This window comes from Spea bombifrons, chromosome 11 (assembly GCF_027358695.1).
Source record: "Spea bombifrons isolate aSpeBom1 chromosome 11, aSpeBom1.2.pri, whole genome shotgun sequence".
NCBI classification, from domain to species: Eukaryota; Metazoa; Chordata; class Amphibia; order Anura; family Pelobatidae; genus Spea; species Spea bombifrons.
The window spans coordinates 21,999,745-22,114,710 of record NC_071097.1 but is presented as its reverse complement, the minus strand read 5'-3'; the positions used below and the strand labels follow the sequence as shown (position 1 = coordinate 22,114,710).

The 114,966-nt window shown below is 38.8% G+C and overlaps 2 protein-coding genes across 3 annotated transcripts; one reads left to right on the top strand and one right to left on the bottom strand.

The window, feature by feature from the left end:
• The first annotated feature begins 1,953 nt into the window (after positions 1–1,953).
• Positions 1,954–9,339, top strand: CDK1 (cyclin dependent kinase 1). The gene is made up of 8 exons (XM_053450123.1): positions 1,954–2,052; positions 3,748–3,808; positions 4,050–4,206; positions 6,312–6,435; positions 6,528–6,698; positions 6,962–7,125; positions 7,401–7,542; positions 8,962–9,339. Exons 2-8 carry the CDS (start codon positions 3,772–3,774, stop codon positions 9,073–9,075), a joined length of 909 nt encoding a protein of 302 aa, XP_053306098.1. The 5' UTR covers positions 1,954–2,052; positions 3,748–3,771; the 3' UTR covers positions 9,076–9,339.
• A 19,453-nt stretch (positions 9,340–28,792) lies between these two features.
• RHOBTB1 (Rho related BTB domain containing 1) lies at positions 28,793–62,000 on the bottom strand. Of its 2 annotated transcripts, XM_053450143.1 has the most exons (11): positions 61,941–62,000; positions 53,438–53,525; positions 42,112–42,313; positions 41,104–41,207; positions 38,013–38,198; positions 36,671–37,632; positions 35,186–35,304; positions 34,321–34,471; positions 33,518–33,606; positions 32,215–32,320; positions 28,793–31,635 (listed from the first exon to the last, which is right to left on the bottom strand). In XM_053450143.1, the coding sequence occupies exons 3-11, from the start codon at positions 42,301–42,303 to the stop codon at positions 31,463–31,465; spliced, it is 2,082 nt and encodes a 693-aa protein (XP_053306118.1). In that variant the 5' UTR covers positions 42,304–42,313; positions 53,438–53,525; positions 61,941–62,000; the 3' UTR covers positions 28,793–31,462. The 2 variants fall into 2 exon arrangements, with proteins under 2 accessions (XP_053306118.1, XP_053306119.1); XM_053450144.1 differs by lacking the exons at positions 53,438–53,525; positions 61,941–62,000 and adding an exon at positions 47,132–47,652 and having other exon boundaries at positions 42,112–42,314.
• Positions 62,001–114,966: the final 52,966 nt, after the last annotated feature.

The following is a 114,966-nucleotide window of genomic DNA, read 5'->3' as shown; positions in this document are numbered from 1 at the left end:
GAGGGCTCAGCAAGAAGCAGAGATGTACAACATACAAGAGGGAAGGAGCCAGGACACAAACCATCATCTCCTGGTACTCGAACACGTCCCTGGAGCTTTCCCACCTCTACACAGAAAGGTAGCCCACCTGACAAATGCTCGCCCCACCTGAAGAGTCCTCAGAAGCCTCCAGGGGAGCCCAAAAAGACTTCTAAGGTACACTTCTGATTTCAAAGTTAAAGGTAGCAAACCAATAATCAAGATAACTCTTCGTGCATAAACAGGGCCATCTTTCAAGTTAAAGGGACCCAGGCCAAGTGCCTGCCTGCTTGTGGAGCCACATTTAGTCCCCAATAACTCTTAACCAACCATAACCATCTTAATATCCCTCCAATGCAGCTTGCTTTTTCATTTTGGTCCCTGCAACTTCATGCCTACTACAATATCCATACTATTCAATGACAAGGTCTATGGAATGCTTGGGCTCTGTCATAATTTTGCAGGGAATACCTAATCAACACAAAAGCAGGCACAGGTTGTTGCTATAAAAAATTATGTAGTAATTTTATGTGATTAAACCATCAGAGGAATGAATATAATAACAGATAAGGTTTATGGCCTTAACATGGTAGAGATTACAGTTCTTGTTTTCTCTAAGTGGGACATCACCTTTGGGAAGCACCTTTTTTATCATGTAGCGGCCCTTCTCCTCCTCAACAGTGGGCTGTAATTTTGTAATATGTCAGCTTGATAGATGAAGGGAGGAGGGAAGAATCACCATGGGTGGTGGGTTGCTTGCAGTAGGTAAGAGTGGGCTCTGGGTGGGCAACTGGAGGCTTGCTTACAGCCCCATTGTAATTAATGACAGCCCTGCCATTTAGCAACATAAATAATAGTGACGACTCTAGTTGCTTTCCTTAACCTCTTTGGAGGAGATCGTTTGACCTCACACATCCATTACTTTGCTTTATTAAGCATGGTGAACGTTGCCTTGGACAGGTTGTGTAGTCACACAGGGTGCTGTGACTCCAGAGTTATCTGTCATAGGGCTTACATAGATTAACCAGGAGTCATTTAGTTTCTCTTGTCATGGAGATACAACGCACACCCAATTATCTGTCTTTGGGTTTTTGCTTTGCTGCTCTCGGCTAGTTGCCCTTATCCACTCGATTGCATGTTATATCGGGGGAGATTTTTATTATGGTGCCATAAGGTTTGTGTCTTTTGGTCGGCTCCAATAAAAATGCATATGGAATAAATATTCTGCAGGGGTGCATTAAAATCCTTGATGCCATTGATGCTCATCTGGTATGTGCATTGGATTCCCCCGAGCTCAGAACTCTCCAGGTCTGATCCGGAGTCTCCTGGTGAAGTGCTGCTTTGCTGGTCTCCAGGGCAGTTCAGCGACATTTAGCCACACCCACTCACCTCCCAATACAATTTAATACTATTGCATGGCTAACCACACCCCTCACAAGGCTAGCCACAGCCTCACTTAAAACAGCATCTATCTCTCTGGTCCAGTCATTTATCAGTATTATTTGTTGCTTTATATAGCACCATCATATTCTGCAGCGCTGTACAATGGCTAAACAGGAAATACCAAGTAGGGCATAACATAACAATTTGACTTAGACAAAGAGAAAGTAAGGAGTGTCCCTTTATGCAAGAATATACGAACAGGGGCAGGAATAATTGCCCTATAAACTTTGTTACAGAAATATATTTAGCTATATTTGCACCTTCATAAATCATCCTTTACATTTACGAAGTTATTGTTTATTTTTGTTATATTTTGTTTTTGCAAAGTTCCCGACCATACGTGATTAAGATCGTGTCCATAACCCATAGATCAACCCAACATCCCATTTTCTGTAGGCGGCCGCCCGTAGTCTTTTCCTCCCACCGCCCTTTCCTGATTGTTTCGCGCCGTCATCACTGCTCGCCGCTCATTGGCCCCTTTGAAAGTCTACGTCGGCTTTGATTGGGCGGTAGCTGCCAGCTTTGCGCGGCTGGTTTGAAATCGCATCATTCGGAACTGCTATCCCAGCAGAAGGAGTCCATTCTCCGGGGTAATGTCACTTTGCTGAGATTCTAAATGTGTTGAGCTGTATTTTGTGTTCTCAAGAGGTGTGGATGTTGTGTTAGTTTATGCAGCGCGTATCTCACATGGTTTATGTGCGGTTTTTTTGTAATTAATTGCGTTGTATTGTGTGTAGGCTGCACATGGCCCGTTGGGTGCTTGTGCATCGTAGAAGCCTGGATCTCGTATACTTGGCAATTTATTGAAAATCCAGCCTTTTATTCCAGGTCGTAAAGTGTATTGTGTATCAGTTAAAACTCGATCTATAACCTTTAATATTTCTAAATGCCTACAGACGTCACAGGGCAAATTCCAGGCCTCAGGTAGCCTATGGTTCCTATAATGTTCTGGTTCTTTGTTATGTTAATACCACCCCCCCCTTCCTTAATATTATATGTGGCTGTTGTGTTCTATAGGCTAGAGTATCCCACCTCTGTCATCAGAAGCTGTTCTCAGTAGGGATGTGGCTATGGCTGTCCGGCTGTTAAAGACCCTACTTACTGTAGCTGGCTATGGTGTAATAGGGTAGGGAATGGGGATCAGTATATATATATTCTGCCAGGTTCTTTGAAAATCACGAAAGTCGATGGCATCCTGAAACCAAAAGACTTCCTTGCTAGCTTTTGGCAGCCATCCATGTAGATGAATCACTAGTTTGCTTGAAAGATCAGCGGTCGTGTCCGTATTGAAGGATTTCTTTAAGTAAAGAAGTCTGCACATGGTTACCGTGTTGCGACCTACTGCAGGTGCCCAGTGTCCTACCCCATATGCCCCCTGATCTACCCAGAAGGCTAGTGGCACCACTGGATTCATCTCTGGATCCATTGGGAAAGGGGAAGTGCTTTAGGTGAACATGAAAGTATGTGCTGCTTGATGACAGGTGTCAGAATGAGCCACATTATAGAGAATGATACTAGACTTCATTAAAATATATTAGATTATCTAAAATACACAATTTGCCCTATTTAAATATTTAAAGATCATTTATGAAAACTACTTATGTCCAGGCTTTTATTTTTTTTACCGCCGCACCCCATGCTCTGGATAATCTACTTAATTGTGCAGGTTATATTTTTTACTTGGATGTCCAAGCAAAAAGGGAACCCTTGTAGAATTAATCCCCATCTATTTAATATGCATGCCGTTTTTAACTTGCTTACATGGTTAAGCTAAAACTACGTAATTCCTTCCCTAGCTGGCGACCTAGTCTGTCTGCAACGGGTATGGTTACTGACTCTCCTGGTTACAACGGAATAACAAGCCACTTAATTTCGTATACCGGTGATCGGGGAGATTTGGAGCTCCTTACTTTATGGTCCAAAGGTTGTTAGACTGGGTTCTTAGTGAATCAATATGTTCACTTATCATTGGAACCTGCTAGGAAATTACATGTCGGTATAAAACTCAGAGGCAGTCAGAGGCAGTTAAGGTTACGCTCAGACATTAGGGCAGGAGTATACATTCCGCATAAGGCCCCCCGTTAACTTGATGTAATGAGACCCCACACGCGTTTGCACCAGATATTTCTGTGCGTAACAGGAAGAGCCTCGCAGATTTCAATAGAAGTCTTTGTTTGGTTCAAGTAGACTGTCGCACCTGGAATACTTGTTTCAGTCTTTTTTTTTATTGTGTTAATTTTTCTGCTACTTTAAGTGTACACATTTTTAACCCTTTTTTCACTCTAGGTACGTACCAAAGTATCCACAATCATGGATGAGTATGCTAAAATAGAAAAAATTGGAGAAGGTAAGCATGTGTCTGTGGCTTGAGTGGTATCTTATTTCGACTGTACTATGAAGAAAATATTAATGCATGGTATATATTGAGAGAGAAACTAATGCACTGTTTGCCTATTATGTGCTGTGAGAGAACTCTAAGCTCAGTGTCCCCCCCCATTTGAAAAAGTTGATTCTGACAAACATTACTTGTTACTGCCATCTTTCAGGCTTTGATTTGGCTGTATTCTAAATTCTCGTTTTGTTTTCAGGCACCTATGGTGTAGTGTATAAAGGTCGGCATAAAGCTACAGGTCAGGTTGTTGCCATGAAGAAAATCCGACTGGAAAATGAAGAGGAAGGAGTGCCAAGTACAGCAATCAGAGAAATTTCCCTTCTAAAAGAGCTTCAACACCCAAATATAGTGTGGTATGTATAGGCTGCAGACTTTTTGTCCCCCCCCCCCTTTAGCAGTCGTACCTTTTCTGAGTGTCCGTCTGTGTCCTTGCTGCCTTTTATGCAAGGTGACTGCTGATGCACAACTGTATGGCCATTTTGGTTGAGGATTGCATCTTTTGTCTCATTCCTAGTATTCGTTCATATGTAGTATAAACAACCTGCCACAATTACCGTATTGGCTCAATTATAAGCTGCACACTTAAAGTTTGGTGCTGTTTTAAAGAAAAAAAAATACACAGTTGAATGGTAAAACAGTATTTTACCTAATTCACAGGAATCTGTGTATTAACGTTTTTTGGTATCTATTATGCAGTTAGTCGGCATCGGTTATATAGAAACAGAAATTTGGAAAGCCAATAGCAATGTTAAGGTCCCCCTTGATTCATAATGCACCACACTTATGGATATTCCCCTCTGCCCCCATCCACGGCTGGCAGAGAGGAGGATCCAGGTCCCCTGCAGCGCTGCAGGGATCTGGATGCTTACATGCAGCAGGGCTAAATGAAACAAGAAAAAACCTGCCCGTAACTGCATGTCCTGGGTGTCGGGCGATACGAATTGTGCATCCCTGCGCTAAACCCAGATTATAGGCCACACCCTCACTTTAAAGACTTAGTGTGTGTGTGGGGGTGTGTGGCCTATATTCGGGCAAATACGGTAATTGCCTTACTCTTTAGAAAAGTTAAAATATTCTAGTGATGATTTTTATACCATCTAACTGGATTGAAAATTAATGTGAGGCCACCAAACCCAGGTACAACTACAATTTATAACAGGAACTCTCCCGGCTTATGAAACACTGCTGAGTCTAGATTTGGTGGTTTCTTACAGCTCCAACAATGAATCATGCATATTTTCATACATATAAAATCTTAAAATGACAGTCTGGTGTTGCGTCATACTACCCTCTCTGTCAGTTTGCTCCCGTCCAGCAGTAGTTAGTATACAGACCATGTGCACCGGTAAGCAGGCTTGAATCTGTATCTGGATTATTTTACCTTGAAGGGGCATTAAATCCCTTTTTTACACAAGAAAATTATGCTGAAGGTATTCTGTGCGATTAAGATCTTTAAGGTAGCTGCCGATTGGTCTTCGCTGTTTTCTGATAGTACAGGAGCTGGCGATTATTACTGTATTTATCGGCGTATAACACGCACCCCCATTTTAACAAGGAAATTTGAGTAAGAAAAAATAATTTTAACTTGGAAGCTATGAACTTAATGTTGGAATAATATTTATTACATTATAACATTTATTATAACATTTATACCACTTATAAGGCAAATATGAAAGAAAAAGCACCTCTTTGAACAAAAAAAACTTCATCAGAATCACTGCTATCTGGGAAACCACACACACTCACACTCGGAGACACACACACTCGGAGACACACACACTCGGAGACACACTCAGACACACACACTCAGACACACACTCCCTAACCCCCTTCTCAGGATCTCCTCTCTCATTCCCTAACCCCCCTTCTCAGGATCTCCCCTCTCCCTCCCTAACCCCCCTTCTCAGGATTCCCCCCCCCCCCCCCCGGTCACTTACCTTCAACTCCTGTGTTGGAAGCGTGAGGCGTTTGTCTCGGGTGCCGGCGCTTCACTGCTGAGCGCCGGCGTCTGACGTCATATGCCGGCGCCCAGCGTGAAGCGCCGGCACCCGAGACAAACGCCTCACGCTTCCAACACAGGAGTTGAAGCGCTGAGGCATGCGGCGGCCAGCAGAGGAGTCCTGGATTTCTGTCAGTCGGGGGGCACGAGAGTTGCCAAGCGGTCGTCTTCAGCAACCGCTCGGCACCCCTTGGGGCCCCCCTGACTGGCAGAACTCCAGGGCCCGGTCGCAGTTGCGACCCCGGTAGTTCCGCCACTGGCTCTAGGATTTATCGACGTATAACACGCAGGTAGGTTTTCAGCTTCATATTTTAGTTAAAAAAAAAGTGCGTGTTATACGCCGATAAATGCGGTATCTTTTATTTATATAGCGCCAACAATTTACGCAGGCTATGTCAAAATAAAAACACGGCTCCTTATGTAAACAATCTCTTTATTTTCATTTATTCCCCTTTGCAGCCTGCTAGATGTCTTAATGCAAGATTCCAGACTGTACCTCATTTTTGAGTTTCTTTCCATGGATCTTAAGAAGTATTTGGATTCAATCCCCAGTGGGCAGTATCTTGATGCTATGCTTGTTAAGGTAAGGATGGTCATTAGAAAGGATAACTTCAGTCCTGTGAGAGTTGTACAGCAACCATACAACTTTCACCTTTATCTTTTTTTTTCCTGCAGAGTTACTTGTACCAGATCTTACAAGGAATTGTATTTTGCCACGCAAGAAGAGTTTTACACAGAGATCTGAAGCCCCAAAATTTGTTAATAGACAGTAAAGGGGTAATCAAACTGGCAGATTTTGGCCTGGCTCGAGCCTTCGGGATCCCTGTCCGCGTCTACACACATGAGGTAAACATGGTGGTTTGCATTTGAGCTGACCTGTAATGACAAAAACATCTCATTATGAAAAAAAACCCTTGTTGAAATGTATGGCTTTGTGCTCTAGGATGCAAGAAGTGACGAATCTTATACAACTTATTTTAGTAATGTTTTGTTAATATGGTTGAAAAGAACTGTGTGCACCTACCATTCTTATTCACAGCTAAACCAGTTAGCAAAAATGTTTGTTTTTTTTTCTCCCATGTTATATTTAATAAATATTATTGCTGTAGGTTGTGACACTATGGTACAGGGCACCAGAAGTGCTCCTGGGATCCGTGCGATATTCCACTCCCGTCGACGTGTGGAGCATAGGCACTATATTTGCAGAGATTGCCACGAAGAAGCCACTCTTTCACGGAGACTCTGAAATCGACCAGCTCTTCAGAATATTCAGGTTTGCATGTTGGGATGTAACTGGGTGCCAAGTTCTGGAACCTGATCTTCGTTTTCTAGCCGATGTACCAGCAACTAACTTCGTGAACAGTTCCTTCATGTGCACTCACACTCTATGTATATACTGCTTTAAATAATTTAACTGTTAATAGAACCAAAAGCAAATGTCTGTATGTATATATGCGTGTATATATATTTCAGTTTTACTTTAGTAGTTTTTTATTTTATAGTTTTAAGGAATCTTTTTAATTTTGTCTTTATCTGTACATATTTTAGAGCCCTCGGGACACCCAATAATGAAGTTTGGCCAGAGGTTGAATCTTTGCAAGACTACAAGAATACATTTCCAAAATGGAAAGGAGGAAACTTGGCATCTAGTGTGAAAAACATCGATAAAGACGGACTTGACTTGCTATCTGTGAGTAGAGGCAGACTCTCTGATATCTAGAGCATGTTTATTTAGACCTGTCCAATATCTACTTCAGTTTTAGCTTTGTTCCTGATGGCAAAATGATCGCCATGTGGTGCGCTTCAAGTTTTTCTGTTGAACCCAACCAATTCCAATTACCGTATTTGCTAGATTATAAGACGACCCCCCAAAATCAAAATATTAATTTAGGAAAAAACAAAGCCTGAATCTAAGACTACCCTATAGGAAAAGTTTTACTAGTAAATATTAATTCATGTAAACTAATTTTCATATTTAATAAAAGCTATGATTGAGAAAAATATATTTATTTGCCAACCTGCCCCCCCTAGTTATGCACATCTGCCCCCAGGCTTGCCACTCTGCCCTGAGAAATGCCTTATACCCCCCTATTTGCCACTCTGCCCCATGATGTGCCTTTTAATCCCCTATATGCCCATCTGCCCCATGATATGCCTTTTACCCATATATGCCACTCTGGCATATAGGGGGTTAAAAGGTATATCATGGGTCAGAGGGGCACATAGGGGGTTAAAAGGCATATCAGAAATGTTTTATACCCTCCTATATGCCACTGTGCCCCATGATATGCCTTATACCCCTATATGCCACTGGCATATAGGGGGTTAAAAGGCATATCATGGGGCTGAGTGGCATATAGGGGGTTAAAATGCATTTCTGGAGAATATTTTTTTTGCTCTGGAAAAAACCTCGTCTTATCGAGCAAATACGATAGTCAACGAAGGAAAGCATGGTCTAAAGAATCCAGATTTACGAAAACTGCCACGGTTTATTCTTAGATTGGCTGTTTTCTATTTTTCCACTAGTCTCTAGCTACCCCATTAATATTCTCAGCCGCATGTACAGTGGGCAAGTGCTTGTGTTCTTGTGAAAGAAATATGGATATCTCATGACATTAGTATTAAAGTATATTACGCTGCAACTAAAAGGCTAATGGGAATTTGTAGTTGAGTGTGCTTTCCACAGATAAGTTTGAATAGGACGTGTACAATATGGGTAGCCTTTGCTCTGCCATGTATATAATATCTCATACAGTTACGTAGCTTTGGTGTATCCATGCAAGTCTAAACCCCCACCTCTGCCGATGGGTTTGGGTTCAGTACTGAGTGCGTTTGCGAGAGGAGATATATTTCTGCATTACTCTAACAGTGTTAGTCCAGATGCTAATCTATAACCTGCCTGTTGTAGTAAATTAAGCCATAACACAATGTGATAAGTAGCCTTGCAGCATTTCACATAGAAACAGATTGAAACACCCCCAGTACCAATATTGTAAATCTCTGCACCAACGAATACATGGTTTTTGGGGTTTTTTTTGTAATGACTGATAAGGCACTCTTGAAAATATTGTAGCTTTAATCATAATGATATTTGCATTTTGATTGACAGAAAATGCTCATATACGATCCGGCAAAGAGGATTTCTGCCAGGAAAGCATTGCTACATCCGTACTTTGAGGACTTGGACAAATCTAGCCTTCCAGCCAATCAAATTAAGAACTAACTCGTACCCTCCAATCAGGGCTCACGCCGGACAATGCAGACTTACTGATGTGATTCACCTTTTGTTTTTTTCCTTCCTTTTTTTTTTTGTATGTTTGTCAATTTTGTCTGTTTTTTTTCTTGTGCTGGAAACATTTCAGCATTGTAAGAGTACTTAAATGTATGCACAATATCTGTAAATATTTACTCATTGGGGCTGTGTAAAATACATTTGAAACTCACTGAAGAGACATTTCATTTTCATTAAATAAAGCTTTAAATACAATGCTTTCCTTTGGGACCCCCTGACTCGGTCTATGGAGAAAGCGGCTCAGCGTTGCCGTAAAGAATCCCCTCGGTGTTTGTGTTTCAGCAGGGAAAATCACCCAAACGTTACATGACAGCCTCTGGATCTTTAGATGAAAGGAAGTTTATGGAACAAAAACATATTCAAAGCTAAATGACTTTACTGCACACCATATTATGTTGAAATAGTTTTATATGCCTTACTCTAAATGTGAAATCTCTAAGAGTTTCTCTTGGCTCAGGTGCGTTAATGGCAACTACCGTTTCTAGTTTTAATCCATACCGTGAGAAGTTAGAGGGGCCAAGTTCTGGAACAGGCATGTCAAATTCAATTGGGTGGAGGGTTGGTCTGAATCTACAGCCTCCTATAGAGGGGCTTGATCAGCTATAAGAAAACCTCATTTCACAACTGTTTGAGGTTTGCATATACCGTATATCCCAATAAATACATTTAAAAAAAAAACCCAAATACCTGCTGTGTTTACGGCACAAGTGACAGCTGATGGGCACAGGGACACAACTCACATCTCTCTCAAAAAGGACACATGACCACAACTCACAGCACTGAGAATCACCCAAGCCCCATTTCCCATCGTCCATGCTTCATTACCTTATCCAGCTCATGGCTCTCCCTATTCTCAGTTTTCATGTGGTTATCATTTCTAACAAAATCTCCAAAACTATGACCGTGGCAAAGAGGGGGGAAAAAAAAGATTGGTAGTTTTAATCAATGATTTTGCTTATGCAAAAAGCTGTGATTGCGACTCCTTTAAAACTCTTATCTGGTACTACTTATGGTCCTATGTACATTCCCCCAAATACACTGCCTATAAAGACTAATAGGATACAGAAAGGATCAAGTCATGGTATAAACCTGCATACACAAATAGAGTAGCTCAGTTGAGAATACGCAGGGCTTGAATAGTCTACCTGACCACCTACTACCTGATTGTGAGAATGACAAATGATTGTGATTAATGATTATGCCATTACTGGGGGGAAAAATCACCAGTTTACCAGACTAGTCCCGCCAACATGGGCAGACTAGAATCTAAATGGGGGCAAATTAACTTCATATGAGAAAACCAACAACCCCAGACGCACGTTTCAGCCTCTGCTGGGCTTTGTTGGTGAAGTTTGTATTCCTAGGCAAAAGTGAGCGAGGATGTCTGGGCTGGGCTTGCCTGGGCAAAAAGTTTTTCTCAAGTGTACCATTAACCATTTTTTAAACACAAATGTAATCCATTGTTGGCTGTGGTTGGGCATGAAAATGGCCTATTTGCCCAAAAATGTCATTGTACGCTAAGGAAAAAAATAAGCAGCATTATTCCCTTTCTTATTGAGACAAAATTGAAAATGCTTAACTGTCTGACAATAGAGGTCTCTCTTTCCCTGGATGATGTATACAGACTGTAATTGTAGAACTAATCAAAATTCAAGTAAAAAAAAACCCCATTTTATGATAATGTGTTCCGTTGTTTGTATAAATTATTTAAATGCGTTAACTGCCTGCGCAGTCAATGAAAAGTCTATAAAACACGAGTAATTTAAAATAATATGTTGTAGCATACTGCTTTCAGGTAGATAATTACACCCCTAGCAGCCCTCCTCCTTCCTTACATTTGTGTTTAAAAAACAGCTTCATAATCAAGGTTTTTAACTGTTGCCATAGAAACTGACTTTTCCTGCTGCATCTGTACACCATAGGACTTAAACTGCATTTGTGTCCCAGGACGGCACAGACTCCAACTTTACATCGGACCCGGGATAAATGAAATATTATGGATTCCTAATATGCTGACAATGTTGGAAATTTGGCTTGACCCAGCGGAGCATGTCCAAAAACGGCAGACTTGTCATTAAAAGCAACGCATTGTTCCGTCATCACGGAGCCTATAAAAAGTGCTGCTTTAGGGACCAAGATTCTAGCCTTACGAATAAATGAACGTTTTGTATTGATGACTTTTCAGGTTAATGGGACAGCCTAGTGTCTCATACAGCCCCACTAATCATAAATGTACGGTATATTCCTCCCCATTACGTTATCCCTTCACTGTTGTTAAGCTGCTGATTGTTGTTGATTGGATGATTTTTAAGATATCATCCAGTCAAAAAACTTAATTGGAGTTAGTCACATATTTCCAACTTATTTTCCAGTCGGTGAAAAAAACCCTTGTTCCATCTATTATATAAAGGCGAAAGCTAAAAGCATTAACGTGTATACCAGCGTTCCGAGCCTCCAGATAAAGCATTATGTCAGTGAAATCACCTTCAAATCAAGGTCACCGAGCAATTTCGAATGATGGATATTTATTATTCAGAGGACATTGAACTGTGAATCAGGGTTATATACAAAGTACATATAAATCAAAGAGTATTTTTAGATCCAGTCATTAATAGTAATATTATATCTGAATAATCCATCTGTCTAATGCAGTCCTAATCCAATACTAAATATCTTTGTTCAGGTGCCATTTAGTTTCGGGGCGAAAACAGTATGATAGCAGCCTTATTGTAAAAAACACAATGCTACCTGACATCATTCTGCATAACACAGACGTTCCATGACTCGAACAAGAGTGCTTATGTCACAGCGCAGCGTTTCATGTTTCATTTCCCATTCATATTAAAATGAATTTTTGCTAAAGTGACTCTGTACTTTTTAATGCTCAATAATCCTTTTGAGTGATGATCTTTATGATACGTCTTTGCAACTGATTTACTATATGCAAGAAAACGCCCGGTCATTTCATTTGCGTTCCTAGTACTGTAGTAACATGTCAGGATTGATTCATTTCTTGTGTATTGTTCTGCCAACTAAACCATATTCCATTATTCATTAAGCTATCATGATTTATCTCAACCTCAATGCCCTGTGTAGTTCAGGAAACCCTAAACAGGCCCAGACTAGCCACCTGGCAGGTGCCCGATGGAACGCCAGCTGTCGGGGCTCCATACCCACCTTATCTGCTGCTCCAGGGACAGATCAGGTGCTGCGGTGTGCTTGGACTATGGTATCCAGCCATCTACTGCCACCCTTTATAGTACCAAGGCGGCCATGTCATCCCCAGTCTGGTCCGCCCTAAAATATACACTTTATGATACTTTTATCTTATTGTGGATGAAATGTGCTGATTATGGTGATCCTAATTTGGAATTTTAAGTTTCCCTTTGGTACTATTTTGATGTAATGATAGTAGGCTAAACTTGGATGGCTTACTGTATTCTTTATGTAGGCCACCTCTGTGAGGTGGATGTTCAGTGTCACATCATCACGTGATCCTGCATAGAAACATAGAACCTGATGGCCCGTCTAGTCTGCCCATTTTTCCTGACGTAGAGACTCAGCCCTTAATAAGCTCTTGGTCTTGTCTTACTTAGTTGTGTGCAGGGCCGGCCTTAGGGATGTGCGACCTGTGCGGCCGCACAGGGCGCCATGGCAACAGGGGCGCCTGCCTGGGACTTAAATTAAAACATTGTTTTTTTTTTAACTTTATTTAACATCCTCCATGTTAAATAAAGGTTTTTTAACTCTATTTAACATGGAGGATGTTAAATTAAGTAAAAACAAACAAAAAAAACCCCTGATTGAATTTAAGTGAAGTTTTCAGCAACCGCTCGGCGCCCCTCACTCTCCGTGACTGCGTCGCGGTGCTGGCGTTTCACGCTCAGCTGTGAAGCGCGCACCGCGGCAGAACGGGAAGACGGACGCCTCCGGCTCCCACCGCAGGACTCAACAAGGTAAGTAAGGATAATGAGAAGGGGCAGAGGGGGCAAGGCAGTGAGAAGGGGCAGAGGGGGGAAGGCAGTGAGAAGGGGCAGAGGGGGAGGAAGGCAGTGAGAAGGGGCAGAGGGGGAGGAAGGCAGTGAGAAGCAGCAGAGGTGGTAGATAGTGAGAAGGGGCAGAGGGGGGAAGGCAGTGAGAAGGGGCAGAGGTGGTAGATAGTGAGTAGGGGCAGAGGGGAAGGCAGTGAGAAGGGGCAGAGGTAGTAAATAGTGATAAAGGGGGAGAGGGGATAGATAGTGACAAGATTTTTTTCCTTTCTTTTTTTGGGATGGGGGGGCGCCAGAGGAGTAGTCCGCACAGGGCGCCAGAACACCTAAGGCCGGCTCTGGTTGTATGCCTGTCCCATCTCTGTTTAAGTTCCTTCAGTGTATTAGTCTATACCATTTCTGATGAGATGTTATTCAGTTTATCTACTACCCTATTAATAAAGTGAAACCTCCATACATTACATCTGACTCTCAAGTTTTATACTATGGCCCCTTGTTCTGAGATGTCTGAAATAAACTCCCCTCTATCATTTCTTTACTCCAAGATATCCATATTAAGATCCCTTAGACTTCCCTGATTTCTCTCCTCTGAACTCTCTCCAATATGTCAATGTCCTCCCGGAGACAGCCTCTCCAGAACTGTACACCATACCCGCGGTACAGCGGCTCACATCATGTGCAAAAGGAGAGTGGAGCCAGGCCTCTGACATATATGCTTCTTTTATGCGCATGCATCTTTCTGGTAGTTCACTTTATGGCATTGTTCCTTGTGAGCCACAAGCACACATCTTTTTTAACCCCTTAAGGACAATGAAAACAATGCATTTTGAGCCTGTACATGTACGGGCTTTGTCATTAAGGGGTTAAGTAAAGAACCTTTTGTGAATTGAGAAGAATAACAACAATAAAGATGGCACAGACAGGATGTTTGGGGCAAAGATGGCGCAGGCAGGCTGTTTAGTGCAAAGATGGCAGAGGCAGGCTGTTTGAGCAAAGATAGCACAGGCAGGCTGGCTATTAAATGCTTGCCCAGGGTCCAATTAATGGTTCTTAGTGGTTCATACCATTATCAAGTATGTTTGGAGAAACCACTCCTGCTGTAGCATAAATAAACCACTTGGTTGCACAGACCAAAGGTGCCGGCCCTTACCTATTTGTAAAATGCCTTGCAGATCTTGGTACATGGCAGTACAGTTACATTCCATCTAAAATGTGAGGCTACACAGCAATGTATCCTGGCCTAGGGTGACCAACCCCCCCAATGTCCCGCTGCTCATTGTGCCGGTTACTGGGAAGATCTTTCATCTCCCAAACCTGCCTATTTACTCTACAGAGACTTCGCTGACTCAGCACAGTCTCCGCAGACTGCATTAGAAGTCTATGGAGTCTATCGAAGACACAGCATGCCGGGCAAATCTTTTAACAAAAGTAAGACGCCTACTGCGAATGGGGCAGCTAGGGGCTAAATACATTGTGGAGACTACATGTTACCAAAAACCTGTTTTTGGGGGGTTGGATGAAATGAAGTCTTTGTGTATATTTCCAATTGTTGCCACAAGATGTCAGTATAGTGTATGGGAAAACTAGCCAGTCCACTAAACTGATCACTTACCAGATAAGAAGTAAGACTTCCTTATCTTATTAGGTCCTTAATACATTTATAATAAATATAATTATTGCACAATACATTTTCTGGAACACTAAAGTGTTATTTCACTGAAAAATACCAAATAATATCTTGAATCACCGGAATGTTTCATGAAATAATGGTTGGTAAATATAGGCCACGTGGAGGTCAAACAGATAAGGAACGAAGTAGATAAGTGACCAAATCTAGAAAATATTAAGTAAAAAGCATGGTTGCAGGAGAGTTGGGTGTTCAAGCTCCCTGATATCCACATTAACATACCATCTAACATTTCAGGAGGACAAACCAAGGCGCTAGTTGAAAATGTTCAACTGTGGAGTATTTTAAGAATAAACTGGATTGTTGCTTAGTACGCATCATAACTTCCAAGTTGTTGATCCAGGGATTAATCTGATTTATCATGAAGTCGTTGTTTTTCTTGTTCAAATTCACATCTCTGTAAAAGAGTATTTTACCTCCAAGGCATATGTTGGATAGGCTGAACTTGATAAACTTGATTTATTCTACCTTTTTATGTAAATATATGCGATTAGGCTGCAAATTCACATTTCTGTCTCTATATTGGGAGGATAGAATTATAAACATGAAAATATACCTAGCTAGATTAGCTTTTGGTTTGTGTAATGTGCAGATCGGACCTGCTTGCTTTAATGATAAAGTCCTCGTGTATATGTAATAAACTTGAAAGATCTTTTGTTACCCTCGCTGGCTCTCTTATTGCCCGAAGGCAGGGTTCTGGTGCCAAGTCTGACAGCAGCTTTGGATAATTTGTTTAAGATCACACCAGTGGAGACCGCAGAGGTTAGCCCACTCCACGGACATCTCCAAAAAGGAAACGGAAAGACACAGCGCCTCATTTTGTCTGAAGGACCTGCAATTTTTAGTTACCGACTAGCTGCAATGTATGAATAAAATCAGCAAAATAAAGTTGCTGAGAGCAGCTAGCCTTTTTCCTCCAAGAGTTCATCTCAGGCACTCTGAATGCTATTATGAGAAGCGGCACACAGTAAAGATTAACTGGGTTATTTGTGATGTGTTGTGAAAATAATTGCATTCTCATTGGGTTTTAGAGTACCGCAGAGTTGCTGTAGAAATGCAGATCTCTGTTTGCATGAGATGCACTAGCCTCTGCTTTGCTCAGGTTGATAGGAGTTGCTCTTTGATCACAAAATGTATTTTTGAAGGTAACTAAAACTCTCTTTTTTTAAGAGAAAACCATTCAAGTTAAACGTATCTGGGTGCAGTAGTAACCAATGGGTCACTCTTTAGTTGCTACTGATCTACAATTCCTATTATGTTTTCTCCTTTAAGTGGACACTCCAGTTATCATATGATATCTAAGAAGTCCCATTAAATTTACAACCCACCTTGCAGATGCAGAATCCCCCATACTAGAGGTTCGGACAAAATTCACAGGTCTCCCTCTATGTCTCGATTTGTAATGGCACTAAAGCTGCCAAACACATGGATAACAAATACAAAGTTAAATATGGATAATGTTAGAACTTTAAGAATTGTCGCTTTGACGTCTTTATAATTCTTAACGTTGAATTCTGTCCTATTATAGTTGCTACAAATCAGTGAATGGCATAAGACTGGTACACTTATATATATATACATTATATATATATATATTGGGCTAGATTTTCATACAACTCAACTCATAGATGTATCTTAAACTTAATCTAGTTTTTGTTTTGTTGTTTTATTTTTTAATCAGGAAACTCCAAAACTTCCGAGAATATGTAATTATAACGATGTGTAATCAAATTTCTAAATTTGTATCTAAAAAAAGTCTTGTGCAATATGGGAATATTAATTATTGTAATATTAGGTTAGATTAAAGTGTGATTCACTATGTGACTACACATTAACAAGTGATCTTCTGCAAGCGGGGAAAGATATATATATAGCTAAATCTGTGAGAGTCCCTGATTATTAATGTTTGTTTTCCCTTATTAAAATAGTAACAATGATGAAATAAAAATGTTTTTAATAGCAAAAACACAGCACAAGCACAAAGGAACAAGCTCTTAGTACTTTGAATTTGGTTAAAAGCTAAACTCAACAGTGACAATATCAAGATGCATGCAGTAGGTGACCCACAAGTGTTTTCATATGAAGGAAAAAATTAAATACAAAGATAGATATTTTGTAATTTAACTAAGAAATCATGCAAAAAATGAATACATTGTAATGGTTCCACAGTAGATTTATTTATTGATGAACCAGAGTGGGTTTATATATGTTCCCCATTAGATCTCCTTAGAACTTTGATGTTTTGTGATCACAGACAGGAGCATGTGTATATTTTTGGCCTAGGCTGGCTAAGCTTAGGCCAGTACATGGATTCTTCATAGATGTTACAAAAATTAACATGTAACTGTATCCAATGGACCACCGTCAATGGGTTGCCTCCACAAGATAAATACAAAGGGCCTATAGTTTGACTCTGAGGGGTAAGGGTGCATTCCTGGTCCAAACCTAGGACAGCACATCTCATAAATACATCAGAGGCCCACAGGTTAGGGTCGTACTACTAAGCACTGGAATCTGTATGCATCAGTCATACCGTGCTGCCATCTGCACACTCAACCATTGCTCCATCTCGACTGAAACATACATCACAATAGAAAGATGCACAGGCGCACGGGTGGTCTTGTGAAATAATCACAGCTCTATTCACATAAAGAGCGAACCTCAACACAAACGATTTGAGGTGTTCACCATCAATGTGTAAATGCTCCCAATCCACTAGACAACACACAGACTTAAGTGCACCCAACATTTACATTTCTAATACATAATTCCACTCCAGTCCTTGACATCACCAGGGACTGATATGAAATGTTATACCAATTAAAAACAAAGTTCCAAATTTGGTATCTCAATCACTGTGGCCTGCCTCCCTTAAATGCCTGGACAAAGAAGTATCTGATCTGGGATTTCTAATTGAAGTTTAATGTTGAGACACTCTATCCTTAAATGGTTGTATAGTTTTCCCCACATGGCCCAAATCAATCAATTATGGCAAGTGGTCAAGGTCCAGAATCAGAAAAGCAGCCCCAGACCATCACACTACCACCACTGTGTATGACTGTTACTATAATGCTCTTGTTGTGGAATGTTCTACTTTTACGCCAGATGTAACATGATCCATGTCTTTCAAAAAGGTCCACTTTTGAAAGACATGGATCTTGGTGGATATCAGTCCACCAAATATTTTCCCAAATCTCTTGAGGTCATCAAGATGTTTTTGGGCAAATGTGGGACCAGCCTTTGTGTTCTTTCTGGTCAGCAGATGTTTTTCACCTTGTAACTCTCCTATGGATGCCATTTCACAGTCTCTTTCTTACTATTATTGTGGACATTGACCTGAACTGAGGCTAGTGGGACGTGCAGTTCTTTACATGTTAGTCTGGGTTTTTATGTCACCTCCTGGATGAGTCGTCGTTCCACTCTTGTAAACCGGACGCTCCTGAGAAGGTTCACCACCGTTCTACATTTTCTCCATTTGTAAGTAATGGCTCTCACTTTGGTTAAATGGAGTCCCAGAGACTTAGAAATGGCTTTGTGATCCTTTCCAGGCTGATAGATGTCAATTACTTTGTTTGCTATCTGTTTTTTAATTTATTTAGATCACAATATCATGTTTTATTTGAGATCTGTTAGCCTAGTTCACTTTGCAAGACATTCTTTTGATGCTCAGATGGTGTTGGATAACTCTATACATGACATCATCATTTAAAACTGCACTTTGTTATGTTTGTCTAATATTAAATTAGGATGATGGTCTGAAACTTTTGGTAGCCCATTATCCCATCTAAAATACTTAGTTCATGGGTAAGAACAAAGCATAACAATTAACTATATTCGCAGAAATATTTTTTATTTAATGTAACCATTTATGGGTCTTTTTAAATGCCATAATGACATAATTGAAACACTTAATTTAAAATTATAAACAAATATATATTTACTGTATATATATATACGTTAGATATGATAGATATGTTATTAGACTTTTAACTGTCATTTAACTTTGTTTTATATGCCTGAGCATGAATTAATTTTGATCACTTAATTGGCCTAGTTTTCTTAAAAATATAAAAATGGATTGTGTAAATCAGTAAGAGAGCCATAACTATTTTAGATAATTGAAAATATTTGGCCTTGCATACTGAAGCTGTTGGTATGTGAAAAATCTCCAAAGAATTACATCTATGAAAATGAATATTTATATAGAAGAAGAACGATTTTTTTAATGAAATCATGTCCCTAGATATTGCTGTAGGGTTAGTCTAAAGCACTGAAAATCACTCGAAAATGAGATACAAAATTCTCTGTTGAATAGAGTTGCTAAGACATCATTCTTTTTATAGAAACATGTAATTCTATTAGTCAATTTTCCCCAGTTCTTCTAAACATAAAAAACAATAATTAAAGTAAATAATTATTTGATTGCTCCAGTTCATTCTGTTTATTTCACACATATATAAATAGTTTATTTTTTAACATTAACGCTGACTGAAAGTCAGTCGATTAACAATAATTAACAACAATAAAATATACACATAATGACAATACTAGTTTTATTGCAAACCCCCCCCCCACACACACACACAAGATTCTGGGCAAATTATGAATTACTGAAATTCTACGTGGTAAGTATATGGTATCAAGTAGACGTTTGCCTTGTTCCAAATAATGAGTGTTTGAAAAGTAAATTTATTTACTGACCTCTTTTCGGTTTGTGTGATTGCGAAAAGAAAGATTAATAAAACAAGGAAGTCTAATCTTTAATCGGAATTTGACTCACCTGTGAAAAGTACTTTATTACCGAAAGGCTTTATTATTTTGAGGCTATAGTAGCTCTTGAAATACAAGAGGGTAACCATATTGCCTTCAGGGCTTGACTCCATCAGGTTTGAGGGCCCACAAGCGCCCAATGTATCAATTGTGTGTGTACAAGCATGGATGTGTAATTGTGTGTGAGCATGGATGTGTAACTCTCTGTGTGTGAGCATGGATGTGTAATTGTGTGTGTGACAATGGATGTGTAATTGTGCTTGTATGTGAGCATGGATGTGTAATTGTGTGCATGAATATGTAATTCCGTGTGTGTGTGAGCATGAATGTGTCATTATGTGTGTGTGAGCATGGATGTGTAATTGTCTGTGTGTGAGCATGGATGTATACGTGGGGTGAGATGGAGTGTGTGTTAGAATGAATGTGTACATGTATGTGTTAGTGAGTATGAGTAGGTATGTGTAATTTGTGTAAGTGTGTTTATAAATGTGTGCCAGAGTGTTTGTTTGAAGGGGCAAAGAAGGCACAGACAAGTTGTTTGGGGTCAACTATGGCACAGACCAGCTGTTGAAGTTGGGGGGCCCCAGAGCAATTTTCTCACCAGGGCCTTGTGGTTTCTATTTATGCCCCTGGGTTAGCCTCACATAGTCATAAGCAGATAGGGAGTGGGCAGGGCGTGGGCATGTCTGAACACAACTGCCTACTCGGACAAAGAGGAAAGTGACTCAGAGACCCCGGGTAACAGTGCTTCACCTGGATTCACCTAAAGAGTTCTCATATATGATATAAATCTGTAGTGAAGTGAAAGCTGTAGTTTAGCCCTTGAGCTGACTGGCAGCCACCTTCCCTTTTGTGGAGCTTTTTATCCAGCCCAAGCGATGTAGACAATAATTACAGGCCAATAGCGTGGCCTCTGAGGAAGACAGCACGGTCCAGACATTGGCAATGTGCTCTTGGTATGTTTATTTGTACTGTTATTTGGATTGTTTTGAGTCATTTTCTACCAGATGCACCTTAGCATTTACTTTTATGTGGTCGCATTTTTTGCTGACATAGACTCGATTAAAATGCTTTAAGTGCCTGGTTATGATGTAATATCCAACCGCTTGGCATTGATGACTCAAGAGGGGCAGCAGAGGCCACTGACCTGGGTCAGGCCCGGGGTAATACCCAAGGTAAATATGCCTCTAGGTACATTAGAGCACTGGAGGCACTAAACAAGGTATTATGTGATAGCGCCACCCTTTGTGCCACATTAATACCCTCTGAAATGCTATATTGAATACTCAATATTTCTACTAAGCAAACAAAATTGCTCAATAAGCCTTCTAAATATATTACTAGGAAACGGAAAAGTGGAACACTTGAATGTCTGAATGCTCATTACAATCCAGTTGTCTGTATTATCTATTTTCATAAAGCTTTTTCTTTTTGCATTTTCTCTCTACAGCTTAAAGCTTTCAGTTTAATGAGGTCAGTGAATAATGAAATAGTGCTGCTCGGGTAATTACTTGTCATTTTGTTTAGGATGCACCGACTATGTATAAACATTCATTTTAATAAAAAATCTAACATTTTCAACTCCATTCTACTGAATGATCTCCACTGACGTTATATATATAAATGCATCTATAATAATATTGGAAACTGTATATCTAGGAAGATGGTGTATGCATTAAAAATTGTCTAAGCTCTCTGATATTGTAGCATCTTACTGAATTCACTATATATATCACAAAAATAATTTCCAGTGTACTTTACTGTCATCTGAACTCAGTAGTTCCAAAAAAAGCGTACTCATATTGATTCATTTTTAGTTTTACCCGTGGAATAAATATGTACAAATTGGGAAGCGTTTGTTGATAAGGATAGATGAAATTGGGAAAATCAGAAAGCATTTAGTAGTAGAGTTAATGTGAAAATCACATTGGCTTCCTAGGCCAGAATTCTCTTTGGTACCCTCATATTTTTCCCATTGAATATATCATTATGCTTTCACATTATAGTGTATCTACACAATATGATTTAACATAATGTTTATTGAACAAATATTAAAAAAATAATTAGTTTATACTACAGTTTTAACACAGATCCTACACCATACACTGACACACACATGCTAACAATTTGCACTCTCTGACAACATATGCTCACACGTGTCATACACATGTACATACACAACACACTCACCCTAAAATTTTATTTTAAGTGCATGTGGGAATTTTCTTGATTGAATGAACTTATTCAAACTCCTTTTTGTTTTGTTTTTTAGTTATTTTGTATTTTTATGGTGTGTTTGTGTGTGTGCGTGGGGGGGGGGTAGATAGCCCTTTTGGGCTCCAGCCTTCGCTTGAAGACTTCAGCGATTCCTTACATCATGTCCCTGTGTTGGTCAATCAGTAAACACAAGAAAGTAAATTAAGTTCCTTGACTATCATTGTTCTATTATTTACTCATACAACATCCACTGGGGAAAAAACATATTAATATTAAATGTTATATTCCAAGGTCGTAGAATGAAAGCGAACAGCTTCAACTGTGTCGAGTTACAATATCTATTTTAATATCTGAAAAATAATCTAGGGCCCCGTAAAAATGATGCATGGTAATTGCTTATGGTATTGTTATATACTATCTATTCAGGGCTTCTATAGCTATTGACATTCATTCCCTTACGAAGACGTTGGCAGGTGGTTTAACAAAGAGCTCGTGTGTCAGTCATGAAGAACTTTAAAATGGAAAAAGCATTCATGATTTACAGCAGATCTAAAAATATACTCTGTTAAGAGACAAATGACAAATTGCTCAGTGAAGGTGATATCTTCATTGGACACAGCCTTTAAACAAAAGCTCTCACGTGTAGGATATATTTCATTAGGATCTGAAAATCTCAACATCCCTTTGCTTTATAATTTTTTAAAAATAATTTTGTCACCCTGCTACAGAAGCTGTCATATGCAAACGCATACGCCAAATCGTTTAGGGAATATACCTGAATAGAAGATATTCAGGGAACTTGGCCCCAGTAGATATACATTATTCATATTCTGTGTTGAACAAAGAATGAAAGTAAACCTGTCTAGAATGAGCTTTCACTAAATTGGGAATTTGCATGAGAGAATGCATTTTGAGGGGCAAAGTAGCAACACTTGAAATTTTCAATCAACTATAAATCTTCAATAAAGATACAAATTGATTTGAACTTTCTGATTCATTTTTTCCAATGTACAGAAAGGGATGATACAGGGCTGTAGGAAGGGTGAGGTGAGTGAGGCACTCGCCTCGGACGCAGCTGTGAGGGGACGCATAGCCGCCTGATCAGCAGCCGCAGCCTGCAGGACTGGCTGGGGAGATCACGAATCTGCCTAACCAGCCCAACATTAAGTTATCACGCGTGCTGGGCAACGGGATATGATGTGTATATAGCCCGGCCCCGGCGCACTGCACTGACAGCGAGTGGCAAACCAGACCTCGCGTTCTTGTTCGTCAAGACAAGAGGAAAGAAGGAAGGAGGAGGAGAAAGCAGAAAGGAAGAAGAGAAAGGTAAGACTTGGGGAGAAAGTGGGGTAGGGGATAATGAGGAAAAGGGTATCTGATGGGGAGAAAGAAGGGGTTATCTGATTGGGGAAAAGGGGTTATCTGATTGGGGAAAAGGGGCTATCTGATGTGGAGAAAGAAGGGGGTATCTGATGGGGAAAAAGCAGGGGGTATCTGAAGGGGGAAGGGGGTAGATGATGAGGAGGGAAGGGGTGCTTTAAGCCTACATGTAAGCCAGTATGTGTGTGCATATACATATGGTGAGGCATGTATATAGGCAATGTTTATGTGTGTGTATGGGCAGGCATATATGTGTGTATAGAGCAAGTGTGTATAAAAGCAGTGTGTATATGTGCATGTATAGGCATGGGTGTATAAGGGCAGTGTATGTGTTTATCTGTGTGTATGGGCAGTGTATGTGTGTGTATATGTATTATAGTGTATATGTCTGTGTAGGCATGTGCAAGGGCAGTCTATATGTATGTTTATTGGGAAGCATGTGTGTGTGAGGAGTTTATGTATGTGTGGGTAGGCATGCGTAAGAGCAGTGTATGTGTGTGTGTATGGGTAGTGTATATGTGTGTATGGGGAGGTGTGTCATACTTAAATGGAAGACAAGATTCCCTGTAACACACGTTTAACCCAGGGCCAGTATTAAAAAGGATAATGTCTTTAGCTGAGTCTAGCAGCTGTGAAAATGTCCTCCATGAGATATCTCCAGGCCTATTCCTGGTTAAAATGAGTATGTGTGTGTCACTGTATGCAGCATTTGGACACAAGAGAATATTGCCGGGGTGCCTCTTATTTATTCACTACTTATTGATGCTCATGTTGTTTTACAACCACTAGTGGCCGCCCCTCTCTCTCTGGAACACCCAGACCTTGTTATTGCAAGCAGCTGGGCCTTGTTACCTGGATTACCCTGCCTTTATGAACCTGCCCTGCCCTTCAGTCAGGGCCTTTGTATTGAAGTCTGTGGACCATTCTGCTGTGGCTTTGTACCTGTACCGTTCCTGGTTACCTGCTTTTGTGTCCTTATCAAGTGGACTCCCTGCTTTTGTGTCCTTATCAAGTGGGCTCCCTGCCTTTCGTGCCCTTCCAAGTGGGCTCCCTTCCTTTCGTGCCCTTCCAAGTGGGCTCCCTGCCTTTCGTGCCCTTCCAAGTGGGCTCCCTGCCTTTCGTGCCCTTCCAAGTGGGCTCCCTGTCTTTCGTGCCCTTCCAAGTGGTCTCCCTGCCTTTCGTGCCCTTCCAAGTGGGTTGCCTGCCTTTCGTGCCCTTCCAAGTGGGCTCCCTGCCAAAAGACTTATTACCGGTATTTATCCTGGCATATGTCCGGTTTCTTGCTTACAGACTATATAACCCTTATTTGCTTGTCCTGTCATATACATACAATACATTGCATTACCTAGATTTCTGCTTGTGGTGTCTTTGTTTGTATAATCATGCATCATGGGTTACGGACCGAACCCCCAAGTATCCCCTGCACATTGGCTCCTACCCGACCTGAATACTCGAGTCCTGACAGTAAGTGAATGATGTGTTTGAATGTGTGTCTGGGTATGATAGCGTATGTTTGTGGGTATGTTATTGTGCACATTTGTTTTATGGGTATGTTAGTGTGTATCCAGGTGTGTTAAGGTGGGCATGTGTCTAGGTATATTAGTGTGGGAATGTTTTGGGGTATATTATTGTGTGTGATTGTCTGTGTATGTTATTGTGTGCATGTGTGTGTATGTTATTCAAGTGTCTAAGTGTGTGGATATGTTCCTGTGTACGTGGGTGTGTGTGACCACATGTTTGACGTGTTAGGAGTCTTAGATGGCTCCTTCAATACATCATAGTAGTCTCTGTGGCCGTGTCCAGTGGGGGCCATCTGTGTTTGTAAGCTTTCTTTTTTTTGTCAGTTTCTGTGGGAATTTTCGCCCACTCATCGAGCAAAGAATGTGTGATCTGAAGGGGACATACCAAGACATTTTGAACAATGCTATGCTTCCAACTTTGTGGGAACAGTTTGGGAAGGCCCCTTTATACTCCTTCATGACTGGCTCCCAGTGTACAAAACAAGGGCCATAAAGACATGGTTGCAAAAATCCCCACAGAAACTCTCCAAAATATTGTAGAAAGCCTTCCCCAAAGAGTGTAAGATGTTATACCTACAAATGGGAGGATCAGCTACATATTAATGTCTCTGTATTTAGAATGCAACGTCATAAAAGCTCCTGTTGGTGCCCCAGTACTTGTGTCCATATAGTGTACCTTCTCATAAAAGAGATAACCCTCTGTGAAAACTTGTTGCTCACTTATAATGTGAGTGAAAGTTAAATCAATAAAATTAACTACAGTTTTTAGTCATTCATATGCACCCTCCTACACACAGTCCCTACCCACTTTACCTCATCAAACAGGTTGTAATTCAGATATCTCTCTCGGAAATTCCAGGAGTCTCCTGAATTTTAATTGCAGCTCCCTGACGCCCGCAAACTGTAACAGACTTCTCGAAAAAGGAGCTCTCAGTCGCTCAAAAATCTCAGGTGTGCTCCATACCTGGGAACTTCTCTGGTTCTCAGGGTCAACACCCGAATCCTCCGGGTTTCGGGAGCGGAGTCTTGACACGCCCCACTCCCCGCCCATTTTCCCTTTAAATGGGGGCTTTTTCCGCTGACATCAGTGGGCAGTCCTGGCCGCGTCCTGCAAGGGAAGGCTCCGGGTAGCCAGAGCTCAGAATCCTCTGGTTCTCTGGTCTTCCTCTGTGGCGCGTCCTGATTGGCAATCTCTTTGTGGTAACTAACCTATCAGTTTTCTCGTTAGGAAAGCCAGCCTACCAAGAAAACAAATAGGTTAGTTAGCACTCACTCTCCCGGTTTCTCCAGAGCCCCTCTGCCACAGAGGAGGTCCAGGGCACGGGTATCATGGGCCATCATACATGTTTGGTGGCGGGGAGAGGGCACAGTGGCCGGTGAAGCCACCTCTCTTTTTCAGGTTGCGATTTCTGGTAATGGCAGCAAAATGGGCTGTAATGATCGGCAAAATGCGGCAAATGAATTAACTGATCTTAACGAAATTTGAGAGATTTTGCCTTTCATTTGTTTCGTCTGGGGCTCGCCTCGTTATCATAGATTTGTACGAACGCACGATTGCCAAATTTCATTAAAAATAACGTTTGTACAAATCCAAATGCAAACAATGCGAAACATTCGTCCCATCTAGCTCATTTTTCCTGCTGCTGTTACTTGGTCTTGTCTTAGATTCAGGATACACATGTGCCTATCCAATGCATATTTAAATTACTTCTACTACTTCTGCTGGTAGTCTGCTCCAGTTATCTACCACCCTCTAGGTAAAGTAAAAAAGTTCACAGTAATAAATTTAGTTATGCTAAAGTTTATGATCGAGACAGTTCCCTTTTATGGAAGATTATTCCTTCTTATCCACATTCTTACTAACTAACGCATGCATTATGCACTGGCATGTGTTTTAGTGTACAGGCAATACCCTTGTCATTGCATACCTTATGACTGCTTACCATATTTGAAGTACATTAAAGTTCTGCATAAGTAAAAGCAGCAGTATTTACTGGGAGAGGCAATGTCATTGCCAAGTTCAAAAAGTTGATAAATGGCCAGTATAAATGAAAATACTTTACTAGTGCTAGATAAAACATTAACTAGATCATTGGCAATCCAATGTGATACCAAAACATGGCATATGCTGTGTTTGATAAACAGGACAGTCAGCTGATGTCATTTCGAAATCACAAACTGCTTGTACATTAAGGAGAAAGGTAGAGATAGTTTTCACTGGAAGTGTTTCTACAGTTGCAACGTAAAAAGTTGAAAAAACTCTAGATGAGTAGATGGAGTTTAAAGGGACATGGCAGCCATCATATACATTTGAAATTTACATGGCGTTCCCCATGCAAATACAAGGGTGGATACCCACCATATGCATTTGTCCCTTTCCCAGCTCCCCAGCTATTTTGACACATCTAGTGATATACTTACCAGCACTGGCTTGGCAAACATTCTGGGCGGTGGTCCAATCAGACCCTTGTGTACATACGTGCAGGGACAGCGTAGATGCAGACAAAGATAGAAGACTGAATGGAAGGGAGAAGATGTGGACGTGGTCAGCAGTAGCGATTGGCTAAGATAGGGAAATAATAAGAGAGTGTGAGAGAGAGAGTGAACGAGAATGAGAGTGTGAGAGAATGAGTGACAGTGTGAGTGAATGTGGGCACCGGGCAATTAATTTTGTTCCAGAATTAAAAATGCTCACAAAAGGGCCAAAAAGCAACCAAACATTGGTCTGAATAGTTTTTTGGCCCATTTACACGTGTTTCATCCATTCTTGTATCTACTGCTTTGCTGCTGGCTATTGCCATGTGTTGGATTCTGTTACTTTGGATAATGCACTTCTTATTTAACTAAGGGTGCAATAACATCTTGTGAGTGACTCCAATACTGGGGGGACTTTACATTCCATAAATACATTTTTACATAAATTGATCCTGCACTAAACTTTTGGTTTCAAAACAAAATGTAAGGACAGAGAGGGTGGAGTGCTGCTGAACACATCTCCTGGCTCGTACTATGCTTACCACCAGGCAACCCCATCAATTTAGGTCAATGAAGAGGCAGAGATCGACTATCATGAACTTGATCACGCTATGCAATACGACAACGCAAGCTGCCAAGAGAAAGCAACATTTAGGTACCAGCTGCTGTATTCAAATTCCGGGTCTACTTTAACACAAAAACTCCCACGTTCACTAATTTCTTCATATAAAAGTCTCCTTTTTGTATGGGGTTCTTGGACAAAGCGTGGTATGTTTACAGACAAACTATGCTCAGGGTAGTTGTTTTTAAAATGTAGGTTACAGATTTTGTTGTTCTGCAAAGCTGGTGAGTTTGTGTTAAAACTAAAATGAGATTACATCGCTGTTTATATGATGGTTGGATTGAATTGTTTTAGCTGTCCTACATATTAAGCAAACAAGCAAAATGTATTCACTGTGTGTCGAAGCAGAATAGTTCTCACACACACTGTCCTGCTGCATTACCCAACCGCGCTCGAGTTTTAGGTGACGTTCTCCTTGTAGGAATTTTGGTAAGCCGGCCACACCTTGCAACGTTCATCACTGTTCCAAGTTTTCTCCATTTGTAGATATTGGCTCTCGCTGCGATTCACTTAGAAATAGCTTTGTAACCCTTTCCAAACTTGTAGATGTCGATGACTTTGTTTCTTATTTGTTCTTTAATTTCTTTAGATCGAGGCAACATGTGCTGCTTTTTAGAAGATGGGTTCTATTTATGTTTAGATTCAACAGGGCTGGCAGTAATCATGCCTGTCTAATTGAGCCCAATTATCAATTACATTTGGTTCATTGGTTGATTTAGTAACTAATGGGGCAATTACTTTTTCACATAGGCCCAGGTAGGGTTGGATAGTTTTTCCTTCCATACATGAAATCATCATTTAAAAACTGCATTTTGTGTTTACTCTGATTATTTTTTTCTAATTTTAAAATTAGTTTGATGATCTGAAACATTTAAGCATTACAAATATCCAAAAAATTAAAAAAAATGGGAAGGGGGTAAACTAAATACCTTTTCACAGCCCAGTATATTGTAATTTGGAAAAAAGTTGATGAAATAAAAGACACGACTTTAAACAAATTTTGACATTTTATTTCATTTTATAATTTTCTGCAAAACAAAATAAAAAAACAAACATAAAATAACCACAAAGATAAAAGGCCATAGGCTGCATTAACCAAATGAACCAGCCACTTGGTTAAATAAACTGACATAAGATTACAACTGGATATTATTGCATATACCCCAGGTGCGTTTGTATAGTTTGTAACAATTTGGCAAGTTTGCAATCATAGATTTGGTTGTATAAAACCAACCAGTTAATTGTTTCGAATAAATTCCATGATTTTGTGAATTTAAATTGTCCATCTCTCAGATTATACCCCAAATGATGTTCTTGTAACAAAATCCCCAGTAAATCATGCTACCTAGTTTCTCAATCCATTCCACGGAGAGCCTACTCGTAATAGATTATTTTCTGTTATTTAACACAGGTACTCTGTGGCACCCACGGCCATAATGATAACGAGCATTGCCAACAAGGAACCTTAACTAGAGCCTTAATAACAGTAAAAGGTTATATGGCTTTCAGCAGAAAATCTCTAATTTGGGGCAAATAAGCCCTTCTCATTGTACTAAGCCTACAGACCCACATCGTTCATCTATACTTAGAAAGGGACCAAGAGCGATCACCCAACTTCCACTTTCTTTAGTGGGTGATGTGTGGCGTAGTCAAAGACCCTTATTGTTTTTACATTTCAGGCAAAGGTCTGAGGCATTATGCTATATACCAATCAGCCATATCAACATAAATATTACCGTACTGTAGCAAGCCCTGTCCTATTGCTGTAGCAATCACAAAGCCTTATTATAATAAAAGAGCACTCATTACTAGGTTACAAGAACGCTATACTGCTAAAATATAAAGTATGGCAATGTGGCACAGGAACATCTCAGATCTTTCAAAAAATATTTGTATGCATTGTTTTAAATAGTTAACACTGATTAACTCACAACACATGAAGGAAGGAGGTGAAGGAAGTATAACCTTACACTGCAAGCATCTGCGCCGTGTAACAATTCCACTAGAATAAGCAGATTCTGCAGATCTATGTCTTAATAAAATCAATTGTTCGCTGAGCTACAGCAGAAGCTTAATCCTTCTATCTTTTCACCTGAAGAAGTTATAACACCCTGTGTTTAGAGTACAAGACAATATTCATCATGTTTTGTAGACACTAAAGGTGGAAGACTGCATGATCAATAGATGGTTCCGCATGAGTTATATATTTTAGGTAATACACATAAAAACACTTATACCCCCCCACTAAGATGGGTCCAAAATTTGCCCTGAATATGCCTGTGAATAAAGCCCTTTCGGATGTGTGTGTGTGTGTGTGTGTGTGTGTGTGTGCACCAACAATCTAAATGTACGAATTCCAAGTATCTATATAGACATTTTAAGACAGTACAAAAACATTTTTGATGAAGCTGGAAATTCAGCCTGCTGGGTTTTCTTAGCATTAAAGATGATGTTCCACTTACACTCTGCTAAATGTAACACTTTTTTAACTAAATGCAGCATTAGAAATATTAATTTCTGGCCCAACTGAATTCCCAATCCCACAAACTCTTTTAGATCGCCTCACTCAATTTTTGCTGGAAACACGTCATGTGACATATGAGCAGGCACTAATAGGATGTTGCCATTGAGAGTGAAAACTTCCTATACATTTCTGTTGTTTTATGTTATTAAACCTGCACACGAAAGATCTGCTAAGGCTTATTTGGCTTAATATACTGAAATGCAGAATCAATGTTTTGTCTAAGTGGAACAGCACCTTTAAATATATTTAAGTGAAACTTTTTACCCTCTGAATACCAGAGGCCAAGAATTCAGACACTCCAAAATTTAGATTCTCAGAAATGATGTTACTCTTGAAATAGTAAAACAACATGGGTTATGGTATGTTTAAAATTACCCAGCAAACTGGATTTGTAGAACATGGTATATGATATGGGGGTTAAAAGCATCACCTGCATTATTTGAAATAGTGGATCAAAAAATGTTTGTTATCACACAGCAGAAGTACCTGAACTTGAATATTTGTTTGATATCTTATTTTCTCACCCAATAACAGTTATACACAAAACTGAGTGATTGTCGAGCTCCTGCTATCGCGGTTAGCTTGACATAATACTATTGGACAACACATTGTGATCTCTATACAAGAAAACACAAGACCGAGAGCAGAAATTACGAGTTTTGCTCCACCTGTCACATAACTGTATTATAGAAAATATGTATTGGTAACAAAGCAATATTCCTTAGTCTCACCACCAAGAATGCGGTGTCAAAAAAAACCAAACCTTAAAAAGGTGAGACTTTGCTCCCGAAACAGAGATACCTGTGTTTAGTGTTATGTATATTGCCTTAATATACATTGTATTGCAACAGGTGATCGTAAAACTTGAACTTCTGTCGGCTTCCCAAAGCATTAATCCTTTGCGCCACCAGTTGGGCCAGTGATCAGTCACCAGCCTTCCAGCCATGAAAGTCTTTGACCTGCTTGAAGTGAAATTGTGCTTTGATCCCATAAACAATAAATGCACACATGTGGATTCAAATCAGTGCTTGAAACCTAATTACTGTACAGCGTATTTTTGACGTTAAGACACCATATTAACTTTACATTTTTTATATGTTTTTTTTTTTTTCAAGTCTGCAATGAAATCATTGCTTAGGCAAAGGCTGCGGACGATGAATTCCAGAAGCACCACTTGCGTTTTGACCGATGTTTGTTAAGCACACTGTCTTCTTTTTCTCGCTCTTTTTTCACCCTTTGGTAATGGTCTTCTTCTTTTAAGTACCATACAGGTGGCCAGCGGTGCCTTTCAAAATATTCCTGATTTTCTGCGCAAATAGTACAAAAATAATAAAGTTATTATTTATTACTAATTACAGATTATGGTGCAAAGTTTGTAAAGTGGTCCTATCACCAGCTCTGCTGATTGGACAATTCCATTGGTTGCCATGGCCACTTCTAAACATTGCACTAGAATCATTAACACCTAACCCTTAAAGTTTTTCCTTCCTGGGGCTCACATCTTTTCTACAGAAACATATTTTTAAAATATATAACACATCAGGCTTCCAACCCCAGTAACCTTCTTTCACTCTCATCTCCCATTTATTTATACATCATACAGGACTATCCAGGGACTTCCTACAGCAGAAGCTCAAAGGTGTTGAACCTTCCTAATAAATAGTGAAGCGAGGAAGCTGAAACCTTGTCTCTTCTGCAAACTTTCCTGCCAACTATCCCTTTAGTGGATAAACGCCACCGAATTAAGAATCACATGATCTGGTGCTATAAGCAGCAATTCAAGTATTTAGCTCTCCCTCAATCTAGCGAAAAGGATAACAAACAATCTAAACAATGAGGAATTACTTTATTTATTTTTTTTAATGCCCAGTCTAAAAAAGACAAACCTGCAGATTTAGCTTTTATCTCCTTGCGGAACTTGGAGCACACGCTGTTGTAATTTGTGCAGATGTGATGTAGGCACCAGGCTGCCAGCTGATGGGCATTGTGGAACTGCAATGAAGAACAAAACAAATCAATGAGAAAAACAAAACTGTAAGAAATGCACTTACGGATTCTGTCGTCGTGTTTTACTGTCGTCATTCTAGGTCACAGACCCATTAGTTAAGAGCTTATGTAACCTGAACAGCAGGTTATCACATGACGGTGATTATAAGGTTAGATAGACATGTAATGCACCATGAAAGCTTGGATAAAGATCATTGAATGTGATCCTGGTATTCTTACATCAATGCTGAATAAGAAGTATATCTATTAAGAAAATAGGCATCTGTTGCTCATTGACAAAATATTAGCTATTGTCCTAACATGTTAACCAGAGAAATACGCAGTTCTGCCACCCAAAAAACTCTCCAATATAAACTTAAACACAGAACAGAAGCATCTGAGAAGCTTCTTCTTCCACTATGCCAACAAGACTTTTCAGTGCCCACATCACATGATCGCAGCCTGGAACAACACAATGCTCCACTAAATAACAAATGCTGAATAACTGGCATCTGGCATGATTAAAGTATTTCTGGAGAGAGTTCCGGATGCTGCGTTTAATATTACTTGCTTCAACAGTACGGTATGTATGCAACAGGACAGGCGGAACACCACTCCGGATCGTAAGGCTGTGGTGAAGCTTACTGCTCTGTTAAACATTGTGTTAATGAACAATACATAAACAACTCTATCATTTATACACGCCAATGTAACCTGCAACAGTTTTATAGTTAGCTATGGGAATTTGTGGGTGTATTTGGTGCATTCAGTAGAGGCAGGTTCTTCATAAATGAACAGCAAACTAGAGATCTCATCCACAAATATCTCTGAATAAAGACAATTTTGTTAGAATGTATTAAAACGGGCCTTATAGCCTTATATCAACTGATGCAATGGTGAAATCAGGAGGAACGGCCACTTTCCGGGTGACAAGATCACTTTTCAGACTTTTAGGCTTATGCATAAAAAGTTTCATTGCACTCTTTAAAGCCTAGAAATGGTCCCCAGCCACAGAACCCTTGAGAATCTATAGAGCACAAATGCCTTGCCCTTATACGAACAAATACTCTTTGTGTGACTCTTAGCCGGATAATCCCTTGTGCGAGATTAGGACCTCTGCAGCTGCTGTTCTTCTGCCTGCATGTCAGCAACCCGCGTAGAATCTAACAATTCCTTAAAGGTGAAAAAAGCAATAATACAGACCTGTGCAAGCTCCAGATAGGTCAGCACTTCCTGATCAATGTCCGCGCCATTCACCGAAGCCTTGGTCAGCTCCTGCACAGCATGCTGTTCTGCAGAACAAAAGGCAAAGTACACTCAATGATACGCATTACAAATATTCTGTATATAACACAAGACAAGTTGTGTTTCTCATCTGTGGAGTTCAGGACAAAAAGATCAGTGAACTAATGCAATAGGGGGCTATATCTCAAAGAAGGTGCAGAGCCCCAGCTTACCTAGACAATTTAAAAGCAACTTTTAAGCGTTTTGGAGTGCAGATGAGGATTCGGTTAATGGGGACCAAAAAGGGACACCTGCCATATTAATAATTACACAGCGAGCAAATGACTAAATTCTTCACGCATCACAAAGCATTACAGGTGAGGCATTAAATAAAGCCTTCTCTGGCCGCTTCTCAACAATTATGTGACTAAAAATATTTACTGTCATCTACTTGTCTTCCATTAAAAAGAAAATGCTGTTATTCTAAATTGTGTTGGCCAGCAATTAAATGGGAGGGGGCCTCCAGGTCTATCTATATTATTTGTTATCTAAAAAATATAAATGAAAGATTTAGGATTGTTGGGCCATATAAGAAAAAATTGAATGAATCCAACAACTACCAGTACCCTGCTAAGGCACATCTCTAAGAGTAGATTTCACTGTAAGCAAAAGAACCCCTTGAAGTGGGTAAGCAACAAAGGAGGCAGCTGACAGAACACCACTGATGGTGCGGGCAAATGTAAAATAAAGCGAAATCTATGTGAATATCACGCCTCGCTTACCAGTAAGTGCAACCAGGTGTGGAAGGCAGATTCTGTTGGCCAATGCTATCAGCTCCAGAGGGTCCACTTCCATTGAACATGATAACTGCTTGGTATATAGGTAATCCAAGACCGCCTGCATTGACAATTTGCTTACATTGGGAAGAACAACCTGCAAGGGCAGACACAGAAAAAAAGGATCACATTACTTGCGTGGAATAACAGAAATGCATAGTATGCAAGAACGTTCGCTGAGCCATACATTTAACACTGACACAGGATCAATACCATCATCATGTTAAAAGAAAAACATCAAGTCAATCATAAAAAAGAAGCACAAAAATTCACTTGATGCTGGGGTTAAATATCTGGCTACATGGGATGTTTCCGCATCGCCCCTTATATCAACGTCAAGAATGGAGCTGCTGAGATATAGTGGTTCCGCATGCTTAAAGATATTTAGGGAAATTCTAGTCTATATGTAATGTTATGGGGGTAACGTATTTAAGGGCCATACTTTAAGTTCTTACCATTATCTGATTGGCTGATTAGGATGTTCCTTGGATTTCAAGGAAGTTGGGTTTTGCTTTTGTCGCCCTCCTGCAGGGGCTTTTTGCAGCAATAAATAGATAGATGGAGGAAAATGGTGTGCTTATCCATCTATACTTATCTATCCCTATAAAAAGTGTTTTTTTCCCATAACACCCATTTACAATAGGACTTTATTGACCCTTTAAAATGTTGCCCTGTCTCTCATGCAACAGGATAGGTTTAAGAACAGGATTGTGGCTACGTTGTGAAAAGAAATGTAGCTAAAGACACGCAGGATATCCTGTTTCCAAGGAAAGAGTTAAGAATAGTCACAGAGAAAAAAAACTCCTTGTACCTCGCTGTTTGCACTTTCAACAAACGAGCCCCCAAACATAGCAGACATCCATTCGCAGCTACAGATTAGAAGGGGCTTATGGGCACTGATGCTTCCATCATCCAATTTAAAAGTCACATCTGGAACAAAGATAAAAACCAAGGTTATCAGTAAGACCGCGCTGACATAGTTTCCTGGAACTGATACTCTGTATCAGTATTATTCCGTATTCCCCTTCCCCCACTCCCCGAGGAGTTTCTCTTTAGTTTCTCTGTGTTACGTAACGTCATTTAGCCGAGGGGCAACAAAAATGAAAATGCGGCTCACTATTGTTATTAGAAAACCACCTGTAGATATTTGTCTAAAATAATGTCACGGAACTAAAGTTCCTTTTTGGCACGGTTCCCTGGCTTCTGGTGGGTGCACGCGAGTCTCATGATCGAATGGTTACTATGGAGCTGTTGTCGGTATCTGGCACGGTCGTCATATGGCAAATTCGCTGTTCTTATAAACATTGAATTCTTTTTTGTAACAATATTTGAACCTAGTATTCAACATCCAGACATTAAAATAACAATTTAGTATTACAGAATAAACTGTTTAAAGGCAAAATATAAATACGTAAAACCCAGAGTAATTGGCGTCCCTATAAAATCCATAAAGGAAAGTGTCCTAGATGTTTGTGTACCAGGATAACAACAAACAAAATTTCACGTGGTTTTTGTTAAGGTATCCATTTTTTTTATGCATAAGTTTCAGTCTGGGCTGGATTACATTGCATGTATAGAAGAAGCAGATGTATGCCCTATGGGCTCCCGGTCATGTAAAAAACCTAAAATGCCTGATACTAACATGTATATGAATGGAAAGGGTTACTGTGCCCAATAAACACATTAGTACTTGGCTGAGTATTCTTGAGATGGGTTACTGAACCAAATACACTTTAAATAACCTCTCAACAATATCTATGTACATATTCCTTCAACAAGGAATAATATTAGCTCATTCTGGGTATTAAAATGGGCATCAGATGCAATATTTAATTGGTTTGTCTACTGCAAGCAGTAAGAGTGTATAGAATAATTTTACCCCGTTAATGAGCAACATATTAAAAAATATTTTTCACAGTGGTCATGTATGTATGCAAATCTCCAGGATAATGGGGCAACAAAGGTCTATGGAGACAGGTGAGGAATCAGGGGATCCATGAATTGCTCTAAGCAAAATGGTGGCCCACACTGGTGTTTCCTTTTTTGACATTTTTAGTCCAGATATACCATGGTCTTGGCAGATTTATTTCTCCGATACAATAAGTGTTACTCCCATCATGGAAGATAGGTTTAGAAGAATTATTGTAGATAATCAACATCCAACACAGAGGCAAACCCATTTCAATGGTTGCTCAAGAAGGATTTTACCTTTGACTGGTTGGTTCATTACCAAAAAGCCCGTGTAGGGGTAATAATATTGAAGACAACAGATTGCACACTTATGGAAGATACTCACCAGAGAAGGTTGCTTTGGAAAGACATTCTTTTATTCTGTTGGCTTTCCTAACATGAAATGCTTTTGTGATCTCCTGATTCATAAAGGCTTCTTTATTGGTTATATTTTCCACCATCATCCGTAGGTCAAAGACTTCTAGTATTTCTGCAATCTGAGCCACTCTCATCAAACCCTTCTCGTTTTCATCTAGCTGTCCCGTGTAAAGAAACCGTAAAACTGTTTTAAAAGGCCCATACTGTATGGAGGAATCCATCCGTACTACAGTCACTGTACAAGTCCTGTTTGAGATAGGGTTCACCATGACTTCTTGGTGCATACTCAGGAAACCCTTACTCCATGAGGAAAGGCGAATACAATCCTCCTCCTCAAAGTCACTGGTTAACAAAGTGTCATCGCTCCTTGATATCCGGAGCGAGGCATTGGAGGGTTTCAAGGAAGCTACATCGGTGTCCTCATCAGTATCGAGGCTTAGTGTCCTCATGAGCAAGTCCTTGGTGGGCTTTTCTTTCTTTGAACACCTATCAACAAGATTTAGACACTCTTCGTGTTCCATTAAAAAAAGATCATAAAATTTTGAAGAGGAGGTAGCAAGGTAAATTTTATGAGCAAAGATCTGTTTTTGGTCCCGTAGAACAAACAATACATCTGCGCACAAAGGATTGTCCAACAAATCGCCAGCATCATTCATACTGGCCGCACCGGGTTCTGGTATCTTAATGACAGGAGGTGGTGCTTTCGGGGGTAAGAAGGGCGCTTGCAGTAACGGCTTCTGCACTTTCTTTAGATGGGATTTCCAAAACTGGAGGTGCCGTCGGGAAATCAACGCTGCCCTGATTGCGTTATCAAATACATCCTTGATACCGAACTGATCGAACACACTAGTTTCATAATATGGAATCCCGAGCTCTTTAGCAACTTCCCTTCCCCTTTCTGGCGGTAATATGTCCCCTCTTTTTATTGGCCTAAGACAGAAAACAAATATATATGTTAAATGAATACAAATAGTTACAAAAGGACACATAAATAATGGTGCTGTTCGCTGCTAAGCTATACAGAGGGTTTTGCGTCATAACGAGTGTTCGGTCTGGTAGTCCAGCCATTATATGTTAGCTATGTAACTTGTAACTTGTAATGTTGACGTGGCTGGTGAACTTGTGTGTTTTGTTCAAAATACAGCACTAAAGCCTCATGTTTATTTAATGTATATTTTTGCAGGTTTGGATTTCAGTGTTGGCAATCTGTTCTTCTTTGTTTATTAAACATGGCTTTGTTTACTAAGCATGTCATTGCTGCTAGCCCCTTAAATTGAGACAAAACGTAGACCCAGTGTCGCAATGCATACCTGGCTAATGGTCTCCGTGCTCTATTCACAGCCTCCAGATCGGCATAACGCAGGTCTAGCTGGCAGCCAACAAGGATCACAGGGGTCCGAGGACAGAAGTGCTTGATTTCTTGCGCCCACATGGTTTTCACGTGGTTTAACGAGTTGGGATTTGCAATTGAGAAGCACAGTACCACCACATCGGACCTGAAAAGCACATCAACGATTGGTTTCAGACAAGTTCAGCAAAAAAGTACAAATACCACATGCTCAAAGGCCAATGGCTGTGTAAATGACTGCATGCCATCAATAATAGTCAATAGCAATCAGGTTGGCTTAAGACACCTAAACCTTTGCGTGCTATGTGATTTTCCATTAAACACACCATTTACAGGCTAAAAATACATTTTTAACTAGTTTTGAAGACTGATTATATATATATATATATATATATATATATACACAATGCACTGCTTGGCATTAAATCATGATCTAATCTAGGACTGGCAACGCCAGTTTTGTTTATTTGCTATTTTTCTAGTTTTCTCTAGGACTGCGGGAATATCATTACTAAACAGTTTCTAAAAATAATATGCTAATAACAAGCACTGCTGGTTTCTCCCCATAAACAGGAAATTTTCCAGGTCATTGAAAGACTTCATGGCAGCTTTTATGATCAAAAATGTATCACTTCTAGATAACACTTCTAGATATGCACATTTATTTAACCAAAAGAAATCTACAAAGGGTGCTACTGTTGTAATATTTATTTCATGAAATTATTGGGGAAAAAAATACAAGAACAACACACATATACTAACTACCGGCAAATGAATGGTTTGTATGTCCAAAATACCCTGATGCAAGTCAAATGACTAGTAATAAAACTCAAAATAAACTGGAGCAGTCACAGGACTTACTTACCAGGAATCTATTTGTGGAACGTCTTGTGACTGCTTCAATTTTTGATGATTGAGTTATATTTCATATATATAAAATTTACAGCACTATAAGATACAGGATATGCAAAACAGACTTGTTTGCTCGGTATCAACTGTCCGCTTGTAGGATTTTCTGCCAGTTCTCCATTGGTCACAAACTACATTGGGAAACCTGGCATGAAATGTGGCACTCGTTACAGAGCCAAGTTTACTACACCCGACACAAGCCCAGGTATAACGTTTGCCTTGTAAGGCATTCACTGCATGAAGACAAGATCATATGAAGAGTCACAATGCCATGTGCTTAATTTATACAAGGGCATATTGACTTAACATAGAAGGCCGGTGTTGACTAAGACTTACGGACCTTGCTGTTCCTGCACATATGTTCCAGCCAATATTTAATCCTAAGTAAACACTTAAGTAATTAGGTCTTTGAGTTGACGTGCCTTTCGAGGAAAGTAACCCTGAATGAGGACAAGCTCCTGTAAACAGTTTACACGCAGGACTTCTAGCACAAGACAAAGCCCATATGGGAAGACCAACTAAGGTCCAGAAACAGGTGGTGAGGAGCACTTTTCTTTGCCTTATATGCTTTTTTTTTTTAATCTTTAGCATTTTTCCCTAGCCACATGGTGACCACAATGCCAAGTTTATGTACAGGAAGGTTTTTTGTGTCACACTGACATTAGTTACACAATATTCTGATAATTTGTAAGAATATCAGCTCTTTGTGTACATGGAATTTGCACTGTGACCATGAGTCCTCACATCAAACTATGTAAGCCTAAAAGTGGGCCTACCACCAAAGAGTAAAGGTTACAGAGATAATGCGGGTCATGAGGCACCAGACGTTCTCACACCTGGACACACATTGTTGACTATAATTTATTTTTGTACCTATTTTCAGGGGGAGGTTGATACCTGTTTGTTTGTATGCAATATTTCTTGTATTTTATGATGTCATTATCACCATATCATTTTAAAGATGCCTGCTTGGGCTCAGGTGAGTCAGTAACTAAAGACTATTCTATCATTCATAACCTGCAGTTGGTGTCAAACGAGGAATTTGCATTCTAGAACGCATGCACAATAAGTTTCTAGAAAGTTGTGTTCACGCTTAGCCTCAGGCATCCAAGAGTTTACGAGTTCACTGTAACGTAATTGTGTAAGCAGATTTCAGGGCGCTGTGCGTTTAATGACGCAAGACCTCTAGTTTTTAAGAAGCACCTAAAAAAAAATCTTAGCCGTTGTAACAGCCGCCTTCACACATTGGATTAGTGTATCTGCGGCTTTAAAAGAGGCAAAACTGGAGCCTTTTGTTTTTTAAACTAAGAACCAGATTGCGTTCTTAGAAATTACACCCCACACAAGGCTGGAAGATTTACAGCCGGAAAGGAGATACGGCCGTGTAACATAGTAACAGTTACTGAGGCATTCGCTGTATCACATTCTTGTCCATGTTTGTGGCCAAACTATACCAAAGCAACCCAACCAGCAATACAAACAAACAAAAAACACAAACCTGTCACTGCTAGTTGCAAAAAAAGAGCATCAACAGCACCAAAATGGTTAATGGCTGTTTTTCAGGATCCTGGATTAGCTAAAATACAACATTTACAAACCCATCCTTCATGTGCTCCTGGGGTTTATTAACTAAACTGTGATCAGAGACATACAACTTTAGTGAATAAACCCCTGTGATGCATGTGTCTGCTTATTGCTAGATTTAATGGTTTAGCAAAAGGTAGCCTATCTCACGTGGGGCCCATAACACATATTTCCTCGTTTGTGAAGCTAGCAGACAGAATATACACCATGTGAAGAAAGTAAATGGACAGGATGCACATGTATGTATATGTATACATGCATGTATGTATGTATGCATGTATGTACACATACATACACACACATACATTTTTACTGCCACTGACAGCAGGACTCTTCTTGAAAGTGCAGATGTAGCACAGAAGGTCAATGCTCATTGCTTTGCAAAGTTAGCTCTATGGATGAGATATGCAGACTGCGTGAAACAGAATACGAGCCTGTGCTTTTAATACAGTGTGCCATTAATCGTTGGAAAACTCACTGTTCTTTGTCTGTACAGATATTCGCAGGGCTTGGTACATTGTGCTGTGCTAGACAAAACGTTATATTTTTTTCCCCCCTACCTTCCATAGGCAAAGCGTCTGTCCTTGTGATGGTCGCCGAAAGTGTCCCACAGCCTGAGAGAGACACTCACTTCATCCACGACATCCCGGGAGCGTTCAAGGACCTAGATGCCATAAATAGAAAAAGATCAAAACCGCAGCATTGACACACATGCGTTTTCTACTCTCCGGTTTAGTTTTTCTCTACTTGGCAAGTTGTCTTTGGATGTACAGGATTGTAGACTCCTATTATGAAGTAGCCTTGAGTTATAAAACAGACAGTAAGCCATGTCTTGTATTTTTTTAATTTAAAATAAATAAATAAATTATATATATATATATATATATATATATATATATATATATTATTATTATTATTATTATTTCCAACACTCCATGGAGCCCTGATTTTGTTTTTGTTAAGAATATTACACTGTTAAATAATGTTAACTGTTAAATAATTCTGGTTGGTGCCTATATTTCACCAGCAACATCAACTAACATCAAAGCCTCCTCATTGATTAAAGGTAGATCTTTAATCCGCTTCTCTGGGAATATTCAAAGACATTCTATTGAGCAGGAAAATAAGACTCTTGAAGAGTAACGAGTTAGATATGCATTGTAGGTCGGCACGTTGCCGTCAATTTCTAATCTGAAAACTACTTTTCAACATACTCAATTATAACAATTACAACTTCGGGTTGTGTTAACTATACTTTTTTCTTTCTTAACTGGCTGATGTGCGATACAATGTTGAGCAGTCAATGAACACATTGAGGGTAATAATTTGTTAAAGAGACCTCTGAGAAAAATGTACTTAATATTAATATATATATTTGTATTCCTAGCAAAGAGATGGTGTATTTTTACAGGGAAGCTAATAGGAACACTAGTTTGCATGAAGTTTGCTCCATACAAAGAATTGCCATCTTTAGAAGCATGGCCACTGCAAACATCATAGTGGAGAATGAACTAGAAGAAATGCTAGAACATGCTGTAAATATCACAAGGATTCGGTTCTTAACTTACTTCTTGGCAGACACGATACTGGTCAATGGCCCACACGGTCGGTACATGGGTGGCCAGGAGCTGGTATTGAGTTAAGGTGGTGTTACATGCTCTTGCGCATATAAGCCGTGTCTTGCCTACTGCATTGTCTCCCACCACCACGCATTTTATTGTCTCCACATTGGGCCTTTCGTAATCCATATCAGTGTCCATTGGTGCAGACCTGAGGAGAGACCAGATCAATGGCGTTATAATCCTGGAACACAGCAAGAACCTTCCACTGTGAAGACTCAGCCACAGGATAAGAACTAAAGAACAGGCGCACACTTTTATAGCTACTGAAACTCCCTTAACCGTGAACTCTTGTTTTGACCGATCACACTTGGATGGAGTAAACACAGGATAACCCTCTTGTTTTCCCCAAACAAAAACCAGTCTGCTTAAGGTATATCTGGAATCTAGCAGAGCTTCTGGAATAAGCTTACAATTTTATTAACCATTGTCTGTACCACGAGACGGGGGGCAAGGAACATCTGCAGGTTTCACCCCAAGCCGTCCGGCAAGATCCTGCTCTCTGCTGTTTAAAGTACATTTCTTTTCACTCCTCATTTACTTTTTACCAAAAACAAAAAAACATGAGATACATATTTTATGGTGTTGTTTGTATTAAATATTAACTTTGATCAACACACATGGAAACAATTTTAACTTGAGGCACACCGTAGTTTTTTTGTTGTACTGCAGTGCAGTAATTATACCATTCATTTTCACCTTGTATTCTCAGAGGAAATCAGTCTTTACACCACTTCAGCTTTTCTGCTTTCTAAACCTGCCATTTATTCTCGGAGCTCGTTAAAGTAATGCTAAATACTACAGAGTCATTTGGAGAGGAGGTCCATTTCTAGAAAGCAAGCTCAGCCTAGATCAAGGATGTCCAACCTGCTGCAGGACTACATCTCCCATACTCCTCTGCCAGCCACTAAGCTGAAGGAGCATTATGGGAGATGTAGTCCTTTAGCAGCTGGAGGGCTACAGGTTGGACACCCCTGGTCTATATGTCCAACGAGTCCCCAGGAATCACTCTTAGCTGGGCTTCACCATATGATACCTGGCTCTCTCCTTAGTTACTAGACACAGAAGCGCTCAATCTCCCAAAAACATATAGAGCTATGAAGACCGCGGGGTTCCAGAAAACTAATACCAACCCGGTTATTACTTCCATGGCATTATTACTATTATTATTGAATATTTAATTCTAAATTCCAAAAATACCAAATCGGTGAGAACTCTACTCAGAAAGCGAAGCAACACTGATGGATTCTAAAGGGGCAAGCGTACCTAGAAGAACTGATGCCGTTTTGAAGGCAAAGGCCGGTTACACCAAATATTGATTTGGTTTAGATTTTTCTTCTGTTCACATTTTTAAAAATAAAACGAGTAACATGTCTATTTTTGAAAGTATTCCTACATTCCATCATTTTTTTCACACTTGCATAGAAAAATGTATCATATGTAAATTCTTATTCACAAAAAAATTCCCATTGAGTAATACACAAGCCTTTATCTCGACAGTGCCCCGGGAAAACACATGGCATCTATATTCACAAAGCATACGTGCCTTTCACTTTAGGGCATATTTGTGTCAATAGGGCTACGATTTTAAAATGTTATTTTCAAGGTAGCAGAAAAGTCTTCTAGCTATTTTCCTTTAGTTTCGCAATGACATCATAATACTGAGCCGTCATCGGAAAACATGATAGCCACAACCGTGGGAGCAGACAGGCTTTGAGCTACAGTGATCAATACAAGTCAGATGAAAAGAGAAAACCATCGAGACCGTTTACACTCCGCAGGAGACCTCCGACCTGATGAATTTATCGCTGTTTGATTCAACCGCTCGGGGTCCAATTATTCCGTAATCAATACGTTACACGGCTATCTAACCTTGGAAAGTAGTGCAGATATTTTCTTAATACTTCCACACAAAAAAAGGCTGCAGTGACCGTTTGTAATGAAACGATTATTTCCCCGATTGGTGCAGTGTAACTCATTACAGAGGAAGAACATATAGGTAATAGAAGTGACATGGCTTCAGGATTAGTTGCTTGTAATATACTTCTAGTAGCTTCTGTATTTCTTGCCTGTATAGAATAGATATCCTGTTAGCTCTGGTTTGGCAATTTGTGGCATAAATGGGGGACGGTATGAGTTACCGAGATCAGGTTCAGCTAATATTGATGTAGAAAGAAAAAGAGCAAATCCGGTGAAGATGACACCATTATTGGCTAAATAAAAGTATACTAGATTGTAAGCTTTCAGGGCTATCTAGGTCTCCTCTTCGGGATATGCACGGGAAAGCAAACTAGATAGTCTTGAAGCTAAGTTTACAATCTATTATACTTCAGTTACAAGATATCATCAGTCATGGTACACTATACACCTGTAAATTCTGTATGCTTGCACTAGAGGTGTTGTGGCCCCGCAGCATGTAAAATTCATACGCTAAATTGTATTAAACTGAGTGGGTCTACATACTACCAGGCTGTACTTGTCAAAGATCTGGCAGCGGGAAAAATTAATAGGCGTCTTGGCTTTGAGTATCTAACAGCCTTTAAAAGTCTCAAACTGTCAGCTGATGAAGGGCAGAAGACAAATCCAAGGCTACTCCATTTATACCCGGCTACTCCATTTATACCCGGCTACTCCATTTATACCCATACGCCTGTTTACCGGGTCTATGTAAAGGAGATGCCTTCCAAACCATCCACAAACTAATTCTTATTACTATACCAAGTGCATACGGACTGCATCGCTCATTCTGTGTGCTTGCTTTGCAATAACCCTTCGGCAAACTTGATTAGGTTAAGCAACAGATGGTTTCATGACCAAAGCGAAGACTAATTTCCATACAGAGTAACCTCATTATTCCATAGGAAGATTTTTTATTAAAAAGAATAAAAACAGGAAATTATCACGATGTAAGCTATTGTTTCGGTACAGCAAGGAAATTGGGAATGTCCACATTTTCTTCATTACAATATATGTAGATTCAATGTATATGTATATGTGTATATATATATATATATATACACACACACACACACACACACACACACACACACATATATAGTGATTCTGGTACAAAGTTCATAACTGTTGCTATCACCATAGAAACCAGTGGATTGGTCCAATCAGCAGTAACATTCAGTTGGTTGCCATGGTAATAAGAACACGTTCAAACTTTGTGCCAGAACCCTTCATGGTGGGGAAAGTTAGAATTGGCCCATTTAGTATTCCTCAATGCCATATAATATACATTTTGTGATTCACACATAAGAGCGAATTAGTAAGCGCCAGCCCAGGGAATAATGTAGTTAAATCAGTAAAAAGATCTTTCAATGTATTGATTAAATCATGCTTTATCCTGGGCCAAGGATCCTGTCTCCTTGAGACACTCACTGGGCCGGCTCGGAGAGGTTGATGAGCTGGAGCACCGGACACTCGCACTCACACTCACGGTTTGTTGCTTTGACTGCATTGTGAGTGGAGTCCGAGCCCTCGCATGATGTATCTGTTCAGGAACATTACAAGACAATAGACACGTGGGCTCCATTACCTCCCAGGAACCAGCCACTGGACATACACCAGCTGTGACTCGCATGTGACTAATAGTCCGCGCATGCAGGCGTCCGTGTATTCATCACCCCTCAGGACTTAAAACCTGTCCTTAAGATTGATGAGGAAATGTACATAATGGCTGCTTGAATACGGCAGTAAACACATTATTACATCATATTTCAGGAGTATCCGCCTCGTTAAGTATCGGTGGTTATTACATGTTCGCCACGTCCCCCTCTGGAATTAGGACATCCTAGAAGGATGCTGAAACAGAATACTGTATGTTGCAGAAACACAGAATCCAAAGGCAGATCAGAACCATTCGGCCGGACTCAGATCTTAATCAGCCTTTGGTCTTGTTTTAGACTCAGGAGAACCATATGCCTACCCCATGTGTGTTTAAATTCGCTTGCTGTGTTAACATCTACCACCTCTGCTAGAAGGCCGTTCCACTTAACTATCAGCCTCTCAGAATTCAACACTCCACTTTCTGGGACTCAAAAGGAAAGCATCCAAAAGCCAGTTAATAAGGAGGTACCAAGCAGGAACCTTACAGGGCCCCATCTGGGCCAGTGCTTGGATCAGAGCTTATAGGTTGGCTGAGTGTGATGAGACTAAATGAAAGATAACTAAATAGAAATATTCAGCGAAGCAAGTACCGGTGCAAGTTCAACTCGTCGCTTAAAAGAAATAACCATTAAATGTAGGATTCCAGACGCCGTGCGGCACACAGCCATCACATGCCGTTATTTTTAGTACTCGCCAAATATCACCCTACTATTTATAAGCGATCATATGGCATGTTTATGTTCTCCAAGCCCCCTCATGGCTGCCTACAGCTGTTGTCACAGCAACACACAACAGACTCCGCTGACCCGGCAGCCCCGCTGGCCGGACCTTTGTGCGCAGCGCCCAGCCGGCTCCACAACACCCACGGCTCCGCCGGCCCCGGGCGGCCCCCTGCATTCCGTCCACACAAGAGGCTCATTAAAGCGGACACTAACAAAAAGGGAACACAAAGCCTCGTTACATCCGCCTTGATCTGCTTTATTTCCTGGCAGCTCAGATAACGCCTCTCTCCGTCTCTTTACTCCCGTTATTTCAACTTGCCGACCATCAAACGATTACCAGCTCGCTGCCATTAAATATTCACCTAAAGAGCGCATTATCGCAGCCTGCGTGTCACTGTGGGCATGCATGTAAAGCGGCTGCAGGGGACGGATGATAATATTTACACGGGAAACTGGGAATGACAGTTACATGCGTGTACACCGACATATGGTAATCAAACGCAGCCACCCGAGTAAACGTTCCGATGAGCGAATATATCCTCTACAATCAAAATAATAATAATAATAAATATATATATACATAAATATATATATAAATAATAATAAATGAATGCATTCAGGCATACGCACCCCGTGTGGATCTCCCGGATCCTCCGTTATACCCGAGTGCCCAGCTTGCTATTGTTCTCCAATGGCAGTAGGTTAAGTGCTACAGTAAGTTCGCAGATCACCATATCGCGATCCCATTGTCTCCTCTCTCCGTGATGTGCGGTTCCTAGCCCTATTCATCTCCGGGGGCCGATTTCTACCCTTCTCGGCATCTCCACCCTCTTTTTTTTTCCTTTCTTTTTTTTCCACCCTTTTTTATTATCCCCGCCCCTCTCAGGCACTCAAAATTGTGAATCGGAAGGCGCAGCAAGTTGCAAACCCCAACCTCCAGCTGCGGCCAGCGCGCTCCGTGACGTCAGCAGCTTTCCGTGCTATTTATATCTGCCCGATTGGATTTCATTCATGAAAAACAAGGGGACGTTCGACAGACGGGGACGCGCACACGCACTAAACAGAACACTTAGTTGGTGCGCCCTCCCGCCCCAAGTCCCCAGGCTCCATCAGCGTTCTAACCCCGCCCTCAGGCTCTGTCAGTGCTCGCGATCACTGCGCCATTGGGTCGGCTCAGTTACTGTTATGGGTGCGCGCTCCGGCCATCCCTGTCACAGACGGTGATGTGTTATTGTTATGGGTGCGCGCTCCCGCCATCCCTGTCACAGAGGGTGAAGTGTTAGTGTACGTGCAGTTCTCTGTGCTCCATATAGGACAATAGGCCCAAGGCCCCAGGCTGTGCTGCTAATGGAAAAGAGTGACACCAACTTTCGCAGTTTTTCACATTTACACATATATTTCGTCATACTCCCCCTCAGGCTAAAAAATATTTATTTCTCAAGTAAATAAATTCTCATTGTACAGCACTGTGGAATATGATAGCAATATATAAAATAATAACTAATATTAAACTTTTGCAATACAGCGTGTGCCTATATTTACCTGGAATAACGTCATCTTATTTCTAGTTTTGTCAGACCCTTTGAATGTCTGCATTGTAAGAAGTTCTGTGTAAAATGTTAATGCTATATAAATAAAAGATAAAATCACATCATTTCACAGATAATATCACATAATATACCCCAATGTACATCAGATATTTTACAACTATATATATATATATATATGAATTTATATTTATCTCTATGTATATAGTTATCTATTTATATATCTTTTTATATCTATCTTTATGCATATATTTTATTTTGGTGGGATGATGCATTTAATTTATTTATTTTTTTAAATTATGCTGTATCACTTTATCCAATACGAAATATATGCATATGTCCATGCCTGCTATGCATTACGCTACTTTGTAGGGTAGTTAGAAAAGATACCTACCCGGTACACCAGCATAGAGAGAGCAACAAGACAATTTTTTAATATTTCAACTGAGCACATTGGCACCTCAGATTTAAAAAAAATCTATAAATATCTATTTAATTGGTAATAATTAGTTAATTCCGGTTGTTCATTCTGATGTAAGTTGGAGAAAACACGTATGTCACGTCTGGCTCATCACCAAGCCTGGGGTGTGACAAAGGTATCACGAAGTGGGTGTGCTGGATCCTCTTACAATGCAGGGGAACTGAATCATCCATTTATTGAAAGGCAGTGTCATCATCTTGGGAACTGCCTGTCATTACAGAGCAATTGGTGCCATATTAGTATACAGTGTTAGGGAAGAACTGTTTCTTCCTCAAATCTTCCGGTTTCGTCTCATTTTATAACAGGAAGTGCTCTTAGAAGCACATGTTAAGGGAAACTACGTCCGCCTACTGAAAATATATGCAAATTGATCATTCTTGTGTGAGTTATAATATTCCTTTAGTATGTTATTTTATATTTAAATTAGTTTCGGGATTCTGAAATTTAGGTGTTTAGCACATTTTGGAACTGAAAAAGGCATGGGAGGGCATAGCCAGGAAGTAGGAGATTAGACAGGAAGTAGGAGCATAGCCAGAGCTTATTTATCTTGGGTGCTGCCCTAGGCCTGCTCTGGGATAACACCCCCAGTTCACCCCATTCCACGAATGCCCTCATTACTGCAGAGCACTGGGCACAGCACCTTGTAAAGTATCTACAGAGACTCCGCTGGTTGAGGAGATCTGAGATCTCCCTTATAACCGACACATTGATTAGCGGTGCACCAGGGGGACCTGATCACCCAAGAAGAAGGTCAGCCCCCAGCTTTGTGAAAGAAGACTGCCGCCCTTCTGGACCTACTGGCCTAGGTGGCCTATTCCAGAATATGTTGCTGAGCGTGGCTGTCATTGAGTGCTGAATAATCATGATAGAAAAAAAATAACATTGTATACTGTACATTTTTTGTTTCTTAGATTTGCCGCTGATAAATTATATGACTTCTCTTTTCTGTCATTGTATCACTTTTTATGGCACAGCATTTTCATGGAGGTCAACTGGATATTTAGCTGTACATACAACTGTAAGGAATTTATGGCAGCAGGAAAACAGATCCCAGATCCCTGCATTAATATAACTACAATACACTATGTGGACTGTGTTTAAATGTATATACAATGTTAGGGTTCATTGTGCTGTCCCTAAAATAATTTTAAATACTAGAAAAAAACCTATGTTGTATATAATGATAACCATTGGAGTTAGAAGAATAGTGGACATATTTACACAATGGGGTAATCTGATCTGTGACATTTGACAGGTGATCCTTGGTTTCAGTTGGTGACACGGACTCAGGCACGTTCGGACTCTCAGTTTACATAAACTCAGGTAGTTGATAGGACTGCCACAGGTCATATCAAGGTGAACATAACAGGAATACCACGTGACAAGCCAATCACTCAACAAATAATTGCTGATGTTTTTGTATGGTTTGTTATTAGCCATAAAATCACAAATCTATTGCTTTTTCCACCTTAAAAAGGACAAATACGTATTTTTTTTCAGCTGACTTTCCAAACACCTACAGTACATATGTCACTCATCAGAACATTGGACTGATACAAGGATTAGTGGCTGACGTTGTCTCATGGAAAGTACATAAGTGATGCACATCAGCTTCCACCATGAAGGAAAGAAGTATATGAAAACATGTCAGGGCTTGTCGGGATTCAATGTTTTGGCTTGTACGACTTATTTTAATTTTTTTTAATATATATATATTCTCATGCATACATATATATAGCGTTCTAAGTCATAAATAAAGTTCCTAAGATTTTTTTTTACTTTAAGGATGCCGATTAATGCAGAATGTAACCTTTTTTACACAGTGTCCATAAGCATTCCCCAGTTGGGCATTTAAATAATTTGATTTCTAAAAACAAATAAGTTAAGGTTTGAATGCAAAAATGTAGATACACCTTATATTTAAAAGAAAAGACCTCAGCATGAGTACATGGACATCTGTTGTACTTGGTGTAACTAGGTAATTTATCAAAGCTTCAAGCATGGAGGCATGGCCACCCCCAGGCTCTACCTGTAGCTGGTTGGTTTGGCCTTATGGACTGGTTGACCTTGATTATTAATTGTGGCTATTTGGCAGTGCGTGGAGACGCCTCTTGATGGGTGACTATTTAACGATACTTTGCTTGCTTGCAATTTTTGTATTACATAATACCCTCGTGCACTGCGCTTAGTCTGAGCCGTACAAGAAGCAATAAACAGAGACGTTTGCCAAAATAAGCCAAGCTATCCCTTCCTTCACCCCCGAAGAACCTTCTTCTCATTGTAAACTTAAATAGTGCCATCAGGGAGCAGTTAATAGAGATCTGTGCCAAAAGATTCAAACTGTTTTCAAAGTTTCGGTTCTTTTTAGGGAGGGCTGCTAAATTCATGTACGTGTGATTACAAACAGCACGGGAAAGCTGTATTCATTAACAGTAGAGTACCACACAGTGATAAACTATGGAATTAGAGAGTCCACTTCACATAGCTATTTACAGTGCAGGTTGTGTGAGTATCTGCACATTCCTGTTGTAAGTAGAATGTATAGAGGCATTTCCGTTTCTTGTTATGCTTCCATCATTGACAACAATAAAATATTTTTGCTGACAAAGTGAACATTTTTTACACATGCATTGTCACATATATGAGGTTTTTCCTGTTCATCATTTAGAACATTTTGTAACACTGGCAAAAATAAGTGAAATATATCATATTTTGACACAATTTGATAGATTTTTTTGTCATTTTTTCACATAATCTCATGTTTTCATGCCATCATAGACACTTTAAAGCACATAATACCTGAATCGTCCCTTTAGATTTTCATGGTGCAAATGGATGGACGAATCTTGCAGAATCCCCCATATGCAATTACCCCAACGCCCACCCATCGGCTTTTAGGAGGTGTGTTCAGCTGAACTCCCACTACATGATATACTTACCACCAGTCAGCTCCAGTACTGGCCTGGCCAGTTTCCCAGGGTGTCTAATGTGAACCCCTGTGCGCATGAGCAGAAAACGCTCCCACTGAAATGCAGGAGATCACTTTTCCGCCAACCAGTGGCCTGAAAGGTCGGACCACAGCAGAGGCGTTACATTGCAGCTCTGGAGCTGAAACTTCTCCTGAAGTCATTTGTTTTTATTTTAGCTTTAGTGAATGGATATTAAAGTACTTACAAGGTACTTTAACAGACATTGTTTGCTGAGGATCCTATACAGGCATGTAAACATTTTTTTTTGCATTTTTTGCTGACTTCTTTATAGGTGAATTTTGAGAATGATAGAAATCTCCATTCTTTGCAGCTGTGGTTTTCCTTTCTTCTGTTTACATGTCAAGGAGTTGAAAAATAATATTTTATGGCCAATATTATTTTTCTGACTTTTAGAGTGTTTTTAGAAAGGTATTATAAGTTTTCCACCTACCAGCCTAGCTACAACTCTGTACCAGCCTTGTTACAACAACAAATCAACCGTGTTTCCTAGAGGTTACACAAGGACAGCAGTGCCAAGACTAATTAGGCATAGTTTCAAGACAAAGACTCATCTCTGCCATTGACAGAATAAAGAGATTAAGTCTAGAACTTCTTAACATGACAGAGCTGTGTGAAAAGATCAAAGAAGTAATCAGTTAATATTCTCACGGATGAGTGAGTTGGGATAAAAACTGACTTTTGATATTTCACTCCTACTGATTTTACATGTTATGATTGGCAATAGGCAAGGATATTCATAGATGCAATTTCTCTACAACATCATTATCATCAGAGAGTTTGTGGGAAGGGGTAATTTAAAACAAAATACTCTTTTTGTTTAAAAAAAATCTGTATGTGAATAAAGAATAGGAGACCCTAAAAAATTTTTTTCAGCATTTCCTATGCTTTTACACCAGGTCACGTGATGTCTGGAACATGCGCCCCTCCAAGTTTTCTACTAATATATTAACATTAAGTGTCTGCTGTACTTTATAAAAGAGCTATCTAGATATTCTACTTTGATTTTGTAACAAAGACAGTAACTATGGTTTGGGCATTTAAAGGGCCTTCAGAACAGTCTGGTTAAGTGGTAGGTATTAATATAGGGTATAAGTCAGATCATGGCCATGAAAGAAGAGTTCTCAGAGAGTAAAAAATATTAGCATATAAAATTAACTAAATAGGCCACAAATTAAACCATTATAATGATTTTCCCAGGAATTAGAATTAACTTGGAGATCATCAGATGATTAATTTGAAAACCTCAGAGCAGAAAAGATCTGGTTTGCAATATTTTCTGTAATTTTATGTTCATATCCACTGAAGAATAGAAAATCATCATGTCCTGCTTAATTATGCAACATTATGTGCATTATGTAATGCATCATAAAATAGTTACTAGCCTCATTTTCTTGGTTATATAACCTTAAAGATGCATTAAACAGTAAAAAAAAAGGTTTAGCCTTATGGAGAGGCGCCACAACCTTTTTCACAATGCAATAAGAATTCTCAGAAAATGTATTTGTTTAGATACACAGAGACTTCTGGTTCTGCTCACAAAGCAGGAACTCTTGCGGCGAGAAATGCTTATTTTTATATTCTCTGGCTATCTGGGGTGAAATCAGGTGGCTCATTTTAGGAGGAACTTACCGGGGTTGGTAATGAAGAATGTATCTGCTCACTATTTTAATTCCTCTTTACATGGTAGAATCAGCTTTCCCCACTATCAGGGTGCTTCACGCCACTTATTGGGTTAATAGGTTCTAGCGTTTATACTTTCTCAGCACAAATAAGGCCAATATGTTTGCACCCAGTGTAAAATCTTGAAGAGGGTAACTTGATGACGCAGATTTGGTTTCCAGAATACAAAATCAATCATTGCTCAATAATTCCACTTCTATTTTTTATCTTTGAAAGCATCCGATATAAATATGTATTTACCTCAGCGGAGAAAAAAATGGTTTCCATCTTGAAGAAAGTTGTGAAACAATGTGGATTGATGCTTTTTCTACAGTTTTCTTCTCTGCAGCTGTAACAACACAAGAAAATCAGAATAATATTTTAGGTATTCAAAGGATATCAGAGAAAGTAATGTCGGCAAAAAAGAAAAATAATAGCCGGAAATCTGATACTGAAAAGGAATTATACTTGCAAAATCTACGCGAGAAACATTATGTAAGCACTTTAATATGCATTCTTTTCCTGACCCTCCCCAAAAAGGACCTCTGCTGTCCATGTTTGGCTCCAGTTTTGGCCAGGGGGCCAAAGGCATGTGCTGTGGATGTGCGGCACACAGAAGCCCTGATAAATAAGGCCTAAGTGTGTCAGCACATGGTGTCAGGGTTGAGTGGTACAAGGGATGTGAGGGTATAATGTGTGTATTTATGTGTAAACATATGGTACAGGTTTGCATGTTAGTGTGAGCGTGTGTTTTACTGCACCTAGGGGCCACTAAGCCTAGGCTCACCCCTGGTTTTGGCTGCTTGAAGCATCCACTGACGGGCATGTCAGGCAGGCTAGATGGGCCGAATGGTTCTTATCTGCCGTCACTTTCTATGTTATTTGCACGTTCTCAATAGACTGTTTGGAGCGCTGAACCTGGCTGGCAGTGAGCATGTGTGCAAACTCAGCTGGGACAGGCAATATCTGCCTACTGTGTACTAAAAGGCCCATACTGCTGAATAAGTGAACAAGAAGCATATTGTGTGTTTTTTAACAGCGTAAGTACTGCAATCCATTGTCAGTAAATACATTCCATGAATAATTTTACATTCTGATACGTTTAATACTAGGATGCTATTAAGGCGTTTAATTGAAGCTGATATTAAAACAAAATAAAAAACCTCTCCAAAAACGTTATCTGCTTCCTTTAGAAAAAGAACGTAGCTGCTGACACGGTAAGTTTCAGTCTGCAGTCTTTATCTCAATCAGAATAAAGACAAAGTCTGATATAATATACTTATAACAATTATACCTTGGATTTACTCTATTCCCTATATTCTAAGCTAACTCTGTTCTGGTTTCCATATAGTAATTTGTATGCAAATAGTAATTATGTTTCTGTTCATCGCTACAATTAAGTTAACGTCTATTAAGAATGCTGACAGCAGGAGTAAAAAGTTGTTTTTACAATTATATTGATTATTAAATTGATAAACCAACCTCAAGAACTGTACAATGGAACTTGCAAGATTGTGTTTCTCACAGATTAGACGTTGTTAGCAGTTTTTTTTTCTCTGTAAGCAATATGAAACACATATCTCAGCTTCTCATTGTGTTTCTATATATGTCCTGCACATCTTATTCTCTCATAAATTATATTAAGTTCTGGAGCTTTTATATAGTTCTTAAAATGTGTGTTTACCTGACATGATTAAAAATAAACAAAATGATTGAGAGGGATTTACCACGAAGTTCTCTGAAGAATGAGACAATTCCTCTTGTAAGCACAAATCTTATGATCTCACCCTTATAAATGGTGTTTGTTATTTTGGTTTCATACTAAATCAGTTTTGCTTAATACAGATACAATACAAGAGACGGAAAACAAAATGTTGCAGTATTTAGCAAATCATCCAGAATTTGGGAAATTAACATAACGCCGTATTAGAAAAGCAGTGAAGTTAAGCTATGTCTTAAAAGCTTTTGGCTCGCATGGCTTGCCAAGAATTAAGAGCTAAAGCAGGATGTACGCTATATAAACTCCTAGTCTGCATAATGACATTTGATACATCTGCCCATCTCAATGTTTGGCCATTAGTATTAGCACTTCTTGTGCAGCATTAACTTTACTGTAGTCAATAATGTAACTGTAATAATAATTTAGGTTCTCAAAGTAAACTGGAGTTAACAATAAAACTAAAATTTAAGCTGACAATATGTTGAAAAGTAGACGATTTTCTAGGAAGGGCTGAAGCGATACGTATACGCGTGTGCCATTTAATGTAATGGACTGGTGTGGAGGATCCTGTGGTCTCCATGACCGTCACAGGGAGTGTAAAATATCTGGTGGTGTGTATTGTTGCTGTACAGACCTCTATAGCAATCCTCATGTGGCCTCCTCATGATGCTCTGCAGCTGATCTTAGCAAGGTGGCAAAGTGGGCAGGAGGTCCTGGTCCTCCTGCCTCCAACCCTTCTGCACCCTATCTACAGTACCACTGCTTCCTGCTTGCAGCCCCACCACTCTCTACCTTCAGCCTTAACCCCAACAAAGGTTTCCCAATTTGGACTTAAATTTCTTTCTTTCTTTCTTTCTTTCTTTCTTTCTTTCTTTCTTTCTTTCTTTCCTTCTTTCTTTCTTTCTTTCTTTCTTTCTCTTTCTTTCTTTCTTTCTTTCTTTCTTTCTTCCTTTCTTCCTTTCTCCTAATACATGGGATCTATTGTGTAATATATCAATGACAAATATTCTGCCTTACATTATGCATTATGAATAAATACTAATTGATGGGGCACTTCCTTGACTAAAAACCTTTGCAGAGAATGGCGTTACTACTGGCCAGCTCAAGATCCTCCATTTTCCATGAGCAATAATTGTAAATATCTTGTGTCATTAGGCCCAATCACTCATTGACAGCAATAGGCTTCATTGCTCATATTCAGGTTAATTATTTACCTAATAGTTTACTTTACTTTAGGAATTAAAAAAAATAAAAAATAAAACAATGGTGGAAAATTGCATCCCTTGAGCAGTATCTGAAACTTTAAATTGTTTCTAGAGGCTTAAGGATACAAAAACCACTGGCTTCTCGTAATAAAGATAAAATGGAAAAAAGGAATGAGATTGTGGAGAACCGATGTATGGAATTTACGCAGTTAATTGTAAACTATGAACAAGCTAATCTAGATGAGATAGAGACAGTCTAATCAGATTGAAGATGAATTAAGGATTAAACTAGATACGTAATCACTTAGTGTCAAAAATAGAGTAAAACAATTTAAAAAAACTACAAGGAGATAAAGATGATTATAATAATAAAGATGTTTATAATACAACAAAACCCTCCACATATAGGAGAGAGGATACGTTTAGAAAAAAACTCTGTAAGCCAAATGAGGGAATAAGCCAGCACAGAAGAGACTCTTATGGAAAATGTGAAAAAATATAAGGGGTATTCACAAGATAATATAAATAATTATTATAAACTATCCAAGAGATAATGCAAATTCTCATTATGATAACAGTACAAGGAGTGATAAGAATTTGCATTATAACCATAAACCAGACACTGTTAATAGAATGAGTGATTTATCTCACTCTAGAGGTTTTAATAAACAGTACAATACAATAGAGGATCCGGTAACAGTAGAAGGGCTTCCCAAAGAGAGAAGACCCTATTCCTCAAACTATGGTGGGAAAACAAACCATGGAGTTTTTTAGACAAGCCCACAAATAAAGAGAAATCCAACAAATGGGAAACAATTCCCAGACCTAGAATGGGTAGAATTAAATCAGGTCAAATTACCCGTACTTTCTTGAATCCAGTCTTATTATTAGGCCTTAAAGTTTCTTTCTGTTTATGGATGCTCATAAATTTCTCTGAGATTCTTTTTCTATTATAAAACATGGAAATTATACCACACATCGGGGGAAAGAAAATATTTACATATCAATCAAAAACCTCCTTCTACTTTGTCTCCCTATGGGACAAAGGTAACCATCTAGAAGTCTTATTGACACAGGAATTTGAAAAAACATGTAACACAAAGAGGAATAACAATTTAACACAAACTCAAAACCCTGACCTACAGAGGACTTAACAGCTCAGCACCACCATACATCTCTTCGTTTCCTCATCATCTGCATCTCTCATCTACCATAATTTCACTTTTTACTTAAAATACATAAAACATAGATAAACCCAAAGGCAGACCTATAATTAGCACGATAGGGTCTCTTACCCAAAATAGTGCTTGGTGATGTTTTGGTAAGGGCGTGAAGTAAGATTTAAATATTTAATATCCTATATGAATGATAATACATGCAGATTAAAATTTACTCCAAATATTCAGAGATCCACTATATAATTCTTGGATTTAACATTATACACTGAAGGGGCTTATATGTATTCCTGCACCTTCTACAAACCAACAGTTGGTAATAGTTACATTAATTTCCCCAGTTGTTATCACTCTAACTGCCTTGACAATATACCCAAAGGGCAGATGACTTGAATTAAGAGAATTAATTGGTACCCCCAGATTGACGCTCCTCCCTCGTGATCACCCTTTCTCGGATGGGCATTGCTGGCCATAGAACTGTATGGTGATGCCGGGCTGTCTGGTAGTTGATGGGATTAAACCCCTAATCCTATCATGTTTTGATATATATATATCTGTGCTGTCTTCAATAAACAGAGTTCTGTTTTACCCCCACACTAAATTTCGACTAATGCTTGGGGGGGATTACAGAGGATTAACCCTAGAGCAACTGAGAAGTCACAGCAAGGAAGATTTCTACGGCGGAGCTACTCAGTCCAAGTTTATTATTTATCTATTTATTTAGAATATTTATTTTGTGAACATTTCAAGTAAGTACTTTGCTTTATATTTTTGATTTCTGTGTATTCCTTTGAGTGCTAGCCATATGTGTTTTATTTTGTTCATCTATTAAACTCTACAGAACAATTAATGGGCAAATTAGAGTCAATATAACTGTAAAGCTAATGAAATCACTGAACATCATCAACTTTACCTCTCCTGTTACCTTGCTGAGTGGCTTACAACACTTCCTGCTTGTGAGGAACACGGGACAAACACTAGTCGCTGATTGGCTGAATAGTGGTGTCCCCCTACCACATGGACCAATGAGTCAAAATCATAGTGTAGTGAAGGGGCGGGCTAACTCCCACATGTGATTATTTAAATGCTGGAACATGACTGAAATAGTAGACCTCTTTTGTATGCATTTGTATATTTATATTTGAATTCAGATCTCTCCTGAAGAAGACATGCTGGTCCTGGTGAAATGCGTTGACACCTGAGATTTTCTACTTGCAAATAGAGTTTTATCTCCTTATTTATATGCACTTTGGCTTCTGTTTTAAGACCGCTTGTGATTGTATCTGCATTCTTCTTTACGCCTTCGATTTTGGTTACTGTACAATTGGTTTGCTTTTTTTCTGTTTTAACAGATTTGGTATTAAAATGAAAAGATTGTTAAAGATCTATCTATGGGAATTCATATTACTCCTAATTTGTGATTGGGTTATAAACATATTACGTATCCCATGTGTTTTACACGCTAAATTATTGTTGTCTCTTTTTTCTCTTTCCTTATTTATTTATTCTTTTGCACATCTCTATTTTTTCAGCAGTAGGCTTTATGCAGGACACTTTGCTAAAAGTCCCTGCGTTTTCTTGATATTGGCACTGGTGTCCTCATTTGCTCTCTTTGGTTATTGTTGCTCATGAAGTCACCCATGGCCTGATTGTCAGTCATTGGAAGCTTTGTGCTCTGGCACCGCATTTTAACAGAGTCTACTCATAGCATTTAATAATATGCTTAATAAATAACAAACAATACAAGCTTGTGTTAACTTTGTCTACATATGCGTACTATAATTATGTTGCATTATAGGAGAGCATGTAATTTGGGGCTAATCTGAACCACATATTAGGTGATGTAAGCAAATGAATAACCCACTAATCTATATATTGCTCTAGAATCCCTATTATGATAGTAATTATATTATGGTATTTAAATAGCATGTCTGGTAAGACCGGATGTGATGAACATTGTTAAGGGAGGGGGTAGAAACTATGACTAACAAATGTTAATCGGACACGGCAGTTAGTTTGTCATGCCTGCTTCATTAAATTTAATGTGAATGTGTAGCAAGGAAACACGTAAACAAAAGGTCATATTGCGGTGCTAAAAATCTCAAGCGCAATTAACCCTTTAACGACGAAACGGTCAGTTAATGGACAATAAAATAAGCTTAGAAAGCGATCAAAGGTCACTTTCTTCACTTAAATGGTGTTGCTGTAATGCCTTGATGTTGCGGCATTCAGCAGCACCAAAAACCACTGCAGGGGCCCCATGCGTCCACATGCGCCATATACAATATATGCATACCTGGGAACTTCTGGGCTCCGGCTGCCCGGAGACTTCCCTTGCAGGACGCGGCCAGCACTGCCCACTGCCGTCAGTGGGAGTTTCCGCTGATGTCAGTGGGAGTTTCCGCTGATGTCAGTGGGAGTTTCCGCTGATGTCAGTGGGAGTTTCTGCTGATGTCAGTGGGAGTTTCTGCTGACGTCGGGGGCTTTCCCACTGACGGCAGCGGGAACCACCCCTTTTAAAAGGAAAATGTGCGGGGAGCAGGGTGTGTCAAGACCCCGCTCCTGGGACCCGGAGGATTCATACCCGGAGATTTCCCAGGTATGAATATATGGTCTCCAGACGCTCCTGAGAACTCTGAGGGTCCTGTAGGTTGAATCCAGGTACCATGCATCCAACCATGCAATTCAATATAAAACACAATGTGATAAATAAAATATAGAAAAATAAATAAATAAATATAGTTAAAAATAAAAATAAGGTAATAAATAATTCTCCAGTGATGTCATCATCAGTTCCATCCAGTTCCATCAAAGTGTAAAAAATATAAAAAATGAAAGAAAACTAAAAGTTTATTTTTATGAGCAATTGCTAAAATTAGTGTTGTGTGTTCCCAAAAGTCCTGGCATGGGAAAAGTTAAAATACTAGCATTTAAAATATGTATGAACTGACCAGACGGTAAATTTCTAAATTGTAAAATGCACACCTCTCAAATGTGGCCTTTTAGCCCCCAAATAACCAGGCAAACCCTACAAATCACAGCTTCTCTGACAGTATCAATTAAAAAAATCAGATTTTTGCCTTGGTAGCATGGTAACCAATATAATAAGTTGAAGTGGCACCATGTTGTCACCTGATCTAGGTTGAGATCGGCTGGATAGTGCGCACGAAAAAATGTCTGATCCCTGCTAACATGCAGGGATAGGTGTTTGTAAAGTTACAAATGCCCGCGCTGCTCTAAACCCATCGGCATTCATGGGGTAATAATGGGTAGGATGCTGTATTTCTAACAAAAACTATAAAACAATGACTGGCCTCCCAGAGTGAAAAATGTGTGCTGAACCTCTAGCGCCCAAAAAGTGCTTTATCTTTAAAGCAAAATTATCAATGAGTTGGAACCTTTTACTACGGTCAGCTTTCACTTAGTAACAAATTATCGTCTACAGGTTGTTTTAATAAAACAAATAGCTGGAGGTGGGGAAAAGGACAGATGCTTATAGGGGGATTCTGCAGAATGCCTCCATGCATTTGAAATGGGGACCACCTGGAAATTTAAAGGGACCACTAAACTATCATATGTGTTAAAGTGTATACAGTATGATGGCTGGGCTCTACACTCCCATAACATGGAAAATGAAAGCAAATAGTAGGTGTATTTGTATTTTGTTACATTGCCGAAACATACAAATTACGAGTAGTAGTCATATGGATTTATAGTATTACTCATTGTACCACACTTATCAAAAAATAATATTAATACAAAAATTATAAATGTGGTGATTCAGCTAACAAAATTAATTGGGGCATTTTTGACACTGTTATCATTAAACCCTACTTTTATTATACCATATGCACGCAGGGATGAGGTTTTAGGCAGAGACAGGGACACATATCTTACCCCTAATGAGGTAATGAAGTGAAGAGGCCACATGGAAGATGTGATTGAGATCTTTGCCTAGCCCATGAATCCCACCAGCACATACCCCAATGATTTGAGAGCTCAGTGGATGGCCAGAGGAAACCAAAGGGTCTCCACAATGAGCCCATGATCTCCACCACCTGTAAAAGCAGAACAGTGTGGCTGTTTGCCGGGCAGCGGGACAGTGCCAGAAAAATTGGTACTGTCCCAGAAGACACTGGAGAGGTATGCTATACTGACCTCATTACTGAGATCATCAGAAGCTAAACAGAGATTCCATACTCATTCGACCTCTATCTTTGCAACGCTAAAACTCTTCAAAACATATTCTACAGTTTCTGCTATCCCAGTTTATTCACACGCAACCACATCCCAGGTCAGCACATTATTATCATTATATACCGTAATTATTATTAACAATATAATTAATGAACACCTAGTGCTATAAAAGATACACACAAAATGAAAATTACATTAAAAATTTAAAGCAATTTAAAGCAAAAAATACTTTTAGCATATTAGTGTTGCATAATTCTTAGCTACATACACGGAAGAATATGAAAATCTGCAGCATGAGTAAAATATAAAGACTTTAACACAACACCAAGAAAAACAAACCGGGGTTTATTTTTTTACTATGACTTCTATTCTCTTCTGCTAGTTAGCATACATGGATACATTAATTTGACTCTTACTAAGAACTTGTCCTTCCGTAATACAGTTTGTAAGACCGGAGTGTACAATACCTGCTGGTAGAGAAGTTACAGAGATCAGATCAGGCAAAACAATGTGGCAGATCAACTGGATGTTGTGTTGACAACTGTACTACCTATACAGAGTTTTATCAGTTCCAAGCCACACCTGCACATAAGCCACACACTCCCACACCGGCTCTTGCAACATAATTTGTAAACACATAGCAGACCAATGCATATTTATCTGTATCCGTTTTATGATAGACTTTAATCTCAGTAAACATGTAACTCCCTATTACATAATAAACATGTTGTGTTACCTTAATCAGAAGTCAAAGTAAGTTATTGGATGTGACAAAATAGTATGGTGGAGCATTTTCAAGGGCAGGGGGTATAGAAAACCAAAAAAAGAAATGCCCAAATAATGGGAAATGTTTTCATTTAAAACATAAGAAAATATAATTTGATATATTTTTATGTTTAATCACAGTAACAGGACAAGGTACCCGCTACTAAAAGGGTTAAAACAAAGCTTAACATATATTTAAGTGGGAGTTGCCACAACAACAACACAAAGGACCCATTGTGGTTTCTCATTTTACTGGTGATATAAAATAAGACAATAACAACATTGATTACTATCCTCGTGTTGAATAACATGTGTTGAAGAACATGTGAAAAAAATAAAATGTTGCCTAGCCATACTTCAGGATAATGTCTGCTCTAGATATTGGTAATCTATGTGTTCACTAGTTATTAGATATAAACCTGCTGGACATGGTGAGGTATGAACGGAGCAAGTCTCACCATCTAGATATTCAGAGTTCTCCCGAGCATCCTTTGGATGAGTGCAAGGACCCAAAGCCAGAAGGTGCTCGATGCTTCGCCTCCTCCCTTGCTCATTAACTGCCCTTAGCCAGGCTTCGGATCCATTCTAGCTCAGGCCCATATTGTCTTGCCTGGCTCTCCCATTTTTATGCTGCTGGGCTTGTCTATGAAACTTTTATTCTTTACCACCCAGCTCTGCATTATAAACACTGTGTACTTACTATACTATACTTTATTATCACTTTTGTGCCATAACCTTGTAAAGTGTCATGTACATATTTATAGCTTAGTGGAAAAAGCAAAAATGTTATGTCTCACCCAGTCCCTTGGATTATCTCTTTCACACCCTGATAAGGACAATGTAAGTGTGGGGCAAAGGCGTGTCTAGATCACAGGTTCCTACCACACAATTATTTATATAGCACAAGAAAGACTCAAAATTGTATCTTATCAATGCAAGATAGGTATGTATATATATATATATATATATAAAATCCAAAGATAGTTACCGGCACTCCAGGGACTTCTATAAATAAAGACACGAAACCTCCAATTTTCTGGTCAACGTTTCAGTCTATTTTATTGTAGACTTTCCTCATGTTAAAAGAAAATTTCCATTGGGTTTCGATACCACAATGGAAGGTGTAGATGCAAGACTACAAATCCACATTTTATCATGACATCTTTCACTATCTTTAAACTATTTTGTTTTAATTAACTTTACATTCTAAATTCCAATTTACTAATGATATGTTCCTATCAAGTTCTTCACATTTGGCCAGAGACAAGTTTTTTGGACTATTTTTTTCTCTTAAACTTTTACACCCCAAATCACGGGTAATGTTTTAGGGTAAGTGTTCCAGGTACCTTTGATTTTGAGAAGGCAGACTGACTAATGGTTGGCCGGCAGGCCGTACAATTAAATGGGGGTCGCCTTAGTGGACAGCATTTTAACATCAGACTGTGAGTGTGAGAGTGGTAACCTTCCAGCGGTGCTTAATACCGAGAGGGAATTTAACCAGCAAGTAATAGGCATAAGGACATCTTAAATACAAGATAAGAGCAAGGGCTTAAATTCCATGTTTTTACAGCAGCATACAAATGAACATACTTTATGGGCCAAGTGAATGTTCTCTGCCATCAGGTTCTGTGTTTGTGTGTATTGCTTTGATATAACTACACGCAGACCTTATGTCCTAATTATGTCCTAATTTTACAGGCTCTAGGGAAGCCTCCCATATCTCTTAAAAGCTGCTGTTCCTTTTGTTTATTAAGAAACAGCATCGAACATTTCTAATGTCTTTCATTCCCTCATCTGGAGTCAGTGCTATGAGTGGCCCTCCGATTTTCATATAAAAGCGGAACTAATCAGCAGTTAATTAACTGGGTACTTAAAGGCGTTCTTTTTATTATAATGCTAAATAATGCTAACTTGTTAAATAATTAAGTTACATTCACAGCTCCTCACACCCACTACATTTTAGAGAAAACCGCATTCAAGCAGACTTAATTAAAATAGCATACTACTAACTAAAATATTTATATCTGCCTTCCAACTCAAGTATTAGGGAAAATGTCTTACATACCGCCACAAGTTTAATGTCATGGCTCATCGGAGGAAGAGAATGCAGTGGTAACTGTTTATTAGTAATAAGAATCATTGTTGCGTCTACTGCTGTTTTGTAAGTCCTGCCTTAACCTTTTCAGTGCCAGGATTGAGAATCATTTCCCCCCGAAGGAGGTGGGATCAATTTTTGTATTTTTTTCTATAGTTAGGTTAGAAACAGCATGCACTTACTACACTAAGCTATACATTACATCGGAAACATTACATGTTTTTTTGGGGGACAAGATATTCATAGATACCTACTAAATGCATTAATACCGTGAACAATAAAACCAAAATTACGTGCTCTTATAGTGAACGGTAAAATAAAAGTAATACTTCCCTGATTTGGACCGCAGCACCCAAACAACACTCTCCTCCAAGTGTTAAAATATGAAACCAACGAAATTTAGATGGGGCGCAGGTACATATAAAAGGGGAAGAAATAATAATACAATATAGTGTAGATGATTTGTTCAATGTGAAACTTAAGTGATATAATGCACTCACAAATCAAAGAAGTGAATCCAACCCATCAATAGGACTGTATATAATCTTTAATGTTCTTCTTGAGAAAATAATTGTATATGCACTACAGGTGCATATATAGGCGTAGAAAGTCCACCAGAATGTGGGGTATATCGAACTCCAATTGAAAATCGACGCGTTTCACCCGTAGGCTTCTTCAGGAAAATCAATTGAAGAATATGTCCATAAAAATTCAATATAAAATCAGCAGTCCGTAAGTGACTACTAAATGCATTGCCTAACAATATATATAGTGATAGAAACAGCCCCCCCCCCGAATTCAAACCAAATAGTAAAAGTCATGGAAATAACGTAATTTTCTTAGAAGCTCCCATTTATCCAATGGATGTGATTGTACATGTATGTAGATTGGACATGCAGACATTACACGACATATTACAGTGCAGGCATACATATGTTGAATTTGATAATCATGCTAAACAAGCAAAATATATGTGGGGGAGGAGTTTAGAGAGGAGGGGCACCTGTGACATCACAGCCAATGATCCTGTGTGGTAGCAGAGATCAAGCTTTTTTCCCAGCATGCTCATAATAGATCTGCTGTCAGAATGCTAGCCCTTTTAAGGTTTTTATAGGTTCATTGGTTACCATGGTAAACTAGTGAAGGCAATATTTCCGACTTTTTTCTAAACAGAGCATCACGGGGCTTCAGCCTTTAACAGGACTCCCGCATGTAGCTTTAAACATGTGAGACTACTGATGGGCAGCCCCATTACACTATGGAAAAGTGATCTGAGCTACCGAGAAGATGTGTAGCTAACCTTTTAAACCCAATTTGCCTGCTACATCTCCTACAACTGCCACACTAGTTATCAGACTAATAAAAGAAGAAGGCATACTAAATACTCCATTACCTCCATGTTTTCTGCACCTACCAATGGAAATGAGAATGAATGCTGACTGTCTGGTTCTGCGTGTAATGCGATGTGAATGATAACAAATGTCGATCCTTCCTAAAGGACTGGGTACTAACTCACTAGTTTAGTTCATATGTATTAGTGTAATATGAGGTACCAGCCCAGGTGACACATTCTCATAATTTATAAATGCTGGTAATTTACAATATGGTGTCTGTGGACTTGTCCTGGTAGTACTTGCGTACTTAGGCCTATAGCTAAATAACCCATCATTCAACCCCAAATCCCCAAGAACCATGCAACCACATATTGTGGGAAGGGGGGAAGGGTGCTGGCTCTAATAAAACCCCACATTGCAACAAAGTTTCACCCCCAGGACCAATAACCACACTTATTGCTGACTCAAAGAGTCCAGTTTAGGTGCATTTTTTAGGCCGTAGGTATACGCATTAATTGACTGAGTGCAGGGTTAACATGTTTGACCGTGAGTAAATAATGGTTTGTAAAGTAAGCTTAACTATGATTAACAGCTCACCTTCAATTAACTCACCTTGTTAGCCCAGACATTACATCATACTGATCAAGATAACGGTACATTATCTTAAAGGGAACCTGCTGACAATCACAGGACATAACTTCATCTATTAAGAACAAGGTGCAAAGGTAGATTATCAAATCAAAATAATAAATAGTAAATATAATTAGTATAAAATAACTACAAACTAGTGTTTAAAAGTGACAGATAACATTATATTCACAACAGCATTCAACACTATTTTACCTAAGATGACATTATGACACTCAATATGTTTGGTACTGGGACTAGGGTAACATATCACCTATAATCATACGTGGGAACTTCCCAGGACAGGCTAGCCGATGCTCTCCCTCTGCTGAAGGAATTGCTTTGTGAGGGGTTAGGCTGGCTGAATCTGTGGGTGCTGCTAACACTATGTGAGTCAGGGCTGGCTGCGCAAAGGGCCAGGGCAAGCCCTAGAGAGTATCCAAGCATTCCAGTAATGCCTACCAAATGTGACTGCTAGGACCAGTCATGAATTGTATTTAGAATCTTGTAGGTTTTTAATATGTGCAAAGTAGCCATTAACCAGTTGGATATCAAGTTAAGGATGGTCAGTCATGATCATACCAAGGAGCATTGCATATCATTTCCCCTCCTACCTCATAATTTGTATTGCGATGGGGACATCAGTGTACTGCCCACCAACATCAGCAGAATGCCCACTGAGGTCTGTAGACCCACCCGCATTCCAACCAGGAAGGTCTCTGTGTAGCTGGAGCCTGGATGCTCTCAGATATGGTCACGATCTAGTATAAGTTTAAATAAGTTTAAAATAATAAATAATATTTACATAGGTTTAGTTTAGTTATTCAGAGTGCCCTTTTCACTGTTATTGTTTGACTTGAGATTTCACCTAGGGAGGGCATATACTATAGCTGTGGTCATGCATGGCACTAACATTGATTAAAGAATGTCGGGCAACAAATACTATGAGAAGTTTCCAAAATAGAAAGGGTTAAGAGGGTATTGTTATTATGAATCTTTTCCTCCGGGCTCTTGGCAATGATAGCTTGTCTTGTGGTTCTTCAGTCTCCAGATACAAAGCTGTTGCCAAAAAGTATGTCATCAATACTGATTTGCAGCCAAGGTAAATATTTTGTTCAAATTACTACAGAGATCAAATGTTTATTTGGCCCATTCATCAAATATATAAATGCTTATTTTCTACAGATTTGGTAGCTTTACCTTCATATGTGTTTAATAATGCATGTACTGTTTGTATACTCTACATATTCTTTCAAGTGAGTTGGCATTTAGTCATATTATTTACATTTGTTTAGAAGACTTACTGTTGGTATTTCTGAGCAGTATGTGGCTATGGTAGCCGGAACATATAACCATACCTCCCAACATTCAAGGATTTTGTGATTCACTGTCCCAGGTAACTGGCCTCTGTCCTGCTTTTTCAGACAGTGGGTATCGGGGACCAGTTGGGGAGATCCTCTCATCTCCCCCGACTGGCCCAGGGAGCTGTACAATCAAATGAGATCTGGTCTGTTGCAGCCCTGACCTTTATAACAGCTCACATCTGGCCATGTCACAACACGCTAAAGCTAGGCACGGAGAAGTGTCTCTTCCCGTAAGGTGGACGGATAGTCCCACCCGGCACTGCCTACCTCTGGCACCGGCTCTGCTATTCTGTACCTCTTTCCATACCCCCCAACACAGGTTTCCTGATTTTGCCCTGGTCTCTGATTGGCTGCCTGTTTTTGAAGAAGCTGACAAATGAGCAATATGCATTTTGCCAATGGGAGAGCAAAAGCTAGAAACATAGAGACAAAGGAATAAAGCTAAAAAGAACTCATTGAACGATGCAGATCATATGAATGCAAATTATTCAGGTTCTGAATTCTAGTGTAACAGGTTTTCTTTTCTACTTTCTACTAAGACTCAATGCTAGCAAATTTAACACCTTGTAGAATTCATGTATTCGTTGCATCAGCTCAAGGAGCTAAAAAAATGTATTTCTTCATCAGTGAAACCATTAAACATCAGAGTGGTTTGGGAATGCTTCCCCCTGCTTTAGGGTCTATTACTTGCTATTAAATGAACCATTATGCTCAACAACACAATATGATATATTGTTAATCGAACAGCTACTGTTTATATGAACAAAATCAAAAGTGTCTGACTTGGTTGCTTATTTTTAAGTATACATTTTGGTCTCCTTGAATAGTAGAGACAGAAATACCCTGAAGGTGTGTGCAAAAAGAAGAGGAAAAAACCAGAAATCATAAAAAGCCATTGTTCAAAATTTTTATTTTCTTAGCTTATATAACAGGAAGGAATTCAATCTCAAATGGCCTAAGGCTATAGTTTACATTTTAAGGGATATTATGTTACATGATGCCTGTGAGGCATATCATTCATTATAATATAAAGGAACATTTTACTGCATGCATCCTCTTTATGAAAACACTTTTCTTTTTACACAATACCTTTCAAGTGTGCAGTATTGCTGCATACAGTGTTGCCCCTGATCCTCTTGAAAAAAGATTACACATCACTTTAAAATCAGAGAAGCGCTAAATCAATATTATCATCGTATTTTAATAATTAAATGTACATATGTAAAAAGTTCAAAGTTGGGGTTGGTAACTTTCAAAGTCAGAAAGTGGTGAAAGAAAATCCCAGCTAAATTCCCAGAAAAATAACGTTTCCAAAAACATTTTGGAGACAACACACTCAATGGGCGTTATGTATAGGTGAGAAGTGATCTTATCTCTAATTAAATGTTCCTGCAGATCGGATCATTCCATTACGTGATTAATTTCCGTGAACATATGGATGGCATATCCTAACTGATGGCACATGAATTCTTGCCCTTCATCTTTGCAAATCTTTCTTTTGCTGCTACCTCCACCTGGGCTATGACATCATAGCTTCTTCACTAACCAATGAGGGAATGATGATCTGTTGAAGGTTTGTTGAAGGTCCCCACAAGTCTCCCTGCTTCCCAGTTTATACTATCAGGTAAATATGCAGTGGGGGTAACAAGCAGTCCCCTAATTTTTTTAGGATGTTTTATTTGCTTCATATAACCCAAATAACCAATGTGCACAGGGAATCCGTAACAGTGCAATCCAGTGTGGTTATACATGTATGTGCGCCATCACCACAGAAGCATGGTTTTCCATTTGCGCAATCAGGATAAATACGCTTCATGCACTGTGTAAAATGAAATGTAATATTAGAGTGTGTTTTACTATGTAATATAAAAGAAACAGTTTTCAAAATAAAGAAGAGACAATTTGACAGATTAAGCCAGTTAAAGTTAAATGTCAATATGCTAAAAAAGGTTATGCGTTTCTATTAAAACTGACTTGGAGTGACCTTTAAATAACATATTAAGAAAAACTACAGGCAAGGATCAGGCTGCGAAGACTCAGCAGGTGTCATGCACTGACTTTTCAATGACCCTCTTTTATTGTATTATACGAAAGGTATTTGTTTGTCCTGTATAGCACTGGATGATGGAAATGCATTACTTGAGCTACTAAATTAGTCCTACCAATAAGGAATGTAAAAAAGTCTAGATAATCATTGGACAGAGATTGGTGTTTTTTGGATCACTGTTGTTTTTCAAGGCTTATTAAAGGTTATTTGTACAAATTAGTCCCATCCAGTCAGGTCTTTTATTACAACAAGAAGTTGGCTTGTGAAGGTTGATGCGGTAATGAGATGTGATTTTAATACACAGTGATCATAGTGAGAATCTATTTTAGGCTTTGTTGCGTGATTTGTCCTAATTAGTGGTTATTTGCTTTTTTTTTGCTTTTAACAACCCTTTCCTCTCTGGATGAAGTAATGTTTTTCTCATATTTAAAATGATATGGTCTATCTCATTAATCTTGTGGATGTTAATGTTCAGTGTTTAGAGGACAAATGCATGGCTATCTCTTTCTCATTGTCGCCTCCATTTCTCTTTACCTCAACTCTTGAGGTACCTTAGCTCTTTAGCTCCCCTACTCTTTCCCTTTCTCTCTTTCCATTTTCTCTCCATCTCTCCAAATTTCTCTTTATTTCTCTTCTTTATCTACCCCCTTCTCTTTGATCCCCTTCTCTTTTTATCTCTTTGTTCTCTTTATCCTCCCAGTTTTCTGTTTATCTCTCATACTCTTTCCCTCTCCCCTTTCTCTGTATCTCTCTTTTCTTTCCTTTGTCTTTATCTCTCCTCCTCTTTATCACCGCTCCTCTTTCTCCTTTTACTCCATACCTCTACATTTCTCTTTTATCTTTCCATCTTTTTTTATCCCTTCTTCTTCTGAACTTCTTATTATCTCTCCCCTTTCTCCCTATCTCTCGTGTTTCTCATCATCTCTCATTATTTCTCTCCTCCTCTTTATCTTAATCTCTCTTCTTTTTCTTTATCGCTCTCCTTTGTCCCCAAATCTTCTCCATCTTATCATCTCTCTCCTTTCTCACTATATCTCCTCTTATCATTATATTTGGCATCCCCCATCTTTCCCTTGCCTCTCCCCCAGTAATTTACGTATGGAATGGTGCACATTTTACACATACTTTCACAGTTGCACAGGCTTACACACTCACATCAACACACATGCACATATATTCACAAACATGCGCTTACACATACAGATCCATGGTCACACACACACTTACACTTACATGCTCACAAACCCATACACATACATGCTCACACACCAACATTTACACATCCATGCTTTCTTGCACACACATACATATCCCTGCTCACACAGGCACACATTCATACTCACACACTTACACATTCACACATTTACACATACATGCTCACACAGAAACATACATACATACATGCATGTATACATACATGCTCACAAACACTTATACACTTTCTCTCCTTACCCTGTCCGTCCTTCCATCGCCCCCATAGCTCAGCTGTAGATTTCCTTTGCTGTGCGAGCAGCCTTACTGTAGCCACAGAGTCACGTGACCTCCCGTGTTGTCCAACCAGCTTGGACCGGCCTTTTGTGGACTATTTTGGACCCCCTGCGTACACCACTTGTGCTGAGGGCAGGGATATGGCTTCAAAACTTGGTGCTCAGCATTAATTTGGTGCCAGTTACAGTCCCTGGCTGAAAGACAGTTGCTGCGAAGGTGAAATAGGATAAATAAAAACTAATATGGACGTTGTGACTGAATGGTGTAGCAAAAGGAAAAAATGTAATGAAATTCTTTTCAATGGGATCCCTAGCAGTATCAGTATAAATCTGGCTTAGGCACTCACACTAATCACTAATAGTTGGATGTCAGGTTAAATAATTTTGTTTTCATGGGAAAGCCCTTTGAAGGCTGCATTAAACATCCACACACCTATTTATTCCTAATTTAGATTATAGATGAGTCACTGTTATTGCTTTGGGAGTTAAAGCTATAATCACAGAGGCTGTTTCATGTTGCATTGCATTGTGTCTACAAAGCAAATTTGTTTTAATTGTGAAATTACTCACTTGGGCAGTGGTCTTTCAAAAAGCTTAAGTAATGCAATGTTACAACAACCTGTATCGTAAGCAAATTGTTTTAATAGCAAACAGACCTTCTTTTTTTGTTCCGTAAAGAAGAATTGCATTAATAATCCATATAAATCTATAAAGGATAGATGGGATGATCGACAGTCATAGTTATATCTCATATCTCCTCAATAGTATTTAATACTTACACCTTGCTTAATTTCAGAAATGACGACTATGTTTTTTTAGACATTTTTTAAAATGCATTTGATATTACCTAAATATCAGTATATCAGTAAATCTGTTGGCAGTTGGCAATTCTGATGCACTTACCTGTGAATTAATAGTTGACCATGTTTGCATAGTTCTAGGGGCAGGGGGATACAGAAAAGCAGGTGTGTGGTACCTATGTTTACCTATGTGTTCTGCAATGACAGAATGAAATACACAATTCCTGTAATGCTTTTTTTTTATTGAAGCTTTGCATTAGATACTCTCTAATTTATATATTATAAAAACGATGGAGCATTTCTTTCTAGTCTTACTCCAAAACCACTCTCCAGTAAATGGACCTTTCTGCACTATTTGTGTAACGACTGACTCATCTAGCCTCTATATGTTTGAGAACAACATCTTAAGGGGTTTATTTTGTCAGAGAAAAACTGAAATGCTATAAACAAAAACCTTGAAACTAAGTTTACAGGAATATGTTACATTGAATAACAACAGGGAAATGAAAACCTGAAACAAAGGTCTACTGTTGCTCACATAATGCATTTATTCAGTAACAACCTTTCATTTGAAGAAAATAACCCAGTCTTTCCCATATTGAGAGCTTAAGAGAAAATTAGGGATATTTAGTAAAAAAGGACAATAGGAAGGCGTCTCGAGCTCTCTGGTACACAAAGGGTTAGTTGTGTGTGTGTATGACAAAAAAAGAAGCTTTAATATTTGACTCTGAGTACTTTGGCCCCTTAGACCACACATTGTCCTGGAGACCCTAAGGTTTGTTTATTCGTGGATATCACGTAAAACACCAGCTCAGTTATTTGCTATATAGCTGCGAACCTTTGCAATGCATTAGTCCAGTGTGCACAACACAAGATAAGATTTCATTCAATCCCGGTTTGTAAATATTTCGAAGGCGTAACAAATGTTCAGCTTAATCCGTAAAGGTTTGTCTTTTGCAAAAATGAGACACAAACCAAAAATCACCGTCCAAAGAGCGAAACAGAGTGTATGTAGATGCCATTTTATTAAGACCAGTAAAGCTACACCCCAGATATAGGCACACACTGTGATAAAATTTACCTATGTATCTATAACGTATTTGGATCTTCTGCACGCTGTCCACAAGGCTGTAATTTTGTCCAGAGCAGGAGCAGTAGTGTGGATATTCTAATCAAGTTCTGGTAGATCCAGTTACCTATTCTAAACTGATTCACCTGTATTTGTTTAGGAACTTCCGCTAGTAGAATCATAGTAGTGAATCATTGATCTAGTCTTCATAAAACATTATAACCTGAAAAAAAAAATATTTTAAGCAGATATGATTACATGCCGTGTACAGACCAGGACAGAACAGCACTTCAGAACAGCTGTATCTAAATATATATAAAAAGCTGAGATATCCATATCATAGAAATGAATCAGTTTATCTTTGCAGATTTTTTTGGATATATGCAGATTTTTTTTTATATATAATCATAGCTAAAACAGAAGTCAGACATTTACATTCATTTAATGTGTGAATCTGCACAAATAGGATGTTTAAGAGGAAATGTTCTATACTCTGTTTATTGCGCCACCTGGGGATGTGAAATCTCAATCCTTGGGGACATTAATCATAAAATATTTCTAGGATTTCCTAATTAGTAGAAATTAAATAATATTATGCATTCATGAGGAACATGTCAAGTGTTGTATTCTAAAAAATACCCAATATTTTATTTTCTTCAGAGGTGGCAACCCAGTCTACAGCACTATAATCAGAGCTACTGAATTAGATGGCGCTATATAAAACAATAAATAATAATAATAATAATTCCAGAGGCCGCCTGATGACATAAGTGTGGCCGACGTCTGGGTGTGCATGGCTGCATGCTTGGTTTGAATGCTCACCGCCCCAATCTGCCGCTGGAGTGGTGGTGAGTTGGGGGAGTGGTGGCCAGGCTAGTTGTCACGCTACCTCTTACTAAGTAATTTAATACCTCTCAAGTGTCCCTCTTAAGGAGGAACAGACCCTCTTTGGGACCCGAATCTCTCTGTCACTCTTCACTTGTCTGATGTCCCTTTTGTCTTGGAGCTCAGAATATTAGCTGGGTTTGAGTGCATCACATTGTTGTAATCCCTAAAAGTTACAATAAAGCGTAGGAGAGAATGTGTATATAAATTATATATATATATTTTTTTTTTACAAAATATAGCTTTAGCAAGCTGTAGCTTTATGGTAACTATTTCACCAGTTAGCATAAGAACAGTTTCTATTTTTTTTTCTTTTTTTTCAGAGCCCGAGGAATCGTGCGCTTTGTCCTCTACTACCGTGGGCTGTGATCGGTGATCTAAAAGTGGTAAGGCCACAGTGGAAGCTGAGTCCCCAATCTCTGTCTTCTGGGACTGCACTCCCCAAAGAGATATGCAGCCCCTTCCCTCCCAGGCCTATGCCTTGGGTGGGTTGGATTTTCTAGGATCTTCCGTAGAGCAGACCACTGAAGTCTTCAACTGAAGTCTTCAAGTGAGAGTGGCAGCCAAAATGCACAATCCATTCCCCCCTACCAAAACCGAACAGAGTCTTTGGGGTTCAGTTCCACTGTGACATTTGGCGACTCAGTGATGCTTAACCCACTACCAAAACCAAAACACACACTACACAGCCAAATAGCTGGTAAGTAAAAAAGTTCCCCTCCACCACTAGCCATTGGACAGGGCAATTTTTAGGGTGGGTAAAAAAAAAAAAAAGTGCATCAAGCCTTACCAACCCATGCACTCAAGGCCAGAGGACCAAGCCTTATTTCAAAGGACCAAGTACTCATTTGATCTTAGCCAAAAGGCCATGAAGCAGAAGAAGAAGTGTTTCCAGAACTCCGTTTGTGTATGTGCTTGGTTCCTAACATAGGATCAAATCTACCAGGTCACTATTTGCCCATAGGATAGGGCCAACTCTAAGTATAAGTAATAGGTTCTAGTGTGGGTACTATTATATAGTTAGAAACGTAAAGGGAAGGCATAACTCCTTCCACTGTAAGCTTAGCACCAGGCCACATTTATTTATTATACCTTTCTACATTCCTTGCTCATATTGTAGCACTGTTTGGTCCAGGTAATGAACTTTGATACCATTAGAATCTTCTTAATGGAGCTTAAAATAAAATTCTAAAACCAAATCTTCACTCTTTAAATGTGCATCTGTAATGTGCATCTGGAAATCACCTGAAAATTCAATTTAGAAATATTTTCAGCCTGGGGGCTTTAGGCAGAAATAGACAATGTATATGTAAATGTATCGCAATGAGCTAACTTTCCAGCTATTGCCTTGCCTCCTTGTTGGATTTGCTATTTTGAGTCGGAGGCCTGATTCTTTTCCTTGCTGCAGTTATGTGGACAGATTAAGCGATTTCAACACATCATTATCACTATGACTTCCAGAAATAAATAAATGAACCCATTCTCGCTTTCTAGCCAAAGCAACTGTTCCTGTTTCTGGGGATGATTCCTATATTTGGCTCTGTCCCAATATTCTTGCAACACAGTATTTGTCACAGATGTTACACTTTAGTTATTAGTTAATAATTAACAATCAAAGTGTCTCTAATGCCATTTTATCAGAAATGGTGATTAAAATAGGTTTAAATACAGTTTAGCTTTAGATCCATTTAGCAATATTTTCTTTTTACGCCCTCGGAATCCCACTATATTGATATAATATATTCATAATATTGTTACATACTATAATATGGACTATAACACAAGTGTTTAATTTTGTCAGTGATATTTTCATACTGCTTTGGTTGTTAGCATTCTCTTAACCAGTTTATGAGTTTACAAATTCCTAATGTATTCATACCTATTGTACCCAAATCAAAAGGATTGTAGATGATTGTGCTTATTATATGACTGTACTTAATGTACCCTCCTTTTTATTATACAATCAATTATAAAGCACTTTATTGTACAAAATAGTACATACATTATCAATTCTTTCTAGTAGTTGTCTGCAGGCGAGGGCTGGCAACATTCAGCCCTGGGGCTAATCCAGACAGGTGACCCATTTGTATAGTGACCCAAAATACCATGGCAGAAAATATGATCCATGGGAATTATGGAGTCTTATCCTAAACATATACAAAAAAAAATAATTACTAATTTTACTTATTCTGTATGTTATGGAGGCAGTATGTAGAATAGCTTTAAAACTCACACAAAAGCTTTAGGTAGAGACCCACAATCTTAAAATCAGACCAGCCAGAGTGCCAATGCCCCCCTGCCCCTCTTGCAAGCCCTTGATTAGTTTTGTGCCTGGCATTACACCTACAGAATTTAGGTGGATTTTAGGATGGTGGAACTTAGGTGTGGGAGAGCTAGTGCTGGAATATAGTGTCTAATTGCATCGGCCTCCATGCTTGTTAATCTCTGCCTCGTTGATGCTTATAGAGGCATTTGGTGCCAATCATTGGTCCATTTTCTTCCTCTGCTCCCTCATCTGATGATGGTTTCAGGTTGACTTCTTTAGCCTTTTTTCCCAAGACACATACATTTCACATGCTGCTGACCAGTACATGTAAACTGATTAACTTTTGTGAGTTTGTACATCCCACATACCGCAGAACAGCATTCTATCTGTGTTGGTCAGTAAAATGTAAAATGTATTTGTCCTGGGGGGAAAAAATGGTGCGGCACCATAGATGGCCCTTCTCAAGTGATTAAAGACCCTGAGTATGTAGATATATCAGTAAGATTCATTTTCAACTATCCAGTGTCCAGCAAGGGAGCAGCAGAAGACAATTCTTGCTACACCACTAGGAAAAGAGGTTGCAGTATTGATAGGTTGGTTGATATTCTTGGTCACCCACGGTTCCAGCAGTAGCACTAAAGAAGTTTATCCTCCTTTGTTTTGTGTACCAGAAACAGCAAAATGACCATTGTCTCCTACCTCTCCGATACTCAAAGGGTTAACATGTCACATATTTAATGCAAATAATAATGTGCAACACTATGCTTCTTAATGAGGTCAGTTTGATGCATATTAAATTAAATAATCCATTTAAATAGCCAAGGAAGCAGACGTCAGCAAAGCATACTGTTAATTTTGTTAGAATATTATGGAAAATCTCATCAGGCAGCACAAACAAGAAGTACAGAAGAGTTATTAAAATATTATCCTCCTTAAGGCATCATTCTGTTTAGAAATGAAAGTCAGTCTCAAGACACAGATACCCCGTCTGTGCTTATAAATAGCAAATCTGATTTACATAGTATCTGTAGTTTTCATGTCATGTGCTCTTTATAGCTAATGACCTGATTTTCTTCCATATGTATAGATTAACACATTTATGTTACCGAGAAGCTTTGCTGACCTGTGTGTGTTGGGAAGGAGCTTTGCTCTGAAACAATTAACATTTCCCTAATTCAGACCTTTGGAAATTACCTCCCTAGGGTGCTGTACTCTTAAGATTTTTAAGAATTTGTACCATACATAAAGTTGTCTTATTGGCCACATTTTGAGGACACCTATAGAATGCTTTGCTGTCATATGTGGGATATATAAACCCACAGAAGGAAATCAATTAAAATCAATTTATACACCTTCTTAAAGCAGAGGAGTACTTAATATGTGTTGATCAACAACGTGGAACATTTTGATATGCCCAGGAAAAAGTGTCCAATATGGCAACCATGTTCATAAATGATAGTATTTTAATATTACTAACACTGTTGATCATGCAAGCAGGCCACAAGCAGTTTCTTGTTCATAAATCGCCGTTCGGATCAAGTAAAATGGACTAGCCTTCCTTATAAAAACCATGAAACGTAATTTCCAGTGTCATCTTTTTATGGAAATAATTATCTGCACGTAGAAAAACACACAATGTAGCTTTAATCTATAAAGTAAATAATTGCATTGAGACTACAGTCATCCCTTTACAAGATTTTCTGTATAATTCTGCCAAATCAAACATTTGTACCTCCCAATAATAAAGCCATCTCTCTCAGAGGTGGTGCATGTTCATTTTTTTTATTTATACTAAAAGGCAAAGAGAAACAAAATGATTTAAAAAAAATGTACACTCCAAAAGAAACATTTAACATCGTGCCACTTTAAAGCTCTTCCCAGCCGGATATATTTTGTTTTATACATAACCAACGTTATTTTCATTATACAATATAGTGCAAAAATTTTAGGCAGGTGTGAAAAAAATGCTGTAAAGTAAGAATGCTTTACAAAATAATAATTTATTTTTTTTACAGAAAAGTAACAGGTGCTCTGGAATAATGAGTCAACATTTTCAATATTTGGGTGTAGCAGTTAGTTCACATAAGGGCTGGAGAGCGGTATAAAAATGAGATTTCAGTCAAGGTTGTTGGTTTGTCACATGACTGAAATGTAGACTATTATTTTATTGGGACTTGTCCACCTTAATTGTATTTGGAAAAAAGTTATACTTTAACATGTTGAAAAGTTGTAGGGATAAGAGGCTGTAATGGAAGAGGGAGGCCAAGGGGGGCGGCATACAATAATCAATAGAACATGAAGGGTCCTGGTACTTTTTATGGTTTGCTTCCATGCGATGTGACTTTTATGAATGCAGCTGGGCATCATGGAAATGTCCTCTTGATAGGTCATGAGTATAATTAATTTCGCACAAATGTCACATCCAGCCCAAGAAAGAGACACATCAGTGGGAAGTCAACTCCAGCAGATCCTCTGCCTAATAAACGCATTTAATAAAGATATTTAACTCTAACTGTAAGGGCATTGCCACTGCATCACACAAAACCATTGACGTTAAAGTAAAAATAAATAGACTTTTTGTTTAGGATAATTGTGGCAAGCCTTTGTGGCATTATAAGTTAATAAATCCTTGCAGAGATCCATTTATACATTAAGCAACTGGAAGGTTTGTTTTTCATCCTGTTGTCTGACTAAACCAGATACACCAGTTTAATTCACGTGATTGGAAAGTTACTGGCTTACATGTGCTGTCAGTAAAAGGAATCTGAGGTATCACAATAACAAATGCAACACATTTTTTTTAACAGAAATTATGTAACAACAACTGTTTGTTCGATATCAGAATATTAAGTGAAAAATCTACATCTCTAAACCTACTCATAAAGAAGAGAAACCTATCAATTTGTATTACTTTTTGCCTGAAAATACCCCTGATTATTTGGAAATGTACCTGCAATCTAAGGTTACTGTGGAGGTAAAGGAGAAATTAAAAGGAAACACGAGGAGGTTGATATAAATACACAATTCTTCAGCACTGGGAATACATCCCTCAAATGGTTAAGTCCACTTGGTGTGTGCAAAGTTTAGTTTAAAACATTGAGACGTAGAGCAGACGCATATTATAGAGCATCTAGAGGGATTCAACTAAAATCCAACTTCATACCCTCAGTAGTCACACACCCTGCTGTAGATGTCTTTACACGTTTCACTCTACCAGACACTTACTCATAGGCGTGAACGCTTGTGTTTGAGCCCAGGAGTGGTGGTGAATAACAAATCCTTGCTTTCGAACCTACCAACCTCATACCAATTCATATCACCAACTCATACCTCATGATGACACAACATGGATTATTTAGCCATTTTTGTAGACTGATTCTTAATGAACCATTAGGGAATTCCCTACACTGGCTCCCCATACTTTCTTTGTCCTCATTCACATTCTGTAGCAATTCTCAAGGATCGGCTCTCCTGTTCTATCATAGACTCCCTTCCTTGTTCAAACTTTAAATAATCACTAAAATCCCAGCCAGAGAAGCACATAATCTATCCTCAGAATAATACCCCATAACCTGCATTCCCCCTCCTAAAAAAACATGGAACCCACTTCCTCCCACACCACTTTTCCCATTCCTGGTGGAATGGGGTGATGTGAGTAATAAAATAAGATAAGCTTGGTGTCCATTACCCCTGCCAATTGAGATGAGCAGGTTTAAATGCTTAAAAAATGCTTAAAATGCCTTTTCCCTCCCTCTATTCCTACCTGTGAGGTGGACGAAAATAGTGAGTTATAAATAAATACATAAATAAAAATAAGAATGCCTTATGTACCCACCTACCAGTCCTCAGGTTGGGAAAATGAGGTCCATCCCAGCATCCTTTGGGTGCCATAAAAAGGCTGCTGTGCGAGGGCATGGATAGTCTACTGTAGCAAAAGGTTATCTCATGATACTCCAGAAAAAAAGGTTAGCATAGCTCGCCAGTGAAAGGACTGGGGGTGGTGATTAATATATATATATATATATATATATATATATATATATATATATATATATATATATATATATATATACATCATTACTGAGTAAAATACTTTGAAGGAATAATCTAGAATACAATTCTAGACAATAGGGTCTATTCACAAAGGTGCAGGTTCACGTAACCGTTGGAAAAATATGATGATAAAGTGTCCTTAATGAGTTTCAGTTTGTGTGAAGGGGGCCGGGACCCATTTTTAGATCCAGTTTATCTTAATTGAACCTAATTGTTTAATTGCTTTGATCTGAATTGGCTGCCCAGAGGTTTGCTTTGATCCACTTAGACAAGCAGTGACTGTTAATTGAAAATAGCTTTTGCTGTGAAGAAATTCTGAGTTATGTTTACTTAAAGTGTACCACCAGGCTGAGTGATTAGCACGTTACATGACCACACGCCCTGGTACCGGCAGTTTAATCCCTGATCCAAATGCTAGGTACTAGATAGGTTATTGAACTGGGCCTAATACTTCTAATATTGTATTTGTTTATTCAGAGAGTAGGTGGAACAGCACAGTCTTCCTTCTAGGCAATTACCAAGGTCATTAATGGTGCCAGATAAGTCTCTGTCATACTTCTAGGCATGGAAAAGAGAACATTTTTATTCACAAGTATTGCTTGTTTTTTTTCACTCTTCAGGAAATCAAACAAACTATGATTAGTCTCAGAGGATTTAAATACATGTTTGGTAACAACTAGAATACTTGTGTAACAAGGTGCAGAGGGTATAAATAGCCTAACTCCTTTTTACCAAATGTTCTTGCATTGCTATATGGTGATGTAATTATGTTGCATAGTGAATAGGCCACAGTAAGCCACGCTGTGAGTGCGATGTGAAACTCACAAGGAATTTCAAAGATCAAGATTGTGTAAATTGTTATTGCACATCGACAACCTTTCCACAGCATGTTATATATAATCTGCATTTACATGTTTAAGAGGAGGAAATACAAAAATAAATGAGCTTTTCAGCAACCAAGCAGCAGATAATAATCAATCCCCATGGCTGATGGGATAAATGTGGCATTTTGTTTCCTACCCACACACCTAGAGCTAGCTATAAAAACAAACTGGATACCCCCATTCTCCATGATCAGTTCTGTTTAGTAGGCTAAGAGTTAAAAATTTGCATTTTTGGGACATTTTTTAAATTTTGGCAGGGAAAGTATCACCCACTGATTATTCATAATTTCCAGTACAATAGTACCGATAATAAAATATAATTTTATTTTCAACTGAATAAAATGTTACTTCTGCCTAGACTTGGGCGCAGGCAAAGTCTTCGTGTTCGTCTATGGACAACCAACTAATACTAACTTCACTACTGAAGGAGAAAAGAAACAACCAACTTGCTTTGCAGAAATGATTCAGTGGATCACTGAAATTTAGATTTAACGTTTTGGGCCAAAGTAATTAAATCCATTGAAGAGTAAAATCATTTCCTAATTAAGCTCATCAGCCTTTCGCACGGCTGATGATTAGTCATGTTGTAGAAAATGAAGAATGGAAATATTTGTAGACCTATCAGCTAAACAAACATGACGTTAATCAGTCGAAAATAAAAAAACCCTAAAAATAAATGTTTGTAAATGTTGAAGTAATCTAAAATCATTTATTAGATATATTTTAATAACTTAAATAGTAGATTTTAACGCACAATATAGGCACTTTTGAAGCTCTAATGATCAATATCAAGTTTTTAATATCAAGTGATTCATTAGTTTTATTAACTGTTTTTATTTTTGTTGGTTTTAAAGAGTCCCCATCAATAATGTGTTATGGCTTAGAAAATTATTTCCCTTTATTTAATGAACTTCTATTGCTACAGAGCAATAAAAAGATGCATGTCCCATGATATGTTTAATATTTGTAGTTTTTAGCATCTGTTATCAGATTTTTGTTATATCCATGATTAGATACAGTTTTGAAGGTAATTTATTGCAAAACCATTTATATTCTAACAGATGCTCACTGAAAACACTTGTGAGAAATCATGATACAAGGAAAAATACACCAACTGAATTTATGAAGCATTAACTCATGAACGGGTAGACCAGCTGTGGCCTTATTGGCTCGATAAGGGATGAAACTGAGGTCATTCGGCTCATGAGCCAAGACAATTCTGTATGTTTGCTGAAACTCAGTCAAGACACCAAGCTGAATATTGACACCATCTTTTTACAATATCTATTTTTTATCAAGTGCCTGTATAGTAGGGGCTGGTACCCTCTGCCACACACTTAAACACACTCATTATAACCCAAACACACATACATTTAATGTTACACACACGCACTTACACATACACACACATACTAACACTAAAACATACTCAATCCATCATACCCCACTCTATCTCTCACATCTCGTGTACGTACGTTCTCTGCTCCGCGAGGGGTCTCCCTGTGCCTGCCCGCCCCAAAACTTTACAAGTATTTGCATTACACTCTTGCATTTATACTTCTCATTTTATTTCAAAATGATTCAATAACCCACTTTGAAAAAAAAAAAACAAAACAGTAGGAAGCTTTTTGTTGTCATTTTTTTTTAATTATATATAAAGTAAGCGTTGTCAAAAATGAAAGGTGAACAGTGGTAATTTTTAGTAGATACCTGTCCCATTGTATTACCGGCTATTTGTGTTAAAGGAACCACTAACTGCACTCATATAAAAGTCATATAAAAAGACTACCATCCAAACTCTGTATATCCACAAAATAGGGTGCAGAATATGTTTTGCTGAGAAAACTTAATTGTCGTGTAACACAAGGGCAGAAACTGATTGTTGTTGCCAACTTTCTGTCTTGTTTGTTATGAGATAAAACCTTCAGATGAAGGAATACAATCTGGATAGCGGATGGCCAAATGTGAGAGTGATAGAAATTAGTCATGTCCTTTGTAAAAGTCGCATTGAAATAATGGCCATGTCCAGGATAGCTCATATCAAAAGAAAACAGACTACATATTTTAAAGGAGTAGCCCCATCGTAAAGCAAATATTTTTCTACTTGAATGTTAAATACAGTGCAGCGTACAGCAATGTAGTTTAGTGTTGAAGAAAACTGGAGGCTGCAATGCTAGGCAGTCATGTACTATTATAGGGGACTTTCCTGATCCAATGTTACACTAATGAAGTCGGTTTATATAATTAAGGCTGTTCCTCCATAAACGTTCGTGAATCAGAGGGTCCCTATGTTTAAGACTGAAATATTCTATTGATTACAGTAAGACAGTTTGGTAGGGAGCGAGAGTTTGTCTAGTAGATTGGGCTAAGGTAACAGAGCTAGAACGCACACAAATGGCTAATATGTAGCTGCTTGAAAACATTATATTATAAACTAGAACTCTTTAAGTGAAAAACAGCACAATATTTTTGAAAACTAATTTTTTAAGCTAGTAATGAAAACATGGTATGAGTTCCCATTACAAAAATCACAAAGAAATAGAGTTTGTCACAGTTTTGTTAGACTTGGAGTAAAATCTACGCCTTGTCTGTCTGTCAATGGTTGCCTACAAAGCTGTAAGTTGTGAGATCGACTTGGAAATTTACTGTTCTGATTTATGTACCAACGAAACAGGTAATAATATATAATAAAATATTGAAATCCTTAAGTGTCATGCTGCACATACCTATATTTAAGGAAGTGTTAATTAGAATTTCAAATACATACAGTGTCTTAGGAAATAACCTAATAATTAAATTATTATATATAAATATATTAAATGAGTTTAATTAAAAAAATAAACACGGAATCCAAAGTTAATTTTTTAGGGTGGATTGTGGGTTTGGCCTGTTCTTAAGTATGAGTTAAACTTTACACAAATTAGTAAGGGATTACATCATCATATAATCCTTTACTTGTTATTACTCCCAGTCACAGGATAGATTCTTCTTCCCCTGCTGCATTCCTTTATCTGCTATGTTAGGTGTAGCAGTCATGCAGACACACACGTCTACAGGAAATGGGTGCAGACAGATTGTATTAGCAGGTAGCTTCCATATAAGGTAATGTTTGGACCTTTTCCCCCATATTTTACAGCAGGAACTGTAATTACATTAACTTAAGAAACACAAATGCCAGAGAAAGCATGGATATAGATATGATACAACTGTAGAGGTCCAGCTATGTAGGAGATACTTAGCTGTAAAAGTGGTCTCTGGCAGCCAGCTTTGTATCTCCAATCTAGCCTCAGTTTTAGGGGTGTACGGTGCATTTGTAGAAGGCCGTCAACTAGATCATTGGCATATATTCCCTACCTCTCCTAGAGGAAGTCTCACGTGCAAGCAATATTTCTGTTATAGACATTAGACGTGTTCAAATGGGCCAAAGAAAAATTTGAACAGCATGTTTTTAGCCCATTTGTTTATGGGTAACAAATTACGTTCCCTGTCCATTCAATTTGGGGGGCATTTTTGATTCGGGAATTACATTTGTTTTTCCGTTGCCCTCATTCATTCTCACTCTCTCACAGTCTCACACTTTCATTCTTGTGCATTCAGGTGCATGGAGCGTTTCGAGCTAAGTAGAGCCCCCATAGCTGGCTACTTCATGGGAGTCTGGTTAGGGCAGACCAGACAGTGTTTTCTGGTCACCCTGTGCCGCCCAATGAGCACTAGGTGACTTAGAAATAAGAGGGGGCTGGGCAAGTAGGCAAGGGGTCTGCCCAGGAATCCATCAGTGCCCCCATCCCAAACTCAAATCTACCCCATGTGGCCTCAGAGGGTTACCATGCTCTATTGTGACATAAGATTCTATGTCATTAAGAATTTAAGGGCAGGACTCCCATAATTTACTGTACATGTCTGCTTATCTGTCAAATCAATTCTTCAAATAACTTTCTTTGAGTTACTGTACTCATCAATGTGGTATTTAGTTGGCACTATAAACTATAATTGAATGTGCACAATAAATGTGGGAAGGTTAAAATAAACCACACTTTGCAAAATTAAATAACTTCAAATATGATATGTTAAAGGGATAGATTAACCCCTTTCTTAACATGACTTTTTAGGGCTATATGTTTTTTGCAATTTTCACCACAAATGGTTTTAATCAAGATTCCCCTTTTCCGTATTTGATGTACCCACACAAATTACACATCTTTTTTTCAGAAAAAATATGACTTTTATTTGAAACCATAGAAACATTCAAATGAGTACTAGAATGTAAAAACCTAATATATATATATATATATATATATATATATATATATATATATATATATATATATATATATATACATTATTAGAATTTCACAGTAGGTGCCACTGGTGAACAATATCCTTATTTATGTTTGGCAACATCCCCTGATTAAAGACATGCCAGATATACAGTGATGGATCCTGGTACAAAACCCAGATGACAGATCCCCTTCTGGGACGATGAAGCCCCCTGGTACGCTGTTGTTTAATGGCCAGTTAAATCTTTGATTTCCTCAACCGGCCTAATTACACTATAGAATCTCTGCCTTCTCAATAGTCGCTCGTACGCGCCTTTAACTCCCGACAGTGAACCTACGTATTTCCGCTCCCGTTAACCCCTGCGATGCTGCGTAGATAAGGTAGGCTAGATGGGGAAGGGACCAAGGAGATTAGTAAACAAAGACGAACATGAAGACTCTTCATGTTGTGTGTCTTCGTATATATTTTGCCGCCGCCATGTTCATTTCTCGTGTTCTTTTTCATGTTCGCCCGAATAGGAATGCACAAGTCTAGTATCTACCGTCCTTCAAATACAGGCAGTGGTTTGATGCACACGTCTTCTATGCCACGGAGAGATGCTGGGTGAAAACTCATTTATCATCATATGAAAGCCACAATTGCCTAGGTAAAATCATTCAAGCAGGTTTCATTTTATGGTTCATGTTTTTTTTTAAGCTGCGTTATCCAGCCGGCTTTTGTGAAACTATTTCTTTATTCTAAGGACTCCTGAGGCCTCCATTCTTCTTTCCCCTTGTCAAATTAAATTTACAGCTGATGTCAACCCTGCTGCAATTGAATCACTAGTAAGTGAACCAGCAGATATGTAAGGCCTGAGATTAGTCTTATTGCAATAACAAAGCAAAGCTTCATTTATGTCCTTTTTCATGCACAATCCAATGAAATCTTATGAAAATTTTTATCATTTCTTACAAATTAACTATTAATGGGAAATGCCTGCCTTGTGACTCAAAATACAAGCATATAAATCCAAGCATGAAGGTTGAAGAATAATGGTCATGCCCACTGCCTACCCACCAGTTAATCTAAAGCTGTCTGGGGCTGGCACTGCCCCTCTTGCATCTAGCCCTGATTCCACATGCAGCTAACCCTGTCTCCAAGAAAGCCACTTCCCAAAAGAGTGAGCTCCTGGTGGCCTACCGTGCAAGGATCCCAGATATGGTGGTGATAAGCAATATGACAAATGAAAAAGTGGGTTCTCTTCCTGTGCTAAATAGGCCTTATGATGTCCACCTTGTCACCCAGAGGGCCATTGCATGATAAAAGGGATGTTCCTTGCTTCCCGGAGTCTAGACTTTGGCTCAGCTTTTCCTGTTCCTTTGTAGTTATTGGCTTGCCCTTTATACAATAAGTGGGATACAAAATATTTTAAATTGAATGCACCTGACAGTAAAATGTGTTGTAACTTTTGGGCTATTTTATTTCTTTTCTATCATAATGTAATTTGATCACATATTTATTTCCACTGCAAGAACATCTGGATGGCATTCTCCAAGAAAGAAATCATATTACAGAATGCATTTTTGATGAAGCTACAATTTCTCCCTCATTTCTTAAAGGACCCAGTTGTGTAGCATCATACATTTTAATTGCTTCAAAAAGAGGAAAAATGTAACTTGTCTTCGTGTGTATCAGATACTGGTGTTTTGACAGTTCCACTGATGTATAAATAATGGTGTTGGCACAGATGGAATATGTTCATCATATTCCAACAACCTACTAAAAAACAGTTTTATTTTTAAAAACTATCCTCATAGCATAGCTTATGAAACTTAAGTCATTGAGATTGCATTATTTTGAAAATTGACCTAAATCGAATTCATATATTATATTTTAGCATTAAACCTTATTTTAGTCTGCGTTATTCTGGCCTCTGGAGTATTTCCACAAAAGGGCAGAGCCACGACATGCCTCACAGGGATAGCCTCTCCCCGTTCCACCGATCTTTTGCTGGAGCGCTCTGGGAGGCCTGGTTAACAAAGCTGATAGCATGGAAAGAAGACAGAGGTGGAAAAGTAGAGCTGCGAAAAAGAAAAGTGGTCGGCGGAGGGAGCGTGTGAGAGAGCGTAAGAGAGCAAGAGTGTGAGAGAGGATGAGTGAGAGTATGAGTATATCCAAAACAACATAATTTGGAGCTCTTGGCTCTATTTTTGGACATTTGTGCAAATTAAAATTGGTATGAATCCAAATGTACAAGTCTAGTGGGTACTGATTTAATGAAATGTAGGATCTGTGCAAACTACAGAAATATCTTCTGTCAAGCATGGTAAATGTATGTTAATCACACAGAGTTATGTCACATGCTTCCCTTTAATCTCAATGGGCAGTTATTAATTCTTTAACGCAGCATTTGGCCTCATTCCTGCTATTATTTTCTCATTAGCTTTTCAATTCTTTAAAGCTTTATACAACACAGCTTTTTTACAAGCCCATTTTAAATGGAGATTTGGGAGTTTAAGAGAAATTCCATTCTGTTCCATGCCCTTGATTTATTTTAATTGGACTCGTGCTCTGGATTTTTATCCTATATGGTTGAACAGATTAAGATTACATTAAGCATGGCATGAGAGAGGTCCTGCACAAAAACACATGATTTATTGGATGTTTTTCCACATAATATAACATTCATAATTGAAGGCCAGGTAATTGTTAAAGTTGATGTCATACTCAGAAACCATTCAAGTATTGAATGGTGTGCATACATGTCTATTCTCTATACTGCAAGGGCTAACAAATGTAACTTGACTTGCATGCCCTCACCTGTAACTGCAAAATATTAAGCTCCAGGGAGTGGTATTCCCTCACAATATATATTGGGGGAAGAGGATGTCTCCAGAAGCACAGCCAGATTGCTCTGAGTTTAACTGAGGACAAAATGATGTTGCTTTCGGTGACGTCCTCTTCCCTGAATGGAGGATTGGGGAGAGGACATCACTACAAGCATTGACATTTTGTTGAAAGTTCCCACTGGGTTATATCTGCGGAGATCCGGGCGAAGATAGAAGATAGCAGATTGAACATAGAAGAGAAGAGAGACGTGAAGGGAAGAGAACATAAAAGATAGAAGATGAAGAAGATGCAGAAGTGGTTGGCAGAGAGGGTAGGGAAACATTTAGACAGCGTGAGAGTGAACGATATTGTGAGAGTTTGAGTGATTGTGGGACCACAAATTTTGGACAAAAAAACATTAAGCTTTTTGTCTAGTTTTCGTCCAGTTTGTGTGTGTGTGGGGGTGTCTGGCCTTGTTGTCAAAATGGAAAATCCATGTGTGTGTAAAACTAAGTACACCTTTACTGCTTCTTTAGGAATTAAGATGCTAAGTACCAGACAGATGCTGCTAATCAAACACCCTTGATTAATTGTTCATCAGCAAGTGTGACCACCTCTATAAAAGCCAAAGCTTTAGCAGTTTGCTGATCTGAAGCATTCAAGTGTGTGTTATCACAATGCCAATGAGGAAAGATATAAAATCTTAGAGAAGCAATTGTTGCTACCCAACAATCTGGGAAGGGTTATAAGGCCATCATTCTACAATGTGAAAGATTATTCATGTGGGTGGGATATACAGTATTAGGCAGCAAGTGAACATTTCATCCTCAAAGTTGACGCGTTAGAAGCAGGAAAAATGGCCAAGCCTAAAGATCTGAGCGACTTTGACAATCATCACATTGTGATGGCGAGGCAACTAGATCAGAGCCTCTTGTGGGGTGTTCCCGGTCGGCAATGGTCAGTACTTATCAAAAGTCGAACAAAGAAGGAAAAGCGGTGAGCTAGCGACAGGGTCATGGGCGGCCAATGCTCATTTATGCACATGGGGATGAAGGCTGGCCCGTGTGGTCAGCTCCAACAGACGAGCCACTGTAGCTCAAATTGCTGAAAAAGGTAATACTGGTTTTGATAGAAAGGATGTCATACCCCGGTGCCCTGGTACAGTGCATTGCAGTTTGCTGCATATGGGGCTGGGTAACCGCAAACCAGTCAGGGTGCCCATGCTGACCCCTGTCCCATGCCGAAAGCGCTGACAATGGACATGTGAGCATAAGAGTTAGACCACAGAGCAGTGGAAGAAGGTGGCCTGGTCTGATGAATCACGTTTTCTTTTACATCACGTAGATTGATGGGTGCGTGTGCGTCGCTTACCTGGAGAACACATGGCACCCAGATACATCCATGGAGGCTGCACCTCACAACTTAACGGACTTAAAGGACCTGCTGCTTACATCTTGATGCCAGATACCACAGCGCACTTTCAGAGGTCTATTGGAGTCCATGCCTCGATAGGTCAGGGCAGTTTTGGTGGCAAAAGGGGGACCTACAGAATATTAAGCAGGTGGTCACAATGTTATGGTTGATCAGTATATATATATACATATATATCGTAATAAAATGTGTGAAAAGTTGTTCAGCCAAAGATGGCATAACACCATTGCAAAACAGGATGAACTGGCATCCAACACACGTCTACACCTATACACTTACAGCCGTAGAGTCCTATATATATACACACATACAACCGCACACACATAATTCTCTGCTGAAACGTTTCATGTTGACTGTGTGGCTGGTCGGAGGCTCTGTAAGCCTCTCACTGAGTCAATATGGTGGTATTAAAGAAATTAATAAACAAACTTTGTTAAAACAACATTTTTATTTATTTAATTATTATTGTTACGACTATTTTTTAACAAAAACTAACCATGGTTATACTGATGTCACCTTATCTACCTAAGTAGAAACATGCCAACTATGTATTTTCAGGGAGGTCATGACAGTTGATAACCTGGTTCCCTGTAGGACCAGATTCAAAAGGATTTAAGTAGAATTATGTTATTTATGGTATTTTCTCCAAGGAGCCCAAGTAGAGATTTGTGGGTGCAGACCAGTTACATAACACTTTATTGTGCAGGGAACGCCATTGAGCAAGCAGGAAACCTATGCTAATGTATCAAGGAGTGAGGCTCAAAACCCTTTGTATATTAAGTACAAGTGGACACTTTAAGGCCAAGAACAGTGGACCCGTTCTGGAGTTAGTCAAGGGTATTCTTGTTGTGTGTGACAACTCTCATCAGATTCATATCTCACCAACACAGTGTTAAGGAGTAAACACAGAAATAACATTAAATGTTAAAAAGATATAATGAATGTAGCTGACGTAATTAATTAATAATGACAAAGAAAAAATCTATGTTAATCCGGGGTTGAATCAATGCCAATTTGGATTTAACTCAGTGCTTTTTTGGTTCTTCAAGCATCTTCACTTATAACAAAGTAGGGTGGAATTTCAGGTTCAGCAAAACAGACACGATACAAGAAAGAAATCTGCCTGTGAATTCAACCTTATTTCTGTAAAGTAACTAAGATAAACTATTGAACTGCAAGTAGAGCAGACAATGTCCTGCGGGGATTAAACATGTCTCTTTGAATTAAAACCTTTCTAGCTTTGCTTGGCTTCTAGAAATGTAAGAATACTCTTTTTATATTCAGCCATATGGGAACATATCTTCAATATGTTTTACATGCAGATCTATCTATCATCTATCTATCTATCTATCTATCTATCTATCTATCTATCTATCTATCTATCTCTATCCATTCATCTAAACCCATCTATCTGTTTAGATATTTATAATGTATCCATCTGTATATCAATGTTTATAGGCAGGTGTGTAAGGGTTTGACCTTTTTCTTTAGGCCACCAGGTCAGATTCTTTCTTCTCTGATCAGAGGATCAGTGTGCAAATAATGCAGAATATATAATATATAATAAACAATAAACACCATAGTATTATTTTTTTGATGTGATGATAAACTACAAATCAATTTGTTATTAGCAATTTGGTCAATTTTAAATACCCATTATTTTAGGTCTTTAGATAAGAGCAAGTGGGGACAAAATCCAGTTTAAAAAAAAATCATACTAAGCTTTATGAACGCTGATTTATGCTTCACTGACTCTCTTAATTTTCAAGTCATGTTAGCTTTACTTATCTGTTAAAAATAATATTATTTCAGTTTTAGTGAAGAAGCACCTCAAAAGCAAAAGTTACCAAGGCAACAGACATTTCCATCTTTTAAATGACTGTTGCCTATAGCAACCCTCTGCAGTTTTAACCAATTAAATGCCTTAGATTATATTGTGTTAAACACCCCCTTCCTCTTGATTTTCTTTGTGAGAGAATGATGGTTAATCTTGATTGTAACAAAAACCATAATTGACTTTTTAAGTGACATTCTTTTCTGCATTAAAAGTAAAAAAATAAAAACAATTAAAGATGGTGACATGTTCTTTTGTTATGTCTTTGTGAACCCAAATGTTTTATGAAAAACATATTATTCTCATACCTGGTAGGTCACCTGATTTTCCTTAGAGGCTCTGACTATGATAGCTTATAGTTGGGACTACAGGGCAGCATTTTGATTCTATGGTAGGGCACTGGCTTAAATCTGACTCAGGGCAGCTGTCCAGTCATCCCCAGGGCTCACATCTGCAGCTGCCATCCTTATTGGGCTTTGGGTTGGGTGTGCCTAACCGCCACTTCCAAGACCTAGGGTATTTTTGCAGTGACCCGGAGAAGCGACACTTCACCAGGAATCTCCAAATCAAGCCTGGAGAGTTCCTAGGTATGGTTATGATGTCATACCCCAGTGCCCCGGTACAATAAGATTATAATAGCTGCAACATGGCCACGAGGTTGCTGTTCTGGAGGTCTGTGCTGCACCTCCACTAAGGGCCAGTGGAGATGAGAGATTTCCCAAGTTGGCCCATGGTCCCCACTGCCCAAGTAAGACCCTGGTGCAGCCAGCTAGGGGTCTTATTGCTCCTATTACTTCTAATTACACAGAATTTAGCAGGGCTGATCATATAAGATAAGATCTTATTTTATAAAATAACAATACATTCAAGATACAATAAAAGAAGGATCAGAAAGAATTGACTATGTCTAATTATGTTTATTGTAGGATAAAGGATGATACAGAATAGAGAAAGAATTAATAAAAATCCTAACTAAAATCAGAGTGCTATAATTGCAAATATAATACATACAAATTCTAACCTAACTTCTATGTCTCTCAATCTCATTAGCGACTTTCTCTTTCTTTCTGCCTCTGCTCATCATTGCGGATAAGTTCACATATTTTCTTTCTTTGTAAAATGTATTAACTTGTTATTCTATTTGAATTGTCTTTAACTACTTTTTGTTATTTTGATAAGAATTCTCAAATCACTTGATTTGTCATTTTGTAACAATCTGCTTGTGACGTGAGTTATAAAAACTTATAATAACTGTTACAATAAACAGTACATCAGCACGTCAAACAAAGCGCCATCATCTAGGCATACATGAAAAAAACATAGGAAGGTCACTCTTAAAATTAATGACACCTATGATAAAAATATGATAAATGGACTTTAAAGTGATATGCTGCCTTTCATTCCACTGGGACAGTGGAAAATTGGGACTCCTGGGATAAATGGGACAATTTAGGATGTAAGCATTCTTCTGAAAGTACCATATTTGCTCAGTTATAAGATGACTCCCCCAAAATTTAATTTAGGAAAAAAGAAAAAGCCTGAGTATAAGACTATCCTATAGAAGAAAGGTTTACTAGTAAATACTAATTCACATGTAAACAATGTTTTCATATTTAATAAAAAATATGATTGCGAAAAATACTTTTTTTGGTTTTATTTCCTTTTATTTGCCACCCAGTTATGCACATCTTCCCCCCAGATATGCCTTATACCCACTATATTCCACTCTGCCCCCTGACGTGCCTTTTAACCCCCTATTTGCCACACTGCCCCCTTATACACTCCCTATATGCCACTCTATATGCCCTATATGCCTCCCTATATGCCACTCTGCCTCCTTGATATGCCTTTTAACCCCTTACTGTATATGCCACTCTGCCTCCAGAAAACCATTATACCCCCCCATGCCACTCTTACTCATCCTCCACATGCCCCGACTTATGGATGCATCTCTAGACTTGTCCCCCTTGCTTCAGACTCCCTGGTGTCTAGTGGGGGCAGCCGGTGGAGGCCTGTGCAATGCGCACAGACAACCTCTGCTGCTGCTGGCCGGTACTTCCACCGGGGCTTCTATGACTGAGCACCGGAGATTGTCTGTGTGCATCCCGCCAACATTCACCGGCTGCAGGATGCGCACAGCCAACCTCCGCTGCTGCCGGCACTTCCGCTGGGGCCTCTATGGTGGAGCACTGGAAGGTCCGCCATAGAAGCCATAGAGGAAGTGCCGGCAGCAGCGGAGTTTGTATGCGCGCATCGCACAGACCTCCACCGGTTGCCAGAGAGGAGGATCTGAGTCCCCTGCAGCGCTGCGGGGGATCTGGATCTTAGTCTTCTAGGTGAGGTGTGATTATAAGACGATCTGGAATATAAGACAAGGAATATTTTTCAGAGCATTTGCTCTGAAAGAAAACAGTATAGTTTTGGCCATGGCTGGCATTGAGTGAGAGGAAGGCAGTGCACTTGGTGCCACTTGCAAAGAAGTGCAGATATCATATTCCTCCTTTATCTACATATTGTAATGAAGTGTGTTTGGCTTTGTGTGATTAGGTTGCTTGCTGCAGAAACATAGGCCACAGCATCCATAACAAATGGCAAACCAGGCCACATGAGGAAGAAAGCCACATAGATCTTTACTGGATCTCTCCAGCAAGCTTCAGAAGATAACATTTGGGTGGGTTATGCAGATATTTCTGAGTGGGTGGGAGATGCTGTCTTTGTCTTATAAATACAGCACTGCTATTATTATTATTTATTTTCCCAGTGTAGAAGAGAAAGGTAAGAAATTATCTTTATAATTATTGCCGGTATATATTTCTTCATTCCCCAAAGACATTGGTCTGCTGTTTACCAATGAAACTTAGCCCAGATAGACACGTCATTGAAGCAATCTCTCTCCCTGGAAAGTTTATGCTTTCTCTGAAAGACAAGAGAGAACATTTTTTTCAGTCTTTTTTTTATGATCACCAATTTAAATGAGATATTAGCCTTCTACCTCAGGTCAGATTCAATGAAAACCCAAGGGATAAAATCAAGATTCTGCAAAGCTATTACTGGGCAGAGAAACCACATTGATTCATGTCATTGTCTAGAGACTTAAATCCAATGGTCTTGTCTGCATGGCTATTGATCTAAAAGGATAAAGCTAAAGTAATTAGACACTAATTTCAACATCCTTCGATCAACAATAAGTGTTTATTTCATCCCCCTTTTCTATGCAAAGATCGTAATACTAATATAACAGCCTATCGGTATTTATGTAACTACATATGTTAAAACATTAGGTTTGATTATTAAGCTTTTAATTGCTGATATCACATTAAAATTCATTTATGAACACCATGAAAGTAACGAAAAGGAAGCAAAAAACTCTGAATTTTGGCTTACATTTTGTTGGTACTCTTACTTACACACTCACCAACTCTCTTATTCACACTCTCATTCACTCAATCTCATGCTCTTATTGTCCACAGCATCATCAGCAGTTTTCATATTCTGGAACATTCCAGTCTATGCTGAAAAGACCCACTTGTTTTGATGCAAAATGTAACCCTACCTCCTACAACGATATAAAAAAAAATATTACCTTTATTGAATATTTTTAGAATAATTATTATAATATGGTTTACCACAATTTCTAATCATTAAATGTAATCGTATACAGAAACGTTTAATCAAGATGAGATGATGGAGTATAATGTGGTATAAAATGGGACTGTTACACTCTGGTTTTCTATGTCATGAACTCTTTGAGGCAAAATTAAACAATTACTTAGAAAAGCAGGCATATTTGTTGAACACTGCCACTTTGTGGTCAGCTTCTGTAAAACAGTGTACCGTAATTAAAATATTCAATATATTTAAAGATTTACATATTCATTTAGAAATATCGTCAAATTATTTTAATGTTTATTTTGCTTGTTTTCTTTTTTTAAGCTTTATTTCATTATGTTCAATAAACAAATGGAGTATTTGTGCTATCACATGGCAGACCTAAACTTTTATCTCTCTAATAATAAATACACATACAGTGAAGGAAAAAGTTATTTGGTCACCTGCTGATTTTGTACGTTTGCCCACTGACAAAGACATGATCAGTCTATAATTTTAATGGTAGGTTTATTTGAACAGTGAGAGACAGAATAACAACAAAACCCCCCAGAAAAAAAGCATTTTAAATAAGTTATAAATTGATTAGCATTTTACTCAGTGAAATAAGTATTTGAACCCCTATCAATCAGCAAGATGTCTGGCTCCCAGGTGTCTTTCATACAGGCAATGACCTGAGATTAGGAGCACTCTCTTAAAAAAGCCAATATGAAAAGCAAACCGCCAAAACACGTATCCAGATGAAAATCTCTTTATTCACTTCAAACACTTGCACACCTGTACTTAATTTGGATCATGATAAGTGTGCTTATTAATAAATAACAGACAACATTCAACATACCTGAAATAAGTAAGTGATATACCTAAATTATCCCCCCTCCCCCTCCGGGATCTGGACAGGTGTGTTGAGTTTGGTATTTGAGAGATTAATGCGTAGGTTGGGTATCTGGACGAAGGTCCCAGATGCGGAGCAAAACTTCGATGGACTAAATTTTTTACTAATAAAGTGGACACTTATTAATGAAAAAGACCTGTCAGTGTGTGTTTGTATAGACTGATTTACTATTGGCTGCACAGCACCTGGGCTCGGGGAAATAATAAGAAACCGGTGGACTGAGTGCAAGAGTATTGGATGTGTGTATATACTGTATATAAATATATATATATATGTCAGTTGTACCATGCTAAAAATTAAACACCAACATAAAAAAATACATTGAATTAATTAACTTGTCATACCTAGACACCTAGTGATAGAAACTTTTTTTGTAGAGGAGACAATTGTTAAGCAGTAATCCTTAAAATGGATCCCAGGTGAATATAAAAAGAAATAACAGCAGAATAGTACTTTCCAAGTGCTACTCAATGGTGATAAGACATACCATGCTATTTCCCTCATTTATAGAGGTTGAATTGTTGTTATTTAACAAGTTCTGCTGATTTTTAAAGTAATGTGCTGTTTTACCTGCTTCTGTCTGAAATGTAGTCACTATTACAGCCACATCCATCTGAATCTGCACGTTGATCTACTTCCCATTATAACTTGCGTTAACTTGCATTGCGTCAGACAAGAGGAGATTGCTGAATCTGCATTTGCCAATGGGACCGACCACAAGTCAACTCGACTGCCAATCCGCATTTTCTTCATATTACTGAGTAGACTCAGTTGACATAAATGTTACATAGCATACATAAATCAGGATCAAAATAATGTACAATGTATAACCATATTGTTTTATCTGTCTCTCGTCTGTGCTGCTGCCATACATAGGTTTTTGTAACCGCATTACTTAGATCCTGATGTATGTATGCAGTAGGTTGTTATAAAAGAGTGGAGAGGAAAGTGGGTTTGAATAACTACTTCTTTGAGTAGACCAATAATTGTGACCAAATCCCAAACTCCTTTACAGAAATGCAGCCCCAAACTTGCAAGGAACCTTCACCATGTTTTGCTGTTGCCTGTATATACTCATTCTCCATGCCAAACAAACTGCCTGCTGCTACAGGCAAAAATTACAACTTTGACTGATCAGGCCAGAGGGTCTGCTTCCATTTTTTCTGCAACCGAGTTTCTGTGTTTACGTCAATAGTTGAGTAGCATGGGCTTATTTCCACATTGAAGGTATGGCTTTTTGGCCACAAGTCTTCTATGCGCAGGCAGTAGATAGGTGTACCAGGGTCCAGCTGTTTTCTGTCAATGCTGAGCTGATGGCACTGCTGAACATCTTACTATTAAGAAGAGAAGTAAGCATAATGTGTCTTTCATCTGCTACACTATGTTTCCTTGGTTGACCTAATATCAGGGCTGTACCTCTGTAAAGGACTCTTGCCTCCATTCAGCTTTGTGAAGCCATCAGCTAAACGCTGACTCTGCTCCCTCTCAGCGACAATGTAACATGCAAAAAAGAAAGACCGCTGAGGCGCACCGGATACAATGAAAATGTCACAATTCATTGCATATACTGGGCATAAATGCACGCAGACGTCTCCCCTCCCTCAGGGGGGCACTAGCACATTGAAAAAGAGGCATTGTGCCTTAAAAGATCTGTGTGCATTTCTGCCGAGTATATGCATTAAATTGTGACATTTTCACTGTATCCAGGGCACCTCAGCAGTTTTTCTTTTTGGGAATTTCTGCCTGGGAGAGACCATGCTGGTGCAGTATAACTACCTTGTTGTTGCTGTGCTCAGCCTTCAATAACCTTACTTTGTTGGTGAGTTTGGCTGTTCCTCTTACACAGCTTGTCATTCAAAATGGCTATGTTTAAGGGTTAACAAGACATCTTGCATGAATAGCAGAAATTGTAAGCTTTTTACCAGGCCAGATCCTGCCATAAATGTTATTTGGAATCCTGGCTAGACCCCTCCATAAAGTTAGTGGGGCAGGAAGAGCATCCAAGTAGGGCATCTTCAAAGAATGCCAAATGTGGTCCTGGGTGCCATAAAATCCTACAAGGGACCAGGCATTTGTCGTCATACATCTAGCATCTTTAGAGGTATAATATGAGCAATATGGTTATGTTTCCATAACAGAATCATACCATGAAGATGTTCTGTGTGTTGACAGTGTGGCCTAGGAATAGGTCACCTAGCTGTCCGATAGATAGGGGTGTTTGGTACCTGTACGCTTGTAATAACACGGGGAACGTGATCACCCCAGCATTATTAACGTACAAGGTAACATCACAACAAAATATGATGTTATGAGTATAAAAACATCAGGCAGAAGTTTGCGGCCAGGTTTTATGATCCAGCTCATTAGGAATGTCATAAAGTTCCTGGGCTATACGCTCTCCTCCTCACATGGCAGCAAAGGAAGAAGATTCTTATAAGAATGTTTATGAGAAACACATAAATTTCCTTTGTTGAACATCTTTTGACAGGGGACTGAAACATCTGGAGATTCCCACAGATTATTTTACTTTTGTTTTATGTAAATTTTCTGTGTTTTATCCCTGTTTCCTTTACTTTTGTTTTGTATGTATTTTTTTCAGTTTTTCTCCAAAGCTGTTTTGTTTTTGTTTTTTTTGGGGAAAAATTGAAAAAAATATGGAGTGTGGAATATGTTCTTTTTCAATGATTAAAAATATGTTTATGACATGGTATTCAAACTATATATACTATGAAGACCTTTATGGAAGACTTCTAAGACTTTTTGAAAAGTCTCAATTCATCAGGTTCTCTCACCTGAAGACAAGCAAATCCTGGAATGCAATTCAATTACTGAGAATGCAGTTCTCAAATAAGAGCAATATGCATTTCTGTGTGTAGGGGGTGCTGCAGGAAAAAAGGTTTCAGTATAGTTTGGTTGTGGCCTGGATCCTTAGATTATTATACAGTATGTGAACATATATTTCCGAATATTGTAATCTTTTATTCTTCATTTATATTAACTTACCAAGTATATTAAAAAATATTTAATATATTTATGGAAATAATGAATTTGGTATATAAAAGTATTATATGTATATATTTACATTTATCCATTTTGTATAAATACACTGCGTTCAGTTATATGATATACATGTTTTTTTATTGGTATGTACATTCTTTATAAGTGCATACATTTGTATTTTAATTAAGACTCATAAGTGGGCTAATACATTTATCATTATTATTTTAAGATTATGATTGCAATGTATACCATCTTAATTAACTTAATTAGGCCAATTGCTGGCTGATATACCGTACAATGAAACAGTAAATCTTTCCATCTATTTAAACCCGTGTGCGTTGGTGGTTGTTTGGTTCTACTGTAGTCGGGCCTGCTATTACGGCTATTATTGCTGTGTGTGATCCCAGAAGTTGGGGTACTCTCAGCAGATTGAATTGAGGGGCTACACGCATCATTACCAATTCCTTCCGTGTGGTCCTTTTATGACCGTTTGACTGTACCATTGTGTGAAATTGTTTTATACCTTACATTTTGTCCACTATTCTTTTGCACTCAGGATCGTTTGCCGTTTATAGGACCAGGTGGTCCAATCCACAAGTATGTACGCAGCTCCGCATTACATATAGAGCTCATTTTCTCTTTCACTACAGTTTTGAGCACTTTGGAGTTTGAGCAGCTCTAGGGGTTACCGAAGCCTCCTTAGGTATTTATTAAGACCATAAATAGAACTTAGTGGTGGCAGAGAATACAGTTTGGGGGTCGTTTGGATGAAGAGATTTGAAGTTAAGGTGTAGTTGCTCTGGGCTCTGCGGGAGAGTGGTAAGTTAGCCTGTGGGCTCATTTTTACCATTAACCCTTTCACACCCATGTCCCACCTTAATGTCACGTGAGAGGGGGGCAAGGCAGAGGGTGATGCTTGCTGCTCCCGTTGCTGTGTGTTCAGGGGCTTCCGTGACACAATGATTTCTGTTTCAGCTAATGATTAGGTTGATGATCATTAGCACCAGGTTTGGTATGATTGTTTTATCATACACCTGACTATATGCTTACAGAATCCCTGACTACGTGTCAGTGTACCTAGAATAATTGATGCTGTTTTGAAGGCAAAGGGTGGTCACACCAAATATTGATTTTATTTTGTTTTTCCTTCTGTTCACTAACTTTGCATGAACATCATATAACCTATCACAGCATGGGATCTCTGCAGATGTTTGTTTGCTTGTGTTGTGTAATTATGATACACTTTTCATTAAAAAAAATTGCAATTCATGTAAAACCTAGCTATAATACTTTGTTTTGAAAAGTGCAGGGCTTAATGAATTTAGGAACATTTGATTTTAATTACACTCATACTGAAGCATTGCATTTAACACAAATAGCATACCTTTTATTGGAACATCAGTGTTTTAAGATACTATGGGTACTTCAAAAACAAGACCGTTAATTGACTAATAAACATCTCCAGTAGGAAGCACAGCATTTCCTGATTACCCTTACTTGCCTTTTTAATGAAATTTTAAAAACTATGGGTATAGTGAGAATTTTCCCCACTCATGCTATTAAGAGGAGTGAGGGTTGGCTCTGTGCCATTCACTAAATTAACTATCTTGGCTGGGAAATTTTAGACTAATCTTAAGAGTTCTTTTCTTTACATAAAATTACACTTCCTGACTTCATGCGGTTTTCACTAATGGCAGATGTTTTAAGGAAAATTACATTTGAAAAAAAACCGAAAGTACTAAATTGAGATTAAAAAATAAACTATTACAAGCACATTACTTATAGCCATACCACTATTTGGTAGGTGTTAATGCAAAATATAACAGTTACTGATAACTGGCAATAAACTATATTTAATACTGGTGTGCTGTTTGTTAAAGAGGAGCTGTCTCCGTCACAGTTAGCATTTCTAAATTCATCAATTTAAACAACCTACTTTTTGTTGTCCATTTAAAGTAATTGGTTTGGAATATTTAGTTTAAAGATTAACCATATGGAAGTTAAGATCATTGATGCAAGGTGGCAGGGCTGCTTAATCTGCTGTCCTGGAGTTCTCTCCCTTCTCCTCGCCCCATCATTACAAAGGCTGCCTGAACCAATTAAAAGCAATCACTGATGTAACACCAGGACAGAGGTAATGGCGACGATCAACAAAAAACATGCATTTGAGACATTTCTCTCCCTGGAACGTCTTTCCCAAGTGGATCTGGACACAAGACTTTAATTCAATCCACTACATGTAAGGGCATATCAAACCAGGGTCTGTTCACAAGTTCATCCTACAAATTGTCATCCCACCAGAAATGAAATTATTGTAAACTATAACTCTACTAGGCTCTGTCAAAAAAGTAAACATTATTTTAATAAAAATAGTATATATTCTAATACTAAGATAACTAGCAAATACATTTATTACAATCTATTTTTTTTAGATTCTATTTGACGTAACCTTGTGTCAAGAACAGTTCTGTAATTAACCATTAATGCAATGTTTTTTAAACAAATAATTGTTTATTAGTTATAGGCATATCTGGAACTCTATGGTCTTTTATCTCCATGCCTCTTTGTCTTTTAATGTATTACTTTAATATAGTATATGAATGACAAAATTGATATTGTACATGTCATAGAGATGTTGTAAGGACTTACCTTCCACGCCAGCCCCGCTCCTTGGCGGCTCCCACGATGTATTCACCACAGGCTTCTAGACCTTCCCGGGTAGCAAGTGCACAGTCTGAACCCGGCTATCCGTCTGGCATTTTCACCACGTGGTCAAAACCTGATAAACCTCTTGTAACCTCGGGTGACCTCTACCCTCAGGAAACACCTCATCTCTCCCTATTTAAGCCTGGGACTTCCACTTCTGGGTTACCCTTGGCTGGTATATCTGCTATTTGCTAGTGTATCTGCTATTTGCTAGTGCGTGACATGTCAGTTTCTTGATCTGTTGACGGTCAACTTTTTGTGCAGCAGCAACCACGGCCTCCCAGACACTGCTTGGTTGTTGTGAGCAGAGCTGTAGCTGACTCCTTTAGCGCACAACGCAAGAATGGAGAATTGTGCCCCCTCAGCTATTTTTCTTACAGAGGTTATTTTATTGACACTGCCCTTCCATACTGCCTTTACACACACCTGCCCATAAACACACATATACACATACACTGCCCTTACACATGACTGCCCATACACACATATACACATACACTGCCCTTACACACGACTGCCCACACACGCTGCCTTTACACATACCTGCCCATAAACACACATATACACATACACTTCCCTTACACACACCTGCCCCTACATGCTGCCTTTACATACACACCTGTCCATTAACATGCATATACACATACAGTGCCCTTACACACAACTGCAGATACATGCTGCCTTTACACATACCTGTCCATAAACATACATATGCAGAGCTGTAGGTGGCTCCTTTAATGCACGAGGCAAGAATGGAGAATTGTGCCCCTCCTATTATTCTTACCGAGGTTATTTTATTGACACTGCCCTTACAGTGTCCAAAAACACACATATACACATACACTTCCCTGACACACACCTGTCCATAAACACACATATACACATACACTGCCCTTATACACACCTGCCCATAACCACACATATACACATACACTGCCCTAACTCACATATGTCCATAAACACACATATACACATACACTGCCCTTACACACACCTGCCCATACACACTGCCCTTACACACACCTGCCCATAAGCACACATATACACATACACTACTGTCATGGAAGCCTCCGTGCCATGGGCTCCTGGAGGGGCCTGTGCCAGCTTCCTTCCTACAGGCTATGGGCCCTGGTATGGAGTGCCACATTTCTCAAAGTACCAGAGACTCTAAAGACTGTGGAGCTTGGACAGATTTGGGGGTGGCTGCATTTTGGGAGGGGGTTTATGTGTGGTTTTACTATCCATTTGGTCAGAACTTACAGGACAGAGACCTCTATGGCCACCATTTGATCAGGGAAAACTCGTGTTTACCATCCTCCCCACAGACTACAATAGTGACCCCCTACTGGGCTGAGGTATGCTGAGTGCAAATACTGAGCCGTGTGCAAAAGAGGACCTGATGGAGAACTTTGTGTGGCTTGTTGTGTCTATTGTATGTAAATAACCCCCTTGTACTGTTTAAATACCCCTGTGTTTCCAAATAAACCTGTTTAAACCTCAACATTAGTGCTGTCTGATGCTTGGAGTGGGCTGCTATGATACTTTATTGTCCTTTTCAGGACACTTGATACTTTGCTATGATACTTTATTGTCCTTTTCACTGTGTAGCTAAGCTTTGGCTAGCCACAGTGCCAGCACAGAGGCATCCCGCCTTCTCTCTACAACGCTGATTCTGTCTGGCGCTGAAAGTATTTATCGCTGGTGTCCTGGCAGGAGGAAACAACGGTTGGCTGGAGTAACCAGTCAGGGTACAGACCTCCCGTCACAACTGCCCTTACACACACCTGTCCATAAACACACATATACACATACACTGCCCTTACACACTTTTCCCCCATCTTTGTTCTTTACCATCTTCCTTCTTTCCCATCTTCCATCCTCCATACTGTGGTGGGAGCGCGAGGTCTGTCATTTCAGACCTCTGCTTTAGGGCTCCCTAATCACTATGCGCCGGCTATTGATGCAGAGCTATGTCATATCCGGGTGCTCTGCATCAGTTGCCGGCGCGTAGTGATTAGGGAGCACGAAAGCCGGGGTTTGAAGCGACAGACCTCGCGCTCCCTAATGTTGGGCTTCACTGCTCACCCCCTCCCCTATAGATGCGCTACTGTTTTAGGGTTTCATGGTAAATCACATTGCTGGCAGCAATGTGATTCACCATGGGGCCCCCAGAATGCAGGAACCTTGGGCAACTAGCCAGTGTGCTCATACGTTTAGATGGCACTGTGCCATTTGGTCCTGCAGCTGGGGTGGGCTTCCAAAAGGGGGGGGCAAGGAATAGTCTAGGGGGGGCAATGTTCTCTAAAATTCCCTAATCATAGAGTCATACGCTTACTTACTCTAATTTGAAATGCTCACTAAAAACCTAGATATTCAATCTTTATCCAGAGGACACCTTTCCCACAATCAAGATGTCCACATCTACCTGCCTAGAATGAAATCATGCAAGCATTCTGTCCTATTCCCTCTCATCCTCTTTTCCTTCTAGTCTCCACTGTTGAAAAATGCAAAACCTATCGGCTACACACTTATCTTATACCACTTCTAGGATTTCAAAGTCAGATGATGTGCAGTTGTAATGGGTTATATATATATTAGCCAGGTGCCTGTCAAATATAGCAAACGTAAATATGTAAGTGTCATATATAAAACAAGCCTGCATTTATACTTATTATGTCATATATGTTAGTTGCGCCCACTTTGCATCTATTTATACTGTATATATTATACATAGATATACACAACTGACATAGGCAGCATAATTAATATATATACAGGGGCACATACTGCCATCTAGTGATATTCCTATAGATAACGTGAGCTGTGACAAAGGACAGGGACCAGTATATTCCTACATTCACATATCACAATAAACACTGCATATAATTAACAATATCACCACACATATATATAATAAAATATATATTATACTTCAATTAATTATGCCAATTAGATAAGTTTTTCACATAAGCGGGTACAATAAAAGGTTGTTTGCATGTAACCACACTTGATAAAATCACACTTACAGCTTAGTATATGGACATGCAGAGGAGTTGTTTTTGAATATAGACATAAATTCAAACATATTTGCATTTCATTGTGGGGGGATTGTTAATTGTGGGGAACGCTTTTGTGTTTTCGATAAGAAATACATCTGGAGAAATCCCAAACAATAGATATAATGTGTTTAAAACTTCACCGAATGGAACCTGAGATCAACTGCAGCCTGTGGCAGAGCCAATCAATTTCATATCCTAAGGTTTTCTCCCTTCTCCTCAACCTACAGGAATTTAACATTTTTGGTACCTATTATGCAGTTAGTCAGCATATCCTATATACATACAAAACCAATAACCATTTTAAGGTCCCTCCTTAATTCATAATGCACATTACTTATAGATATTCCCCTCTGCCCCACAGATATGCTTTATGCCCCCTAGAAATGCCATTCTGCCCCAGATATGCCACACTGTCCTCCCAGATATGCCAATCTGCCCCAAAGATATGCTTTATGCCCCCTAGAAATGCCATTCTGCCCCAGATATGCCACACTGTCCTCCCAGATATGCCAATCTGCCCCCAGATATGCTTTATGCCCCCTAAAAATGCCACTCTGCCCCCCTAGAAATACTCATAGAAGCCCCGGCGGAAGAGCCGGCAGCGGAGGTTGTCTACGCGCATTTTTGCAGATGTCCACCGGCTGCCGGAGAGAAGGATCCGGGTCCCCTGCAGTGCTGCGGGGGATCTGGATCCTAACCCTGCTGTGGGAAAGCCTGCTTTCCCACAGCAGGGCTAAATGAAAGCACCCCTGTGCTAAACCTCAAATATATGCCACACACCAACTTTAAAGACTTAAAGTGTGGGGGAGGAGTGCAGCCTATACTATTTTCGCGCAAATAAGGTATATATATATATATATATATATATATATATATATATATATATATATATATATATAATATTGTTTAATTAATCTGCAAACACTATTATATAAATATATTTAGTATGTAGAACTATAGAAGTGTATGATTTTAGATAAATAACAAATACACTTTAAATGCCAACTTCTAGTATTAATAATCCTTTATATAAACTGTGGATGTGATTAAGTATTTTAATTATTTTTTTCCCTATGGACGCTATCCAACATGAGCAGAATATGCATGACTAAATACTTATGTTTTCAAGTTGTTTATTTGTGGTTTAGTTATTTTTCTTACAATTATACTAATTTAAAATGTTTAATTGATTGCTAGATAAGAACATTTTCTGGCAATATCAACAATGAAAATTATGTTCTAGAAAGTATAACAGCTTCTGACTAATTGAATAAGATGTATTTGCACAGTGATCAATAGTCTCAACTAATTTTCATCTGCAAAGAATCCTACCAACGTGCCTAAACAAGCAAGGACTAAAAATAATTTACACTAAAACACTTTATCTCGAAAATTGATTTTTTGCCGTGAGATTTCAGTCTCTACTGTGATATATGTTGACAGCTTTTCATTTTAATAACCTTGAATGCTTATTGACCAGAATGAATAATGTTTAAATAAATCCCAAACATCTAGGTAATTGATTAATATATCCAATTCACTTTCTGCTCTTTTATCATGACACCATCAAGAGCAATCAAGAATTCCATGTACAAGAAGCGCACTAAATAATTACTGCTAAATAAGCTTTTATAAGTGAAGTTCAGTGATTTATCAAATGACCAGTGAAATAAATTAATCATTAGATTTTTTTACTCGGGCATTTTCTATGATGTTTATAATAAATTATTATTATTAGGATGATGCAGGATCAGGATCTTAGGCAAACTATGTCTCCAATGTTAGGTGATCCCTTTTGATTGTAAGCATGTCAGCAGGCCTCTCTTTACCTTATATATCAGTTTGTGTTAGTTTATCAATTCTAGTTTGTTGTACCCTCTGAATGTAGGTATCATAAGGGGCGCTGCAAACATTTCCGGTGCTACTAAAACAGAATAATAAAAATGCATTCAAGTTTGGCCATAATCAGTGGACCTGTCACATGTTCTGGCAGTAGGATTTTGGGATAATATACCGTCTCCGAAGGAAGATCAGAACTTTGCAGTGTGGAGGTAGAAATAAATAACAGTCCTTGGTCACGGCTGAAAGAGCCTTTGACAGGCGCATAGTCAAATGTGCCAAGGATAACCAGAACCCAAAGCCCCCAGTTCCTCAATAACGACATAAACATGTTTATTAAATGGGAAATATATTTGTCCACAACTTTAATGAAGATTTCCAACTACCATAGCCATTGTCAAACAGACCATTACAAATGAACAATAATAACATTTCCGCAACAATAAAACACCTGCACTTCATTGGTTGATGGCAGACCAGCCCCCTATTGACGACCAATAGAGTCGCTCGTACAGACTTTTTAAATCCTGGTGCCGAAACTCGGCCGGGGGAGACCACTGGTCTTCCTGCTCCAGGAGTTAAAGGTCCGTACGAGCGAGCAATAGAGTCGCTCATATCAATCTTTAACTCGTGACAGTGAAACCCCGCCTGGGGAGGCCAATGGTCTCCCTGTTCCAGGAGTTAAAGGTTCGTACGAGCGAGCAATAGAGTCGACTTGTAACTCTTGACGTGAAATATTTTGGTTATTTTTTGTGTGACAGAGATGTTTTATAAGTGAAAGTGGCAGGATGGAGAGGGACTGGATGTAAGGGATGAAGGAGAGAGCAGAGTCAAGTGTGACACCAAGGCAGGGAACTTGTTGTGGATAGAGGCAATGGCAGGATACCATAACTTTATGCGCTTCAGGTAATTGGACACCATGATGCAATTCCAGAAAGACAGTCGGTGAGGCGAGTTAGAAGAGAGAGCAAAAGCTAAGGAGAGGAAAGGTATTGGGTGTGTATAGGTGGTATTGGAAGGCAAAGGATATATACCAGTTGTCCAATGGAAGAGGTGGAGAAGAGTAGCAAAAGTTAGACTTTCCTCTGATCATTTAATTTTTCTTTAGAAAATGTCAGATATTGAATGTTTATTACTTGAATTAAAGACAGTTTGCTTTTAAAAAAAAACATAATATATTGTGCGTCTGATCATCTTCTAACCTGGGCCTTTCTTTATCTCAACAGCCTATTCTCTCAAATTACTCGTGCTCACAGAGCCATTTCAAAGAGATCTTTAGTCAATGGGGACATTATAGAGGAAGATATCACAAAACTATTTTTTTTCCATAGAAGGTAATGTAATGTAATGCGTCTAAAATATAAAGGTATTTTAGATTCTTTTAAATCTTTTATATTACAGGGAACATCAACAAAGAACTCCATGGAGGAATTTGACAATAGAGGTCCCTTTGGCTTCAATCAAAATATGGCTTTGATAAAGTAAAGAAAACGGAAGTCTAATTAATAGTTAGTCCCTGCAGAACGTTAGCACAACAGGTCTGTACATTTTTTAATACTTTACAGACCAGACACACAAGCTTTTCTACGCACCGTGACTGGAGCCTCATTTGATTGATGTTTGAAGGCTTTAGCTGTAAATATATCAGTTTGAGATATTTTTATCATAATCAAGGCATATTCTGAGCAGTTATGAGAATCGTGTGTCAGTTTAATGTAGGCTACTGGAAAAAAAATTAAAATACGTCCCCGGCTGTTCTCTTTTGAATATTTTGATTTTTGCTTTATTACATTTTTGTTGGTAATGATCTATGCATGAACTGTCTGGTTCAGCTAAGCTCAATGACAGCTTCATAAATATTCATTCTTTCTGTTCAATATTTTTCAGCCCATTCTTTGTAAAATATTGGTTGTAATAGACTGTTTCTAATGGTTTTTGTTCCCGTGTTACTGAGCGCTCAAAAACACATTTATATTATTGGCACTTCTATATTTCATTTTTAGCTCCTGACTTGTCTTGCACCATGGATATGTTAGGAAATCTGTGTTTCCAAACTTTGATTCTGCCCTGTCTAGATAAGTGTTCCTTGGTCATTCCTCGAATAGCAAGATTTCTGAAGGCCAAGTTCCCCTGACAACAAAAAATGATTGTGCCTCCCCAAACTTAATCAAATAAAATGAGGTGAGAAATCTATATATATATATATATATATATATATATATATATATATATATATATATATATATATTTGATTATATATGTATATATTATATATATTTGAAGGGTAGTTATGCTACATGTGTGGGTTCCTAGTTATTCATACATTGTCCAAATCAATGTAAAAATAAAAAAAATCTTGATTATAGGTGTAAGAATCCCAAATTATCTAACTTTATTAGAAAATGAATGTGAAAAGTTGCTAGGCAGCAATTAATTACATGACCTGTTAAACTCCAGAAACACAGCTGATTGTGTCAAAATGCATATTTCGTAAGATTTTAATTTGTGCCGTCACAGAATTTGATACGATTTTATACTATACATAAACTGAAATAATACTTTTCCTGTACATTTTCTGTGTACCCTGAGGAGAAACCCGTTTGAAATGGGTGCAATACAAAGTATCCAGCCCACATCTGGAAGTCTTGAAACATCATACAAATCTCCTTGCAATCAGTTGCCAGACATCATGGTTCCCTAGAAAAATAAGTGCTTTCAGATGTTTCCTTTTTATAAAGGAAATGTGATAAGAATATTGAAACAGTTAAAAGGAAGTTTGTGTCACACATCTGATGTCTGGCATAGTAATATTGCAAGTTAAGGCAATGGAAACACCGCATATACTGTAGTTTCAGATCAGCTTATCTTTAGAGAGAGAGAAGAGAGAAGGGAAAAAGGGGAGAAGGAGAAAACGGTTAGAGATATATGGAAAATGTGGCATAGGGAGCAACGGGAATGATAGAGGAAAAGGAAAGAGCAAGAAAAAAGGGAAAGGGAAGAGAATGAGGATGAGAGTGTGTGTTTGGAAAGTGTTTGTCATAAGTAAAATTTCTATGTTAATTTCAAGTGTGTCTGTGTAAGGGCAAGTAAATGTGTAATGGCAAGTGTATGCTTTGTGTGTAAGGGCAAGCGTGAATACATGTGTGTGAATGGGCAGACACGTGTATGTGTGTATCTTGACCATGTATTACTACTTTTGTTTTTGACTTAAAAAGGAATAGAATGATTCATTTGAACACATTTAACTTTTCTGAAGGGACTTTTAGATGTTTTTACCAGGCACACTATTGCCTTGGCCAACTTACATACAAATATGAAACATGGTAGAATTGTACACATATATGCTCTTTATGTTGCCTAAACCTTTGACTGTTAGAATTGTATTTCCTGTTAGAATTTTCTAAGTTTGTTAATTGATTGTGTATGAAAAATATCAGGCTTTGACTTATTGTATATTTAGCAACTGTTTTCCATATTCTAATACATATACCATGTTAACCATGTGATACATTTAAATTAAACAATTATTGCATCTTGTGAATAAGTATGGCAATGTCCCATATTGTGTAGCATAAGTAACATAAGCTGTAAGGGTAAGTATATCCAGATGTCTTTTCTGTGAGGACAGAATGAAAAGGACTGAACTTTCATGAATCTCTAGGGGAATCTTATCCATGAGAATAACCAGAAGCCTTGGATAGTCTTATAATTTTAGGTAGATGATATTTGATTTTTTACTTTTCCAGTCATTTCATAACACTCTCAATGCAGTGATACCTGTTGGAAGTTATATTTTTTTCTAGTTCTTTCCATTGCAATCAATGTAAGAATTTCTATGCAATGTAAATATACCTCCAGTATAAAGCCCAATATAGTACTGGCCTGGTTAGGCAAGTGCCCCCTTCCCCTCACCACTGTATATCAGCCCCTGATCTAATCTACGTCTACACACTCACATACGCCCTCTCACTTGCACACACACTACCACTCATACACACTCACACAATTACAGCTTACCTTACCTTGTCTGTTGCCATCCCACATTCTGCTTACACGCATCTCAAGCTGTCTCGCTAGCATTGTGTGGTCACATAACCTCGCTTTATGTTACTACGCTGAGTGCCCACCTCAAAGAGTGGACTGGCCCTGCTTGAAGATCTTGGACTGTCCCAGCGAAAAATTGTTCTCACAGGCTTGCTCACCCCTGATAAATGTAGAACAGTACAGTGCTGTGAATTAGTATTACCTCTTTTCTAGATGTCTTCTATTTTTGCATATTTGTCACACTGTTTCAGATCGCCAAACTAATTTTAACATTTAACAAAAAAAACCACAGGAAACACAAAATATTTTACATGAGGATTTCATGTATAGAACAAAAAGGCTATCCAATGGTACCTGCCATTATGTGAAAAAAAGTTAGTGTACTCTTACTAAATCAACCAATTAACTAAATTTAATGAAGAATTATTTTCTATTTCACAATACACACCCAGGCTGGCAGCCATGTTACATCTCAACATCAATTAAAATGAACCTACAAACTGAAGTACGCTAAATGGTTTCAAGCAGTACAATGTGGCACGATCTAAAGAAAATTAAGAACAGATAAACAACAAAGTCATTTATCAGTCTGGAAAGGGTTCTAAAGTCATTTCTGAGGCTCTGACTCCTGCGAACCACAGCGGGGCCCATTATCTACAAATGGAGAAACCTGTGGTGAGCCTTCCCAGGAGTAGCTGACCTACCAAAATTCCTCCAAGAGCGCATCAACGACTTTTCCAGGAGCTCACAAATGTACCCAGACTAACATGTAAAGTGCTGCAGGTATCACTTGCCTTAGTTAAGGTTTATGTTCATGATTCAACAATAAGTAAGAGACTGTGCAAAAATGTCATCTATGGGAGAATTGCAAGACGAAAAACCACTGCTGAACTAAAAGAACACAAAGGCTTGCCAACTCTCCAATGTGGCTGAATTAAAACTATTGTGCCAGGAACAGTGGGCCAGAATCCCTCCAAAGCGGTTATTTCCGCCAAGGGTGGCAAAATTAGTTATTAGGTTTAGGGGGGCAATTACTTTTTCACTTGGTTGATTTAGGTGTTGATTAACTGTTTACCTTCAATACATGATCATTTAGAAGCTGCAATTTGTGTTTGCTTGCATTGGTTTTATCTTATAATAACATTAAAAGAAAGAAAAAATCCCAACCAGTCATGAAAATACCTGATGTGAAAAAAGAGCCGGTGAGTTGGACCATCTTTTGGTAAAAAAATCAAAGGTATTAAACGCCAGATGACACATGACACAATCCAAAAGTCCCTCAGCCGGGTGGTAATGACTTGGGGGATACATTCTACATTCTACTACGGTTCTTTTAATTCTGACAAGGAATTGTCCTCACAATCCATTATCCATAGCTAATTGTGAACACAATTGAATCCTATCAAACAGTGTTTATTTTATTCTGAAACTATACTTTGTTGTTTTCTTAGGCTACATTTTAAAGGCCAAATACTGGAACAAGAGTTTAAACTTTCTAGAGTAATGTGTTTAAAATCCTCGACTGGTTATTAAGTCATACAGTTTAAGATACGGAATTATGACTTTTAATGAATGTTTTGATTTGGATTAGAACACCCCCTGTTGAAAGGCTTAACACTTAGTGATATAGCATTATGGATCTATTGCAGGAAAGACTTGCAAAATATATAACAGCTGGTATTACTTGGCCCAAAATTCTGTTTTTTTCAGAAAAAAATAAAAAATACTGAAAGCATTCACACCAAACTCCGATCTACACAAAAAAAACGTATACAAAATATCTCCTGAGAGATTACCTTAATGTTGTCAGATCATAACCTTTAGCAGAATCTGAATCGTTCTGGCCAACGAAAGTAACAGCTAATTTAAACACACATGTGTTTGGCTGAAATAGTGAATTTTTAGGTTTAAACATATCCATATGGTTTACGTAAAATATCCATTATTAGAACATTAGTCATTGTAAGACTCTTATATTTATCATAAACAATAACAATGTTTTAGAAACATTTTTTGGTAAGGGATGAATTTATACATTATATTTTCATAAATATTAAGAAATCTGATTGTGTAGAAAATCCACTTAACAGGACCAATCTCTCTAACTAATCACTAACTACTTAGCTAAAGGGACTCAGTCTGGCTTAATATTTTTTGCCCCCGATAAAATATGGGCAGTATTTAGGTACCTGTGTCCCCTTATAGCCAATATGCACTAAAAATATACCCCTACAAAGTGTGGCAGCTCCCAGTTAATTCATTCAATTATAAACATATTCAGAAGTGATAGAGGTTAAGACAGAAAATGAACAGACATTAAGCTATCCTAAATCTAAGACAAGATCAAGCTATGATTAAGATCTGAGTTTTGCATCAGGAAAAATGGGCAGACTAGATGAGTGGAATAGTTCTTAACTGCAGTCAAATTCTATGTTTCTATGTTTTTTCAAATATGCTTTGAAAATGCAAGGTTTGTCCCTGTTGTAAACAAAAAAATGGGCCCAAAACCCGACATGTGCAGTGTGCCCAAAAATGGCACCATGAAATATGAGGCTGGTATTCAATTATTTCCAGGGCTGGTTTTAATTCCCAGTGTTGCCTTGAGCATACCCTTGCATGCTTACACTCCCAAAACAACCTGATATATTTAAATTGTGTGTACTGGCAGCAAGACTCTATTCATTTATCTGCAAGATTCTATTATGTTTAAAAGGTAAACTGTTTCTGTGTTGTGTTATTTTTCCATGTTACATAATGACAAAGAATAGCTAGTGTATGCTCATGGGCCAAAGAATATTGAAGGTCAAGATTCTGCCTAAGCAAATAAACCTTGGTGAATTGTCTTGAGAATTATCCATGTTACAGTAAGACTGATTTAATCTAACAATGTGGGAGGTTTAGGAACAAAACATTCTTATTGTTCTTAACTGGTGAAAAAATACAGAACCCAAGAACAAAATAATAGAACTACATGCATCATATAAATCACACACAATTAAATGTATCAGCAGAGACCCAAGCTCCAACAAGCTGTCATGGGACAAAGATGGCACTGGGAAGCTGTTTGGGCACGAGATGGCACTGTTAAGCTGGTTGGAAACAAATATGGCACTGTTAAGCTTTTTGGGCACAAAGATGGCACTTGTCATGCCAAGGCATTAGTTGTGTTTCTGTCATGAGTTAGCTACTTTGCAAGCACTTAAAACCAGCGTATTTGATGTCTAAATTTCCACACAAGTGTGAAGAATGTGATTAAGACAAAATTATAGAAATGTACTATAAATTGCATATCTGGTGAAGCCTTATGTATTTTCATGTCAAATCTTTACTAGTGTCCCTCACAGTTCTGATTGAGTAGGCCAAAAACTGCCAGGCCAAGCCTCTGGGTCTGGCCTCTTTGAAACAACTGTGGGTTCTTTATATAATATGGGTCTCGGAGAATATCAGAGGTAATTTCTTTATATTTTCTTCAAGGGACCATTACATCAAGAGATTCCCACTGAAGAAGTTAACATAGCGGTGGCAAAAAACGTATATAAAGATGAAGACACACAACACAAAGAATCTTCGTGTTCATCTTCGTCTTCGTTTACTAATCTCACTGCTCCCTTCACCATCTAGCCTACCTCTATGCAGCATTGCAGGGGTTAACTGGATCGGAAATTCGTAGGTTCGCTGTTAGGATTTAAGGTCCATGCGAGCGACTCAATTGGTCGCCTGCCAATTGGTTGACGCTAGAGGAGGCCCCTGCCGGCGACCAATAGAGTCGCTCTTATGGACTCTGACGGTGAATCTATGGATTTCCGAACTTGGCCTGGGGAGACCATGGGTTAAAGAGTTAAAGGTCCGTACGATGTCTCCCCAGGCTGAGTTTCGGCACCAGGATTTTAAAAGTCTGTACGAGCAACTCTATTGGTCCCTGGCAGGGATGTCAGCACGTTTCCTGAAACCCTTGGAATCACAATTGAAATCGAATGCTTTACGTCAGGGACAACACGTCAGCAAAAGTCATGAGTAACATCAGCAAGTCAAAACTGGTGGCTTACAATTGAAGCAGGTGAAATGAAACAAAACGTTACTGCAGCTAATCTTACAAGAGCATTTCCTTCAACCAGTTCTTATAAAAAGCCCATTTACCTTACAATAGGTTTTCCTAGGTTGTGAAAGAACTGGGTGAACTGGGTCACCCCTATATTCCTTCCCCAGTTTTGTAAGACTTTCACATACGTCTTAAGTTGACATAATTGCCATGCATTTTGTCGTTTGCTTTGTACTCATATCTGGATGCACAAATCTGCATGCTATCCACCTGGGGAC

Excerpts from the sequence above, each read along its gene's own strand:
- CDK1 (XM_053450123.1), top strand. The coding sequence starts at position 3,772 with ATGGATGAGTATGCTAAAATAGAAAAAATTGGAGAAG. Across the intron at positions 6,699-6,961 it reads TCCGCGTCTACACACATGAG|GTTGTGACACTATGGTACAG; the intron begins GTAAACATGGTG and ends TTATTGCTGTAG. Across the intron at positions 7,543-8,961 it reads ACGGACTTGACTTGCTATCT|AAAATGCTCATATACGATCC; the intron begins GTGAGTAGAGGC and ends TTTGATTGACAG.
- RHOBTB1 (XM_053450143.1), bottom strand. The coding sequence starts at position 42,303 with ATGGACACTGATATGGATTACGAAAGGCCCAATGTGGAGACAATAAAA. Across the intron at positions 35,305-36,670 it reads TTCCAAAGCAACCTTCTCTG|ATGTGACTTTTAAATTGGAT; the intron begins GTGAGTATCTTC and ends TCTTTGTTCCAG. Across the intron at positions 33,607-34,320 it reads ACACCTGGTTGCACTTACTG|AACAGCATGCTGTGCAGGAG; the intron begins GTAAGCGAGGCG and ends TTTGTTCTGCAG.